This window comes from Pan paniscus, chromosome 13 (assembly GCF_029289425.2).
Source record: "Pan paniscus chromosome 13, NHGRI_mPanPan1-v2.0_pri, whole genome shotgun sequence".
Taxonomy (NCBI): Eukaryota; Metazoa; Chordata; class Mammalia; order Primates; family Hominidae; genus Pan; species Pan paniscus.
Window position 1 is genome coordinate 110661436 of NC_073262.2, and position 104012 is coordinate 110765447.

A 104012-nucleotide genomic window follows, 5' to 3' on the forward strand; every position below is an offset into this window, starting at 1 on the left:
CGCCTCCCCGGTTCAAGCGATTCTCTTGCCTCAGCCTCCCGAGTAGCTGGAACTACAGGTGTGCACCACCACGCCCGGCTAATTTTGTATTTTTAGTAGAGACAGGGTTTTACCATGTTGGCCAGGCTGGTCTCCTGACCTCAGGTGATCCGCCTGCCTTGGCCTCCCAAAGTGCTGGGAATACAGGCTTGAACAAATGGCGCCTGGCCTCTTTGCTTTTATTTCTATAGTTGTATCATTTATACAGCTATAGTTGTATAGTTGTATCACATCACTTAGGATGTGATAAGCATCCCTAAATAATGTAATTAGTATTTCAAGAAATTTGAATGCAAGTTTATATTTTGCTTTTTTTCTTCTTATTATTATTGTTATTTTTCTCATCATTCCTATTCAAGGAAGTTTATATCTTGGGAGGACTTGCTTCTTTCAATTTAATGTGCCAATGCCCTGCAGTCCAACAGGAAAACTCCTGCAGTTGAAGAAATTGAGTTCGTTACTCATTATAGTGAGGGGGAAGCACAGCATGGGGAAGTAGGGGGCATCTCAGTAAGAGAGTGTCAGGATATCTCAGTAAGAGACATCCTAGTAAGAGGGTGTCAGGACTCATTGTAGGATTTGGGCTCCTGTTAGGTAATTTTGGGGAGAGTTTAAGGAACAAGGACTTTGCTCTGGATTAGATACTGTCAGGAGCACTGAGTATCGCACTAAATCTTATCTAGAAGGAGGGAAGGCTAGACCAAGGCTAATGCTGTAATTGGGAAAAAAGCAGCCGTCCCTCATATTAGCTAGAATAAGAGGGTACTTAGTCATTTTTGTGGTCTGGGCAATATCCATGTTTTGTCTGTGGTCAGATGTGATTACAGAGTAATCTTGTTTTTGTCTTTCTCATGGTCACAGTGTGGCCTTATCTGGTGTTATGTTACATGAAATTACTTACTTTCAACAGGTGAACACCAATGTTTAGTTGTGAGCGGCCATCTGATAGCACGAGCACAGCTGCTGGATATTAGGGGTTGCTTTTCCTTTTTTTTTCTCAAATGTTGATGGGATTCATCCATGTCGTTATATGTAGCTATGGTTTATTCATTTTCACCACTCAGTAGTATTCTCTTGTATAGAATACTATTAAGCATTCCATATACAGTATAATACATTTGTGTGTATTACAATACAACCATTTTTATTTATTTGCTCTACTCTTGATGGACATTTGAATTGTTTGCAGTTTTGGACTATGACAAGTATGCTGCTATGAATATTCTTGTACATGTCTCGTGGTGCACATGCTCAAGGAATTCTATAGAGTATATATTTAGGAATGGAATTGCTTGGTCATAAGGATGTTACAACAGTCCCCCCCACATGTGGTTTTGCTTTCTGTGGTTTCAGTTACCCATAGTCAACATCTGAAAATAGGTGAGTACAGTACAATCAGATATTTTGAAAGAGACCAAATTCATATAACTTTTATTACAGTATATTGGTATAATTGTTCTATTTTGTTAATTGTTGTTAATCTCTTACTGTGGCTAATTTATTATTCATAGGTATGTATGTGTAAGGAAAAACATAGTATACATAGGGTTCAGTACTATTCGCAGTTTCAAGCATCCACTGGGGATCTTGGAACATATCGCCTGCAGGTAAGGCCCCAGGGAACACTTTAATCTTCAACTCTTTACTGTCAAACTGTTTTTCCAAAATACTTGTTACAGTTTACCTCCCTCTCCCCATCTGCCCACTGCTTAATTGGCTGATACTTGGAGCTTAACGCAGTGCACGGAAAATTGCAAGCCCCAGAATTCACTGCTGCAGTATTCTGGGGCTTGCAATTCAGTATTCTCAGCGCTTTACTTAGGGGGACCAGAACTTTCACTGCCACATACTTTCTGCTTCATTTATAATTGGAGACTCTTGAAAAGTTTTAAATGGAGATGGGAAGGAGCCAGTAAAGAAAGAGAGATTGAGGATACAGGGGAGAGAGACAGTAATCTGCAGAGAGGGGATCTTGGTCAGGTGAGAGAGGACAAAATGGAGGCATTGGCATTTCTTCCATTGCAAAGTAAACCATAAATAATGCCTGGGTGAGCTTACAAGGAAGTCGCCACAACTGTGATTACTCTTACTAGACTTGGGATGGTCAGGGAAGGCTCTAGATAAAATGTTGTATTGAAGTTGGACTTTGAAGTCAGGCTATAATGGATATGGGCAGAAAGAAAGGGACAGGCTGATTTAGGGATAAAGCAAAAATCTCATAAAGCAAATGCTGGTGTGGAGGGTAAAGTTGTGGGAAATAATACTGGAAAGAGACTTTTTTTTTTTTTTTTTTAAATAGAGATGGAGTCTTGCCATCTTGCCCAGGCTGATCTTGAACTCCTGGACTTGAGCGATCTTCCCACCTTGGCCTCCCAAAGTGCTGAGATTACAGGTGTGACCAACCGTGCCCTGCCTGGAAAGAAAGATTTGAACAGACCAAGGAAGGTATGAAACCTGGGCTGAGGATGAAACCATTACCTGAGGGGAATGATATGGTTTGGCTCTGTGTCCCCACCCAAATCTACCTTGAGTTGTAATAATCTCCATGTGTCAAGGGTGGGACCAGGTGGAGGTAACTGGATCATGGGATTGGTTCCCCCATGCTGTTCTCGTAATAATGAGTAAGTCTCAGGAGATCTGATGGTTTTATAAGCATCTGGCATTTCCTCTGCTTGCACTTGCTCCATTCTACCACGCTGTAAAGAAGGTGCCTGCTCATCCTTTGCCTTCTGCCATGATTATAAGTTTCCTGAGGCCTCCCCAGCAATGTGGAACTGTGAGTCAATTAAACCTCTTTCCTTTATAAATTACCCAGTCTTGGGTATTTCTTTATAGCAGAGTGAGAACAGACTAATACTGGGAGTTTGAAGGCTTTTGTGCAAGAAGGTAATGGGATAAAACCAATGTTGAATGCTAGATTGGAGTAGTCTAGACATAATGTAGTTATACTGAAAAAGAAGGGTCAGGTCTTAGACAACCTAAGAAGGGAGAATTAACATCTTAAGAAGGGAAAATTAGGTCTGTAAACTGGTTGTTTCATTTAAATAAAAGATCAGAAGGACAATTAGTCATTCGGTTTTAGATATGTTAGGTTGACCTTTGATTTTCATATCTAAAAGTGTCAGGCAAATCAAATTATGGGTTCAGCAATCTGCTTCCAGTCAGTAACAGAGACATTAGACCATGAAACATACAAAGTAAACACTAACAACTCCCTCCACTCCCATCCCTCCATTAAAAAACAAACAAACAAACAAAAAAACCCACCTCATTTTGTAGCTTTTGTTGATTTGCCTCCTAGTAACCAATCAGGAGGCAGTTCAGTACCTCTCTCTTCAAACAGTTACTTACGTATGCTCCTAGAAAGAAAAAAATAACTATGAAGCCATATTTATATAGATGTATACTTTTTAAATTTATTCAAGTGGTTTTGAATTCTGTGTCTACCACTAAGTTACTATGCAATCTCTGGCAGGTCGCTTAAACCTATTTGTGCCTCTCAGTGTCACCATCTAGAAAATGAGTGTGATGATATAAAAATATAGGGTTCCAAAGAAGATTAAGTGAGTTATTGAATGTAAAGGACTTAGAAGAGTGCCTGTCACATAGCAAAAGCTCAGTAAATATTTGTTATTTTTATTGTTTTCTTGGAGATCCTTTCATATCAGCCCATATAACTATAATATTTTTAAAAGGCTGTTTAAAGCCGGGCATGTGGCTCACGCCTGTAATCCCAGCCCTCTGGCAGGCTGAGGCGGGTGTATCATTTGAGGTCAGGAGTTTGAGATCAGTCTAGCTAACATGGTGAAACCTCGTCTCTACTAAAAATATAAAAATTAGCTGGGTGTGGTGGCATGTGCCTGTAATCCCAGCTACTCAGGAGGCTGAGAGAGAATTGCTTGAACCCAGGAGGCGAAGTTTGCAGTGAGCCAGGATCACGCCATTGCACTCCAGCCTGGGTGACAGAGTGAGACTCTGTCTCAAAAAAAAAAAAAAAAAAAGAAAAGAAATAAAATAAAAAATAAAAGGCTGCATAATAGTCCCCAGAATGGCTAGCTCCAGATTTTCAGATTTTTCTATTATAAACGATATACTTGTACTTCTATATTGGCAAGTTTTTGCAAGTATATCCATATGGTAATTTTTTGAATTGCAGAATTAAAGGATGTGGTGTATTTAAATTTTGAAGGATATTGCTAAATTGTCCTCAAAAAAGTGTACCAATTTGCACTCCTACCAATACAGTATGAGAATGACTGTGTCTGTATTCTTAACAACATTTATTATTATCTAGCTTTGTAATATGATAACAAATTCAAATCGCTCATTGGTTTTTTTTTACATAAGCTTTTAAAAAATAACAGCTTTATTAAGATGTAATTCATATGCCAGGCAGTTTACCCATTTGAAGTGCACAATTCAATGGTTTTAGTATTTCACAGAGTCGTGCAAGCATCACCACAATCAATTTTCATGACCTCCCCCCAAAACTGTATCTATTAGCAGTCACTCACCATTTTCCCTCTAGTCCCACCCCACCACGCCTTAGGCGACCACAAACCCACTTTCTGTCTCTCTGGATTTACGTATTCTGAGCATTTTATGTCATTGGAATCATAAAACATATGCTCTCGTGTCTGGCATTTTTCACTTAGCATAACGTCTTCAAGGCTCATCCATGTTGTAGCACGTGTCAGTTTTTCATTCCTTTTTATGGCTGAATAACAGTCTTTTGTATAGATATAGCACATTTTGTTTATCCATTCATCAGTTGATGAGAATTTGGGTTATTTATACTTTTTGGCAGTTATTTAATAATTCTGCTTTTTATTGCCAGATAATATTTCATTATATGGATATACTCATTACTTTTATATGCAGTTATTTAATTGTGAATGAGACAAAGATTTTAATAGATTTGACCATTTTCTTTTTGATTTGTTTTTACTTACTGAGTTGTACAAGAAGTTGTATATTAATGATTTTCTTTGCTTGCCAAATGTTGCAATATTTTTTCCACTTTGTATATATTCACATTTATTTTTCTCTTCCTTTAAGACTTTAGAATTGTGTGTCTTGCCTAGAAAGTCTTTTTATATTACGTCTGTGTAGTGTGGATATAAAAAATAAAACTAAAAAAAATGAAGAAAAAGTCTTATTATTTTATTTTACGTTTTCTTTTCTTTTTTTCTTTTTTGAGACAGGGTCTCACTCTGTTGCCCAGGCTGGAGTGCAGTGGCACGATTATAGCTCATTACAGCCTCAACTTCCTGTGTTTAAGCCATCCTCCCACCTCAGCCTCCCAAGTAGCTTGGACTATAGGTGTGCACCACCATGCCTGGCTGGTCTGCAACTCCTGAGCTCCAGCAGTCCTCCCACCTTGACCTCCCAAAGTGCTGGGATTACAGGTGTGGGCCACAGCACCCAGCCTAGAAATTATTTTTAAACTCCTGGATTATATATAAATAAACTCACCAATAAATGAACAAATTTATTTATTTATATATTTATTATATATAAATAAATTCACTCAAAACTCCTAATTATATATAAATTCACCAGTTTTTTAAAAACTCCTAGATTATATACAACTCCTAGATTATATATATTTCATACTCCAGATTATATATAAATTCACCAACTATATAATCTAATATATATAATAGTAGTTCAAAACCAGTATATGTAACAAGTATAATATATGCATATAAGTATATGTGTGTGTATATATATACTTATGCGTGTGTATGTGTGTGTGTGTGTATATATACATATATACACATATATACACTTACTTGTTTATATTACATTTCTCTCATCCAAGTATTAAGCAGGCCCCCAGACCTAACCCTGCTTAGCTTCTGAGATCAGATAAGATTGGGGGCATTCAGAGTGGTATGGCCATACAGTATGTATTATATTGCTATCTTTGAATCCTCTGGAAATTTGGGAATATAAAGAGCATGGTAAAGAATCCATTTTATTTTATTTTCCATTCCTAGCCAGTTTTCTCATCACTGTCTATTGACTAATACATCTTCCCTTCTCCCATCCCTCCCCTATAAATTTGACTCATCTACCTTTTTCACACATTAAATCTGTATACGTATTTGGGTTTATTTCTGTTGATTCTCTTCTATTCCATTCTATTCTATTTAGCTATTCTATTTCTTCTCTAGAATAAGATATTTTAATTATTATAACTCCATGATACATTTTAATGTATAGTTGTATTAATTACCCTCTCACTACTCTTGTTTTTCAGAATTTTTCTAATTGCCCATTTATATGTCTTGAAGAACTTTAGTGTTATTTTTGTCAGGTTGAAAAAAATCACATTGGTGTTTTATTTGGCATATACATTGAATTTACAGATCATTTAAGGAAATCAATGTCTTTATAATGTGAATAGTCTCTCTTAATGTTGTAGGCAAAGAGGGAAAATCTGAAGAGGAAAAGGAAGAGGAGGAGGAGAAGGAGGTAGAGGAGGGGGAAGGGGGGATAAGGAAGAAAAAGAGACAATTTCCTTCATAATTCACATTCTAAAATATGACGTAAATTGCATTTCCCTCTGAATAGCACAAAACACTTTTAAAACACCATCTCAGTCTCTAAAACATCTCAGCAGTATGCAATTACTATTGCTAATTGATAGACTAAAAGTTCAAGGCACAAACTTGGCCATGTTCTTTAACTTATATAATCATTCTAAAGTGATTTCTTTTCTTTTGGGTACTTATGAAGAACTGAGTGTAAATCTTTCCTGCCTACAGGTTTTTGGCAGCCCCTGCTGGAGTAAGATTATGTAATGGATAGGGGTAATAGCTCGTATATCTATATGCAAGCAATCTAATTGACGGCGACTTTATTCTGATGTAAGCTACTTTGCGAAAATTTGGACTCTTACCTCAACTTCAACTTTTATCCCACTGTCAAAATTATTTCCAGATTATCCAAAGTGATAGGTAATAAACAGAAAAATAGATTAACACTCATTCTTAGCTTCTTAGACCTCTTAATTTTGAACAGTTTCCTTTGGAGAATTGTAAAATTAAAGGTTATTTTCCCACAATTTTTCTCCTTCTAAATATTTGGATAACGCACTAGGGTGACTAAATGGATACTTCGAGCCTACCACGAAGACGGCCAATCTGCAAAGCAAAGCTAAGAGAACAGGGAGTCCAAATGCACTTGGAGTACCTGGAAATTATACCTGGCAGCCAGCAACCTTTTGTGCTTCTTTGTTGTACTGTATTTTCTGGCAGCAGGCTTTCAAGGGTATCTTTATTTCACTGATTACTAAATTAGTGTTGGATTTAATGAGAGAGATCTGTCCTTTTATTTGTGCCTTTTTCCCTTCTTCTTCTTACTTAAAAAAAAAAAAAGGATCAGCATCACAAAAGCTTTGTACATTTCTAGTTTGCTTTTGATGATGTGACCGTTTGCTCCCATCTATCTCCATGGTAATAAGCTGTCTCTACCCCCACTTTTCGAAGCCTCAGATACTTAGGAAGCTTCAGGACTGGAGAAGAGTTGCATGTTAAAATAATGCAGAGAAACAAATTGGTCTCTGTAAATAGGCCCCATCTTCAAAGCCTTCGAATTTTCTTCAAAATGTGATCCATTTTTCTAAGCTTGAAAACAGGTGCATTTTAGATAAAATATTTGAAAGTAAATTTGCATCTCAGCAAATGCATCTCAGTAAGTGCCCCTATTCTAAAATAAGACTTGGGTAGGATTTTAAAACTGGAAGAGGCCTCAGGCTTCATTTAGTCCAAGATGCTTATTACATACTTGAGGAAACTCAGGCTCAAAGTAGTTCACGGCTTTGTATCTAATCATAACTTTGAACTGGGACTTATGCCTCCCAGCAAGGTATTCTTTCTTCTGTTACTAATATGTCAATAATAATAATTATTATGTTAAAAACAATAGCTATTTTTAGTAATAAAAGAGATAATTCACATAAGATGCTATAAAATGCCAGTAATTGTTATTATATCTGGCTAGGCAACTTTCCCAATAACAAAGGTTTTCAAAAGTTGATCTTTTAGTTTTCAAATTATGTTCTCTTAAAGAATACACTCATAGAAGTTGATATTTCTAAAAGATGATTATATATAAATATACATACACATACACATATATATTTGTAGTATATAAATAAAATATTAATAGTGATTATCTCAGTAGTGGTTAAAATTAATTTAAATGTCATTTAAAAAATAATATTCTGGTTGGGTGTGGTGGCTCATGCCTGTAATCCCAGCAGTTTGGGAGGCTGAGGCAGGCGGATCACTTGAGGCCAGGAGTTGGAGACCAGTCTGGCCTACATGGTGAAACCCCATCTCTACTAAAAATACAAAAATTAGCCAGGCATGGTGGTGGGCACTTGTAATCCCAGCTACCCGTGAGGCTGAAGCAGGAGAATCGCTTGAACCTGGGAGGAAGAGGTTGCAGTGAGCTGAAATCGCGCCACTACGCTCCAGCCTGGATGACAAAGTAAGACTGTCTCAAAAAAAAAAAAAAAAAAAATCTGTATTTTTAAATTTTCTATGTAAAACTTGTATTACTTTTCTTATAATAAAAGAAGACTATATTTTTGGAAAAAAATATTCACACATTTGATGCTTAAAATGTAAATCATTCCTTCCTGGCCCAATCCCACTGTTCTTTTCCCACAAAATTCAAAATAATTTCATTCACAGTAGCTACAGATATTCTGCCCTGCTCTATGTACTATGACTTAGTGCTGGGGACTGGAATGACTGTGTCTCCTCATCATTCACAAAATATCAGGGATTTTCACTCAGGCAGGGAGAATTGACTGCAGAACGCAAGGTGTTTTTTTGTTTTTTTTTTTTTTTCCAGTTGTCAAATGATCCTTTATTGAAATATTTTCCTTTGTGCTTCTTAACTAGTTGCGCATTCCACAACAACACTGTTGATGTCATCTATGATGTCATGAGGTTGGTGGCCATCAACATTATGGCTCACAGACTGGGCAGTCTCCAGGATCTCTTTAATGGTTCCAGAGAGTTCTCTGGGTAAAGATGGGTGCTGCATCTGTCAAGCAATGTTGACGATCTCATCAAAAGTGATATTCCCACTGTGTTTAATATTTTTCTGTTTCTTTCTGTCTCTTGGTGGTTCCTTGAGGGCTTTGATGATCAGGGCAGAGGCAGAAGGCACTACCTCAATCTGGGCCTGTCTGTTCTGAATGGTCAGTTTCACTGTAATTCTCAGGCCCTTCCAGTCACCCATTGCCTTGGCAATGTCATCACCAGTCTTTTTTGGAGACCAGACCCAGTGGGACGATCTTGGGGGCCAGCGCAGACGTGGCACTGACGTCACCCCCAGTGAACTTCAGGTATACGACTTTGATCCCATTGGGGTCGAACTTCTGCAGCATGGTGGAGGTGGCTGGTGATGGATGAACCCAGATTCAGGATGACGGAAGAAAGTTGCACCTTGGCCTCCTCCAAGCCAAGAGCCAAAAGAACCCAAGGTCTTTATAAGGTATATCCCTCTCACAGCTTTTTGTGGACTCATGTTTTACTTATTGTTTTGTTAAAAGCAATGGCAACAAAAGCCAAAATAGACAAATGGAATCTAATTAAACTAAAGAGCTTCTGTACAGCAAAAGAAACTACCATCAGAGTAAACAGGCAACCTACAGAATGGGAGAAAATTTCTGCAATCTGCCCATCTGACAAAGGACTAATATCCAGAATCTTCGAAGAACTTAAACAAATTTACAGGAAAAAATCAAACAACCCCATCAAAAAGTGGGCAAAGGATATGAACAGACAGTTTTCAAAAGAAGACATTTATGCAGCCAAAAGACACATGAAAAAATGCTCATCATCACTGGCCATCAGAGAAATGCAAATCAAAACCACAATGAGATACCATCTCACACCAGTTAGAATGGTGATCATTAAAAAGTCAGGAAACAACAGATGCTGGAGAGGATGTGGAGAAATAGGAATGCTTTTACACTGTTGGTGGGAGTATAAACTAGTTCAACCACTGTGGAAGACAGTGTGGCGATTCCTCAAGGATCTAGAACTAGAAATACCATTTGACCCAGTGATTCCATTATTGGGTATAAACCCAAAGGATTTTAAATCATGCTGCTATAAAGACACATGCACATGTATGTTTACTGTGGCACTATTCACAATAGCAAAGACTTGGAACCAACACACATGTCCATCAGTGATAGACTGGATTAAGAAAATGTGGCATATTACTATGCAGCCATAAAAAATGATGAGTTCACGTCCTTTGTAGGGACATGGATGAAGCTGGAAACCATCATTCTCAGCAAACTATCCCAAGGACAAAAAACCAAACACCGCATGTTCTCACTCACAGGTGGGAATTGAACAATGAGAACACTTGGACACAGGAAGGGGAACATCACACACCCCGGACTGTTTTGGGGTGTGGGGAGGGGGGAGGGGGGAGGGATAGCATTAGGAGATATACCTAATGTAAATGACGAGTTAATGGGTGCAGCACACCAACATGGCACATATATACATATGTAACAAACCTGCACGTTGTGCACATGTACCCTAGAACTTAAAATATAATAAAAAAATATATATATTTAAAAAAAGAAAATGTGGCACATATACACCATGGAATACTATGCAGCCATAAAAATGGATGAGTTCATGTCCTTTGTAGCAACATGGATGAAGCTGGAAAGCATCATTCTGAGCAAGCTATCGCAAGGACAGAAAATCAAACACCACATGTTCTCACTCATAGGTGGGAATTGAACAATGAGAACACTTGGACACAGGGCAGGGAACATCACACACCCAGGCCTGTCGTGGGGTGGGGGGATAGGGGAGAGATAGCATTAGGAGAAATACCTAATGTAAATGACAAGTTAATGGGTGCAGCAATCAAACATGGCACATGTATACATAGGTAAAAAACCTGCACGTTGTGCACATGTACCCTAGAACTTAAAGTATATATATAAAAAAAGAGCTACTTTTAAGTAAAAGAATAATAATTAATACTACTGAGAGCTTTTCACCTGAACACCTCAAAGCACTGCACATGCCTTAACCCCTTTATGGTCTCATTGAGGTATGTGTTTGCTCTTAAAGACTTTTCACAATTTCACAAGCAAAACTCAAATGATCCATTATATCTAAGAAGTCAAGGCAAACCCTCTGGGAATAAAGAGCTGCCTAGGAATAATAGTAGGGCTACCGTTTGAGACATGGTGAAAGTCCCGGGCACAGTGTCTTGTGGATGGCAGATGCTGAAAAAAGGCCCCATGTTTCCAATGCAGAGATCACAATAGGGCCTGGTTATGCCTTTGAGGCCTCAGCCCATGAGGCCCACCAGGTAACCAAAGCACTGTGATCATGCACCATCAGCCTGAATAGAGCCACTTGCAAGTTATAACTTTATCTCTGCTCCTGATCATGTGAAAAATGGCAAACAACTTTGTTTAACCTCCACTTACTTTTTTCCCTCCTTGACTATAGTTGAAATCAGCTGTATTAGGCCATTCTTGCATTGCTATAAAGAAATACCTGAGACTGGGTAATTTATAAAGGAAAGAGATTTAATTGGCTCACATTCCTGCAGGCTATACAGGAGGCATGGTGCTGGCATCTGCTTGGCTTCTGGTGAATCCTCAGGGAGCTTTTATTCATGGTGGAAGGTGAAGTGGGAGCTGGCACTTCACATGGCAAAAGCAAGAGCAAGAGAGAGAGAGTGAAGGTGGGGGTACCACACACTTTTAAATTACCAGATCTCATGAGAACTCACTATCTCCAGGACAGGTCCAAGCCATGAGAAATCTGCCCCCATGACCTTAACACCTCCTATCAGGACCCATCTCCAACACTGGGGATTACATTTCAACATGAGGTTTGGGCGAGGACATGTATCTAGATTATATCATCAACTAGATCCAAACAGCTTTTGCTATCAATGACAATATTTATTTAATCCCTCCCCCCTTTTTCTTTTGAGACAGGGTATTGCTCTGTCATCCAGGCTGGAGTGCAGTGGCGTGATCACAGCTCACTGCAACCTTTGCTTCCCAGACTCAAGCAATTCTCTAGCCTCAGCCTCCCAAGTAGCTGGGACTACAGGTGTGAGCCACCATGCTTGGCTGATTTGTGTGTTTGTCTGTGTGTGTGCAAATGGGGTTTCACTATGTTGACCAGGCTGGTCTCGAACTCCTGAACTCAAAGCAATCTGCCTACTTTGGCCTCCCAAAGTGCTGGGATTACAGGCGTGAGCCACTCCACCCAGACTATTTAATCCTTTTTGTTTGTTTGTTTGAGACAGAGTTTCGCTCTTGTTGCCCAGGCTGGAGTGCAATGGCATGGTCTCGACTCACTGCAACCTCCACCTCCCGGGTTCAAGCGATTCTCCTGCCTCGGCCTCCCGAGTAGCTTACAGGCGTGCATCACCATGCCTGGCTAATTTTGTATTTTTAGTAGAGTAGGGGTTTCTCCATGTTGGTCAAGCTGGTCTCAAACTCCCAACCTCAGGTGATCTGCCCGCCTTGGCCTCCCAAAGTGCTGGGATTACAGGCGTGAGACACCTCACCCGGCCTTATTTAATCCTTTTTATAGAAGGATAATGCTTGAGACCTTCAGAAATGATCAAATGATGATTTGCCATATCTTCTTTCACATTTAGGTTAAACACTGTCCTGGGAACAACTCTAATTGGGGATGAAAGAAGAATAGAAAAGGACAATATAACTTATGCTAGGTTATTAAAAATTAGTGGGAAGTAACCAAGTATCTTGAATAATGTGTCTAAAATAGATCTCTATGGTTTTGCCCCAAACCTGCTCCTTCTCCAATAGTCACCTCTTTTTAATATATGGTACTGGTATTCGCCCAGTTACTCAAACCAAAAACTAGAGAGCCACCCTGGGCTCTTCCTCTCCCTCCACTCCCAAATTCAGTCCATCTGTAAGTCCTGTTAGTTTGTCTTCCAAAAAAATTCCCACATTCTTCCACTTTGCTTCTTTTTTTGTCCTCTGTGGTCCCCTGGTCCAAGCCCCTGTCATCTGTCACATGATCAGCACAGTGACTTCTGACCAGCCTCCCCCTTTCCCCCTCACTACAGTCCATTTTCTCCATGGCAGCCAAATTTAAAGATCACATGTGTCATACCCCTGCAAAAAAGCATCCTTTCTCGCAGAACAAAATCCAAACTCCTTTTGGGGAACCTGGAGTACCTACTTGCTCTAGGCACTGTGCACCTGAAGCCCTTTTTCTCCCTGTCTCTCCCTTGCTTTCTCTTCTGGCTGTGTGGCCCCTGGGCTCTGCAGATGCTCCTTGTGCATGGCAGGGTCTTCTCCAAGGACCTTCATGTGATTCCCCCATTCACATCATTCAAGTCTGCCCAAATTCTTTCTCCCCAGCAAGGCTTTCCCTCACTGTCCTATCCAAAAGGGCACCTTGCCCTTCATCTCCTTTCCCTGCCTTCTTCTTCCATACAGACCTCCTCACCCTGCAATTATGTTGTATCGTTTAACTTGTTTGTTTCTGCCTGAACTGTCTCTGTCTCTAGAATGGAATCTCCTCAAGCAGGGATGTGGTCTTTCTTGTAATCCACTATGAGTTCAGCTCCAAGAGCAATTCTTCACATACGGAAGGTACTCAAGGAATATTTATAGAATAAATGAATGGTCTCATCTTAATCTTTTCTTCTCCTATGAGAGAGAACATTTTGGGAGTGAGGATCAATGTTAGATGTGATTAAGAGCCCTAGAGAATAAGAAGTTATAATAACATGCAGCAGATGCAAGAAAAAGCAAATTGCATTTTTGCCATGGATTGCTGTGGATATATCCAAGTGCTGCACATAGATATTTGGGCTGTAGATTTCTGTGGCTTAGAGAGATGCTCACCCCAAAAGACACTGCACTAAATGCTGTGCAGGCTCACTATAATCAGTAAGTGCTTATCGCCCCCTTCAGGTGCTTATCTTCTTGAGAACAGACAGTGACTCATGTTATATTTTATTATAGTAATTTGCAAATAGCAGGTAATACATAAATATTTGCTAAATTGAATGACATTGATCCTTTCCACATCTGGAATGAATTTTTAGGTTCTGGTGTGCGTGTGTGTGTGTGTGCGTGTGTGTGTTTACATTCAAAATATCTATTTTGAAGTGATCAGATCTGGGGGCCTTGTTACTTCTTCCTAAGTTGATTTATCACAATTCCAATGAAAATACCACCAAACTTTCCTATGGAGCCAAACAAATTAATACTAAAGTTTATATTTTAAAAATAAGCAAGAATAGTCGAGAAACCAATAAAAAAGAAAAACTTTTAGCAGGGAGTAGCCTGCCACATATTAAAATATTCTATAAAGCCCCTAATAATTAAAACATTTCCTGTTCTTGGATAGGATGACTAAGCAGCACAAAGATGTCAGTTGTCCAAGTCAATTTATTAACGATCATAATCCCAATAAAAATAGCAGCTAGCTTTTTAAATGAAGCCATACAAGTTGATACTAAAGTTTATATGGAGAAACATGTAAAAATAGCCAGGGAAACATTTAAAAACACACAAAACTTTGAAGTAGACTAACAGATATTAAAACACACTATAAAGCCTTTTATAATTAACACACAGTGGTACTGTCCCATGACTAGACAAGTAGACTAATGCAGCAGAATAAAAAGTCCAGAAATAGAAAGAAACACATATGGTAATTGACTATATGAAGAACTGGCATCTCAAACCATTGGGTCAAAGATAAACTTTTGTTATTATTTTTTAAAATCTACCAGTTATCCTCAAGTTCTACAAAGATAAGCTTTTAAATAAATGGTTCTGGGACAGATGGTACATTTGGAAAAAGATAAAATTAAATTCATACGTCACACCATATTGAAGAATAAATTCAAAGTAGGAATCTAAATGTAAAATACAAAATCACACAAGTGCTAGAAGAAAACATGGGTGAATTCTTCTTTAACCTTGATATAGAGAAAGCCTCAAAATCTAGAGGCAATAAAAGAAAATGTTAATAAATTTGACTACATTAAAAATAAAAATAATTTTTTGGGGGCATGGCTAAATACCCCACTGTAAACAAAGTCAAAAAACAATGAGCACAAGCCAGGCATGGTGGCTCATGCCTGTAACCCCAGCACTTTGGGAGGCCAAGGCAGGCAGATCACTTGAGGTCAGGAGTTGGAGACCAGCCTGGCCAACATGGTGAAACCTCATCTCTACTAAAAATACAAAACATTAGTTGGGCATTGTGGCAGGTGCCTGTAATCCCAGCTACTGTAATCCCAGCTGAGGCAGGAGAATTGCTTGAATCCGGGAGGCGGAGGTTGCAGTGAACCGAGATCTCACCACTGCACTCCAGCCTGGGTGACAGAGTGAGACTCTATCTCAAAATCTAAAAATGAAAAAAAAATCAGCTGGGCATGGCAGTGCGTGCCTTTAGTCCCAGCTACTGGGGTGGCTGAGGTGGGAGGATTGCTTGAGCCCAGGAGGTTGAGTTTGCAGTGAACTGTGATTGTGCCACTGCACTCCAGTCTGGACAACAGAATGAGACCCTGTTTCCCCCAAAAAGAAAAATAAAACACAATAAGCAGTGAGCTGTATTACAGATAAAAGTATAATATTCTTAATATGTAAAGAACTCTAAATAAATGGAAGGACAAAGGATCAAAAGCCTGATTTAAAAAATGGGAAAACTACATTAATACACAATTCTGATAAGAAAAAGGCTGATTATGCCTGTAATCTCAGCACTTTGGGAGGCTGAGGTGGGTGGATCACTTGAGCTCAGGAGTCTGAGACCAACCTAGGCAATATGGCGATAACCCCACCTCTACAAAAAATACAAAAATTAGCCTGATGTGGTGGCGCACACCTGTGGTCCCAGCTACTCAGGAGGCTGTGGTGGGAGAATCGCTTGAACCAGGGAGGCGGAAGCTGCAGTGAGCTGAGATTGCACCATTGCACTCCAGCCTGGGCAACACAACCAGACCCTGACTAAAAAAAAAAAAAAAAAAGTAGGGAGAGTTTTAAAGTGTTAGTTATATCAGAAGTAGACCGTCTGTATCCGTCTCTGTCGGTGAACAGAAGACCCGAATAGAATAATTTAGAGGAATTTAATAAAGAATCAGGTTTAAGGGAAACTCACAAAGAATGGTGCAGTATCCTGAAGTTAGCAAGAACCAGGAAGATATTATTGGTCTAGGCCTGAACTAATTGACAGAGAATATGGTGTAGCTAAATGGAGAATGCTGCCTGGAGAGCCAGAAAGCCAAACCACAATGACTCAGCTGGGATGAAGCTGGGGAATAAATCCAGCACTCTCACGCTCCCTTACCTCCTCCATGGAACTTCTGTTGTCATCCAGTGGCTGAAATCAACCGGAAGCCTACAGGGAAAGACCTGCCTCCTGGGACACAGAGCAGGTGAGGAAGGGACAAAGCATTACCCTAGAGAGATGAATGAAAACTATTCTGCACACCAACTCTTTCAAACGGTGTGCTTCATATGTGGAACTGAGAGTCTCAGAATGATCACAAGACACCACCGTGTAGAAGATAGGAACTTGAGGATGCCCCCTTTTAAGAGTGGGTTTGGGCAGGAGTTAAATAATATCTGAATTGGCCAGGTACAGTGGCTCATGCCTGTAATCCCAGCACTTAGGGAACCCAAGGCTGGAGGATCGCTTGAGGCCAGGAGTTCAAGATCAGCCTGGGCAACATAGCAAGACCCTCTCTCAATAATAATAATAATAATAATAATAATAATAATAATAATGTTTTGGCTAGGCATGGTGGCTCACCTCTGTAATCCCAGCACTTTGGGAGGCTGAGGCGGGTGGATCACGAGGTCAGAAATTCAAAACCAGCCTAGCCAAGATGGTGAAACCCCGTCTCTACTAAAACTACAATAATTAGTCAGGCACAGTGGCAGGTGCCTGTAATCCCAGCTACTTGGGAGGCTGAGGCAGGAGAATCGCTTGAACCTGGGCAGCAGAGGTTGCAGTGAGCTGAGATCGTGCCACTGCACTCCACCCTGGGCAACAAAGTGAGACTCCCTCTCAGTAATAATAATAATAGTAATAATAATAAAGTTTTATAATCTTTGTTATCACAAAGCTTTACCATATTATTTTACCATATTATTATAACCGTAGTAAAATAGGTGAATAATAATAGGTGAAAGACAACTATACCTTCTTTGACACTGCTCCCATTGAGAAATGGGAGCTATGTCTCCTCCCCTCGAGTCTGACTGCTTTGACAAGTAGAATATCCGGGGAGTGGCACTGTACTGGTTTCCAAGCTTGGCTTTAAGAGACTGGCAGCTTCCATTTCCTGTCTCTTAGGACATTGATTGGAGCCCCGAGCTTCCCTGTGAGAGTCTGACTACCCAGAGGCTGCCATCGAATAAGGAAGCCTAAGGTGGCTGCAGGAAGAAACTGTGGAAAGGCGGGTGGGGAGGGACAGACAGACAGAGGGAGAAAGAGAAACAGATGCCCAGCCAACCCCTGGTTGTTCTAGTCCCCCCGCTATTCCAGTCTTGCAGCTGAGGCCTCAGGCATTCTGGAGCAGAAATGAGCTGTCCCTTGCTGTGCCCTGTTTGAAGATAGTCATGATAAATGGTTGTTTCAAGCCACTACAGTATTGTGCAGTAATAATAGATACTTGGGCAGAATTTGGTACTTGGAAGTGGGGTGCTATCATAACGAATACCCAAACCATGTGGCACTGGCTTTGGGACAGAGCGTCAGAGAGAAGCAGAAAAAGCCAGGAGGAGACTATGGGTGAGGGTGTGAAAGACTGAGCAAAGTATTTATAGGGGCTGGAAAACAGAGGACTCTTTTTATGTAGCGACAGAAAGTGTGAGGACACTGTCGCCTATGGGAACGTGGAAAACAGAAAGGGTGCTTAACAGCTTGTGGGGTTGGCTAGAGAGATGTCCAAGCAGAATGTAGAAGGTGCCAACTGGCTTTTTCAGTTGCCTATGACAAAATATGAGACAGGAGAGATGATCTAAAGAAAAATTGTGGGCTCGGTGCAGTGGCTCATGCCTGTAATCCCAGCACTTTGGGAGGCCGAGGCAGGAGGATCACGAGATCAGGAGTTCAAGACCAGCCTGGCCAATGTGGTGAAACCCTGTCTCTACTAAAAATATACAAAATTAGCAGGGTGTGGTGGTGCACGCCTGTAAATCCAGCTACTTGGGAGGCTGAGGCAGTAGAATCACTTGAACCCAGGAGGCGGAGGTTGCAGTGAACTGAGATCACGCCACTGCACTCCAGCCTGGGCAACAGGGTGAGACTCTGTCTCAAAAAAAAAAAAGAGAAAAAAAGAAAGAAAAAAGAAAAATTGTTCAAGTTCTTAGCAAAAATGGAAAAGTACAAATATTGGGTTATAAAATAAAACTGTTGCTTATCCCTGGTCTTTTCCATTAAAAGATTTCCAAATAATAAATATCTCTAGGGCCTAAGATCAAATCTAGAATAAGATGCTTTGTCAGAAAAATTTGAGGGCAGGCCTAGTAGTATGTCTAAGAATCTCAAGGATGTGCCTCATAGACCATCTCAGTAAACAATAGAACTTTTAAGACTCCTAAAGGTGTTGTCTCACAGGAACCTCAAAGGAGATCCAGGTATTTCTAATGAGTAAAATGGGCACATTTGCATCTTCTTGACAGGATTGCTGTGACTATTAAACAAAATAATACCCATTCATTCTAAATATATGCTGATGTCTACTCTATGCCAGGCACTGTACTAGTGTTTGATAATTTCTAAGAGTTATTAATCTTCAGGATTCTGGAACAAAAAATTAGAATTCTTGAGAATTCTTGGTGATCCTCAAAATCATAAGTTATCCTACATTTTCCCATTACGTCTTCTTGGTATGTTTTTAAAAACAATGACTGACTACACTAGTAAATAGCGGACCATTTTTCTGTGATGGGATTATACAAAAAGTTTCTAAAGCTTTCTGCAACCAAAACAAACAAGAAATCCCCCCAGACAGTGATAATAAATGCATGGGTTATACGGTTTATTATTATTATGGACATATATATTGAGACAAGATTATACTACATTTCAATGACCCGTAAAAATAATTTCTACCTGAGTTAGACAATAGAATATATTAAAAGAAGGGAACATTAACACACAATAATGCCAAATAAAATGATTCAAACAATTGAAAGATAATACTGCAAACATTTACATTTTAAAAGTTATTCTTTTTTGGAGACGGAGTCTTGCTCTGTCACCCAGGCTGGAGTGCAGTGGTGCAATCTCGGCTTACTGCAACCTCCGCCTCCCAGGTTCAAGCAATTCTCCGACCTCAGCCTCCCGAATAGCTGAGATTACAGGCTCACGCCACTGCGCCCGGCTAATTTTTGTATTTTTAGTAGAGACAGGGTTTCACCATGCTGCCCAGGCTGGTCTCAAACTCCTGAACTCATGATCTGCCCGTCTTGGCTTCTCAAAGAGCTGGGATTACAGGCGTGGGCCATTGCGCCCGGCCAAAAGTTATTCTTAAAATGAAATTGAAAAACACATAAAGCATGAATTGCCCTGAATGTCTTGGTCCTTGTTTCCTGACAAATATTCCAGATGTAGAATGTTTTTTCATTCTCTGTTAATGTTAATTTATTATTACTAAGAATGTGTCTACAGGCTTCTTCGAATTGAGCATTAGGGTACGTGTTGGTTATTATAAACTCATTCACTTTTCTTAATGCTGAAAATAATTGTCTTCTTTCACTGGTTTTGGTTTTTTTCCTTGAAGTCTATGTTATTTTCGCTAATTCAGATTTTAGATGTTTCTGACTTCGTGATGGAATAGTTCCCAACAAGATTCACTCTTCTTTGCATTGCTTCTGATAAAGCATATTTTCCTCCACAAAAGTCTTTCCTTAATGATTTTGCTAATTGAGCCATTTCATTTTTGTTTGCTGAAGCAAAAAGAGTTGTCAACCTCATATAAACTAACTGCTGAAATATTTTAATGAGAAATATGAGATCTTTTTTCTGCATTAAGTAATTCAATTCTAATTTCTTTTAAAAGCATACTACTCAAAGCACAATTGTTTTCGATTAGAAGATTTGCATCATGATTACTTAACGCTTCAACTACTAATCAAACAAGTTTTAAGCAAGTTATTGTCTCTCTCACAATTTGACAATATTCCATTTTCTCTCTCCTTTCTTCCTGCCCCCCCCCCCCACTTCCTCCCTTCCTTTTTTTTTTTTTAGACAGTCTCACTCTTGTCGCCCAGGCTGGAGTGCAATGGTGTGATCTCAGCTCATTGCAAACTCCACCTCCCGGGCTCAAGCAGTTCTCCTGCCTCAGCCTCCCAAGTAGCTGGGATTACAGGCATCCACTACCATGCCCAGCTAATTTTTGTATTTTTAGTAAAGACAGGGTTTCACCATGTTGGTCAGGCTGATCTCGAACTCCTGACCTCAGGTAATCTGCCCACCTCAGCCTCCCAAAGTGCTGGGATTACAGGCATGAGCCACCGTGCCTGGCCCCCTTTCTTCTTTTTTTAAGACAAGGTCTTACTGTGTTACCCAGGCTGGAGTGCAGTGGCACGATCATAGCTCACTGCAAGCTTTAACACCTGGGCTCAAGTGATCCTTCTGGCTCAGCCTCTTGAGTAGTTGGGACTACAGGTGTGCGCCACTACACTCAGCTATTTTTTTATTTTTAGCAGAGACAGGGGCTCGCTATGCTGCCCAGGCTGGTCTCAAATTTCTGAGCTCAAGTTATCCTTCCATCTTGGCCTCCCAAAGTGCTGGGATTACAGGTGTGAGCTGCTGTGCCCGACCTGTGTTTTTTTCTTTCTTTATGCAAGAGAGAATTTCTTATTGGAGAAAATGTAAACAGTTTTACAACTTTCCTTTTTCTAAAAATTGCCAGAAAGACACGACCTTGTGGATTATACTGACTGGCTCCAGCCACATCATCTGAATCAGAGTAATTGCTTTCATCTGTGTCATAGACAGACTACACTGTGTTCACCTCCTCTGCCAGTTGTTTCTGATGCTGTAACCTCCAGTTTTTGAGTAAAACACTTTTGTTACAGCAAGGAGAAGGAACACATTTGCTGAAAACTTTCCAAATTTTTTCGTTACTGCTGCACCATCACTAGCTGTTGGTATCGATGGAACTCCTGACCAGTAACATTTCCATGAAGATCATTACAATTTATTTCTTGAAATTCTGGGAAGGCATGGAAACATCACACTGCAGCAGATGCTGGGGATGCAGCAATGAACAAGACAGGACAGATCCCTACTCTCAGATAAACACAATGATCCAGGTATTTCCAATAGTGAAATGACACTGAAGAAATAAGGTGATGTGTCTGGGGATGGCTGTGATATTTTTAGTTAGTATTGAGGTTTAGCGGCATGTAACAGTCAAGCTGCAAATAACAGTGTCTTAAATTAGATAGAAACTTGTTTTTTTTTTCACATCAAAGTTATCTAGAGGCTGGTATTGCACACTCCACCCCCATCCCACAGTGCCATTAGCCAGGCCCCTACCTGCTCTTCCTCCCATCCTCACTGCCATCTCAGCATCCAAGGTGTTTTCAGGAGCTCCAGTGATCACGTCTGCATTCCAGATAGCAGGAGAGGGGAAAATAGGAAGAAGAGCTGTTTGCTTCCCCTTTTTTTTTCCACTTTTTTTTTTTTTTTTTTTTTTTTTTTTGAGATGAGTTCTCACTCTGTTGCCCAGGCTGGAGTGCAGTGAGGCAATCATAGCTCACTCACTGTATCCTTGAACTCCTGGGCTCAAGCCATCCTCCAACCTCGGCCTCCCGAATAGCTGGGACTACAGGCATGAACCACTACACTTGGCTAATAAAAAAAAAAAAAAAAAAAAAACGAAAACAGGCTGGGCGCGGTGGCTCACGCTTATAATCCCAGCACTTTGGGAGACCAAGGCGGGTGGATCACGAGGTCAGGAGATCGAGACCATCCTGGCTAACACGGTGAAACCCCGTCTCTACTAAAAATACAAAAAAAATTAGCCGGGCATGGTGGTGCACACCTATAATCCCAGCAACTCGGGAGGCTCAGGCAGGGGAATGGCGTGAACCCGGGAGGTGGGGCTTGCAGTGAGCTGAGATCGTGCCACTGCACTCCAGCCTGGGCGACAGAGCGAGACTTCATCTCAAAAAAAAAAAAATTTATATTTTGTAAAGATGGTGTCTTACTATGTTGCCCAGGCTGGTCTCAAACTCCTGGCCTCAGGTGATCCTCCCAGCTCCGCCTCCCAAAGTGCTGGGATTCTAGTCATGAGGCACCTTCTCTGGCCTGTCTGCTTCCCTTTAAGGAAGCTTCAGGAAGTCCCACTGAACATATCCATTTACATCCCATTAGCCAGAAACATGGCCACATCCTGCTGCTAGTGAGGCTGAGAAATATGACTGATATACTGGGCAGGAAAGTTTCCAGCTAGGCCGCATGCGGTGGCTCACACCTGTAATCCCAGCACTTTAGAAGGCCAAGGCAGGTGGATCACCTGAGACCACGAGTTCGAGATCAGCCTGGCCAACATGGTGAAGCCCTGTTTCTACCAAAAATACAAAAATTAGCTGGGTATGGTGGCGCAGGCCTGTAATCCCAGCTACTCGGGAGGTTGAGGCATGAAAATTGCTTGAACCCGGAAGGCGTAGGTTGCAGTGAGCTGAGATCATGCCACTGCACTCCAGCCTGGGCGACAGAGAGAGACTCTGTCTCCATCAAACAAACAAACAAACAAACAAACAAACAAAAAAACCCAAAACATTTCCAGCCAAAGATCAGGGTTCTGTTTTGCATGTTGGGAAGGGCAGACAGGAATGAGTGGTCAAAGAGGTATTTTCCTAGGAAGTAACAATTTGGAACTTGAATAACAAGAAGGCTCTGGTTAGATGATGGAAGCAGAATGTTTCAGGCAAGGGAAACAGCAAATGGAAAATGGCAATTTCGTGGAAACAAGAAAGTCTGAAACATAATGAGAAGGAAAGGATATTAGTCTGGGATAATAGATAATGGCTAGACCACACAGGCCTTTACCTGTCAGAGAATTGCTTTCATTTTTTAAAAAACTGAAAATTTTTAATTGCATTGGGATTTTTTTCCTTTTTTTGACAGAGTCTCACTCTGTCACCCAGGATGGAGTGCAGTGGCATGATCTCAGCTCACTGCAACCTCTGCCTCTTGGGTTCAAGTGATTCTCATGCCTCAGCCTCCTGCATAGTTGGGATTACAGGTGTGTGCCACCATGCCTGGCTAATTTTTGTAGTTTTAGTATAGATGAGGTTTCATCATAATGGCCAGGCTGGTCTGAAACTCCTGACCTCAGGTGATCTACCCACCTTGGCCTCCCAAAGTGCTGGGATTACAGGTATGAGCCACTGCACCCAGCCTGCAGTGGGAATTAATTTTAAAGGAAGGAAGTGACATGCCTTAGAGTCTCACTAGTGCTGATATATAGTAGATGTTTAAGAAATCTATCCTTAAGTACGCTGGAAATATCTTGGTTTTTAATCCTGATTACATCCCTAATCATTTAATGGGATGTGGGAAATTATTGATTGTTTTGCCTTATGTCTATAGGCAACATATAAAATTATATTCATTCATCAGCTGCCTGAATAAAACCAATAATCCATGAGGTAGATCCACAGTAGCATGCTTTCCGTAGGGGATGTGGGGTACAGCAGATATGAGGCACTTGTGTGTTTGTGTGGAGGGGAGTACTAATAAATAAGAAAATGTTACATGTGTATGTATCTGTGCTTGAGGCAGCTCTTTGAGGATGTGTGCAAATCAAGAAAAGGGCTTTTATTTTGATTCCTTTAATTGTGCCTTATTAACTTTTTTTCTTTTTTCTTTATTAAGGTCAGTAGGCATTTGGTAGGAATCTGCATCAAACTGTTGGGCAATGGTAGACAGCAACATTGACGTTTGTAAATTTACACTTGGATTCTTAGTTTCTGGTGAGTAGTTTGTGCTCCTTCAACACTCAGTGAGAGATGATGATAAGCAAACCTTCAGCCTTCAGCTTTCCTGATGCAGTAGGGATTGCCACAAATGCCTGGCTGTGGTCGCCCTCTACTGGACGAATTAAGCCTAACGTTTAAAAGCCACCAGACCACTGTTCCCTCTATAATATCCTCTTCTGCCAAAGCCTACTCACCCTTTAGGTCTGAGAGAGGCCTCTCAGCATCCCCCCTTTCTCTCACCATCTCTGATATGTGTGTTCGTATGACTATTTGATTGACGTCTGTCTCCTCCCTCTCTACATAGGCTGTAGTCTGCATGAGGGCAGGGACTCTGTTTGCCTCCGAGTGCCTGACACCATCTTCAATAAATATGTGTTAAATGGATGGATAAAGGAGGAATGAAGGGCCCAAATGTCAAGAGTGAGCCTTTCACACTTCACTCTAGCTGACTGCAGCGCATAGGAGAAAATATAAATTCAAGGCATCTATCCTGCAAATTTTTTTCAAGCAACTTACGCTACTCTTAAAAACCCTATTTATTAAAGTATTACATATATACAGAAAAGTGCACACATTGCAAGTGTCTAGTTCAATGAATTTTCAAAAACTGGTCACACCCCTGTAACCAGTACACAGATCAAGAAACAGAATGTCACCAGAAACCCAGAAACCCACCCGTGCCCTTGTGATTTTAACAGTATAGAGTTCTTTTGCATGTTTTTATATTTTATAAAAATGAAATCATACAATATGTACTTTTTTGCATCTGGCTTCTTTTCTTCTTTTTTTATTTTTTTTTTGTTTGTTTGTTTGTTTTGTTGGTTTTTTTTGAGACAGAGTCTCATTCTTGTCACTGGAGTACAGTGGCATGATCTTGCTCACTGCACCCCCTGGGTTCAAGTGATTCTCATGCCTCAGACTTCTGAGTAGCTGGGACCACAGGCATGCATCACCACACCTGGCTAATTTTTGCATTTTTCTGTAGAGATGGGATTTCGCCATGTTTCCCAGGCTGGTCTTGAACTCATGAGCTCAAGTAATCGGCCTGCCTCAGCCTCCCAAAGTGCTGGGATTACAGGTGGGAAACACCACACCCAGCCTTGGAAACACATTTCAATATTTTGGTAAAGATGAGCAGAAAAGGGCCAGGAGCGGTGGCTCACACCTATAATCCCAGCACTTTGGGAGGCCAAAGTGGGCAGATCACGAAGTCAAGAGTTCAAGACCAGCCTGGTCAACATGGTGAAACCCCGTCTCTACTAAGAATACAAACATTAGCCAGGCGTGGTAGCGTGTGCCTGTAATCCCAGCTGCTCGGGAGGCTGAGGCAGGAGAATTACTTGAATCCAGGAGGCGGAGGTTGCAGTGAGCTGAGATCGCGCCACTGCACTCAAGCCTGGGCAACACAGCAAGACTCCGTCTCAAAAAAAAAAAAGAAAAAAAGGTGAGCAGAAAAAGTTAATAGTGATTTTCCTTGGTAAAGCCTTAAGGTTTATACCAAAATCATAATCATAGAGCAGATGGCTGGAATAATACAAGGTAAAGTTCACTCAACTTTAACAGTGCCTTCCCAGTATGGAAGGAATACAGAAGCTTCTTTCTCATGGGGAGGTGGTTGTGTTGAGGTGGCAAGGCACTAAACTTCTGATCAGAAGAACTAGGACTGAGTTTTGTTGTTGTTGTTGTTCAGGTTAGATGGGTAATGTGCCAGCGCTGTAACAAGGTTCAGAGGGAGGCACATATCACACTTAGGCACAAACACCAAATCATGCTCCTGAACTACAAAAGGACTGAGTTTTACTTGGCCAATTACCATTTCTGAGCTTCGGGTAGGTCATTCACTCTCTGAGTTTCATCTGTTAAAATGGACATGCCAATATCTGTCCCATAGAATTGTGTAGGGGAGGAAAAAAATATTTTTTCCTCTACTCTTTCTGATTCTTAGCACAAAAGATAGATTAACAAACTTATTTAAGTTTTACATGACATGGGAAGCTTCATAAGGAAATGAAGACCCAAAGAAGCAGTTAAATGTGAGCGTTGTTTATTGTAGGTTTAGTGAAGAGTGGACCACTGTGGAGAAATTGGTAGGGCAAAAAGGGTATGATCTAATGGTAAGAAACGGGGAAACGCAGCAAGGCCTGTTTGTTCACTTAAAAAAAATTTTTTTTTAAATAGAGAGAGGGTCTTGCTATGTTGTTCAGGCTAGTCTCAAGCTCCTGGGCTCAAGCCATCCCTCTGCCTCAACCTCCCAAATTGCTGGGATTACAGGCATGGGCAACTGCACCTGGCCCTCTGTTTTCTTTAAGACCAAGAAGTAAGACCTAGAGTGTTGAAAAACGGATAGTACTGATAGGGTAAGTGGTTACATAAAACTACATTACATAAATTACATAAATATTTCCTGGAAGCTCTGAGCCTGTCAACTGCCCAGCGTGATTCCTCACCCTGCCCCGTTCTGCACTGTGGGAACCTTTAGTCTGCAGGCTTCCTTGCTCCGTGAGTTTTGTATATTCTGCTGGGGACAGGCATGAGTGGATGGGTATTTCTCCCGCCTCTCTGTGCTTCCTGTGATGTCTTCCACAGCAGCAGAGTCTCTTTCAAGGCTCTAACTCCCTCTGAAAGGCCCTCCCTCCATGGTCCAGACCCCTGCAAGGGAGCCTCTATAATGGTTCTATTTCCAGCCAGACAATCCTAGCTTTTAGGCTGAGAATAGCATCTCTTCCTACTGTCCCTCCAGCCCACGGATGTTAGCTGATTCTTGCTGTCGCTAATCTCCGGGTTATGTCACCACCCCGTTTGGCATCTCAGCTCTTCTATCACTTTTGTAATCTATTTCCTGAATTAAATTCCCCTGGATTGAAAGAGTGGCTTCTATTGTCCTGACTTGATACATTCTGATTTCATTCCCCTTCCACAAAAATGCTCAGTTCCTCACGTTTATAGGAATATTTTTCTCCTTCACATATTTTCCTCTTCTTCTCTCTACTGTGGAGGAACTAGCGTGGATTTGGAATCCGGCTGGGTTCAGACTTGGGTTGTTATTTCAGAACCATATGACTTGGGGTAAATTGCTAGCTTATAATAAGTGCTGAATAATTGTTTGTTAATGAATGAATGATATTTAACCATTACAATGCCTTCTGAAGATTAAAAAATTTTTTTATTTAAAAATTTATTTTGAAAGGGCAGGGTCTTGCTCTGTTGCCTAGCCTGGAGTGTAGTGGCTACTCACAGACACAATTATAGTGCGCTATAGTCTTGAACTCCTGAGCTCAAGAGATCCTCCCACCTCTGCATCCTCAGAAGCTGGGACCAGAGGTCCATGCTGCTGTGCCCAGCAAACATTTTTGAGTGGTATAAATACAAAGCATTAGTAGTATACAGTTGTTCTAGAAGGACTCATTTTTAAATATTTTCTAAAATTATGTATATAAAGAATTTGGGGTAATCTCAGCACTTTGGGAGGCCAAGGCAGGTGGATCACGAGGTCAGGAAATCGAGACCATCCTGGCTAACACGATGAAACCCCGTCTCTACTAAAAATACAAAAAATTAGCCGGGCTTGGTGGCGGGCGCCTGTCCCAGCTACTCGGGAGGCTGAGGCAGGAGAATGGCGTGAACCCGGGAGGCGGAGCTTGCAGTGAGCCGAGATTGCGTCACTGCACTCCAGCCTGGGCGACAGAGCGAGACTCCATCTTAACAAAAAAAAAAAAAGGAAGAATTTGGTCTTCAGGAAGACCATACTCAGGAATATGTGGTATTTGTTCAGCATTAGCTTCATCGCATAACAAGCCATGAGGGTTTTTCTCTTTTGCCTTTATAACTCTATAGACTCACATAACTATTAAAATACTATCACCTTGCATTATAATTATCTCATTTACCGTTATTACTGTTCTGCCTCCCTCCCTCTAGACTATAAATCTCACATAGTACTTGGCACATAGAAAGCTCTCAAGAAACACTTGTTGAGTGAAGAAATATGCTATTTGATGTCTTATGTGCCTGTGTCCTTAAGCCATAGCATGCATGGAGGCCCTGAGCCATAGTAGAATTTGAATAAATGTTTGTTGTGTTATGAATCCAATATTTAAACGAGTCCAAAGGATTTAGCACTAGTTTCAATGATGAAATCAGTCAAGTCAACTTTTATTTTTAAACTGGATGTCAATTACTAATCACTTGCTAATCACTAGTTTCTAAACTAGGAAAGAGAGATGCTTTGGTCCAGAGGTTGTTTGAGTGAAGTAAGCATTTAGGTACTTGTACACTCAGTACTTCTAGACTTCCATCAAAAATTCTTCCCCGCTACAACATTGCGCTTTAGGAGTGTTTGAGTCATCCTTGTGTGGCTGAGAAAAAAAGTCCTAAAAAGTGACAAGCTAGAATGGAGTAGGGATGTCACTCTTTCCAAGATCTAACAGAACAAAGAACAGCATGATTATGGGGGGCTCAACTGCTTTGTTTGCCCGTGGTTTGAGTTTGGCCAAGGGTGAATACCATTAAGGGATCTGAGAGTGGGAGAAGAGTGAGGCCAGGATATTTATTCACCTGTTTCCCTATTGCTGTGTCTCCACAGGTTGGCTGCATCCTTCTTCTGAAGGCCACTGCTCTTTTCAGAAGACCTCCCTAGATGGCTAAGCTCTCTGGGTTGCAACAGTTGCTCTTTTTCCTTGAGCCTTAGGTTAGGGGGTTGGGAGGAAGTAATGGCTTCCCCCACTGCTAGCTCCAGGGTGCTACACTTTCTCTTTTCTAGTTTCCCTAATCTGGCTTACACCATTATAAATAGACCCTTTATTAAAATATCCTCAATTTATCTATATTGAGTGTGCCATCTGCTTCTTTTTCGGATGCTGATGCTTCAAAGTGTTATGGGAAAGTATCCCAGGCATTTTTGTCTCATTCATCACACCTAGAAAGATAATTTAGGATTTGATGATGAAATAGCATGGTAGAAAATATAGCATACAAAGTTTTTCCTTGGAAGACAATCACTGGACATTCTCAAGAATGGCAAGAGAAGGCATAATAAAAATAGCTGCCAGATGGGGGACAGGACTGACTTGCAGCATGAGGAGACTCACATTGTGAACTTTTGCTCCAAGAACTACTGCAAGAACATACCAGGAAAACCAAAAGAATTCACAGACCCTTTGAAAGAAGAGTTTGCCGCTGCAAACTCCAAGACACAGCTGAAAAACTGTGAGTGCCCAGAGTGTGAGAGGGGGAAAGTCTCTTTCCAAACACACATCCTCACTGGGGAGCCTGAAAATCCATATCATGGGAGAAGGATTTAACCTTACCTAGAGCTGAGGCGAATTTAGAGAGCTGAGCAAAATATAAAAGTAGAAGCAGCAGCAGGAAGAGCCCTGTAGGCACTCCCGGTCCCCAGGGAAGCTCAGAGAACCCATTTCTGACTTTATCTCACAGGGGCCCTTGTGGGGAGCGGGCTGCCAGTGGAATTAGTGAAAGCCCACAGGGAGAAGGAAACTTCCAGCTGAACTTTATAATGATTTCAAGCATGAATTTTCCAGAGCAGAATCTGGGGTCGGGGGCAAACAGGAAGTCCAGATAGGAGCACAGAAGCCGCAGCGAGGAGGGGCGGGCCTGAAAGCCCTGCTTGCTTTATTAGGCGCTAGGCTTGTATGGTGGCGGTGGAGGGAGTTCCCAGTCCTGCTCACTGGCAAATAAACTCACCTAGATACAAACTCGGTGCTGTCGAGGAGCACTGGGAGAGTGAGACTGGCCTTTCAGTCTGCGTGGGAGCTGGGTGAGGCCTGTCACTGCCAGTTTTCCGCAACTTCCCTGGCGACCTGTATGAGAGGCAGCCATAGTCCTACTGGGAACCTACTCCAATGGCCTGAGAACCACACCCCCTCCCCCAAGGGGGCTGAGGCAAGCCCCGCCCAAGGAGAGTCTGAGCTCAGACCCACCTGACTCTACCCCCACCAGATAGATGGTCTTTCTCCACCTGCCCTGGTAGCCAAAAACAAAAGACGTACAACTCAAGGAAGTTCTAGGGCCCCGCCCATCACCTGAGAAACCTGAACGCTCATCCAGGAGACCCTAGGGCAAGCTTGCGTCCCCCCATACTACTGCAGCTGAAGCTGTCTTGAAAGCGCCACCTCCTAGCTGGAGGCCAACCAACACAAACTGTTACAGCAACTCATCAAAGAATAACCCTGCCCCAAGAAAGGAGAAAACAATGGTTAACTCCACTGCCTGTAACATCCTGGCTGACCAGAGGTCCTAAGTCTGTCCACATGATAGCTTTTCTGTCGGTACAACCAGCATTTGAGAAAACCGGCACGCTAAACAAAACTACAACCAAGTACTTCTACAGAGTCCGCTTCACTCCTCTGCTACCTCCACTGGAGCAGGTGCTGGTATCCACAGCTGAGAGACCTGAAGATGGAGCACATCACAGGACTCTGCAGACCCTCCTCAGTACCAGCCCAGAGCCCAGTAGCTCCACTGGGTGGCTAGACCCAGAAAAGAAATAACAATCACTGCAGTCTGGTTCTCAGGAAGTCCTATCCCAAGGGGAAAGGGGAGAGCCCCACAGCAAGGGAGCACCCTATGGGACAAAAGAATCTGAACAGCAGCCCTTGAGCCCCAGATCTTCCCTCTGACATAGTCTACCCAAATGAGAAGGAACCAGAAAAACAATTCTGGTAAAATGATAAAACAAGGCACTTTAACACCCCCAAAAGATCACACTAGCTCACCAGCAATGGATCCTGTGAAAGGAAAATATCTTGGGCCCCAAAATCACTAGGAAAAACTAGCTGGAAATTGCTTAGGGCAAATCTGCCTTCCATTCTATTCAAAGTTATCCCTCTGCTCATTGAGATAGATGCATATCTGATTGCCTTCTTTGGAAAGGCTAATCAGAAACTCAAAAGAATGCAACTGTTTGTGTTTCACGTAACTGTGACCTGGAAGATCCCTCCCTGCTTTGAATCTTCCTGTCTTTGCTTCAAGTTTTCCCGCCTTTCTAGATAGAACCATTGTACTTCTTACATATATTGATTGTTGTCTTATGTCTCCCTAAAATGGATAAAACCAAGCTGTGCCCCCGACCACCTTGGGCATGTCATCAGAACTCCCTGAGGCAGTGTCACGGTCCGTCAACCTTGGCAAAATAAACTTTCTAAATTAACTGAGAGCTGTCTCAGGTTTTCTAGGTTCACAATCCAAACCAAGAAGAAATCTCTAAATGGCCAGCAAAAAAATTCAGAAGGTCGATTATTAAGCTACTCAAGGAGGCACCAGAGAAAGGTAAATACCAACTTAAAGACATTTTTAAAATGTTACAGGGTATGGAAGGAAAAATCTCCAGAGAAATAGATAGCATAAATAAGAAACAATCACAACTCCTGGAGATGAAGGACACACTTAGAGAATTGCAAAATACACTGGAAAGTCTCAACAATAGAATAGAACAAGTAGAAGAAAGAACTTAAGAGCTTGAAGACAAGCCTTTCGAATTAGCCCAATCTGAGAAAGACAAAGAAAAACAAATTAAAAAAATGAACGAAGTCTCCAAGAAGTTTGGGATTATGTTAAATGACCAAAACTAAGAATAACTGGTGTTCCTGAGGAAGAAGAGAAATCTAAAAGTCTGGAAAACATTTGAGAGAATAATTGAGGAAAACTTCTCCAGCCTTGCTAGAGATCTAGCCATCCAAATACAAGAAGCTCAAAGAACATCTGGGAAATTCATCTCAAAAAGATCATCCCCTAGGCACATAGTTATCAGGTTATCTAAAATCAAGATGAAGGAAAGAAGCTTAAGAGCCATAAGGCAAAAGCTTCAGGTAATGTATAAAGGAAAATCTATCAGATTAATAGCAGATTTCTCAGCAGACACCTTGCAACCTAGAAAGGATTGGGGTCCTATCTTTAGCCTCCTTAAACAAAACAATTATCAGCCAAGAATTTTGTATCTAGCAAAACTAAGCTTCATAAAGAAAGAAAAGATACAGTCTTTTTCAGTCAAACAAATGCTGAGAGAATTTGCACTACCAAGCCAGCACTACAAGCACCGCTAAAAGGAGTGCTAAATCTTGAAGCAAAGCCTCAAAATACACCAAAATAGGCCGAGAGTGGTGGCTCAAGCCTGTAATCCCAGCAGTTTGGGAGAACAAGGTGGGCAGATCACGAGTTCAGGAGATCAAGACCATCCTGGCTAACACAGTGAAACCCTGTCTCTACTAAAACCACAAAAAATTAGCCAGGTGTGGTGGCACACACCTGTAGTCCCAGATACTCTGGAGGCTGAGTCATGAGAATTGCTTGAACCTGGGAGGCAGAAGTTGCAGTGAGCCGAGAGTGCACCACTGCATTCCAGCCTGGGTGACACAGCGAGTCCCCATAACAAAATAAAAAAAGAAAAAAGAAATACACCAAAATAGAACCTTCTTAGAGCATAAATCTCACAGGACCTATAAAACAATAAAATAATTTAAAAAAAAAACATAAGGTATTCAGGCAACAACTCGCACGGTGAAGAGAATGATACCTCACATCTCAATACTAATGCCAAATGTAAATGGCCTAAATACTCCACTTAAAAGCTACAGAATGGCAGAATGAATAAGAATTCACCAACCAAACATCTGCTGGCTTCCAGAGACTCACCTAACACGTAAGGACTCAGATAAACTTATGGTAAAGGGGTGGAAAAAGATATTCCATGGAAATGGACACCAAAAGCAAGCAGGAGTAGCTATTCTTAGACAAAACAGACTTTAAAGCAACACAGTTAAAAAAGAAAGAGGGACATTATATAATGATAAAAAGTCTAGTCCAACAGGAAAATATTACACTCATATATATATATATATGAGTTTATATGTGATATATGAGTTTATATGTGATATATATATATGAGTTTATATATATATGCACATATATATATATGCACCTAACACTGGAGCTCCCAAATTTATAAAACAGTTACTACTAGACCTAAGAAATGAAACAGATAGCAACATAATAATAGTGGGAGACTTCAATACTCCACTGACAGCACTAGACATGTCATCAAGTTAGAAAGAATCTGAACAGCAGCCCTTGAGCCCTTGTTTCCAACAAGGAAACAATGGACTTAAACTATACCCTAGAAGAAATGGACTTAATGGATATTTATAGAACATTCTACCCAACAACTGCAGAATATACATTCTATTCATCAGCACATGGAACATTCTCCAAGATAGACTATATGATAGGCCACAAAAGTCTCAATAAATTTAAGAAAATTGAAATTATATCAAGTACTCTCTCAGATCACAGTGGAATAAAATTGGAAATTAACTCCAAAAGGAATCCTCAAAACCATGCAAATACATGGAAAATAAATAACCTACTCTTGAATGATCTTTGGCTCAACAATGAAATCAAGAAGGAAATTAAAAAATTCTTTGAACTGAATGATAATAGTGACACAACCTATGAAAGCCTCTGGGGTACAGCAAAAGTGGTACTAAGAGGAAAGTTCATAGAATTAAATGCCTAAATCAAAAAGCCTGAAAGAGCACAAATAGACAATCTAAGGTCACACCTCAAAGAACTAGAGAAACAAGAACAAACCAAACCCAAACTCAGCAGAAGAAAACAAATAGCAAAGATCAGGCCAGCCGTGGTGGCTCACACCTGTAATCCCAGCACTTTGGGAGGCCAAAGTGGGTGGATCACTTGAGATCAGTAGTTCAAGACCAGCCTGGCCAAAATGGTGAAACCCTGTCTCTACTAAAAATACAAAAAAAATTAGCTGGGTGTGGTGGTGCATACCTATAATCCCAGCTACTGGGGAGGCTGAGGCACAAGAATCACTTGAACTTGGGAGGTGGAGGTTGCAGTGAGCCGAGGTCGTGCCATTGCACTCCAGCCTGGACGACAGAGTGAGACCCCATCTCAAGCCCCTTCCCCACACAAAAAAGAAATAACAAAGGTAAGAGCAGAACTAAATGAAATTAAAACAAACAAACAAACAAATACAAAAGATAAATGAAACAAAAAACTGATTATTTGAAAAGATAAACAACATTGATAGACCATTAGCAAGATTAACCAAGAAAAGATCCAAATAAGCTCAATTAGAAATAAAATGAGAGATATTACAATTGATACCACAAAAATATAAAAGGTCATTCAAGACTACTATGAACACCTTTACACTCACAAACTAGAGAACCTAGAGAAGACAGATAAATTCCTGGAAATATACAACACTTCTAGATTAAACCAGGAAGAAATAGAAACCCTGAACTGACCAATAACAAGCAGTGAGATTAAAATGGTAATTTAAAAATTGCCAACAGAAAAATGTTCAGGACCAAAAGGATTCACAGCTGACTTCTATCAGACATTCAAAGAAGAATTGGTACCAATCCTGTTGACACTATTCCAAAAGATAGAGAAAGAGGGAATCCTCCCTAAATCATTCTATGAAGCCAGTATTACCCTAATACCAAAACCAGGAAATGACATAAGGAGAAAAGAAAACTACAGCCCATATCCCTGATGAATGTAGTTGCAAAAATCCTCAACAAAAATACTAGCTAACTGAATGCAACAGCATATAAAAAAGATAATCCATCCTGATCAAGTGGGTTTCATACCAGGTGTGCAGGGATGGTTTAACATACGCAAGTCAATAAATGTGATACACTACATAAACAGAATTAAAAACAAAAATCACATGATCATGTCAATAAACACACAAAAAATTTAACAAAATCCAGTATCACTTTATGATTAAAACCCTCAGCAAGATCAGCAGAGAAGGGACATACCTTAAGGTAATAAAAGCCGTTTGTGACAAACCCACAACCAACATTATACTGAATGGGGAAAAGTTGAAAGCATTTCTTATTTCTGTTCAACACAGTACTGGAAGTTCTAGCCAGAGCAATCAGACAAGAGAAAGAAATAAAGGGCATCCAAATCAGCAAAGAGGAAATCAAACTGTTGCTGTTTGCAGATGATATGATTGTATACCTGGAAAACCCTAAAGACTCAACCAGAAAGCTCCTAGACTTAATAAATAAATTCAGTAAAGTTTCAGGCTACAAAATCAATGTCACAAATTAGTAGCTCTGCTATACACCAACAGCAACCAAGCTGAGAATCAAATCAATAACTCAACTCCTTTTACAATACCTGCAAATTAAATAAACAAATAAAATACCTAGGAATATACCTAGCCAAGGAAGTGAAAGACCTCTGCAAGGAAAACCACAAAACATTGCAGAAAGAAATCATGGATGACACAAAAAATGGAAACATTCCAGTCTTATGGATGGGTAGAATCAATATTGTGAAAATGACCATACTCCCAAAAGCTATCTACAAATTCAACGCACTTCCCATTAAAATACCATCATCATTCTTCATAGAACTAGAAAAAACAATCCTAAATTCATATGGAACCAAAAAAAGTGCCCACATAGCCAAAGCAAGACTAAGCAAAAAGAACAAATCTGGAGGCATCACATTACTCAACTTATACCCAAGGTTATAGTCACCAAAACAGCATGATACTGGCATAGAAATAGGTACAAACACCAATGGAACAGAGAACCAGAAATAAAGCCAAATGCAGCCAACTGATCTTTGACAAAGCAAACAAAAACATAAAGTGGGGAAAGGAAACCCTATTCAACAAATGGTGCTGGCAAGCCACATGTAGAAGAATGAAACTAGATCCTCATCCCTCACCTTATACAAAAATCAACTCAAGATGGAAAAAGACTTAAATCTAAGAACTGAAACCATAGAAATTCTAGAAGATAACATCAGAAAAACCCTTCTAGACACTGGCTTAGGCAAAGACTTCGTGACCAAGAACCCAAAAGCAAATGCAACAAAAACAAACAGATGGGACTTAAACTAAAAAGCTTCTGCACAGCAAAAGAAATAATCAACAGAGTAAACGGATAACCCACAGAGTGGGAGAAAATCTTTGCAAGCTATGCATCTGACAAAGGACTAATATCCAGAATCTACAAGGAACTCAAACAAATCAGAAAGAAAAAAACAAACAATCCCATCAAAAAGTGAGCTAAGGACATGAATAGACAATTCTGAAGAGAAGATATACAAATGGCCAACAAACATAAGGAAAAATGCTCATCATCACTAATTATCAGGGAAATGCAAATCAAAACCACAATGCAACACCACCATGCTCCTGCAAGAATGGCCATAGTTAAAAAAATAACAAAATAACAGATGTTGGCATGGATGTGGTGAAGAGGGAACATTTTTACACTGCTGGTGGGAATGTAAACTAGTACAACCACTGTGGAAAACAGTTTGGAGATTCCTTAAAGAACTAAAGGTAGATCTACCATTTGATTCAGCAATCCTACTGCTGGGTATCTACCCAAAGAAAAAGAAGTCATTATACGAAAAAGACACTTGCATGCACATGTTTACAGCACCACGGTTTGTAATTGCAAAAATATGGAACCAGTCCAAATGCCCATCAATCAATGAGTGGATAAAGAAAATGGGAGATACACACACACACACACACACACACACACACACACACACACACACACTGTGGAATACTACTCAGCCATAAAAAGGAATGAAATAATGGCATTTGGAGCAACCTGGATGGAATTGGAGATCATTATTCTAAGTGAAGTAACTCAGGAATGGAAAACCAAATGTTATATATTCTCATTTATAAGTGGGAGCTAAGCTATGAGGATGTAAAGGCATAAGAATGATACAATGGACTTTGAGGACTCAGGGGCAAGTGTGGGAGGGGGGTGAACGATAAAAGACAACACATTGGGTACAGTGTGCACTGCTTGGGTGATGGGTGCACGAAAATCTTAGAAATCACCACTAAAGAACTTATCCACGTAACTAAACATCACCTGTTCCCCCAAAACCTATTGAAATAATTAATAATAATAATAAAACAAAAACCCCGATTCTAAAAAAAAACCTTGTAAAAAATAAATTGTATATAAATGGAAAAAAATACCTGCTACATTCACCTAGTGCTGAAGAAGCCACTAGATTGAGTGGCTAGTGCAGTTGGAAATAGGAAACTATCCTGAAATGTAATCATCATCTAACTCAAGTCCCTGCCTTCAGGGCTTCCTTGCACCAACCCATCTTTCACAAAGCTGCCAGACTTAGATTTCTACAACTTACCTTCGTAATAGTATCACTCCTTTGCTATTATGTGGTAGTTCCTTATTGTCTGCAGAATAGAGACACTCGTGAGGCTTTTCATGAGCTAGTCCCAGCTTGTCTGTTTAGCTTCATGTTCTCCTGATCCCTGTCTTATACCGTGTGTTCCATTGATGCCATGCTTCCTGATGATCCCTGAGCACATCCAGATGATGTACACGTGTTCCTCTGTGAGGACCTCCAAGACCTCCTCATTTCCTCATTCATTCATCAGGACATAGTTCTTGAACACGTGCTGTGGGCCCAGTTCTGAGCTCAGTGCAGATAGCTATGCTGCAAGACAAAAGCATACACAGTCTCCGCTCTATTGGAGACAGATAGTGATCAAAGAGCTTCAGGAAAGGCACCACATTTCACTTATGGTAAGTTTTATGAAGGCAAAGTATGTGGTGCTGTAACAGAGTGAAATGGGGGAAATGGCCTAGTTAGAAAAAGTGGAGAGCCAAAGAAAGAGTTAGGAGTTAGCTAAGGGTACAGAGAGCATGTGCAAAGGCCCTGAATAGAAGGAAATTGGCAGGTATGCTGAGAAGGACAAAGAGGGTATGGTAGAGAGAAAGGGTGACAAGTGAGGAGGTAGGGACCTTCTAAAAAGGGAGGTTGGATGGTTCCCTGAGAACCACAGGGAGCCATAAATGCTTGTAAGCAGGGGTTGGGGTGGTATCAACATGATCAGGTTTGCTTTTAAAAAGGTTAGTCTGGCTGCATGTGGAGGATGGATTTGAGGGGAGAAGATTGGAGGTAGGGAAACCAAGAAGGAAGCTGTGGCAATTGTCCCTGTGAGTAACGACAGCCTGAATCCTGCTCTGAGCATCACCATATCTTGCCTGGGCTATTGTAACAGCCTCCTAACCACTGTTGCTCTTGGCCCCTCCTCTAGTGAGTTTAAAGTTCTGTGAAAAGTCTGGACTGGAGAGTTACAGACGAACCTGAAACCTAGGGGACTCTGGGATGTCATTGAACTTTTACTTATTTCTTTTGGAACACTTGTTATATTGCTCTAAATTGACTGATTTACATGCCTGTTTTTCCCAGGCCTCTGCCATCACTTAGACACATGTCTTATTCATCCTGGTCTTCTCAGAGGAAAGCAAAGTCTCTGACATGGTATATGCTCAACGAATGAAAGAATGAGGATCATATTAATAAAAATTATTATGGCCGGGCATAGTGGCACACTCCTGTAATCCCAGCACTTTGGGAAGCCAAGGTGGGCGAATCACCTGAGGTCAGAAGTTTGAGACCAGCCTGGCCAACATGGTGAAACCCCGTCTCTCCTAAAAATACAAAAATTAGCCAGGCATGATGGCGCGCACCTGTATTCCCAGTTACTCAGGAGGCTGAGGCAGGAGAATTGCTAGAACCCCAGAGGCAGAGGTTGCAGTGAGCTGAGATGGCGCCATTGCATTCCAGCCTGGGTGACACAGTGAGACTCCATCTAAAAAGAAAAAAATATTATGACTGTTGTACCACAGAACGCAACCATGAATCTGTAATAACACTAAAATTAATATTTAACACTGTTAGAGGTTCTAGATAATTTTAAAAAGTAGGGACAAGTTCAGATATTCAAAGAACTCCATGTATTAGCAAAAATAAAATAAGCAATAAAAACAGATGGGAACATTAATTTTGTTGTTATGAAGGAATCTTGGTCTTTTCTGTACTAATATTTATATTAACTTTGAGAACACAAGAACATTACAAATAGAATGCAGTAGCCAAGACATAAAGAAAAAGATTAAAACTAGAAATAGAATTATCAAAGAATATTTGCCTTGTTCACAATGGTGGATACTGTATTTAAAAAGTTTGTTAGGCTGGGTGTGGTGGCTTATGCCTGTAATCCCAGCACTTTGGGAGGCTGAGGTGGGAGGATCACCTAAAGTCAGGAGTTTGAGACCAGCCTGGCCAACATGGTGAAATCCCATCTCTACTAAAAATACCAAAAATAAGCCGGGTGTAGTGGTGGGCACCTGTAATTGCAGCTATTCAGGAGGCTGAGACAGAAGAATCACTTGAACCTGGGAGGTAGAGGTTACAGTGTGCAGAGATCATGCCATTGCACTCCAGCCTGGGCAACAAGAGGGAAACACCATCTCAAAAAAAACAAAAAACAAAAAAACTTTGTTCAGAAGGTAAATTGCCCCCATGGTTTCCAGCTCTGACTGCACATTAGAATCAGCTGAGGGACTCTACAAAGACCGGGAAGCCTGTGCCCTACCTCTGACTAAGTCCTACTTCTGAGCGAGGCCAAACTTTGGGATTTTTTTGAAAAGCTTCCCACACGGTTCAAGTGTGCATGCAGACTGAGAAGCACTGCTTTGCTAGAGTGTCCTGGAGGGACGGGCTGATGAGTGATAGGATGCAACATTGATGTCCCTGCAGAGAGAGCCAACAGAGGAAATAGGGGAAGAGGAAGAATGCTCCTAATCAAGTTGTAGAGAATTTACCAGACACCAAAGTCTGACGTATATCAATTAAAGAATTTGGAAACTCAACGTGGAAAAAATGGCAGCCAGAAATAACATACAGATTTCCTCTGGGTGCAGTGGCTTACGCCTGTAATTCCAGCACTTTGGGAGGCCAAGGTGGGTGGATCACCTGAGGTCAGGAGTTCGAGACCAGCCTCTCTACTAAAAATAGCATCTCTACTAAAAATTAGCAAGTATGAAAATTAGACGGGTGTGGTGGCAGCTACTTGGGAGGCTGAGGCAGAATGGTGTGAACCCGGGAGGCGGAGCTTGCAGTGAGCTGAGATTGCGCCACTGCACTCCAGGCTGGGTGACAGAGTGAGACTCTGTCTCAAAAAAAAAAAAAAAAAATTAGCAAATGTGGTGGCACACACCTGCAATCCCAGCTACTGGGGAGGCTGAGGCACGAGAATCGCTTGAACCTGGAAGGCAGAGGTTACAGTGAGCTGAGATTGCGCTACTGCACTCCAGCCTGGGCAATAAAGTGAGACTTTGTCTCAAAAAAAAAAAAAATACAGATTTCTTTTAAAATCTCATAACATTCTTCCATAATCTAAAGGCAAACAGATTTATTACAAAAAAAGGAGTTAAAGTCCATGAATTCATAAATATCTTTATTAAAGAAGAAAAGATAGTTTTATTTCTCTAAAAGAAAGGCAGGCTGTCTTAAATTAGCTTCCATCAGCATTTAAAAAAATATTTAAATATTAATAACTGCCCACTTGGAGGAGAGTGAAGGAACCTGGCTTGACACTGAATGACTCTGCAAGTAGTCATTTAATTATAGAGTAGCTCCATGTGTCTACCTTACAAAAAAGTAGAACACTTTCTAGTTTAAATATTGGCTTCCTGAACAATTATCGCATTTGCTCCTTAAAAAATTCTGGCAAGGTAGTAGGGTAGGAATTTCTTTTGGTGTTTAAGAGACAAGGACACTGAGGCTCAGAGTTGCATAAAATCATGCAAATAACAGGAAGCACATTTGAGACTTGGCTTCCAAGCTTGTGATTCCAAATCTAACTTCTCACTGCATCATCCTACTGCTCATTAAAAGTGGGAGCTTTACAAAGCCTTGATTTCAGAGCAGTACAGAACTTTACAGAAGTTCAAAGTCTGGTTTTCAAAATGAGATAATAGATTGAAGGACCACATTAGGTATATAGTAGTGGGTTGCTTAATTTTACGCATCAACTTGACTGGGCTAAAGGATGCTGAAATATCTGGTAAAACATTTCTGGGTATGTCTGTGAAAGTGTTTTGGGAAGAGATTAACATTTGAATCAGTAGACTTGGTAAAGAAAATTAAGTTCATCAATACAGTAATTTTTTCATTTTATGGATAATTTTATCCCTTTAGGGCCCAAATAGGTCAAAAAAGTAGAGGAGGGTGAATTCACTCTGTTTGAGCTGGGACATCTGTCTTTCTCTGCTATCAGACATCAGTGCTGTTGGTTTTCAGGCCTTTGGGTCTGAACTGCAGCATACACCATTAGCTCTCCTGTTTCTCAGGCCTTCAGACTTGGACTTCAGACTTCCAGTGGAATTGCATCACCAGTTTTCTGGTTCTCCAGTTTACAAACAGCAAATTGTGGGACTTCTCAGCCTTCATAATCACATGAGCCAATCCTCACTACAAATCTCCTGTTATATACACATATGTTGCTGGCTCTAGTTCTCTGGAGAACCCTGAAGAGACCTGGCCATTCAAAGGCATGGGATTATTTGTAGATAACTCTAAGGCTTGCCTTTAAGAGATCAGTAAGTTCATTGGCCCTATTTTCTACACAGCTCATGATAGAAAAATCTTAAAACTTTACACAATAATTCCATTCCAGAGTCTACTTACCTTTACCAACAGGAAGTGCTTATCTAACGTGAAATTTTTCAGTACACTTTTTTTTAAACAGTCTAAATCTATTTATTTATTTGTAGATTACTCTAAGGCTTGCCTTTAAGAGATCAGTAAGTTTATTGGCCCTATTTTCTACATAGCTCATGATAGAAAAATCTTAAAACTTTACACAATAATTCCATTCCAGGGTCTACTCACCTTTACCAACAGGAAGTGCTTATCTAACCTGAAATTTTTCAGTCATATTTTTTAAAACAGTCTAAATTTATTTATTTATTTATTTATTTATTTATTTGAGATGGAGTTTTGCTCTGGCCACCCAGGCTGGAGTGCAATGGCACAATCTTGGCTCACTGCAACCTCCGCCTCGCAGATTCAAGCAATTCTCCTGCCTCAGCCTTCCTAGTAGCTGGGACTACAGGCACCCAGCACCACGCCCAGCTGATTTTTGTATTTTTGGTAGAGACAGGGTTTCACCATGTTGGCCAGGCTGGTCTTGAACTCCTGACCTCAGGTGATCCACCCGCCTCGGCCTCCCAAAGTTCTGGGATTACAGGCATGAGCCACCATGCCTGGCTTAAAACAGTCTAAATTTCAAGGAAGAAGAAACATGTTCTACTTCATAGAGCTGCATGTGATAGGGTGCTAACTGGGAAATCGGAGATGCTCTTCGTAGACTCCACTGTCAGTGTCTGTGTTCCTAGTGAATGAGGGAGCCAGTGACTAGTTTGCCCGTTTGTTAGCAGGAGTGTCTGCTACATGCTGTGGCATGAAACAAGTTATCAATTTTCTCTGGACTTTGTAGTGAGCATACTCAGGTGATGAGCACTTTTTTTTTTCTTTCTTCTTCTTCTTCTTATTATTATACTTTAAGTTCTAGGGTACACATGAACAACATGCAGGTTTGTTACATATGTATACATGTGCCATGTTGGTGGAGCACTTGTTTTGTTTTGATTTTTCTTCTTGGAATCCATTCTACCTTCAAGTACTCCTCTTTTCCTTAGAAAACAGACCTCATCTCAATAAAAATATAAATAAAATTAATTAATTAATTTCAATCAATCAAATTTGTTAATTAAAGAAATTTTTCCAGCTTATATTTTCAAAAGTAATGAAGTTTTGTGAACATTTTCAATAGCCCAACCTAAATTTATAATTGAAGATAAAGTAGACTGCTTCAAGAAGAAGTCTAAATGAACAGAAATCTCTCTTGCTAAAGATAAGTGTTCAATGCTTTGCATTTAATCCCCAAAATACTTTAGATCCAACTTTGCTTAGAGAACACCCAGTAAAAGATAAGCAACAGCTGTTGTGTTTGACCTACACGTGACCTCTTCCTCATTCTCATTCCATGTGGCTTAAGTCTCATTGACTCTGTCTCCCAACTCTAGGGTTTGCTTCAGCCATTTAGAGTATTCTAAGGCTGAAACAGTTGAGGACAACTGAATTAGTCAGGGTTCTTCAGAGAAACAGAGCCAATGGGATGGATGGATAGAGAGATAGATAGACAGATAGATGAAAGAGGATTTATTATGTGAATTGACTCCTGTGATTATGGAGGCTTAGGAGTCCCCTGACAGGCTACCTGCAAGGTAGAGAACCAGGGAAGCTGGTGGCATGGCTCAGTCCAAGTCCAAAGGTCTGAGAACCAAGAGAGCCATTGGTGTAACTCTGGGTCTGAGACCAAAGTCCAGAGAAACTGAGGGACTGCTGGTGCAAATCCTGGAGTCCAAAGGCCAGAGAACCTGGAGTTCTGATGTCCAAGGGCAGGAGAAGATGGTGTCGCAGTTGCAGAAGAGAGAGCAAATTCAGCTTTCCTCTGCCTTCTGGTTCTGTTTGGACCCTTAACTAATCAGATGGTGCCCACCCACATTGGGTGAGGATGGGTCTTCCTTACTCCACTGATTTAAAAGCCAATTTCTTCTGGAAATACCCTCACAGATATACCAGAAATAATGTTTTCCCAGCTATTTGGGTTTCTTAACCCAGACAAGTTGACATCTAAAATTAACTACCACAGCCACCATATGGAAAGAGCCTGCCTGAGAATAAAACCAACATAGAGGAAAGCAGAGTGGAGGAAAGAGAGGGCTACAGAGACCAGCTCCTGACGGTCTCACCTGAGCCCCTGCATCCAGCCGTGCCTGAAGGCTTTTGATTATGTGGAACAATACATCCTCTTTTTGTTTAAGCTTGTGTGAGTTAGTTTTAGTCACTTGCAACTGAAAGAGTCCTGCCCAGCACATTATAACAGTGATCTCAGTTCAGTTATTTCTATTCTGATCTCATATAAGCTAATCTTACTTTCCTATTTTGCTAGAAGACAGAAATGAAGGTCAAATGTATGTCAAACATAACAGCTGTTGCTCATCTGCTGGGTGCTCTCAAAGCAAGATTGGATCTAATTTATTTTGAGGATTAAATGTAAAGCTTTGAACCCTTATCTTTAGCAAGGGAGATTTCTGTTCACTTAGACTTCTTGAAACAGTCCACTTTATCTTTAATTATAAATTTAGGTTGGGCTATTGAAAATGTTAACAAAATTTCATTATTTTTGAAAATATAAGGCGGAAAATTTTAATTAACAAATTTAATTAATTGATTTAAATTAATTAATTAAAAATTATTTTTTAGAAGTGAGGTCTCACTTTGTTGACCAGGTTTGTCTCAAATACCCGGGCTCAATCAATCCTCCCACCTTGACCTCCCAATGTGCTGGGATTACAGGCGTGAGCCATCTAAGTTTCTAAGCCTGAAAAATTTCTAAGTTAAAAACTTGCAAGACTTGAAAAGAAGTGAGAGAAAGAATGAGGCTCATTAGAAAATGCAATTAGCAAATATTCTTGGGAGAAGACTCGCTGAATTTCCAGTCCATATTTTCTGGCTTGTTTTCCATAGGGAGGATAAGAATAATGACAGCTAAGTCCCTCCCTCCCTCCCTCCCTCCCTTCCTTCCTTCCTTCCTTCCTTTCACAGGGTCTGGCTCTGTCACCCAGACTGGAGTGCAGTGGTTTCATCATAGTTTACTGCAACCTCCACCCCCTGTGCTCAAGTGATCTTCCTGCCTCAGCCTCCTGAGTAGGTGGGATTACAGGCACTCAACACCATGCCCAGTTAACTTTTTTTTTTTTTTTTTTTGAGATGGAGTCTCGCTCTGTCGCCCAGGCTGGAGTGCAGTGGCGTGATCTCGGCTCACTGCAAGCTCCGCCTCCTGAATTCACGCCATTCTCCTGCCTCAGCCTCCCGAGTAGCTGGGACTACGGGCGCCCGCCACCACACCTGGCTAATTTTTTGTATTTTTAGTAGAGACTGGGTTTCACCGTTTTAGCCAGGATGGTCTTGATCTGCTGACCTCCTGATCTGCCCACCTCCTGATCTGCCCACCTTGTCCTCCCAAAGTGCTGGGATTACAGGCGTGAGCCACCACGCCTGGCAGCCCAGTTAACTTTTTAAAGATTGTAGAGATAGAGTCTCAACATGTTGCCCAGGCTGGCCTTGAGCTCCTGCCCTCAAGCAATACTCCTGCTTCGGCATCCCAAAGTTCTAGGATTACAGGTGTGAGCCGCTCTACCCAGCCAGTTTTCTCTTGCTTTTCTTACAACTATGGGTATCAAAACCAGGGATATGAATTGTTGTTTTTAAGATTGCAGTGGTTATTTGTGGTGCTTTGAATCTAAATAAAAACTCAATTCTAACTGATGAAAAGGATAATAATATATTAACTAGACAATAATAAAATATGCAATGTAGAATACAATACAATAGATATAACAACAGCCACAGAAACTTACACATAGTGAGCACTTAAAAAATGTATATATTTATTTATTTTTGTAGAGGTGAGGTCTTGCTATGTTGCCCAGGTTGGTCTTGAACTCCCAGTCTCAAACAATACTCCTACCTTGCCTCCCAAAGTGCTCAGATTACAGGCATCAGCCAGTGCACCCAGTCTATTGAGTATTTATTATACGCTAGGTCCTGTTCTAAATACTTAACATGCATTTCTTATTTATCTTTCATAGCAACAATGTCAACCATCTTGTGTAAGAAGGCTCAGAGAGGCTGTCTCACTAGCCCCTGGCCTCCTGGTTGGTTAGTGAGAAAAAAAGAATTCAAACACAGGTTGGCCTGACTCTAGGAATCAATTACCAAACCTTATTGTCTAGATTTAATTTTTAAAAACTTTTATTTATTTATTATTTTTTGAGATGGAGTCTCGCTCTGTCACCCAGGCTGGATTCCAGTGGTGTGATCTCAGCTCACTGCAACCTCTGTCTCCTGGGTTCAAGCAATTCTCCTGCCTCAGCCTCCCAAGTAGCTGGGATTACAGGTGCCTGCCACTGAGCCTGGCTAATTTTTTTGTATTTTAGTAGAGATGGGGTTTCATCATGTTGGCCAGGCTGGTTTTGAACTCCTGACCTCAAGTGATCCGCCCACCTCGGCCTCCCAAAGTGCTGGGATTACAAGCATGAGCCAGCGCGTCCGCCCCGTTTGGATTTTAAATCCCTCCTGTATTCCTAATTGTACAGAAATTTAACTGAGGATGTTTTGCTTGTCCTGTGTGGTGATTTAAAGATGTTTAAGCAACATTAAAAATCAGTGTTGGGGTAGGTAATTGCCATTGAATGCACAGTTTTAGGTTTTTGCAAAAAGTGAGAAGATCTGGCTACCCTAAGCTCTTATTTCTCCAAAATGGGAGGCACAGGCTATGTCCAGCTGACCCCTATCAAGGGGCAGATACACTTGGAGTTGGCCCAGCTCTCTGCAAACACTCTTGTGGCTTCCTGGATTTCTTGCTTCCATCCTTCCTCTCATTTGTCAGTTCTTTGTCTTTAAGGAAACAGGCCCGATTGCATCAAGCCTGCTGAAAGGCTTCAGTGGTCCTCGATTACCTGAAAGTACTTAAAACCCTGATCTACCCACTTTCTAGTCTTCGCTGCCCTTCACCTCTATCCGCCCCTTATGTCTTGTACTCTAGCCATGCTGGGCTCCACACTGTCTGCTATGCACCATGCCCCGCCATGCCTCCCTATGTTCATGTCTTTTTCATGCTGTTCTGGTGCCAACAATGTCCTCCTACTTTCTCAATTGTTAAATACCTAATCAGAATTTAAAATCCATTTCAAATGTCATCTCCTTGGGAGATAGAAAATCAGTCCCAAAATGCTGGGATTACAGGTGTGAGCCACTTCTCCCAGCCGACACAGAGCTCTTTTAAAAAGCACAGTGTAGATGCTGGATTGTCCATTCAAAAAGGCCACACCCACTGGGGCTAACTCAAAACCAATTGGCATGCCTCTCTTCACTATCTCTTAGGAAATGCTTAGGATGTGTCACAAAGATCTCAAACAATTTATATTTGCTTAATAACCACTGGCTGAATTATAAGATTAACCTGCATATATACTGCATAGCTGAGCATATTTTAAAAGTGCAGAATAATCTCTATTTGTGATTTTGGAAAAGGCTTTTAAATCATACTTGCCTTCCTTCTGGCCAGCACAGGGTGGAGCTCTTATCCAGACTAAATAAAAGCATTTTCTAAATGGAAGGGTTGGAAGCTACTTTAAACAGTTGGCACTTAGGAATTTTTATCCATTTAGTCTCTGTGTGGCACAGAAGGCTTCCAACTCTTTGCTTAAAAAAAGAAAAAGAAATAGTAGAGTCACAAATCAAAAATAAAGGAAGATGTGAGAAGCAGAGTACAAAGAAAAAGGAGATTCATGAATCATGAATGGAAACACTTGTTAATAATAAATTCCACTGATGGTGAATTTAAGCACAGCTGAGTTGTGTAGACCTCATAGTCTCATGATCTTGTTCCTAAGCAAGGTAAATGTCTCCCTGGTGTTTAGATGGTTCAGTGACCTAATCAACAGAAAGTTCAGTTTGGAATGGGTCATAGCCCCCTCGTTACCATCACTGGGTCTCTGTGGCTCTCTCTGCTGGGGCCATCTGTCCACGCCACGTTCACTGCCTGACTCTGTCACCAGGCCAGGTCCTGGCCCAGGAAAGAATATTTGCAATCCATAGTTGCTCTGCCTGTGGATGGTGGTTAGTTTGATTTGGAAAGAAGCAATAAGTCCCATCTTGGTCCTGGATCCAAATCTTGTTTTCCAATAAAGCTTTATCATTATTAAATATTAGGGATATTTGGATATCCAAAATAAATAAGTAAAATAGTATACCTAAGTAAAATGTAAATCAGAGGAGAGAAATTATTTGAAAATTGTGTAATTATTTTCAGAATTAATGTCTCGGCCAAGGTGGGCGGATAACAAGGTCAGGAGTTCGAGACCAGCAGCCTCGCCAACATAGTGAAACCTCGTCTCTACTAAAAATACAAAAAATTAGCCAGGCGTGCTGGCAGGCACCTGTAGTCCCAGCTTCTTGGGAGGCTGAGGCAGGAGAATCGCTTGAACCCAGGAGGCGGAGATTGCAGTGAGCCGAGGTCGCACCACTTTACTCCAGCCTGGGCAACAAGAGTGAAACTCCGTCTCAAAAAAAAAAAAAAAGAAAAAAGAAAAAAAAGAATTAATGTCTCAGTGGGGCCCAGGCATCAGCATTTTTAGAAAGCTCCATGGGTGGCTGAGTGTGGTGGCTCATGCCCGTAATCCCAGCACTTTGGGAGGCCACGGCAGAGGGATCCCTTAGGCCAAAAGTTCAAGAACAGCCTGAGCAACATAGGGAGATGCCTATCTCCACAAAAAAAATTGTTTAAGTCAGGTGTGGTGATGCACTCCTGTAGACCCAGCTACTCAGGAGGCTGAAGCAGAAGGCTCGCTTGAGCCCAGGAGTTCGAGGCTGCAGTGAGCTGTGATTGTACCACTGCACTCCAGCCTGGGCAACAGAGTGAAAACCTGTCATAAAATAAAATAATAAAATAAAATACAATAAAAATCCGAGGCAGCAAGTCTGGAGTGAGGCCTGAGATTCTGCATTTCTGACAGGTTCCCAGCGCATGCCCTGTGCTGCTGGTTTTTGGACCACACTTTGAGAAGAAAGGCTTGTATTCAGTGGGTCCCAAATGTTCCACATCATAACCCTTCCCAGGAGAGCTGGTTAAGCCTCACAGATGCACAGGGCGCTCCTTGAAGGTTGCTGATTCAGGAGGTCTGGGAGTCTGCGTTAAAAGCTGCCCAGCTGATTCTCATGGCGTGCATGCCTGCTGGAGAAAGGCTGCCCTGACTTCCTCTAGGGAGTTGATTGTTTGCCTGGCTTTTGTTGTTTTACTTACTAAAGCTTCAAAATCTTATTCTCTTTCTTAATAATTCTAAATATGGGTGTATAGGCAGCATGATATTTTTTAGTATTCAATTCAGTTTTCAAAAATTTTTTGATTACCTGGTAGGTAGTACTTTCTAGTACAATGGGCAAAAAATAAAAAATGATCGAAAACAATACTTTGATTCCATTTAACTAATTGTGTTGGCATTGTTCTTGCTGATCTCTATGTTCTGGGTTCTAAAAAACTGGCTAAAAAGTTATCATCAAGAAAAAACATGAGTTTTTTAAAATTAATTTATTGTTTTAAATGAAAGATATATTTTCATCATGTTAAGCTGCTGAATTTTTTTTTTTTTTTTTTGAAATGGAGTTTCTCTCTTATTGCCCAGGCTGGAGTGCAATGGCGCGATCTCAGCTCACTGCAACCTCTAAGTTGCTGAACATTTGGCATCATTTGTTAGAGGAGTTAGCCCTTTCTGATGCATACATTCTTCTTTGCTTTGTGCCTTTAAAACTGGGGTGCCCCAGGGACTTCTCCATCTACACCTACACACAGTCCTTTGGTGATCCTATCCAAACTTAGGACTTTAAATACCACCTACTGTCTAATGATTTGGAAACACAGATCTCCAGCCCACGCCTCTTTCTTGAGCAGGCTAGTATAACCAGCTGCCTGGTTAATAACTCCACTTGGATATTCATGGATATTTTCAAACTCTTCTCATCTAAAACGAGATGTCTGATTTTTTCCTAAACCTACTCCGCCTGGTAGTTCTCCCTGTATCGGTTGGAGCAACTCCATTCTTATAGCCGCCAGCCCAAACCTCTCTCACACCCACATCTAATCCATCCAGAGTTTTTGTCGGCTCTCCCTTCCTAATATATTCAAGATCCGACCGCCTCTCACCTCTGTCAATGCTACAACCTGCCTGAAGCCACCATTCTCTCTTGCCTAAATGACTGCAGCAACTTGCTAGCTGTTGTCTGTCTTTTTTCTTCCTCTCCCCTTCCTTTTTCTTTTTATTGTAAAGTTTCTTCAAATAACCTTAGCCATTGGTAGTAACAGGAGCAACCTGTATTGCAAAACATTGTATTCAATATTCTAATTTTGCTTTTAGAGGAAAAAAATTGTTGTTTAAAGAAAGCTGGAAGGAACTAGGTGTGGTTAACTGACCTAAAATGTTATTGGAATAGTTCAGATGGATAGAAACGAGAGGAATGGCAATAAGAATGCGAGGGTTTTAAATAGCATGTGTTCTTTTTTTTTTTTTTTTTTTGAGATGGGGTCTCACTCTGTTGCCCAGGCTGGAGTGCAGTGGCACGATCTTGGCTCACTGCAAGCTCCACCTCCCGAGTTCACGCCATTCTCCTGCCTCAGCCTCCCGAGTAGCTGGGACTACAGGCGCCTGCCACCAAGCCCGGCTAATTTTTTGTATTTTTAGTAGAGACGGGGTTTCACCACGTTAGCCAGGATGGTCTCGATCTCCTGACCTCGTGATCCGCCTGCTTCAGCCTCCCAAAGTGCTGAGATTACAGGAGTGAGCCACCACGCCTGGGCACGTGTTCTTTCTTATATAACAAGCTTTTCAAATTCACAGGTTCGAGAGTGTGGTTGCTTTGCTTGTGGAGAAAGCAGCTGTGTTCATGTTTTGTATGTACCAGTGTTTCTCCTGTATTGGTTTTTGCTGATATGGATGTGAAATGGTTTTGCTTGTTCCATCGTTTTCCTTCTGTTTGTGTGTGTGTGTGTTTTAAAAAATTGTTTTTGTTGGCCGGGCGCAGTGATTCACACCTGTAATCCCAGCACTTTGGGAGGCCGAGGCGGGCAGATCACGAGGTCAGGAGTTCGAGACCAGCCTGGCCAACATGGCGAAACTGCGTCTCTACTAAAAATACAAATTAGCAGGGCATGGTGGCGTGCGCCTGTAATCCCAGCTACCTAGGAGGCTGAGGGAGGAGAATCGCTAGAACCCAGGGGACAGAGGCTGCAGTGAGCCAAGATTGCGCCACTGCACTCCAGCCTGCCAGACAGAGCAAGACTCCGTCTAAAAAAAAAAAATCGTTTTTGCTTTGGAGCTCAGGTTCTAGATCCTTCTCTGAGCCTTCTAATGACATCTCTTCTGTCTCAGTTAAGATCTGATCAACAATGAATAATGTCATTTCCCTCTCAAATCTGGCTTTAACCATCTGACTACCACCTCCCTTGCTTCTCCCCTCTGGGCCCCTAAACTTCAGTTAGGGTGAATTATTCAGTGTTTCCCCTATATGCCATGCTTTCTTCCCTGTGGGACAAGATTAGTTCACGACATTTCCACCACCTTTATACCCATGTCCTCTAAATCCATAGAACCTAGTAGTAATAGTCGACGCTTGGTGAGCACTTACTCTGCGCCAGGCAGTGTGTTAAGTGTTTATGTTCATTTTATCATTTTAACCCCACACTATATAAGGTAGACCCTTTATGATCCCTATTATACTGCCAGGTATGCCCTGCCCAGATCCCCCTGGGTCCTCTTTTCCAGCTCTGCATGCTCAGACCCCTGTGGGCTTGGCTGCAAATGCTTTCTCTGGAAACTTCTGCACATTACCCCTCACTGGGGGGAGAGTGGAAAGGCTCTGGGAGTTTGTGTCCCTCTCCCCCCTTGCCAGTGACAGAAGGAACTGGTGTGGGAACACAAGCACCCAGATCGTTGGCCTCAAGGAGGGAGAGGTTGAAGTGTGAGCCATGCTCCAGGACTCTCCAAGGATCAGCCTGAGCTGGCTTCTTCCCCTTCCCTGGCTTGCTTCCCTACTCCTTCACTTTTCTTCTTGGAAGCACATTCCCCAGTAAATCACCTCCTTTCCAATCCTTGGCTCATGACCTGTGTCTGGAGGAACTCAACCTAAGACTCTTGCCTGGCTCATGCAAGGTACAGTTGCTATTCAAACCCGAGCAGTCTAAATCCTACCACAGTTTAGGGTTCAAATCCCTCTGTTATAACGCCTGTCATGTCAGTATGATGACTCTGTTTCAATTTCTTTTTCCTAGAAAATGTTAGAAATTTTACCCGGGGAATCTTGGAGCAGTATCTTTGATGTTTGCTCACAGTTCTGAGTGTGGTACTGGGAGTATTCAAAGTCCTTTCTAGCGATGGGTGAGGTTGCATTTGGAGCATCTCACAATACTCTGATAAACGTCTTGAGTGTCTTCCTCCATGCACCCACAGCCCTCTGGACATGCATCCATCTATTATGCTACTGGGATCATGATTTCAAAAATTATTTTGGATCTTCTGCTCACGGCCCTAGACTGTGGACTCCTGGGGGCCAGGATACTGGCCTATTCATGGTTGTTTCCCAGTGCAGAGCAGAGCGTCTAAATAGAGGTGTTCATCTTTTTGGATGCAATTCTGTACTACAAGAAAGTGGATTTAGAACTGTGGTTCTCAAGGCCGGGCGTGGTGGCTCACACCTGTAATCCTAGCACTTTGGGAGGTTGAGGTGGGCGAATTGCTTCAGTCCAGGAGTTCGAGACCAGCCTGGGCAACATGGCAAAAAACCCTGTCTCTACAAAAAATACAAAAATTAGCTGGGTGTAGTGGCATGTGCCCGTAGTCCCAGCTACTTGGGAGACTGAGGTGGGAGGATCACCTGAACCTGGGGTGGCTGAGGCTTCAGTGAGCCGTGATCACACCACTGCACTCCAACCTGGGTGACAGAGTGAAATCCTGTCTTAAAAAAAAAAAAAAAAAAAAGAACTGTGGTTCTCAAATTTCATTTGCATAAAAATTACTGTGGGGGAGGCAGTGGGCTCAAGGAATCCGCATTTTAAGAAGTATCCCAGGTGATGTTTAACCCATTATAGATACTTTGAGAAACAGTAATTTATAAGGTGCAAATACTGAATAATAATAAACAGTTATGTTACAAATACTTACATAGCGGTTACTTCATACTTGGCACTGTTGTTAGAGAACTATAAACTCATTTAATCCACATTTAATCCTCATGAGGTGAAAAGTACTATTAACCCCCATTTTTACATATTAGGAAACTGAGGGACAGAGATGCTAAGTAACTTGCTCCACAACTATAATTAGTAAGTAGAGTTGGGCCCCGGCATTCTGGCCCCAGAGGCTGTGCTCTTAACAGCTGCCTCACACCCCCTTTCCACTGATACATGCAAGAAAATCCACATGATTCCCAGCATGATTTTTGCTGAGCCCTTCCAAGGAGGCTGAAAGGAACAGAGGATACATTACTGCATGGAACACACAGGAAATATTTTATTAGTTTCCAGATGAAGCAAGGGATAGAGTACAAATATTTCAGTAGAGCTCCACAGCTCTCCTTAGGGAGCCCACTCTCGCATCCGTGGCCCCCCAGTCCTGGCGCCGCCTGTAGTCCCCCGGCCTCAGCAGGTACTGCCGCCCCCGGTAGTTGGGCAGCTCGTAGAGGACCCAGGAGCCCTCCAGCACGTTGAAGGAGTGGATCTCACTGAGGTGGAAGCGGTCGTGAAGAGAGGAGCAGTCCTCAGTGATCTCCACCATCTGGCCCCTATAATCCTCTCGCTCATAGATCCTGAGCCTGTGGGAGCTGGCCTGGGGGTTCAGCAAACAGCAGATGAGGGAACGTCAGAAAACCTGACTTCCTGGGGGATGGACCTAAAAAATTTTTTTTCTAGGCCGGGAGCAGTGGCTCACGCCTGTAATCCCAGCACTTTGGGAGGCCGAGGCAGGTGGATCACGAGGTCAGGAGATCGAGACCATCCTGGCTAACACAGTGAAACCCTGTCTCTACTAAAAATACAAAAACAAAATTAGCCGGGGGTGGTGGTAGGCACCTGTAGTCCCAGCTACTTGGGAGGCTGAGGCAGGAGAATGGGATGAACCCAGGAGGCAGAGCTTGCAGTGAGCCAAGATCGTGCCACTGCACTCCAGCCTGGGGGACAGAGTGAGACTCCGTCTCCAAAAAAAAAAAAAAAAAAAAAAAAAAAAATTCCTATATCAAAAGTGACCAAGCTAAAACAAAGACACTGCCAACACCAGGGCTGCTGTGTATAGTTGGGTAGGTTGTACACTGTGAAACTCAAGAGGACACCACTCCCCATTCATTTGGTATGAATGGTGCTCCCTAGGGTTTTCTGTTACAATCTACATGAATAGACACACTTGTCCTGCTCAGGACCACTTTTAAATATTTTTTGTATTTGTTTTGTTTGTTTTGTTCTCTCCTTCATAAATTTGTGGTGGTTTGGGCTCTTGTTGGATGACACATAAAATAATGTTTTTATGTTTTTTTTTTTTTTTGAGATGGAGTCTCGCTCTGTCGCCCAGGCTGAAGTACAGTGGCGCGATCTCGGCTCACTGCAAGCTCCGCCTCCCGGGTTCACGCCATTCTTCTGCCTGAGCCCCCCGAGTAGCTGGGACTACAGACCCGCCACCACGCCCGGCTATTTTTTTGTATTTTTAGTAGAGACGGGGTTTCACCGTGTTAGCTAGAATGGTCTGAATCTCCTGACCTCGTGATCCACCCGCCTCGGCCTCCCAAAGTGCTGGGATTACAGGCGTGAGCCACCACGCCTGCCCTAAAAAAAGATCGTTAAGGAGGCCTGTACAGGTTCAAGAGTGTGAAACCTTTAGAAAAATGGAAACTTAGGCTGTTTGTCCTGAGCTATTCTTGTCTCTGTCGGTTTTTGTTTGTTTTGTTTTGTTTTGTTTTGAGACGGAGTCTCACTCTGTCACCCAGGCTAGAGTGCAGTGGCACAATCTTGGCTCACTACAACCTCCACCTCCCAGGTTCAAGCAATTCTCCTGCCTCAGCCTCCCGAGTAGCTGGCACTACAGGCGCCTGCCACCACGCCTGGCTAATTATTTTTAGTAGAGACAAGGTTTCACCATGTTGGCCAGGCTGGTCTCGAACTCCTGACCTCAGGTAATCTGCCCGCCTCGGCCTTCCAAAGTGCTGGGATTACAGGTGTAAGCCACCACGCCTGGCCATGTCTCTTGTTTTGAGCACTTGTTCTTCCTTCATTTGTTTGTTCCTTCCCATTGTCTCAATGTTTTTCTTCCTCCACATTAAAATATTCTTTAGGGGCCAGGCACGATGGCTCATGTGCCATGCTGGTGTGCTGCACCCATTAACTCGTCATTTAGCATTAGGTATATCTCCTAAAGCTATCCCTCCCCCCTCCCCAGCCTGACCAATATTGTGAAACCTCGTCTCTACTAAAAATACAAAAATTAGCCAGGTGTGGTGGCGTGTGCCTGTAATCTCAGCTACTCTGGAGGCTGAGAAAGGAGAATTGCCTGAACTCGGGAGGTGGAGGTTGCAGTGAGCCGAGATCACGCCACTGTACTCCAACCTGGATGACAGAGCGAGACTCCATCTCAAAAAAAAAAAAAGAAAAAAAATCTTTTTTGCTTGGAGCTCAGGTTCTAGATCCCCTTCTGAGCCTTCTAATGACATTTTTTCTGTCTCGGTTAAGAGCTGATCAGTAATGTCATTTCCTTCTCAAATCTGACTTTGAGACTTGCTCTCTCTCTCTCTCTCTCTCTCTATATATATATATATACACACACACACATATATACATATATATATGTATGTATCTTCTTTAGGGAAGAGTCTCATGAGCAATTCTTTTTGAGGTTTGAGTGACTGCTAGTGAAGTGGATCTTACAGTCTGTAATTAGAAGAGTTGGTACTTGAAATTAGAAATCTAAGTTTTTGGGCTCCATTGCCAGACTGGGTCCTTATCAAGCTATTAAACCCTGTGAGGGGATTTCAGACTTCACAAAAGTGGTTCATTTTCCCGGGACTCTGTCACAGTCAACTTAGGGAATCCCTAACTGTGAAATTCCAGGCTGCTGGGGCTTCATTTAGGTAACAGTGGGCCCTGCAGGAGCTACTGGAATTTCATTGTTGGTTACTGGTTTGCCCAATCAGAAGGCAGGACTTGAGAGGCCCTTGATGTTCATAATAATAGTTAATACTCGGGGTTGGGGATTGGCATGTGCCAGGCACCCTCCTTTTACCCTCATTGGAACCCTATAAAGGAACTACTCTCATCAGCCCTTTTTACAGATGACGTAAAAGAAATAGCCACCTAGCCTATGGCCACCTGACAGCAAGGAATTAATCTGTTGCTGTTTCATCACCTGTGGCATAGATGCTCTGAGCTAATGCCACGCACAACTTATTCCCAGTAGAGGTGAATTTGACTTTAGCAAAATAAAATAAAATGACCAGTTAAAAGCACTGCATCACATACTTTTTCAGTGGAGGAAACCTTACGCATGTTAATAAAGGAAAAGAGAATATAGTTAGAGCCAGAAAAAAGAAGCCTGCCATCCCATCCCGTCGCCTGTCATGTGAATCATCCACGTGGATCACTGATGCGACTCGAGGGCACGGAAGGGACCCGGCGCGACTGCACTCACGTGGTGGATGAGGCGGCAGGAGCGGACCGAGTCGCTGAGGCCCATCCACTGCTGGTGGTCGGCATAGTCGCAGCGGCGCAGGAACTACTGGAGGCCCCAGTAGTTGGGCTGCTCATAGAGCACCCAGCAGCCGCTGTCCACGCGCACCGAGTTGCAGCGGCTCAAGTAGGGTTGCAGGTTGGGGTGGTCGCTGCTGCATTCGTAGTGGCGGCCCTGGAAGCCCCGGTCCTCGTAGAGGGTGATCTGCAAGGCAAGTTGAGGCAAGGCGAGGTCTCACAGGCCTGCCCCTGCCCCAGTCTCCGGCCCCCGCCATGCAGGGAGCTACCGGGGGGCGCGGGCTGGGCTCACCTTCCCCATGGCTGGCTGGGCGCACGGCGGGGCTGAGCGGGTGGGGCGGCGGCGCGGCTGGGCTATATAGCAGGAGGGCTGCTGTGTTGGCAAGAACCGCACAAAAGGGGCCCCCGGAGGGGAGCAAGGGCATTTTTTTTTCTCTCTCTCTCTGTTCCATATAATGACTGTAGGGGTGGGGGTGGGAGGTTTATTGTATGTTTTCTTTTAGACTCTCTAAAGCTTTCGAATTGATGATCTGGTTAAAACTGTCACTTAGTGCCATTTGGGCCTTTACATAAAGCCTATTTGGGAAATTGGAATTGAGCAAGTGCTTAAGAGTTAGTAATTGTAATTAAATGTTTTATTTACCTTTTAAAAGTTCAGTTTGAGCAACAAAGCAGAATAGCGACCAAGTCTAAGGTCGAAATAGACTACAGCATGAGGCTGTATTGTTTAGATTGGTGTGAAATGTGAAACGTGAGGATGAACTTGCCTTCTCCTCGGGGTGTTTACAGTAGGATGTGATTCTCCTTTAAGAGAACCTCTCTATGATCCTACCTGCTGATAACCAGGGTATCTGATAACTAATGCAGGAGGTTGGACGCCAGGGGTTGGGCCTGAGGAAGCCCTATTTAGGCACCTGGCCTCAGCTCTGATCCCTGGAGCCTGGGTGGAAGCAGGGAAGTCTTCAGCTTCAGCACCGTGCCTGCCTCAGCACAGGCAATGAAACTCTCAACTGTGGGAATCATGAAGTGACACTTTGGCGGTTATTACACTGGTAACTTTCTATTTAACAACTTTGCTAACTAAAGGCTAAGCTTAGTTGGTTCTAGCTGCTGACAAATGCAAGTTAACATGCAAATATAACACATTGAAGATCCTGCAATCTTGCAAAGATTCTGCCTTCTTCACCCTGGGGCAAAACCCTCGTGGCTCTCTAGTTAAGGCTCTGACTCCAGGGACTGGGGTCTTCCTTCCTTTTGCCGGGACCCGGTCCCTCCTGGTGTTCCACTCTCTTTAGAGCAGGGTTTCTCAACCGCAGCACTCTTTTGACATTTGGGGCCAAAAAAATTATCTGCTGGGTGGGGAGGCTGTCCTGTGCATTGCAGGACATTGAGCAGCATCCTGGCCTCTACCAGCTGGGTACCGGTAGCATTACTGTCCCGTCGTGACAAGCAGAACTGTCTGCAGACATTGCCAAAGGTTCCCTGGAAAGCAAATCCACTCCCCATCCCCACTAAGAACTACTGATATTAGAATAACTTTGGTGCACCCAGTCTCACTCCTTAGTTTGGATTCTTGCTACCTAAGTCTAATACTAAAAAATAGCTTTCTCTGGACAAATTTTATGTGATCCACATAAGTTTAATAAGCCTCATTTACATATTTCTCTTTTAAAAATTATAACTTTTGTGGAAAATTTAGAAACTATAAAGCAGTAGAAAGGCGAAAAGATTTTAAGCCATAGTTTTGTATAAAAAGTAGCACTGTTGATGTATATTTAAAAACTCCTAATTCTCACACCTGTGATCTAATATTTCCATCTCTAGGAATTTGTCCAATGGAAAAAATTAAAGACGCATACAAAGATTATGAACAGTGATATTTTATCAGAATGGTGTTTATAATATAGAAAATTAGATACAAATAAAATGTCCAGAATAGGGCATTGTTTAAATAAATCATGGAACACTTGTTTGATGAGATGCTATGCAGCTACCAAAAATCATGTTGTCAAAGAATTTATTTAAGGGTATGGAAAATGCTTACCATATGTCAAGTTAAAAAAAAAAAGTATATTATACTCTGAAAATTACAAAATAGTGAAAGAAATTAAAGAAGACATAAATAAGTGGAAACACATCCTATGTTAATGGATTGGAAGACAATATTGTTAATACATCAGTACTACTCAAAGCAATCTGCAGATTTAGTGCAATCCCTATCAAATCTCAATGATTTCCTTATGCAGAAAGAGAAAAATCTATCCTAAAATTCATCTGGAATCTCAAGGGACCCCAAATCAACAAATTAGTCTTGCAAAAAACAAAGTTGGAAGTTCCTTAGTCCTTATTCCTAATAAGGAATGCTGACACATGGCACATATGGAAGAACCTTGAAAACATGTGAAGGGAAATAAATCAGACACAGAGGAACAAATATTGTATGATTCCGTTTATTTGAGGTACCTAGAATAGTCAGTTTCGTAAAGACAGGAAGTGGAATGGCGGTTACCAGGGATTGGGGGAGGTAGGATTGGGGAGTTACTGTTTAATGAATACAGAATTTCCCTCAAAACTAAAAGTCTTTTAGCACATGTACCACCCCCAGAATTTCTGGTAAACCAGCACCAGCCTGAAGATCACGTTCTCATCAAAGGGTGAAAAAAAAGGAAACTCGAACCAGCCTACAAAGGACCCTACCGTGTGCTGCTAACCACCGAGACTGCTGCTCGTATAGCGAAAAAAGGATGGACTCATCACAACCGAGTCAAGAAAGTGCCACCCTCTCCAGAGTCGTGGGCCATAGTCCCAGGGGAAAACCCTACCAAACTAAGCTAAGAAAAATTTAACTTTTTCATCTATTCTATTACTCTTTCTTCTTTTCTTGCTCTATTACTGACCATCTAGTTATTAACATAACCAAGTCAATTTCACCTCAAACTATTGCATTTAATGCTTTCCTTGTTAAACCCTGTGGGGACTTGCCAAGTCAAAGACAGCTCTCTACTTCAGAAAAGTACCTCTGTCCCTCTTGACTCTCCTCAGACTGGGCATTAGTAAATTAGGACCATTTAATCTGGGGAAATTTTGATTAAAGACTCCAGTGTCAACCAGGAGTCTTGCCCCTCAATGTAGAGCTTTTATGCCGTAGTTTGTCCAACATTCTGTGGACCACTAAAGAGCAAGGATGGACTACCCCAACCGGTTTTTGTAATTTCCTAAAATCATATGTTAATTTTACTAGAGGATCATAAAAGTTAAAGACTTAAAACAAACTTTGTCAATTAAGACAGGATACCAAGATGCAAATACCTGGTTGGAATGGATCAAATATTCCATCAGCACATTAAACAAAAGCAATTGTTATGCTTGTGCGCAGGGCAGGTCAGAGGCCCAGATTGTCCCCTTTCCACTAAGGTGGTCCTCCAGTCGCCCAGGCGTGGACTGCATGGTAGCTCTTTTCCAGGATTCTACAGCCTGGAGTAATAAGTCGTGCCAAGCTCTCTCTGCTATATCCCAAAGTCCGGCACCCTGCAGGTCAGCCCCCAAGGGGCATCCAGCTTCCGTCTCCCAACACTAAGTTCACTTCATGACTCTCACAACAGGGAGGAAACTTAGAGTTCCTTGGAGACCTGAAGGGATGCAGTGAGCTTAAGAATTTTCAAGAGCTTATCAATCAGTCAGCCCTCGTTCATCCCCAAGCGGATGTGTGGTGGTATTGTGGCCGAATAACTGGAGTGGCACTTGTACTTCAGTCCAATTGGCTATGCCTTTCGCCCTGGGATTTTGTCAACCAGAGGGAGGAAAAATAAGACATCGTAAAGCGAGAGAAGCCCCTTATGGGTCTTTCGACTCTCACGTCTATTTAGAAGCAATTGAAGTCCCACGGGGAATACCAGATCAATTTAAAGCTTAAAATCAAATAGCTGCAGGATTTGAGTCAATATTTTGGTGGGTGACAGTTAATAAAAATGTAGATTGGATAAACTACATCTATTACAACCAACAGCAATGAGCTTTTCATGAGTTAAAAGAAAAAACTCATGTTGGCCCCAGCCCTGGGGCTACCTGAACTGGCAAAACCCTTTACACTCTATGTGACAGAAAGAGAAAAAATGGCAGTTGGAGTTTTAACCCAGTCTGTGGGGCCCTGGCCAAGGTCAGTGGCCTATCTCTCAAAACAACTGGGCCCGGTTTCCAAAGGCTGGCCCCCATGTCTAAGGGCCCTGGCAGCAATGGCCCTGTTAGCACAAGAAGCAGATAAACTAACTCTTGGGCAAAACCTGAATATAAAGGCCCCTCCATGCTGTGGTAACTTTGATGAATACCAAAGGACATCATTGGCTAGCAAATGCTAGATTAACCAAGTACCAAAGCTTCCTATGTGAAAATCCCCACATAACCATTGAAGTTTGCAACACCCTAAACCCCGCCACCTTGCTCCTGGTATCAGAGAGCCCAGCTGAACATAACTGCTACTTGGGCACAAGACGGCTCGTGGGGATACCAGACCCCCATTTACATGCTCAATTGAATCATACGGTTACAAGCTGTCTTAGAAATAATCATTAATAAGACTGACAGAGCCTTGACTATTGTGGCCTGGCAAGAAACTCGGATGAGAAATGCTGTCTATCAAAATAGATTGGCTCTCGACTATTTGCTAGCAGCTAAAAGAGGGGTCTGTGGGAAATTTACCTTACTAATTGCTGTCTACACACAGATGATCAAGGGAAGGTAGTTGAAGACATAGAGATATGACAAAACTGGCACATGTGCCTGTGCAAGTGTGGCATGGATTTGATCCTGGGGCCATGTTTGAAAAATGGTTCCCAGCACTAGGAGAATTTGAAACTCTTATAATAGGAGTTGTGATAGTAATAGGAACGTGCTTACTGCTCCCTTGTTTGTTACCTGTACTTCTTCAAATGATAAAAAGCTTCATCACTACCTTAGTTCACCAAAATGCTTCAGCACAAGTGTACTATATGAATCACTATTGATCTGTCTTGCAAGAAGACACGGGTAATGAAAATAAAAGTGACACTGCCACTAATGAGTGAGGTTCTCAAAGCGGGGGAATAAGGGACGAGACCACCCCTCATATTGTCCTATGCCCAATTTCTGCCCCCAAAGAAAGAATAAGTAAAAACTAAAAGGCAGAAATGAAATCCACAGGCAGACAGCCCGGCGCCACGCCCTGGGCCTGGTTAAAGATCAACCCCTGACCTAACCGGTTCTGTTATCTATAGATTCCAGACATTGTATGGAAAAACATTGTGAAAATCCCTGTCCTGTTCTGTTCCATTCTGATTACCGGTGCATGCAGCCCCCAGTCATGTACTGCCTGCTTGCTCAATCCATCACGACCCTCTCAAGCAGACCCCCTTAGAGTTTTAAGCCCTTAAATAGGACAGGAATTGCTCACTCGGGGAGCTCGGTTTTTGGAGACGTGAGTCTTGCTGAAGCTCCTGGCTGAATAAAGCCTTTCCTTCTTTAACTTGGTGTCTGAGGGGTTTTGTCTGTGGCTAGTCCTGCTCCAGTTTTATTATAATAAATATTGAGTGAGTAGTTTGTGCATAACACTTTTTTTCATGTTTAGGATTTGTTTCTTAGATAGATTCCTAGAAGTATGCTCAAAAGTTAGTTCATATTTCTCCCTCTGCTATTCTTGTGACATTCAACTCCTCATTATCACAAAGGACTGAAGAAGTGTAAATGTTTGCCAATATTTGGTACCATCTGAATTGCCTCCCAAGACAGGATGAATTCCATGGATTATAAAGGAGTTAAAGAGTGTCTAAAACAAAGTTTACTTTAAATTTCTTATAGTCAGCCGGGCACAGTGGCTCACATCTGTAATCCCAGCACTTTGGGAGGCCGAGGCAGGTGGGTCACTTGAGGTCAGGAGTTCGAGACCAGCCTGGTCAACATGGTGAAACCTCATCTTTAACTAAAAATACAAAAATTAGCTGGGCGTGGCAGCATATGCCTGTTATTCCAGCTACTGGGGAAGCTGAGGCAGGAGAATCTTGAACCCAGGAGACGGAGGTTGCGGTGAGCTGAGATTGCACCACTGCACTCCCTACCTGTTGTCCTCTCTATCTCATAAAAAAAAAAAAAAAAAAAAAATTCTGGCCAGGCGTGGTGGCTCACGCTTGTAATCCCAGCACTTTGGGGGGCCGAGGTGAGCGGATCACGAGGTCAAGAGATCAAGACAATCCTGGCTAACACAGTGAAACCCTGTCTCTACTAAAAATACAAAATAAAATTAGCCGGGCGTGGTGGTCGGTGCCTGTAGTCCCAGCTACTCGGGAGGCTGAGGCAGGAGAATGGCATGAACCCGGGAGGCGGAGCTTGCAGTGAGCACAGATTGCGCCACTGCACTCCAGCTTGGGCGGCAGAGCAAGACTCCGTCTCAAAAACAAAAACAAAAACAAACCTTACAGTTCTCTTACTTTATAAAGAGAAATAAAAGAATATTGAATATAATTGACATCTTAAACAATTTTTTTCTCTATTTGTACCCTTTCCTCCTTGGACTTCATCCTTCTTTCTCCCTTTATTCAGTTCATTCTGATTTCCCTATAACACCAAAGCTCACACTCAAGAATCGGATAATATTTTAAGGTTCTCTTCAATCCTGGGAATTTGTGCTCTGGACACAATTGTGTTATAGGCTAAGACTGCTATTGTGTTTCTTCATTCACCCTTTCTTGTCTATTGCCCCAGTTGCAGCTAATAGATTCTATGGTTACCAGGGATACCAGCTTTAGGATGACGCAGATGCTAAATGCCGCGGGAGTCAGAGAAAACCTGGGGTCCTGATGATGTTGTTGAGCTGCTGAATCAACCATCCCTAAACCCTATGCTCCCAAGACTTCCTGTCATGTGAGCTAGTAGATTTCCATCTTGCTTATCTATTTAATATGAAGTTGCTGCTACTTTCAGTCTAAAGCATTAAGTCAGATCCATTTCTGGCTGTGGGATTAGGATGAATTTTGATCTGGTTAAAGGCTGAGTAACTCACCAGGGAGAAGGTACACAAGAGAAATCCTGGTGAGGAAAAGATATAAGTAAGGGCAAAGAGATGTGAAAGTGTTTGGTGTGCTTGGAGGACTCAGGTGAGATGGGAAGGAAGGACAGCTGAGGTCAGGAAATAGGAGATGAGGTAGATAGGCTGGGGGTCAGGATCCCAGGAATTTGAATGTTTTCCTATGGGAGGTGAAGGAACATCAAAGGTTTTTAATCAGAGAAATGACATGATCAGATTAGCCTCTAAGCACTTACATAGTGACTCCTCCTTTCTAAAATTCTAGCAATGAGAGTACAAATAAGACAGAATAAGAGGTAGGAAAAGAACCAATGTAAGTGAATATATTGTAGGACAGCCTTATACATAGTATACTGACACACACAAACGTACATTGGATGAGGTTATATCAATATATATAACTGTGTGTGTGTGTGTGTGTGTGTGTGCCCATGTGTATTCAGAGAATGCAGCTTTGGATTATTCAATATTTTTAATTCAATTCCTGGTTGGTTGTGTGCAATGACCTCATGGTAAGAATCTATGATTTAGTGTTGTCATTACTTTCACAAAATTTCACAATAGATTTTATAAAATCTTCCTGATTTTTTTTTTTTTTTGAGACGGGGTCTCGCTCTGTCGCCCAGACTGGAGTGCAGTGGTGTGATCTCAGCTCACTGCAACCTCCACCTCCTGAGCTCAAGCAGTTCTCCTGCCTCAGCCTCCTAAGTAGCTGGGATTACAGGCACCTGCCACCACGCCCAGCTAATTTTTGTATTTTTAGTAGAGACGGGGTTTTACCATGTTGCCCAGCCTGCTCTCAAACTCCTGATCTAAGGTGATCCGCCCACCTCGGCCTCCCAAAGTGCTGGGATTACAGGTGTGAGCCACCACACCTGGCCAAAATCTTCCTGATTTCATAATAGAAAACCAGCAGTTTCTGAGCTGTGATTCTGGCTTCTGATTCCACCTCTGTTTTGGTGTGACATTGGAGTTAGACCTCAGTTTACTGTACATAAAATGAGTTATCTAGGTTAGATGATCTATGGATTTAAAATATATTAACCATCTTATCTTATAACTACAATGTTCTGTAATGGCCCTTCTCTGTGCCTCTCTCTCCCCCTCCCTCCCTTTCTTTCTTTTTCTCTCCTCCCCCTTTTTTTTTTTCAACTTTTATTTTAGGCTCGGGGTACATGTGCATGTTTGCTATGTAGGTAAACTTGTGTCACGGGGGTTTGTTGTACAGATTATTTCATCACCCGGGTACTAGGCCTAGTATCCAATAGTTATTTCTTCTGATTCTCTCCCTCCTCCCACCCTCCACCCTCCAACAGGTCCAGTGTCTGTTGTTCCCTTCTTTGTGTCCACGTGTGTGTTCTCATCATTTAGCTCCCGTCTTTTCTTTTTCTTTGTTTTTTTTTAATTTTAAAATTAAGAATGTCTCTAAATAAAATTCTATACAGTTACCTAAGGAAAATTCACATATACTCTACATCAGCTAGAAATGTGTGTTGAACTGCAGATAACAGAATACCCAGCTATAGGGGCTTAAACAAAATGTGGTTTATTTGACTGCCATTACAAGAAGTCTGAAGGTAAAAGGTTGTTAGCATGGTCCAGGGGCTCAGCCACATCTAGGCCAACATTTCTGAAATTCTCCTGGCCTTTCTCTCACAGCTGTCATTTCTTGAGTATAAGAAATAAGAGGGAACTTTGGCATCAGGGTCATCTGCTCTCTTTCATTAGAAAGGCACAAGTTTTTCCAGAACCATCTCTTCTCCCTCCCTATCATCATTTCTCACTTCTGATTCGATGGCCAGAGGAAGGCCACATGGCCACCTCTGTAGTAAGGGAGTCGGACAGAGATTTGTGAACTCAACTTTTGCATACAATTTTAGAGAATTCAAAAATGGACGCGCGTTATGGTACCCAGGTTCAGAATCCCTGATTGAAAAAGTGGGTCACACTATCTGAACCTACGTTTTCAGGTCCTCACTCCTCAAAGAAAAACTGAAATCTAAACAGATTTCTGATAATCTGGTTTGAAGCAGCAAGCTGTTTAAAGGCCAGAGAATCAAATGAGATAATGAATTATGAAACTTTTGTAAACTGTTAAGTTCTACTTAATATGAAGATGTCTTTCTGTTGTGAGAACTTCCTTTGTTATCTATGTATTACACATCTTGGTTGCCATTTGCCTTGTGTGTGTAAATAAAATAACATAGAAGTAGGGCAAAGTAAAGACACAAGCAAATCAGTGCCAGGAACACACAGAAAATATTTTATTAGTTTCCAAATTAAGAAACAACAAAGGAGGGCATATTTCAGGAGAAATCTATGACTCTCCTCAGAGAGCCCACTCTGGCATTCGTGGCCCCCCAGTCCTGGTAGCGCCTATAGTCCCCTGGCATCAGCAGGTACTGCCGTCCTCGGTAGTTGGACAGCTCGTAGAGGACCCAGGAGCCCTCCAGCACGTTGAGGGAGTGGATTTCATTGAAGCGGAAGCGGTCCTGAAGACAGGAGCAGTCCTCAGTGAACTCTATCATCTGGCCTCTGTAGTCCTCCCTCTCATAGAGTCTGATCCTGTGAGAGCCAGACTGGCGGACCCAGAAATAAAAAGAGAAGAAAAGCAAGTGTGAAATGATTCCAATGCATTGTTAGGCAGTCCAGCTTGGTGAGGACCCGCTCAAGCCATTTTGAAATACATGGTAAAATTTAATTAATTCTGAATATTTATAAACTCCTCATTACCGAGGGCAGAGATTCAGTACCTTTTCAAGATTATAAAGTATGGTGAAGAAATTGAGAAGGAAATCTCATTCTTTAATATATTCAGCTATTTCTTAGGATGAGCTGCCTCCTAGGCTCAGTATCCTGTACCACATGCAAACCCAAACCTGTAACAGCTTATTACTATTTTATACCATTTTGAAGAAATGTTTTAATATTAAAATAAACATTAAATTATAAAGAAATATATTTAAATAATGTATAATTTTAATATACATATGATATCTAATACATATTTAATTATATACTATATTTAAAATATAAAATGTATAAAATTATATTTTATTTAAAGTTAATCATATTTTATTTTAATAATTATATTCAAATTATATTTTATAAGTATAAATTAAAATTATATTTATTTTACAAATTATATTTTATTTTAAAATAACTTTACTAAAATATAAATAAAATATATTTAAAATACATAAATATAAGGGGTGGGGCAGTGGCTCATGCCTGTAGTCCCAGCACCCTGGGAAGCCGAGGCAGGTGGATCACTTGAGGTCAGGAGTTCAAGACCAGCCTGACGAATATGGCGAAACCTTGTCTATACTAAAAATACAAAAATTAGCCAGGTGTGGTGGCGCGTGCCTGTAATCCCAGCTACTTGGGAAGAAAATTGCTAGGGCCCAGGAAGCAGAGGTTGCAGTGTGCCGAGATCATGCCACTGCACTCCAGCCTGGGGGACAGAGCAAGACTTCGTCAAAAAAAAAATAAATAATAAATAATAAAATAAAGTAAAATAAAAATAAAAATACAAAAATTAGCTGGGTGTGGTGGCGTGCTCCTGTAACTCCAGCTACTCAGGAGACTGAGAGAGGAGAATCATTTGAATCCAGGAGGCGGAGGTTGCAGTGAGCCGAGATTGCACCACTGCACTCCAGCCTGGGCGTCAGAGTGAGACTCTGTCTCAAAAAACAAAAACAAAACAACAACAACAAAAATATATATATACACATATAATGTAAATGAAATATATTAAAAATATATTAAAATATATTTAAAATATGTTAAATATATTTAAAATATAATTTATATAGTTATATAAATATATTAAATACATATTTATTAAATAAATATATTATTAAATACATTATATTCATTAAATATATTTAATGTAAATATATTTAAAATATAAAAATATGTATTTTAAATATAAGTATTTAAAATATATTAAATATATCATTTAATATATTGAATTAAATGATAATTCATCATTTAAATCAATGATATAAATAAAATATGTTAAATATATAAGGCTTCTATTCAAAATATAAGTATTTTAAATATATTAAAATATAAATATTTAAAATACATTAAAATATAAAATATTAAATATCTTCATATATTAAAGAACAATTAATTCTAAGTCAATAACTTGTGAATGCAATGAAGAAAAATGGAGGAAAAAAAATCAGTAAGTCCAAGGACGAATTTTGCATAAACTTTAGTGTTCTAACACACATATGGGATAAAAGGGGCACATGTGTAAAATATGTGTGTTGCTCTCCTTTGAAGGAAAGTCTTATATAGGTTGGGAAAACCCAAAATATGCAAGAGAGGAGCAAAAACGGGAAAAAGTCTCAAAAGAAATTGCCCTGTTTGCTCAGTAACTGCTGTACGCTCTAGCATTTATTCTTCTATTGGGTATTAGTGGTTTTTCTACAACTCTATTCTAAATGATTCCAGAATAGGACTTAAGTCTTATACAACCCCTAGGGCAGGAGACACATTCCTACTCAATACATATTTGTGGATTAATTGTGATTAACTGGTGTCTGGGTAATATTTTGCTTATGTGGGGAGCAAACTCTATTGACTTAATCCACTATAGTTCATCTTTTGTCCACTCTCAGTTATTGTGACTGATCACTACTTCTAATGTTTAACTTTTGCTTGAAACCATCCAGTGAGTGTCCTGAGGGCCTGGGTCCTGACTTGAGGATGTACTCACGTGGGGGATGAGGCGGCAGGAGCGGACCGAGTCGCTGAGGCCCATCCACTGCTGGTGGTCGGCATAGTCGCCGCGGCGCACGAAGTACTGGAGGCCCGAGTAGTTGGGCTGCTCATAGAGCATCCAGCAGCCGCTGTCCACGCGCGCCGAGTTGCAGCGGCTCAAGTAGGGCTGCAGGTTGGGGTGGTCGCTGCTGCATTCGTAGTGGCGGCCCTGGAAGCCCCGGTCCTCGTAGAGGGTGATCTGCAAGGCAAGGCGAGACAAGGCGAGGTCTCACAGGCCTGCTCCTGCCCCAGTCTCTGGCCCCCGCGATGGAGGAAGCTCCGGGGTCCCGGGGCGCAGGCTGGGCTCACCTTCCCCATGGCTGGCTGCGCGCCCGACGGTGCTGAGCTGGTGGGGCGGCGGCGCTGAGTGGGTGGGGCGGCGGCGCGGCGGGCTATATAGCAGGAGGGCTGCTGCGTTGGCAAGAACCGCACAAAAGGGGCCCCCGGAGGGGAGCAAGGGCATTTTCGTGTTCTCTTTTTTTCTCTTTGCTGTGCTAGTCCACGGGGCTTGTTGTGGGTTTTGGTCGCATTCTCTCTGGAGTATTCGGATTGCTATCACTGGCTGATGCTATTGAGAATGTTTGTAAAAAGGCAATTTGGGACATTGTCTATTTATAATGGAAGTGGAGCTTCAGCTATTTCACATATAGTTCACGCTTTTATTCGTATAGGCTGGGGAAAAACAAAAAAAATTTAAGTCGGGGAGCAAAAAAAGCAACGACTCTTAATAAGGCAAATATAAATTAATCTGTCAGAACTACAGTGTTACTTACGTGCCACAATATTGAATACTGATTGTTAATAGGAAGGAAATGGGCTTAACTGAATGTTGAAAATTTCAAGTTAGTCCTTTAAGAGAACGTCATCATGAAAGGGTGTAAGAAATTGGAACATTTTATTAAGAGAGTTCACAGAATTTCGAACTTTTATTATGGTAAAACACACAGCAAATATGAATCTTCAATATTGGGTCTGATTTTGTTGCAATTATGCCTGGAAGTAGCTAAGAATTAGATGTTTTTCTCTTAGCTAATGGTGGTGCCGTGATTCAAAAGAGAGAATAGTTCTAAGATGCTTAATCTCAGAAAGAACTAAAAAGGGAAATATCTAAGTTTGAGGAAATTAGAAAAAGTAATATGTTTGAAACACAAAAACATGATCTCTTAGCTTGTTATAAAATAAAACCAAATTCCTAAGAAACTTATTTCTGGTAGGATCTAGAATACACCTTTGCCCTCTGAACAAGCGAGAGTACACAAGGCCTTTGACTCAGACGAAATTAATTGCATTAACACAAAGGGGAGCTATGGCTGGAATGATGCAGGGAGAGGAAGGAATAAAAATCTAGAAGTTGGACTCGAGGAAGACTTCAGAAAGTACTTATTGGCCTGGAAGAGAACAGTTTGATGGACTGGAAAGAGTACTGGAGTGGAATATGACCTATGTGTCCAGCTTCTTTCATGTTCAAAGAATTGCTTACAGCCCTGTGTCAACCCATGGAAATACTTTGTCTTGTCTTTGAGTCATAAATCTTTGTAAGTGGTATTTATGAATTAAACAGCAACTATGTGCAATACAAATTATTTTAATTCTTATTTTCTGGCTGCTTTTTTTTTTTTTTTTGTATTCTTTCTATGTAGAGCTCTGCGGTGGTAGGGAAATGCCTTTTTGTTTTGTTTTGATTGTTTTCTTCATCCCCATTGCTACATATAGCAGGCGTATGGTAGGTGCTCAAAAATTGGTAAGGATCCTAACTCAAGGAAGTTAAGAGTCTCTAGTGGCTAATAATTGGAGGCTATTGAAATGGAAAATAAACTTGTGGCTGGGTGTGGTGGCTCACACCTGTAATCCCAGCACTTTCGGAGGCCAAGGTGGGAGGGTCACTTGAGCCCAGGAGTTTGAGACCAGCCCTGGCAACATAGTGAGACCCCTTCTCTACAAAAAAGTGAAAAAATTAGTCAGGCATGGTGGTGCGCGCCTGTAGCCCCAGCTACTTAGGAGGCTGAGATGGGAGGATCGCTTGAGCCTGTGAGGTCGAGGCTGCAGTGAGCTGGGTTTGTGCCACTGCACTCCATCCTGGACAACAGAGTGTGACCATGTCTCAAAAAATAAATAAATAAAATAAAATAAACTTGCACTATGAGCCGGTAGTCTCACTTCTAGGTGGCTATCTTTTTAAAATTATGGCATGTCAGGATTAGCGTATATGTACAATGTTATTCTTTGCAGCATTTTTGGTAAAAGCAACATTGGAAAAGCCCAGTCACTTAAGCGGACAAAGGTGAAATGGTCTAAGGGACCTCCAAACAATGGGATGCAATTCAACCATCAAACAGAATAAGATACTGACCTAGATATATGTCCATATTATAATACATTTTAAAAGCAAGTTGCAGACTAATATGTATAGCATGATTCCATTTTTGTAAAGAAAAGAAGCATGTGTTTTATGAGAGAGCTATATAAACAAGGAGAAAATCCCAGAAGGGTGCCCACCAACTATAAACAAGAGTTAGCAATGAGGGGCATCAGAAGGACTCCCCTCAACTTCTTTATAGAATTTGTACAGTAGTAAGATTATGGGAGGCCTTTTACTTTGAAGGGAAATTTTTAAGTTAAAATAAATAAATTCTCTGCTGATGAAAAGACTTGTAATTGCTTTCTTTTTTCTTTTTTTTTTATTTTTACTTTTTAGGGCTTTGCTTATGAGCAAGCAGATTTTAGTTTAATAAAAGGCTCCAGAAATTATGGCTTTCTTTAAAGCACCTTTAAATTTGAGCCCATTTTGTAGTTACAGGACTTACGTATTTGTTTATTTAAACTTTTATTTTAGATTTAGGGGCACGTATCCACGTTTGTAATACAGGTAAATTGCATGTTGTGAAGGTTTGGTGTACAGATTATTTTATCACCCAGGTGATAAGTATAGTACCTGACAGGTAGTTTTTTGATCCTCTCCAACCTCCCACCCTGCAACCTCAAGCAGGCCCCAGCGTCTCTTGTTTTCTTCTTGTCCACATGTACTCAAAGTTTAGCTCCCACTTAGAAGCGAGAACATGAGGTATTTTGTTTTCTGTTCCTGTGTTAGTTTGCTTAGGATAATGGCCTCCAGCTCCATCTATGTTGCTGCAAAGGACAGGGTCTCATTCTTTTTTATGGCTGCATAGTATTCCATCGTATATATGTACCACTTTGTAAAATCCAGCCTACCATTGATGGGCATTTAGGTTGATTCCATGTCTTTGCTGTCATGAATAGTGCTGTGATAAACATATGTATACATGTGTCCTTATGCCAGAACGATGTTTTTTGTAGTTATTTTTTATGTTTGGGGTACACTATACCATGCAAATCTATTTAAAAGATTGATGTGTATCTCTTATTATTAATTTATTTGCAATAGCTGGTCACCATGAAACTGATGTGCAGTTTCTATAGTTGACACAGCATTTGGGCCAGGGGTAGTACCGACCGAGAGCTACACTTCTGGACAGGAGCCATTTTCAAAAGAAGATGAATAGTCTTTAGCTTTGTTCAAAGGTACGGCAATGGCTGCGATGGCCCTGGCATTAGTTATATAATACTGTGTCTGAAAGTAAACAAAACTACAATCCTTTATATAGTCTAATCAGGCTGTTGGCCAAGTTAAGTTTGCCCTCTCCACTCATCTGACTTTGCCTTTTGTCTAACCCATTTTTGGTTAGAAGGAAACTTCCCAACTATTGTTCCTCAAGGTGCTTAGTTGAATGCCTCCCTTCTCGCCAGTCAGCCTCTCCCAGGTCTCTGGCATTGCCCTGCGTTTTCTTTCTCGGGCAGGCTACACCCTGCCTCCACCCCAACGTCCGAGGCTTGTTCAAACTCACTCTACCTTGAAGCTCTTCTCCAATAGACCCCGTCCCCCACCCCATTCACTTCTTAACTTTTGACAAGGAGCATTTAAAGGTGAACTGATTTGCACAATGAAAGAATGACAGAAGTCAGCAATTGCCAGCAATGCAGACTAAATATTTATTAGGTTCCAAAATGGGAAATTGGTAGTGTTAAGCTATTTTAATACAAATTCACCACTCTCCGCAAAGAGCCTGCCTTAGCATCCATAGCTCCCCAGTCCTGGCACCGCCTGTACTCTTGGGGCCTCAGCAGGTACTGCCGCCCCCGGTAGTTGGGCAGCTCGTAGAGGACCCAGCAGCCCTCCAGCACGTGGAGGGAACGGATCTCGCTGAGGTGGAAGCGGTCCTGGATGCTGGGGCAGTCTTCACTCAGCTCCATCATGAGGCCTTTGTGGTCTTCCCTCTCGTACAGCCGCAGCCTGTGGGAGACTGTCTACTCGGTCCACAGAAAGAAGGATGGAAAAAAGCAAATGAGTCTCTTCCAGAATTTGTCCAACCAAAGAACAGATGAACTTGGTAGGTTGGGGCATGGAATTGTCATTGTAAAATTTAGATAGTGTAAAATGTAGATTACTGTGGTTGCTGCGCATGGATCTGTCTTCCACTAGCACCTAAATACTGGCACGCTCATTTTCTATTTGACCTGAAATTCATTCTTATTTAGGAGATGGAATTTTTAAGAGGTTCAAACTCTGAGTTAGAATCCATCAAGAACTGAGATATCTTGATTCCTAATTACCTGTGTTAATTCAAACTACATTTGGGGGGAAAAATAGAAATAATTTATTTTCACTAGTATTCTTTTAGTAAGGGTATTATCTCCCAAATTTACAAACATATAAATTTACCACTAAAGTAAGATTTAAAAAATCTTGTACTTCAGTGTAAAGTTAAATAGTCATTTGGAATGAGAATTTAACTGATTTTCCAAATTAAGAAAAATTACCTTTTCCAAAGTTGGACACAACCTTTGAATAGCCTATATTAACAATACAGCTTTGAAGGTTTACTAGTCCATGGTGGAATCTATCTAATTCATTCATTAGAAATTCTTTTACTATAGACAAAATAATTTGTTAAAAATACCATCTTTTTATGCCCAACCAGCTTCCCATTTGCAAGTTTTGTTTTATATCCCATTATGATATTACATTTGTTACAGACCTCTTTTAATTGACTTATTGGTAGCAAAAATTTCAAGTAAAACGGATTCTTCCTCTAAGTGGGTTCTTCCTTACATTCTCTGCTGTTTTTGTGCATGTTATCTATCTGGCTTATGCAGGTCTCTGATGTCCATCTAACCCTTAGGTGTTTTTAAATGCAAATCTCCCTCCCTGTAACCCACATTGACAATACAGTGGGGACTCTGGCGGCATGATGGAAATCTAGAAAACTTACTTGGGGGATGAGACAACAGGAGCGGATGGAGTCGCTGAGGCCCATCCATTGCTGGTAGTCGGGGTACTCCCCTCGCCGCAGCAAGTATTGTTGACCTTGGTAGTTGGGACGCTCATAGAGCATCCAGCAGCCGCTCTCCACCCGGATGGAGTTGCAGCGGCTGAAATACGTCTGCAGGTTGGGGCAGTCAGTGGTGGTTTCGTAGCTGCGGCCCTGGAAGGCCCTGTCCTCATAGAAGGTGATCTGCAAAGGAAGAATCGTTCCGAATTACATTATTTGCTCCTAACAGGCATTATATAAAGGCAACTTTTTTTTCATTTTATTTAATTTGTGTTCTGCTCACCTTCCCCATGGCTGGTTGACACGGATGATGCGAGTTCAGTGTGATGGGGCCTGCGGCTGCACAGCCAGTCTATATAGCAGGATGGCTGCTGCGTTGGCAAGAACAACACAAAAGGGGCCCTCAGCGGTAAGGGGATTTTATGCATCTCTTTAACATCCTGCATTCACTGGAAATGATTGTAGATTGTGTCCTTGTTCTCTGGTATATTCTAACGCTGTCCTGTACATACTGCTCTGTGTTGCTTTTATTTGGATTGTTAGTGTTTTCTAAATTTATCTGTGCATCAGTCTGAACTTTTGACCTGAAATTCGTGGCTCTGTCTATATGATTGAATTATTCCCTGTGAATTTTCTGGGAAAGATCTATGCCATTATAGAATTGCTCCAGGATTCCAGAGAGGTTGCTGAGGTAGAATGCCACAAGCACTGACTCATTTCCCTGGATGGCAGAGACTGCTCTACCTTACATTTTTGTCTTTACACAATTTTCCAGTCCAGGGCCGGACACAAATCTAGATTCTTATCTTGGCTAGTTTTGACTTCGTTAACCCAATGCTTTAAGACAGCTTTTAACTATGCCTTTCGTGGGCACGTCGTCTAACTAGAGATCAGTCCCTGGTAGTGAACTTACGATAACAAGCAAGGGAAAGGTTTCTATGGTCACTGGGCCCAAGACTGAGAAGTACCGTGTACTACTTTATAGATTGCTTTCCCTTTTTCAAGCGTGAGGGAGGCCATAAAGCTTCACGGGCAAGAGTGTGAGCTTTGGACTCAGGCCGCCTGCACTCAGAAGGCCCACTGATTAGCTCCATGGCAAATTATATAACCACTCAGAGCAGGAGTTATCTCATGGACTATAGTCTGATTAATGAGAAAAAAAGTGAGAAAAAAGAGCAGGCTCTGACATTCAGATGCTGGCCTGGCACTCGCAGTGAGGACATGTTACTCCCCTATTAGACATAAACAGTCTCACAGAATAACAACTTCAGACAAGGCTACTCCGAGACCAGGATGAAATGAGATAAAATAAATCCACTTCTTAACTTTGCCTAAGCGCAGACGAAAACAAAGTCAATGCTCCACTCTCAAAATCCCAAGCCCTCACTCTCTCAGCCAAAATGATTAACTGCCACTTCTTTATGGATTACAGGTTTATCCGTGTTCTAGTCTCCCCTCCCTACGGGTAAGATTTCTTGAGATAACTAATCACAAAATTAACCCTGCTTTCTGCTAACATCTAATCTGGAGTGAACTCCAACTTTTTTAGCTCCTTCCCCAAATCGCACAACTGAAGTGCAAATCCTATAACAGTTTCTTTCTGAGCTCTCTTACTGAGACACTCCATGCTTCCTCAAGGAGCATGTCCTCCCTTGCTGCAACAAGTAATAAGCTCAACTTGTTTAAAGACAGGTGTGTCCCTGGTGGTCTTTAGCTAAAGGACATTGACATGAATAAGTGGGATTATGTGTATCAGGCATTTGGCACATACTTGGCACAAATGAACACTGAATAAATGTTGTTATTAGTAATAGAGTGACATTGTTAAGGCTGACTTCACCCTGTTTATCCCTCTCAAAGATATTTAATCCTCTCAAAGATTCCTGAAAAAATGTATCCTCTATGAAGTCATTTGTGATTAAAGAAAAATTAGGCTTGAAGGGACTTTTGAAACCATCGGGTGGTTTTCAAACTCCAGTGTGCCTAAGAATCACCTTGCTTATTAAAAACGCAAATTACCATCTTGATCTTTTGGCCAAATCCTGCATCATTAGATCAGGAGAAGACCTCAGAACCTACATTTTTATTTTTTATTTTATTTATTTTATTTTATTTTTTGAGATGGAGTCTTGCTCTGTTACCCAGGCTGGAGTGCAGTGGTGCGATCTCAGCTCACTGCAACCTCTGCTTCCCGGGTTCAAGTGATTCTTCTGCCTCAGCTTCCTGAGTAGCTGAGATTATAGGCACGGGTCACCACGCCCGGCTAATTTTTGTATTTTTATTGGAGACAGGGTTTTGCTATGTTGGCCATGATGGTCTCGAATTTCTGACCTCAGGTGATCCACTCACCTCGGTCTCCCAAAGTGCTGGGATTACAGGCATGAGCCACCATGCCCAGCCCAGAACCTATATTTTTAATGAGCACCAAATGGTTCTTGGGCCAAAACACTGCTGTGGTTTATCCCCTCATGTTTTGACAAGGAAATCATGTATTTTAGCCATCCCTAGGCAATGCCTTATTAGGAATTGTACTAACATTCTCTTAATTCTATTTATTTATTTTTTGAGACAGAGTTCTGCTCTGTTGTCCAGGCTAGAGTGCAGGGACACAATCTCAGCTCACTGCAGTTTCTGCCTCCCACGCTCAAGCTCAAGCTCCCACCTCAGTCTCTTGAGTAGCTGGGACTACAGGTGCATGCCACCATGCCCAGCTAATTTTTTTGTATTTTCTTTATGTAGAGACAGGGTCTCACTATGTTGCCCAGTCTGGTCTTGATCTCCTCAAGCAATCCATTTTCCTCTGCCTCTCAAAGTGCTGGGATTACAGGCGTGAGTCACTGTGCCCCGCCTAACATTCTCGTTAGACTTAAAGGCAGATGTGCTGTCTGTTTTGTAGCACTCTTTTTTTTTTTTGAGACGGTGTCTCGCTCTGTCGCCCAGGCTGGAGTGCCGTGGCGTGATCTCAGCTCACTGCAACCTCCGCCTCCTGGGTTCAAGCAATTCTCCTGCCTCAGCCTCCTGAGTAGCTGGGACTACAGGCACCCATGACCACGCCTGGTTAATTTTTTTTTTTGTATTTTTAGTAGGGACAGGGTTTCACCGTGTTAGCCAGGATGGTCTCGATCTCCTGACCTCGTGATCTGCCCACCTCGGCCTCCCAAAGTGCTAGGATTACAGGCGTGAGTCGCCGCGCCTGGCCAGCACTCTTTCTTGTTCTATAAAGTTTCATATGTACACAGTGAGAGAATCAGAGCAGAGATACCAGCACTTAAATTAGAGCACTGGTAAGAAGACAGGAAAAGCAATAAAGGGGCCAGAAAGTGCATATTACAGAACATCGCTCTTGTTCCATAATGGCATAGTCTTGTATTTCTCTAACCTTTTTTCAAATCTTTCTCCTTCTCTCCTCTGCCCCAACCACCTCCCACCCCCAAACCCCTGCCATTGTAGCTGCCTTACATAGGGTCTTATCATATCTCAGCTGGACTTTCAACAGCCTCCTGACTCTGCCCAGTGTTGTCTTCCTCCAAACTGCACTCGGACAGATGCTGGGGTGATGAGAATCAAAACACATCAAGTCATGCTGTTCATTTGCTTGAAAAATTTCACGGACTCCCATTGTCTCCAGGATCCAATATTGATCCCTTAGTGCAGCATCCTAGACCTGGCCTCTGCTGTCTGTCCCCACGCTTTCTGATCGATCACGCCAAACCGCTTGTCATTTCCCAAATGCACAATGTTATTTCATGTTGTTCTTGTTTTTCAACATATTGATCCTTCTCAATGAGACACCAGTTTATTTTTCAACCAGAAAAATTTTACCCTTTCTTCAAGTCTCAGCTCAAGCGTCAGTTTGTCTGTAAAAGATTTTCCTGAACCCTTCCTAATCTTCTGGGCTGAATTAACTACTGCCTCCGTGGCTCCTCATGTTCATACCACTATAATGGTAACTATCACTTATCTAATTATTTTGTTTAGACATCAGTCCCTCAAAATAGATGGGAGAGCCCCATAAAGGCAGAGTCTATTCCATCTTTATTTTTGTGTTCTCACTAATTGGCTTAGAGGACTGGCACAGAAAGGTTACTCAATAAATGCCCGGGAGGGGGGATGTGTGAATGTTATTCCTTGTCTGAAATTTATTATTATAATGGTCTATGGAGCCTGTTTCAAATGTTCAATATACACAGGCATAACACACTCACATCGAAGTTCAGGATGTGCAACTTTCGATGTGTAGGATGACACAGGCACCCTGCACTTGATCGATTTAATGGGGCTTTTTTTTTTTTTTTTTGAGGCGGAGTCTCGCTGTGTCACCCAGGCTGGAGTGCAGTGGCGCGATCTCGGTTCACTGCAAGCTCCGCCTCCCGGGTTCACACCATTCTCCTGCCTCAGCCTCTCCGAGTAGCTGGGACTACAGGCGCCCGCCACCACGCCCGGCTAATTTTTTGTATTTTTAGTAGAGACGGGGTTTCACCATGGTCTCGATCTCCTGACCTTGTGATCCGCCCACCTCGGCCTCCCAAAGTGCTGGGATTACAAGAGTGAGCCACTGTGCCCGGCCTTCTTTTTTTTTTTTTGAGATGAAATCTTGCTCTTGTCACCCAGGTTGGAGTGCAGTGGCGCGATCTTGGCTCACTTCAACCTCTGCCTCCTGGGTTCAAGTGATTATCCTGCCTCTCAGCCTCCCGAGTAGCTGGGATTACAGGCGCCTGCCACCACACCCAGCTAATTTTTGTACCTTTAGTAGAGTCAGGGTTTCACCATGTTGGCCAGGCTGGTCTTGAACTCCTGACCTCAGGTGATCTGCCCACCTCGGCCTCCCAAAGTGCTGGAATTACAGGTGTGAGCCACCACACCCAGCCATAATGGGCCTTTATAACAATAGAGATAATAAGCAAAAGGGAAAAACCAGGAATGCTGTGTTGTGCCCTAAGTCCTTCCACTCCTTAGTAATTCTAATTTTTATTTCTTCTGAGATGAGAAATTAATATTACAACAGCGGTAGCCAATTCTAGAGTTTTGCTGGTGTCTGAGGTCCAGCCAGCAGTTGATTTTACCACCCACCTTCCTGCTTCTTAGCAATTAATATACGGTGGTATCCTATGCAGTCATGCATCTCTTTTTTATATGATTGCAATTTTAATTTTAAAAAATGGGAAAAAATAGTACCCTTGCAAATAAAAAGGCAGTTCTACAAATTAATATAAAATTCACTGGGGAATTCTAAAGTGAAGGCCAAGAGTTCCCTCGAGGACATGGGAAAGGCATCATGCTGGGGTTTTTGTGTGGTGCTTTGCCAGTCAGCACCCCCTCAGCAAGCCCTTCCTGAAGGGCTTATTGCCCTGGTTTTGAGAAGTCTATCTAAATAAATTACAGCAAACTCTGCCCTCACCCCAGGGAACTGGTCCCTTCATGCTTCTAGAAGAACTGAGATTAGCTTGTCCAATCTACTCTCTAGTCATCTTCCTACTTGCAGGCTGCTTGGGGCCACAAGTAGAAGGGGAGGAACAAGCAAGGGCAGAGACAGGAAGCTGGTTTTCCTTGAGGCCTCATGTGGTCACCTTACAACAAACACTGCAAGGCTTTATGAGCTAAATGTCAACTCACACACAGATCAGGTGCCTGCCCTGAGCTTCTCTGAGCCTTTCTGCCCTGCTCCATCACTCGTCAGTGAGTCTGAGGTTGAATGCAAACACTCATGGAGCAGAGATCAGCTAGAAGCAACGTGAAAACCACGAGGGTTTAAAGTATGGTGTATGCTGGCACCAGCTTAAGGTGGCATTCCCCACCCACGCTTCCCCCTTCACTTCAGAAGGCTGCACCTCCTGTATTGCAGGGATTAGGACTCTTGTAACTCAATCAATAAAGCCTCTGCTCTATGGCCACTGGGGCCATTGTCTTCTGACGTAGCCTGGCCAGGAGCCCCATTGTCTGCAGAAGGGAGTTCACTCCTCCGCTGCTTTCATACCAGTGTATCCAATTTCCTTGACAAACTCCACTTTATCAGTTATTCTGCCATTTGGAAAGTTTTACACACTTGGAAGATGTTGCCAATGACATCTTCTGGTGAGTAGCCCAGATGCCATAGGTGAGCGGGAATCTTGTAGGTTTCCTTGACATGGGCATTCACACAGTGCTGGATCATCTCCTTCATGAGCAGGGGCTGGGGCTCGTCACAGACCCTGAACACACTTCTCGCTGTAACTGAAGCCCGATCCTGGGAAGATGGACTGCAAGTTGTTCAGGGCCTGTCTCATGTCTCCCTGGGCCATGAAGATGATGGCTTCTAGGCCAAAGTCAGTGTACAGAACTGTACCCTTCTCTCTAGCATTCATCAGCCTCACACTGGTCTGGGCATCGGTCAGCTTTGTGTAGCGGAGGACTATGCACTGGGATCCAGTGGCCTCTGAACAGAGACAGGAAGGCAGTGAGGTTTCCCTCAGAGGCTGGCATCACCCTATTAGTGCTTTGATTACGAGGATGCAGCTGCATAATCCACACAGCCCAGCCATGCTGGTGGTGCGACTCCTCTTTCGCAGCAGGTGCTTAAGAGAAATGCAGTAAAAACAAGGCTAAATGTCAAAGTATTAACCAAAGTATAAAGTATTGCTTTATAAATTGCTTTTCCTTTTCCAAGCATGAGGGAGGCTATAAAGCTTCACGGGCAAGAGTGTGAGCTTTGGACTCAGGCCGCCTACACTCAGAAGGCCCACTGATTAGCTCCATGGCAAATTACATAACCACTCAGAGCATGAGTTATCTCTATGGACTATAGTCTGATTAATGAGAAAAAAAGTGAGAAAAAAGAGCAGGCTCTGACATTCAGATGCTGGCCTGGCACTCACAGTAAGGACATGTTACTCCCCTATTAGACATAAACAGTCTCACAGAATAACAACTTCAGACAAGGCTATTCCGAGACCATGATGAAATGAGATAAAATAAGGCCACTTCTTAACTTTGTCTAAGCGCAGACAAAAACAAAGTCAATGCTCCACTCTCAAAATTCCAAGCCCTCTCTCTCTCAGTCAAAATGATTAACTGCTACTTCTTTATGGATTACAGGTTTATCCGTGTTCTAGTCTCCCCTCCCCATGGGTAAGATTTCTTGAGATAACTAATCACAAAATTAACCCTGCTTTCTGCTAACATCTAATCTAGAGTGAACTCCAGCTTTTTAAGATCCTTCCCCAAATCACCCAGCTGAAGTGCAAATCAGACAGAGGCCTCAGCCAGCACTGCCCCAGCATGGCCTTGGCTGGCCAGGGCTTTCAGATGGAGACATGATCCTCCAAGGCAGACATCCATGTGCCACAAGCCCTCAGATGAGTCAATTCAGGCCCAGGAAGACTCTGGAATCACAATGTGTGCTGGGCGTTGGGCCCTTCTGGGCAAATGACAATTCGGTCTGGCTGGGGGTAGGAACAGGACACTCACAGTTTCTTTAAACCTCCACTGGAGATGCTGACCTGCAGCTGGAGCTAAGAACCACCAGTCAGACAAATGTAGAATTCTAAAACTCTCCTTTATCTTCTCCTTAGACTACTACAACAGCTTCTTCATGATGTCCAAACCCCAATTTGGCCTCTCTCTGATCCTTCATCTATGCTGCTGTCACATGGGCCTTCCGGTGATCTTATCTGAAGCATTAAAAGCAAGAACACAGTGAGTCGTTTTAGAGCAGATTTCAATGGTTCCCCTGAAGGCTTGCTGGACTCCATCAGTTATGCTGTCTGCTTCATCCAGGAAGATGATCTTATGTTGACCTTTGGGAAGGATGACTTTTTGTCAAGCAAACATTTTGATTTTATTCCTCGCAACGTCAATGCCCATTTGAAGCACTGAGTTCCAGCATGGCATCCTTCAGTGCTGGGCCCAGGATGCTTATAACTTTGTCAGTTCCCAGGGGGCCAGCAAAGATGATGTGAGGCATATTCCCTTCTCTTGCAAAGATCTCCAGCCTGCCCACAGTGTATTCATTCCTGCCATTTTCATTCAGCTTTACTGGCCTATATTTTTCAACCCCACTCTCACATCCAGATGTGCCCATTCCTTATGACCTGGGCCCTCACCATGCAGCTTGCAGTCGTTGGCCCTGCCAGGGGCCTTGCTGAGGGCAGAGGCAGGGTCTTGGGCTGCAAGCTCGCCTGCACCACCGCTACTCACTTGCACCTCCATTCTCTAGCTCTTTTTATTTTTTTGAGATAAGGTCTCGCTCTGTTGCCCAGGCTGGAGCACAGTGGCGTGATCTTGGATCACTGCAGCCTCTATCTCTCTGGCTCAGGGGATTCTCCCACTTCAGCTTCCCGAGAATTTGGGACCACAGGTGCCTGCTACCATGCCCGGCTAATTTTGTTTATTTTTTGTAGAGATGAGGTCTCACTATGTTGCCCAGGCTGGTCTCGAGCTCCTGGGCTCAAGCAATCCTCCCGCCTCGGGCTCCCAAATTGCTGGGATTACAGGAGTAAGCCACTACGCCCGGCCCATGCCTACATTCTCTAGCCTCCTCTTCCCCCATGCATCTCTTATCAATGGGATACATTTTGAGAAATTTCATTGTTGTGTGAACATCATAGAGTGTACTAACACAAACCTAGATGGATCAGCCTACCACACTAGTATTTGTGTATCTAAACAAATCTAAACATAGAAAAGGTACAGTAGAAATGGGAGACCAGCTCTATCGGGGACAGCCTAACTCAGTGGCGCTAGAGGAATTAAAGACACACACACAGAAATATAGAGGTGTAAAGTGGGAAATCAGGGGCCTCACAGCCTTCAGAGCTGAGAGCCCCAAACAGAGATTACCCATGTATTTATTAACAGCAAGCCAGTCATTAGCATTGTTTCTACAGATACTCGATTAACTAAAAGTATCCCTTATGGGAAACGAAGGGATGGGCCGAAATAAAGGGGTGGGTCTGGCTAGTTATCTGCAGCAGGAACATGCCCTTAAGGCACAGATCGCTCATGCTATTGTTCATGGTTTAAGAATGCTTTTAAGCGGTTTTCCGCGCTGGGTGGGCCAGGTGTTCCTTGTCCTCATTCCAGTAAACCCACAACCTTCCAGCGTGGGCGTTATGGGCCTCATGAACATGTCACAGTGCTGCAGAGATTTTGTTTATGGCTAGTTTTGGGGCCAGTTTATGGCCAGATTTGGGGGAGCCTGTTCCCAACAAGAAATATGGTATAAATGATAAAAAACTGTACACCTGGCCAGGCACAGTGGCTCACGCCTGTAATCTCAGCACTTTGGGAGGCCAAGGTGGGCGGATCACGAGGTCAGGAGATAGAGACCATTCTGGCTAACACGGTGAAACCCCGTCTCTACTAAAAATACAAAAAAAATTAGCTGGGCGTGGTGGTGGGTGCCTGTAGTCCCAGCTACTCGGGAGGCTGAGGCAAGAGAATGGCATGAACCCAGGAGGCAGAGCTTGCGGTTAGCCAAAATCACACCACTGCACTCCAGCCTGGGTGACAGAGTGATACTCTGTCTCAAAAAAAAAAGATTGTACACCTGTATAGGACACTTACCATGAATGGAGCTTGCAGGACTGGAAGTTGCTCTGGGTGAGTCAGTGAGGAGGGTGAATGAATGTGAAGGCCTAGGACATTACTGTACACCACTGTAGACTTTATACACACTGTGCACTTAGGGTACACAACATTTTTTTAAAATGCTTTTCTTTCTTCAATAATAAACTAACATTAGCATACTGTAACTTTGTAACTTTATAAACTTTTTAACATTTTAAGCCTTTTTGACACTTTTGTGGTAATATTTAGCTTAAAACACAAACATTGTATAGCTGTACAAAAATATTTTCTTTTTATCCTTACTATATAAACTTTTTTCTTTTTTCTTTTTTTAACAGAGATGGCGTTTTGCTATGTTGCCCAGGGTGGTCTCAAACTCCTTGTATGATTCTCCCCAGGGTCTGAAAGCTTAAGGGGATGAGTAACCCCTTCCTTCTCAGGCCCAGTCCCAAGGCGCAAGGCCACTTGTGTCAGCAGTGTGCGCCAGCAAGATAGCAGAAGCAGGAAGAGAGCCGGCTGGAAGACACGTACCCCTGAAGATCGAGAAAGAGGCCATCCGGGTACAACGTAGCACTTACGTCAGACTAGGACACTTCCTGTTTACAGGAGACTATAAAACTTTTGCCCCATCCTCACTTGGTGCTGACGCCATTTTAAGCCTCGGCCTTCCTGCACCCAGGCGCACCCAGGCGCTTCTTAAAACAGCTTATTGCTCCACACCTCCTCGTGTTGTCTGTGGACGCGCTCTTGGGGTTGGAACCGATACAAGAACCTTACACTGCTGGGCTCAAGGGATCTGCCTGCCTCGGCCTCCCAACGTGTTGGGATTACCGGCGTGAGCCACCACGCCTGGCCTATTCTTTTACTTTTTAAAATTTTGTGAAAAACTAAGACACAAACACACACATTAGTTTAGGCCTACACGGGGTCAGGATCATCAATATCACTGTCTACCACTTCCACATGTTGTACCACTGGAAGATCTTCACGGGCAAAAACACACATGGAACTGTCACCTATGATAATGATGCTTTCTTCTGTAGTACCTCCTGAAGGCTCTGCCTGAAGCTGTTTACAGTTAACTTTTTTTTTTTTTTAAAGTATAAGTAGAAGGAGAATACTCTAAAGTGATGATAAAAAGTATAGTATAGCAAGCTGGGCACGGTGGCTCACACCTATAATCCCAGCACTTTGGGAGGCCGAGGCAGGCGGACCACCTGAGTACTGACTTTCTCTTTATGTTGGATTTAGGAGGAGGACAGGACATCTTTTTCTTTGCCTGTATCCCAGGGATAGGAGCAAAAAATTTCTAAGAATAATGACTTGATCAAAGAGATTCGGGGACTCTAATCCCTTTCAGTTCAGATGTTTTAGAATAATTTTCATGCCTAAAGACGGTGATTTACTTTTATTTTTATTTTTAGAGATAGAGTCTCTCTCTGTTGCCCAGGCTGGAGTGCAGTGACGTGATCTCACCTCACTGCAACCTCTGCCTCCCAGGTTCAAGCGATTCTCGTGCTTCAGCTTCTGTAGTAGCTGGGATTGCAGGCATGTGTCACCACGTGCAGCTAATTTTTGTATTTAAATTTAGTAGAGACGGGGTTTCGGCATGTTGGTCAGGCTGGTCTCAAACTCCTGGCCTCAAGTGATCCGCCTGTCTTGGCCTTCCAAAATGTTGGGATTACAGGCGTGAGCCACTGCACCCAGCCAAAATATGTGATTTTATGTCTTCTAGGAAAATAGTGTAAAATTCAGCATGTTAAGAAGCTTTTGGTTTTCTGAATTATGTTTGACATATTATTGTTGACAAACAGAGGCCTCTGATTAATAGCTCCAGGAAGCCATCACTATTGTTGCGAGTTTAAAGGTTAAAGACCCAAGATTTAGGAAGAGTTAACACTAAATAATCCTAGATTCTGACTATTTTTCAGGAAATAAATCTTTATATGTATTTGTGTTCTCTCTCTATATATACACACATACAGTAGGCTAATATACATATACATACAGTAGGCTAAACTTAGGCTACACATTTTTTAAAAATGCTTTCTTTCTTCAATAATAAACTAACATTAGCATACTATAACTTTGTAACATAAACTTTTTAACATTTTAAACCTTTTTGACACTTTTGTAGTAATATTTAGCACACACACACACACAGAGTAGGCTAAACTTGCATCCAAGTTTGCCTAGAACAGTCCTGGTTCATGTCTCTTGTCCCAGTGTAATTATTAATAGTATATACTTTCACTCTCAAAAATGACCCAGTGTAGGCCAGGCGCGGTGGCTCACTCCTGTAATCCCAGCACTTTGGGAGGCCGAGGTGGGTGGATCACCTGAGGTCAGGAGTTTGAGACCAGCCTGGCCAACATGGTGAAACTCTGTCTCTACTAAAAATACAAACATTAGCCGGGCGTGGTGGCACACGCCTGTAGTTCTGGCTACTTGGGAGGCTGAAGCAGGAGAACTGCTTGAACTGGGAGGCAGAGGTTGCAGTGAGCTGAGATTGCACCACTGAACTCCCGCCTGGGTGACAGAGTGAGACTCCATCTCAAAAAAAAAAAAAAAAAAAAAACCCAAAATCAAAACAAATGACCGAGTTTATGACTGGGTGTGGTGGCTCACACCTGTAATTCTGGCACTTTGGGAGGCCCAGACAAGAGGATCGCTTGAGCTCAGGAGTTTGAGACCAGCCTGGGCAACATGGCAAGACCCTGTCTCTACTAGAAATAAAAAAAATTAGCTGAGCATGGTGGTGTGCGCCTGTAATCCCAGCTATTTGGGAGGCTGAGGTGGGAGGATCGCTTGAGCCCTGGAGACGCAGGTTTACAGGGCTGGGATTACAGGCGTGAGCCACCACGCCCGGCCACTTAGTATTATTATGTGTAATCATAATATTTTACTCTCTACTGAAATGACAGGAGGCTGAGCTTCCCGTGCGCATGTGGTTTTTGTAAATGTCCTGAAATTATTCCACAAAGCACATATAGCGAAAACACAGTGAATTCTATTTGGACTGGAAATCTCATAGTGGAATGAGATATTGGCAGTGGAAGTGAGAGGAAAGGGATGGTGACTGTTAGGAGGACAGGAGTGCAATAGGTAAGAGTGGACCAGTTCATTTATTTGTTTGTTTATGGAGCTGAGGTAGGAGTCCAGAGGCTGAGAACAACTTTCCTCATCAGCTAAGGCCTGGACTATTAGGGAAGACAATAGGGATAACCTGGAGGGATAACTTGGAGCTGTTTCAAAAAGTACCAATTCACCACCGTAGCTGCAAATCTAGCCTTGTGAGACTAACTACAAATGGCCTGAGTCCAAGTGAACTGAGCTTTTATTTGAGCCTACATGTTTTAGTCATTACAAGAGTGCTGGAAATAATATCTCTGCATTATTCCCCTTATAAAAGATTGCTTCCCATCATGAAAACATGTTATTATGTTTGGCTGAGTGCCATTATCACTTATAAATGCTTAATAGATTGAAAGAAAGACAGGGCTCTACTAGTGCCAGAAACACAAGCTAAATATTTTATTAGATTTTAAAGGAGAAAAGTGGAGAATGTAAATACTTCAGTACAAATCCATGACTCGTCTAAGAGAGCCAACTTTGGCATTTGGAGCCCCCCAATCAAGAAACCTCCTGTACTCCCCCGGCCTCAGCAGATACTGCCTCCCCCTGTAGTTGGGCATCTCATAGAGGATCCAGGTGCCCTCCAGCACATTGAGGGAGTGAATTTCAGTGAGGTGGAAGCGGTCCTGAACAGAGAGACAGTCATCTGTGAGCTCTGACATTTGTCCCCTCAATTCATCTCTGTCGTAGATCTTCATTCTGTAAGCGCCAGCGTGCTGGAGTGGCAGACAGAAAAAGCAAGAGTAAACAAACAAAAACAGATGGAAATTAAAGCTCCAGTCCCTACACCTCCCTGGCCACACCTGCCCAGAAGTTCTCCCAGGCCAAGTTTGCTTCTAGAACAACCCTGTTGCAAAGTTAAGGAGCTGTCGCACTCCCCAGTCACTCACCGCTGAGTCTAATGATTCATGGGCAGAGCTAGGGCTTTGGGAATTAAGATTTGCTTGCAATAAAATATCACATCACTTTAGTGCCTGTTATTTGCGAAAGCCTTTCTCAAAGGAGAAAACTGAGAGTCATTGGAAAGCTAAATGTCATATTATGTATCTACAGTGAAAGGAAAATAAATCTTGGGACCTCAAAATCACTAAGCTAAAGGGAAAAGTCAAGCCAGGAACTGCTTAGGGCAAACCTGCCTCCCATTCTATTCAAAGTCATCCCTCTGAGGCTCACCTGAGACAAATGCATCTCTGATTGCTTCCTCTCCCCTATTGTTTATGTAAAGATGCAGAGTCATCGAGCCAGACTAAATTGTGTATTCAGTGGAAAGCTGATAAAGGGCTCAAAGAACCTTTTGTCTCTTATCTACTGTTTTTTTTTTGAGACAGAGTTTCGCTGTTGTTGTCCAGGCTGTAGTACAATGGCGCAATCTCAGCTCACTGCAACCTCCACCTTCTGGATTCAAGTGATTCTCCTGCCTGAGCCTCCCGGGTAGCGGGATTACAGGCGCCCACCACCACGATTAGCTAATATTTTGTATTTTTAGTAGAGACGGGCTTTGACTATGTTGGCCAGGCTGGTCTTAAACTCCGTCAGGAGTTCAGGCGATCCACCCACCTCAGCCTCCCAAAGTGCTGGGATCACAGGGGTGAGCCACGCGCCCAGCTCTGTTTCTTATCCATGTCTAACCAGGAAGCCCCTACTTCCTGTCTTACCAGACTGAACCAATTTACAACTTATACATATTGATTGATGTCTCATGTCTCCCTAAAATGTATAAAAGCAAACTATGCCCCTGACCACTTTGGGCACATGTCTCAGGACTTTCTGAGGCTGTGTCATGGGTGCGTCCTCAACCTTGGCAAAACAAACCTTCTTTCTGGTTTTTTTTTTTTTTTTTTGAGATGGAGTTTCACTCTTGTTGCCCAGGCTGGAGTGCAATGGCGTGATCTCGGCTCACCACAACCTCTGCCACCCAAGTTCAAGCAATTCTCCTGCCTCAGCCTCCAAGTAGCTGGGATTACAGGCACGCGCCACCACGCCCAGCTAATTTTGTATTTTTAGTAGAGGTTTCTCCATGTTGGTCAGGCTGGTCTCAAACTCCGGACCTCAGGGGATCTGCCTGCTTTGGCCTCCCAAAAGTGCTGGGATTACAGGCATGAGCCACTGTGCCCAGCCTTGGCAAAATAAACTTTCTAAATTGACTGAGACCTGTCTCAGATATTTGGGGTTCACTATTATATGCGCGTGCACACACACACACACACACACATATATATGTATTTGTTTCTTGAGACAGGGTCTCCCTCTGTCACCTAGGCTGGAGTGCAATGGCATGATCATGGGTCACAGCCCCCTCAACCTTCTGGGCTCAAGTGACCCTCCCACCTCAGCCTCCTGAGTAGCTGGGACTACAGGCATGCACCACCACATCTGGCTAATTTTCAGTTCAAATTTCTTTTTTTTTTTTTTTGAGACGGAATCTTACTCTGTCGCCCAGACTGGAGTGCAGTGGCGTGATCTCAGCTCATTGCAACCTACCCTTCCCGGGTTCAAGCGATTCTCCTGCCTCAGCCTCCCAAGTAGCTGAGACTACAGGTGCGTGCCACCAAGCCCAGCTAATTTTTGTATTTTTAGTAGAGAGGGGGTTTCACCATATTGGCCAGGGTGGTCTTGAACTCCTGACCTCCTGACCTCGGCCTCCCAAAGTGCTGGGATTACAGGCGTGAGCTACCGCACCCAGCCTTCAGTTCAAATTTCAACCTATCTGACCTTTAAGCTTCCTTTATAGCCTCCTGCTCTCAACTTATTTATTTCCCTCAGCAGCAAGTATCACCTTCATTAACTTCTGTTTTTATGACACTGTATCCCATGCCTCCCACAACCACAATTCTAAGAATTCTGCAGTCACTGCCCAGAAAATATGGAATCTCAAACTTTAGTTTCAGATTTGGCCTTTTCTCTAATTTATACCTCTAAGTGAGCTAATAGGTACTGACCATTAAATTAGAATAGAAATCAGAAGACAGGATCCTATCTTCTCAGGAGGAATAATCAAATAGAAAAGTAAGACAAAGCAAGCAAAAGTTTTTTTTTTTTTTTTTGTTGTTGTTGTTGTTGTCATTTTGAGATGGCGTCTCACTCTGTCGCCAGGCTGGAGTGCAGTGGCACGATCTCGGCTCACTGCAACCTCCATCTCCCGGCTTCAAGCAAGCAATTCTCCTGCCCCAGCGGCCAGAGTAGCTGGGATTTAAGAATAATGTGATTAAGTAGGCCGGATGTGGTGGTTCACACCTGTAATCCCAGCACTTTGGGAGGCCGAGGCGGGCGGATCACTTGAGGCCAGGAGTTCGAGATCAGCCTGGGCAACATGGTGCAACCTCGTCTCTACTACGAATACAAAAATTGGCCGGGCATGGTGGTGCATGCCTGTGATCCCAACTACTCAGGAGGCTGAGGCAGGAGAATTGCTTGAACCTGGGAGGCGGAAGTTGCAGTGAGCCGAGATCATGCCACTGCACTCCACCCTGGGGGACAGAGCGAGACTCCGCCTCAAAAAAAAAAAAAAAAAAAAAGAATATCATGAAATAGCTTTTATTTCCAAAAAGATGGAAGGCAAAGACAGAGCCACACTCACCGGGGGGATGAGGCAGCAGGAGCGGATGGAGTCACTGAGGCCCATCCATTGCTGGTAGTCGGGGTACTCCCCACGCCGCAGGAAGTACTGGTGACCCTGGTAGTTGGGGCGCTCATAGATCATCCAGCAGCCGCTCTCCACCCGGATGGAGTTGCAGCGGCTGAAATAGGGTTGTAGGTTGGGGCAGTCAGTGGTGCATTCGTAGCTGCGGCCCTGGAAGGCCCTGTCCTCGTAGAAGGTGATCTGAAAAATGGAAGATGTGGGAGCATGGAGTGATTGGCCCCCACTGAGGCCACTGCATTAGGGCCAAGGCTGAGCATCCGGTACTCAGGACTTACCTTTCCCATTTTGAAGGAAGTGAGCAGATGTTTTCTGGTTGCTGTGTGGGACTGCGGGAACGTCACTGTATATATAGCAGCCCTGACTGCTGCCTCCACAGGAAATCACACAAAAGGGCCCATTTTGGTGAGTAAGGGGATTTGCAAGCTCGCTGCTCTCCGTGCCCCGGTCACTGGGGTTGGCTGAATGATTTACTCTCATTCTTTCTGGTAGGTTCGGGTTGTTCTAATTCACTAAAGCTGTTGTTGCCATCGAAATGAATAGAGTACACTTTTAGTTGAGCAAAAGGACGGGAGAAATTCTGTCTCTGTGCTTTTATTTTATAGTTTACTCTGCTTAATTGACTTCTCAAAAGTCATTAAACTAAGTAATGAATTCTGCTCAGGGGCTGGTGGTGTTTGTGTGTGTGTGTGTGTGTGTGTTTTAGTTTTAAAAGCCAGAATTTAAATAATAAGGAATCTTAAAGAAGAGGGAATCAAGTGAAGTAATCTGTGAAAATGTGTTAAAACCCATAAAGCTTAGTTCAAATTCAAAATTCTGTGATCAGCCAGGCGAGGTGGTGCAGGCCTATAATCCCAGGACTTCGGGAGGCTGAGGCAGGTGGATTGCTTGAGCTCAGGGGTTAGAGACCAGCCTAGGTAACGTGGTGAGACCCCGTCTCTACAACAAATACAAAAATTAGCCCGGCATGGTGGCACATACCTGTAGTCCCAGCTATTTGGGAGGCTGAGGTGAGAGGATCGCTTAAGCTCGGGAGGTCGAGGTTGCAGTGAGCCATGATTGCACCACTGCACTCCAGCCTGGGCAACAGAGCAAGACCCTGTCTCAAAAAAAAAAAAAAAATTCTGTGATCATCATTGTTGGTGTTTGGGGGCTTGTCTTGAATAAAACTGATACTTGCCTGGAATTTTGTAGGCTTCTGGGGGCTGGGTATTATTTCTTGTTCATGTCTATCCCTGAGCCCTAGAGCAGAGGGTTGGCACATTGCAGGTCCTCAATAATTGGCTCTGACCTGAGCAAAAACAGATAGTTGTGGCTTTCTTCCCCCTTTCAGATCTTCCTAAGGGCCTAAATCCCTCCTTCTGCTGGTGGCTGTCCAGAGTCCTGCCTGCTGTTTGGTGTTCCTGCTCTGCCTCAAATGTTACCACTAAGTGGCTGATTGGTCTTCTCAAGGCATGGGACCAAAAGGGCTCAGAGTTGGTCCCTATTGCTGGCAGATTGGACATTCTACAGTGGAAATAGCTGGATTAGCCTTAATAAGTAGAAGTTAATGCATAGCCTTCATCCATACCACTATGAATGCTCTGCTCTCTTAGTGAGCTCACTGCCAGCAGTAGGGTGGCTGATGGCAGACGCTGACTGGTATCAAATGACCAAATCATTTTTTCTACTTGGTTGTTTAGTGCCTCTTCAATGGTGGATGCCCTACACTGGGCCTTCACATGGGATACAACTATCTTCGCCCTTTGTGCCCAATCCCATATCTCCCTGCACATTCCTCTACCCCAGACCTTCTTGTCCCTAATCTTCCAATCTTTCTCCTTCCAGGCCCTGGACCAGCCAGCCAAGCCACACATTACTGCTCAATAATTCCATATATGCTTGACCTTGGGCTACTTTTCTTTCTGTACCGAGTGAGCAGCCAGGTGCACTACCTCAAGGTTGCCTTTTGGGAGGATTTCCCTCACTGCTGTCTTTAGGGTGACTCCTGAGTGAGCTATTCTGCAGCAGCATTCTATTTTGGGCTTGTACCCAAATGCCATGCCAATTTATTAGTGTATCAAGCTCAGCCTTCCCCCTCTCTATCAGCTGGTCAGAAGGGACCCCTGCAGGCAGTTGTAAGTGTGAGCTGAGAGAGAGCTATTGCAATAATGGTGACCTCATCCGATCCCACAGGGAAGGCTAGGGCTAGAGTCGTCAGGAACTTAGGCAAGTGGACTGGGAATCTGTGCCTCTGCATTGCCCCATAATTTGATGTGGGCTGCTGCCATGGAGAAGTGTAACTTTGGGCAAGGCAGCTTCCTCCAGCAGAGGAAAATTCTTGGAGACAAACTCAGCTTTAAGCTGTCAGCATCTGGGAGAAGGAGTGCTTCAGTCCAGAGTGGAAGTCCAGGCAGCACCAGAGTGTCCACTACAAGAAGAAAATAAAGCTGAGATAACTGCAGTTAACATTTTGGTGTTTCATCATCCCAGCTTTTTTATATGTCAAACCCATGTGTGGTTGTACAGTGTTATTTATACTGTGTAGCATTCTCTTGTTTTCTTCTAAGTCATCTTTCAAATAAAGTGATTAGTAATACTGATTAAGGTGATCACATTTAGCCTTTTAATAATTTTTTTGTGTGTGTGTGAAGAGAAACTGAATGAAAAATCGTTCTAGACTCTCTATTGGTTAGCTATACCCATGCTTGAGGTCTAGGCAGTATTCAGGAGAATATCATTCACCCAGTGGACTCACTAAAACAATGTAAACAGTCTTTATGTGCTGAAAGTTCTAACTCTTAAAGAGACTAAATTAACAACCCTGTTTTATGTAAGACCTAACATATTCAGTGTGATGCATAGGTGGGTGTTTGAGGATCATGATGAACTATCATGTAGTGAGCATTGATCTGATTTAAAATTACCCAGATTTTTATCTGCAGGATGGTGTTTAAGTGATTGAGGACCCTAGAGTAACATCCTTTAAGTCATACAAATTCAACCAGTCTCTGGTTCTGATACGTAGAAAAATCAGTAATCCTATGAAAGAAAGATAAACTAAGTATTAGGAACACAAAATCAAAATCTCATTGATTCTAATAGAAGAAATTTAAGGATTAAACATATTTCAGCATCAGTTGTGACTCTTCTTGAAGGGCTCACTTTGACATTTGTCTTCCCCTAGTGGTGAAATTCCTGTTTTCTTTGGAGCCTCAGTAGGAATTTTCTCCCCTACAGTTGGGCATCTCACAGAAGATTCAGGGTCTTTTATAAGTCTAGGGATTGGGAGAAGATATCCTTGAAAGGAACTAATCATGTATGTGGGAATAGTCTTCAGGGAGCCCCAACATGAGGCCTCCTTACCTGGTACTGGGAGCTGGTCACTTTTGAAAAATAAAAGAGAAGAAAGAAGATGAAAAATAAAAGAGAAGAAAGAAGAAGAAATTAGTGCATGATCTTGTTATTATGGCTTTATAAGATCTTATATAATGTATAAAAGCCTAACTGAAGATAAAATTTGTTCAGTGCTTAGATCACACAAATCGCAGAGTCTGCCTTTGACTTGGCACGTTAATAAGCATTATAATTCAGGCACATTAATGAGCATTATAATTCAAAGAGCAGAATTACCTGTAATTAACCTGGGTTTTCACCATAGTTTGTACAAGGAGATAGCTACTTTCTCCCTACTTCTCACGAGACTGGTGGCTTCCTCTTCTGGCAGGGGGCAGGGCCCCTAATAGCCTATGGGCCCCAAAGATCCCATCTGTCCCAAAGTTTCTAGGTGCAGGGAAGCTGGTGTTCCCAGAGACCTGTAAATAGCTGATACTGTCAATCCAGGCAGCTTGTGTATTTCTCCCACTGACTTATGCTACACTGCAAAAAGGGAAATCTATAGTGGGTAGGGGTCCCTCTATTGGAACAGAACCTACACAGTATCCAGTAGATACCCAGGCTCTAGCATGACTCTCCATAGCCAGATAAACAGTATGGAGTGCTTATAGGCTGGCTCAGGCCCATTCCTTAACCTATCCCATGTAACACTGAAGAATTTTTTCCAACCTCTTGCACAACTAGTGACAGCCCTAAACAAGCTTTGAGGCAAATTGTTATATTGAGACTATTGGGGAATCAAATTAAATACTTAGAAATAAAATGTTGGTTCAAGAGGTTGGTGAAAGAACTTCATCTGCTGTTTCCAAAGTCATGGGAATGTCTGGGCCTTGAATTCAAGTCCTCTCAGTTGCATAGTCAGCTTCTGCTATTGGAGTATCAGGCACCTAGGCTGGTTAGAGTTGTAGGAGGGGAGAGTGATAGTTTCAGGGCCTGCACCATTGCTTGGTGGAGAAACCAACACTTGAAAACAATACCACCTATGACAACCTATCCTGCTTGTCCCATGGTCTGGATTTCACACTGCTTCCTCTAAAAAAATTTTGTTTTTCATCACAATACTAACAACCACTGGGAAATTGTTGACTAGGCACTATTTGTGGAGAATACACTCAGGGGAGCAATAGCTACACACATCTACTAACTTTTACAGTTTCTGTAACTGCTTGTGAAAAGTCATTTAACTTCCCTAAGCCTCAGTTTCCCCATTTATTAAATAGGAATAACAATGAAAATCAGATGAGACAATGGATTTGAAAGCATATGACAAATTGTAAAATATTGCCAATGATTTAGAAAATCGTGTCATATATATTGTTAAAGAAAAAATTATCACACTTGTTAAAGTGGTAAGGAAGACTGTTCAGAGAGGGCCATGGAGATAGGAATAGGGATCATTGCAATGGGGTTTTGCAGTGGGGAAGAGAGACTGTACTCAACTCTGACTCCAAAAAGTACGAATGGGGATTTACAACCTAGGAGTGGGGTCAGGGGCAGTGGATGGAAAATTACTAAGAGGAAACACCAAGGATAAGAGGTTTCTGGCTAAACTGACTTGGTAGAGTTATTGCTGAAGGATGACCAAGGTGTTCAGATACCAAGGGTGGGAGATATTCACTAAAGTGACTCAGGAGGATTCTCGATCAAACTGGATTCTATAAGGACAAAAAGGGAAGCCCGAGGTTGGACCTAGTAAAACAAAAGACTCAGAGAAGACTGACTATAATTTTGGTAAAAGTGGAGAGTGTATTAGTTTGTTCTCACACTGCTATACAGAATTACCTGAGACTGGGTAATTTATGAAGAAAAGAGGTTTAATTGACTCACACTTCCACAGACTGTACAGGAAGCATGGCTAGTAGGTCTCAGGAAACTTACAACCATGGCGGAAGGCAAAGGGGAAGCAAGCACATCTTACCATGGAGGAGCAAGAGAGAGAGTGAAGGGGGAAGTGCCATACACTTTCAAATAACCAGATCTCACTCATTATCACAAGAACAGTAAGGGGTAAGTTCAACCCCATGATTCCATCACTTCCTACCAGGCCCTTCCCCTGACACATGGGGATTACAATTTGAGATGAGATTTGGATGGGGACACACAGCCAAACCATATCAGTCTTTGTCAATATTTTAATAAATGCTAAAGATGATAAGATTAATAGCCTTGGTACACCCATTAATAATATGTTTCTAGAATTGAAAGCAAAAATCATATGATCATCTCAATAAAGGCAGAAAAAGCTTTTGACAAAATCCAACATCCCTTCATGATAAAAACTCTCAACAGACTGGGCATCAAAGGAACATATGTCAAAATAATAAGAGCTATCTATGACAAACCCATAGTCAATATCATACTGAATGGGCAAAAGCTGGAACTATTCCCCTTGAGAACTGAAACAAGACAAGGATGCTCTCTCTTGCCACTCCTATTCAACATAGTACTGGAAGTCCTAGCCAAAGCAATCAGGCAAGATAAAGAAAAAAAAGCATCTGTATTAGTCTGTTCTCATGCTGCTAATAAAGACATACCTGAGCCTGAGCAATTTATAAAGGAAAGAGGGTTAATTGACTCACAGTTTCATATGGCTGGGGAGGCTTCACAATGATGGCTGAAGGCAAATAAGGAGCAAAGTCACATCTTACAGGGCGGCAAGAAAGAGAGAGCTTGTGCAGGGGAACTCCCATTTATAAAACCATCAGATCTCATGAGACTTATTCACTACTATGAGAGCAGTATGGCACAAACTGGCCCCATGATTCAATTATCTCTACCTGGCCCCACCCTTGACACATGGGGATTATTACAACTCAAGGTGAGATTTGAGTGGGGATGCAGCCAAACGATATTAGCATCCAAATAGGAAAAGAAGTCAAACTATTTCTCTTCACTGATGATACAATTCTATACTTACAAAACCCTGAAGACTCCTCCAAAGGATACTAGAATTGATGCATGATTTCAGCAGGGTTTCAGGATAGAAAATCAATATACAAAAAACAGTAGCATTTCTGTACACCAATAACATCCAGGCTGAGAGTAAAATCAAGAACATGACCCCATTTACAATAGCCACAAAGAAAATGAAATACCTATGAATACAGCTAACCAAGGAGGTAAAATATCTTTATAAGGGAAACTACAAAACACTACTGAAAGAAATCAGAGATGACACAGATAAATGGAAAAATATTCTATGATCATGGATTAGAAGAAACAATATTGTTAAAATGGCCATACTGCCCAAAACAATTTACAGATTCAACGCTATTCCTATCAAGCTACCAATGTCATTCTTTACAGAGTTAGAAAAAAAGTATTCTAAAATTCATATGGAACCAAAAAAAAAAAAAAAAAAAAAAAAGCCCAAATAGCCAAAGCAATCCTAAGCAAAAAGAACAAAGCCAGAGGCATCACACTACTCAATTTCAAACCATATATACTATTAGGCTACTGTAACCAAAATATCATGGTACAGGTAGGAAAACAGACACATAGACCAGTGGAACAGTACAAAAAACTCAGAAATAAAGCTGCACACCTACAATCATCTGATCTCCAACAAGACTGACAAAAACAAGCAATGGGAAAAGCACTCCCTAGTCAACAAATGGTTCTGGGATAACTGGCTAGCCATATGCAGAAGATTGAAACTGGACCCTTACCTTTTACCATATAAAAAAGTAACTCAAGAAGGATTAAAGATTTAAATGTAAGACCCCAAAATATAAAATTCTAGAAGAAAATCTAGGAAATACCTTTTTCAACATTGGCTTTGGCAAAGAATTTTGGCTAAGTCCCCAAAAGCAATTGCAACAAAAACAAATATTGACAAGTGGGACCTAATTTAACTAAAGAGCTTCTGCACAGCAAAAGCAGCTATTAACAAAGTAAATAGAAAACCTACAGAATGGGAGAAATTATTTGCAAATTATGCATCTGACAAATGTCTAATATCCGCAATCTATAAGGAACTTAAACAGTTCAACAAGCAGAAAAAAAAAATCCCATTAAAAAATGGGCAAAGGACATGAACAGACATTTCTCAAAAGAAGACATACAAGTGGCCAACAAATGCTCATTACTACTCTTCAGAAAAATGCAAATCAAAACCACAGTGAGATACCATCTCACACTAGTCAGAATGGCTCTTATCAAAAAGCCAAGAAACAACAGATGCTGGTAAGGCTGTGGAGAAAAGGGAACACTTATACACTGTTGGTGGGATGTAAACTAGCTCAGCCACTGTGGAAAGCAGTTTAGACACTTCTCAAGGAACCTAAAACAGAGCTACCATTCAACCCAGCAATCCCATTACTGGGTATGTTCCCAAAGGAAAATAGACCATCATACCAAAAAGACACACTTGCACACTCATATGTTCATCACCTTGCTATTCATGATAGCAAAGACATGGAATCAACCTAGGTGCCCATAAATGGTGTATTGGATAAAATATGTGGTACATATACACTATGCAATACTACACAGCCATAAAAAGAATAAAATTCTTTCCATTGCAGCAACATGGATGGGACTGGAGGCCATAATCTCAAGGGAACAGAAAACCATATCCCACATGCTCTTACTTATAAGTGGGAGCTAAACCTTGAGCACACATGGACATAAACATGGGAACAATAGACACTGTGGACTACTAGAGGGGGTAGGGAGGAAGGGGTGCGTGGACTGAAAAACCACCTGTTGGGTATTATGCTCACTACCTGGGTGCAATATACCTATGTAACAAAGCTGTACATATACCCCCTGTATCTAAAATAAAAGTTGAAATTTTTAAAAAATCTTTAAAATATATGTTTCTGTGCATTTTTTTTTTTTTTTAAGTAGAGACAGTGTCTCTCTATGTTGGGCTGGGATCAAACTCCTGGCCTTAAGTGACTTACCTGCCTCGGCCTCCCAAAGTGCTAGTATTATAGGCGTGAGCCACTAGGGCTGGCCTGTTTCTGGGCTCTGTCATACTGCCTACACTTTTGTTTATGGTATAGAGACTAAATGTGATCAATGGATAATTTCATTTTTTTTTCTTTTGAGAGAGGGTCTCACTCTGTTGTCCATGCTGGAGTGCAGTGGCACAATCAAAGCTCAGCCTTGACCTCCTGAGCTCAAACGGTCCTTCCATCTAGCCTCCCGAGTACCTGGGAATACAGGCATGCACCACCACCACACCCAGCTAATTTTTATTTTTATTTTTTGTTGAGATGGGGTTTTACCATTTGCCTAGGCTGATCTCAAACTCCTGGGTCTCACCCTCCTTGGCCTCCCAAAGTGTCGAGATTACAGCTGTGAGTCACAACTCCTGGCCGGATAATTTCGTATATTGGAACACTTTTGTTTAATTTAGCAAAGAACTGCTGTTTGGTAATTTTGATATCACAGTCAATGATGACTATGAGGAAGTGTAACCTAAGTGGGGACTGTGCAGTCTGAGCAGATGGAGTTGTTGATGTGCTGGTGGTTGATGTATCCGCTCCAGCAGAGCATCCAGCCCTTGCTGTCCACCTGTATACACCAGGTTGCCGCAGCTGAAGCAGGACTGCAGATCACAGTGGTCACTGTTGCACTCACAGTGGTCATTTGCAATGGAATATGCCAATAGCAGGGAAATCCTCCCCAGAATATGTTGCCATGAGTTCATGACAAGCCCCTGTTCTAAACTCATCTCACTGTGGCCAGAGGACTGAGGATGCAAAAGCCAGGGTTGTTCATCAGCTGTAACAGAGACTTGGGAGAGAGAGAGAGAGAGACAGAGAGAGAGAGAGCTTGTGCATATTTTAACTTTTATCCTTCATTGTGTTATAGCTGTGTATCCTTTCTATAATAGCACTTTGGAGGTCTTTGAAGCATTGGAAAAGGAAGGTCAATATATAAAGAAGAAGTTAGAAAAAAATGTCCTCATCCTCACTGTTTTATTGAACTCTTATGGTTAAGTACAGAAGCAGTGAGAGTAGATAAAATTCACTCTGAAAACTGTGGGTATATCGATTTAAATTTTGGCACCCAAGAAGGGCAAACCAGGGAGAATGTTTTTCTTATTTTGCCTTCTAGATTCAGAGTGTCCATGAAAATTTGGGCCTACGGATGGGAGTTGTTCCCTAAGCCTAGAACACCTTCCCTTCCCCTAAAGCTTGCCAGATCCTGCCCAATATTCAAGGCTGTCCAGGGTCCTCTTCTTAGGAAATCGCTTCTCAGATCCAGCCCTTACTCCTCTCTCCCTTCTCTGAACATCAACATCACCTCATTATTGCTCAGCTTCTTTTAAATATTGTCTTCCTCATGCAGTTTCTCCTTTTCCAGGTTTATTCTCTTCAAAGTTTTTTAAGCTCAAGGATAAGGATCATGCCACACTTCTCTATTCCCGATAATGACTTATTAATTAATTGGACAGATAAATAGAGCCCTGGTGATTCCTATTCTATTCTGGAAAACAATTACTCTCTCATATGAGGTCACCCCATGTCAAGTTCAAAGACACAGAAGCCACATGTGTTCAGATATAGGCTTTCTCCTGCTCACTCCTCTACCACATCCACTGCTTCTGATACCCTCCCTTCAGTTCTTTCCAGTCTCTGGTGACCTGGGAAGCCTGAAGGTAAATAAAAATGACACAGAAGCCTGGCTAGCTGGTGTAGATAGATCATGGGGCGACGTCCCTGGGAGGTGGAAGGAGGTACCTTGGATGGGTAAGCACACAACCAGGGCCGTCAGAGTAAGGCCTCAGAACTTACCTCGCATGGCTAATGTAGAGGGACAGGAGAGGTGGGCTGACCAAGAGTGTGAAAATGAAAAAGAAAAGGTGATAAGCAGCATTTTTGTGAAGGGAAATAATGAAAGAGATTCCCAGCCACTTCCTTGTATTTTGGAAGATGGATGGGTCCATGGAATGAGACATTGGGTCTTGAATGCAGCAAAACGTGCTTTGTTGGCTGATAATATCTCTTTGTGTCATCAGAATGGGGAGTGAAGACAATGCCGGAGCCTTTTATCCGAGGATTTGAATACTGAGTTTAACTCTAAAGTTATACACAAGCTTTTTTCCTTTAAAAATAAGTGCAAAACTTTTCCTTAAAAAATACAGGCCTTATTTAAATCAGAAAAATTCACCCATTTAAGGTCCTCTAGAATGGTTAATACAAGCTTGTATATCAAAATATTTGAATGGATCTAACAAAACCCTGACTTTTTCCAAAAACAGTCATTCATTTAGAAGCCATTAAAGTTAACTGAGGTCTTTTAGAGGCCTCAGTGGGAAAGTTCATTACCCTCTCTCCCCTCCCCACACACAAATATTATAGCTTATAATCTGATTTTTCCTGTAGCTTTTGCAGACTTCTTTTCCTGGCTCTCTGGTAACCAGCTACATGTCTTCCACATGAAGCCTCCTGAGTTCATCAGTACATCATTGCATCATTGACATGACCCTGCTGAACTATGCCACGTCTGCCTTTGCTTAAGTGGGTAGGACTGAACCTGTAGCAAACTTTGGAGCACTCATTTGGGTCACAATGATAAAAATAATAATACTTAATAATAGCCTACAGTGTCATGAGTGTCTAGTATGTTCCAGACGTCGTACCAGGAATCTTATACAAGCTGCAACATGTAGCCAACTCAGTCCAATTAACACCAGGACTACCCCTAATATTTGAAAGATATTATGCCTAGAGCATAAATAGAGCCCCTCCCTACTCCATGAAGTACCCTCCTTTCTCCCCACTCTCTCACATGTCCAAGTTCTATCCATATCCCCCCTCCTCAAACAGCAGCCTGTGGCTATCAGCGTGCCCAGGAGGATAGGTCTGGGGAAGACTCCCTCTTAAGTCTTGGAAGTGATCCTGGGTCTAAGTGGAGGGAATTTTGAAGATCCAGGTATAAAGAGTGTGGTCTAGAAGGAGAGGTGTGGGGATGTCCCATGGCCCCACAAATTCCTGCCACACTGGGAAGAGTTCAGCTACAGGAAACCAGAGGGAAGTTCTCTGAAGCACCCAGTCCAGTCTGGGGGTCCTGGTCCAGCAACGCTAATCACAGTACTGATCACTAGGGAGAAACGAATCCGAAAGGTACACATAGCTAGTGAGTGAAAGAACTGGGAATAGAACTCAAGTCCGTCTACCTCAAGGCCTAAGCTAATTGTCTCTTCATACACTGATGGTTTGTTTTAGATGTTATCTCTTCAGGTGTGCATATCTTATATCTTCTCTAAATTATACACTTGTCATAGTAGTTCCTTTGTCATGCTTTTTTTTTTTGAATTTCCACAAAGTCTGCACCCAAATAACCTGTTCAATCCCTATAAATTCTGTGCATCTTGGGCTTTAACAGGAATTCCAATATATTCTAGTGAATTGGCCAATTTATTAATTGGTAGAAGGCTGATTTCTTTTCTCTTCCTTTTCTTTTGTTTTTTGTTTTGTTTTATTTTGTTTTTTGAGACAGGGTCTTGCTCTGTCATTCAGGCTAGAGTATAGTGGCATGACCACAGCTCACTGCAACCTCTACTTCCTGGGCTCAAGCGGTCCTCCCACCACAGCCTCCTGTGTAGCTGGGACTACAGGTGTGTGCCACCACACTCGACTAATTTTTTGTATTTTTTGTTAGAGACAGGGTTTCGCCATGTTCCCCAGGCTGGTCTCAAATTCCTGGGCTCAAGCAATCTACCAGCCTCAGGCTCCCAAAGTGTTAGGATTACAGGCATCAGCCACTGCATCTGGCCCTGAGTTAATTTTTATGTATGGTGTGAGATTGGGGTCCAGCTTCATTTTGCATGTGGATATCCAGTAGTCCCAGCACTGTTTATTAAAAAGATTATTTATTCCCCATTGAATGGTCTTAGCATCTTTGTCAAAGATCAGTTGATAAATCTCCACCCAGGGGTATGTAAAATAAAAAAATCAGTTGAACATAGACATATAGGTTTACTTCTAAATTCGCAATTCTATTCTGTCTATATGTCTATCCTTATGCTAGCACCTCACTATTGTGATTACCATTGTTTTGTGGTAAATTTTGAAATTCGGAAGTGTGAATGTTCCTGCTTTTTGTTCTTTCTCAAGGCTGTTTTGGCTATTCTGGGTCCCTTGCAACTCCTTATGGATTTTAAAATCAGCTTATCAATTTTTACAAAAAAGTCAACTGGGACAGAGCATTATTTTTGCTTATATAAATTTGGGGAAAAAACTAACATTCCGGAATTGCAGCTCAATATTTTTTATTTGAGATATAATTTACATACCATACAAATCACCAATTAAAAGTGTACAATTTAGTGGCTATTTGTGTATTTACAGAGTTGTTCAACCAATGCCAGAATCAATTTCAGAACATTATCATCACCCCCCAAAAAAAATCCTTTACCCGTTAGTAGTCATTCCCTATTTCTCCCCAGTTACCGCTCCCTTTTTCCACCCTAGCGCTAGGCAACCACTAATCTTCATTGTCTATTTGCTTATTTTGGAAATTTCATAAAAATGGAATTATAAAACATGCAATCTCCAATGGGTTTTTTTCAGATAGCATGTTTCAAAAGTTCACCATATTGTAACATGAGTTGATACTTAATCCCTTTTTTTTTTTTTTTGAAACAGAGTCTCACACTGTTTCCTAGGCTGGAGTGCAGTGGCACGATCTTGGCTCACTGCCACCTCCACCTCCCAGGTTCAAGCAACTCTCCTGCCTCAGCTTCCCGAGTAGCTGGGATTACAGGCGCCCGCCACTACGCCCAGCTAATTTTTTGTATTTTTAGTAGAGACGGGGTTTCACCATGTTGGCCATGGCTGGTCTTGAACTCCTGACCTCATGATTCCCCCTCCTCAGCCTCTCAAAGTGTTGGGATTACAGGCGTGAGCCACCGCACCGACAGATACTTAATTCCCCTTTTTTTTTTTTTTGAGATGGAGTCTTGCTCTGTCGCCCAGGCTGGAGTGCAGTGGTGCAATCTTGGCTCACTGCAAGCTCCGCCTCCCGGGTTCAAGCAACTCTCCTGCCTCAGCCTCCTGAGTAGCTGGGACTACAGGCGCCCACCACCACGCTCGGCTAATTTTTTTGTATTTTTAGTAGAGACAGGGTTTCACCGTCTTACCCAGGATGGTCTCGATCTTCTGACCTCGCGATCTGCCTGCCTTGGTCTCCCAAAGTGCTGGGATTACAGGCACAAGCCACTGCGCCCAGCTATGTTTAACCTTCTGAGGAACTGCCAGACTATTTTCCAAAGCAGCACATCATTTTACTTTGTTTTTTGTTACATTTTTTCCCACCAACAATGTATGGGACTTTCAATTTTCTCACATCCTCACCAACACATTATTAGCTTTCTTTTTGATTATGGCCATCCTAGTAAATGTGAAGTAGTATCTCATCTTGCTTTTTGTTTCATAAAGAACTCCACTAACGTAAAATTCATATACAAAGAACGTGCAGCTCTATTATAGTGGAAAAAAATCACAGAGATATGTAGGATAGCAAATATTAATCACTCACTCTGCATATAGTTGAGTCCTTTATTTTTATTTTTATTATTATTATTTTTTTAAAGACACACGGTCTCACGTTGTCGCCCAGGCTGGTAGTGTTGATCTCCTGGGCTAAAGCAATCCATCCACCGTGGCCTCCCAAAATGCTGGGATTATAGGCGTGAGCCACTGTGCCCAGCCAGAGTCTTCAGTAGTTTAGTCTTGATAAAAATTCATATTGGAGTCCAACACGAAGGTGACCACATTGTGATACTGAATTTTAGAAGACACGGTGGATATATTAAATTCTTACATTTGTATAATAATTTAAAGGTAACAAAATTTGCTCACAAT

The 104012-nt window shown here is 42.2% G+C and overlaps 3 protein-coding genes, 1 non-coding gene and 3 pseudogenes across 4 annotated transcripts; all 7 read right to left on the bottom strand.

The window, feature by feature from the left end:
- Positions 1-8212: 8212 nt before the first annotated feature.
- Positions 8213-25942, bottom strand: LOC117979319 (large ribosomal subunit protein uL11-like; annotated as a pseudogene).
- LOC112439212 (small nucleolar RNA U13) lies at positions 25760-25861 on the bottom strand. Its single transcript, XR_003027507.1, has one exon. It is a non-coding gene; the product is annotated as a small nucleolar RNA U13 (small nucleolar RNA).
- A 27301-nt stretch (positions 25943-53243) lies between the features above and the next one.
- LOC100979048 (gamma-crystallin D-like) lies at positions 53244-56800 on the bottom strand (annotated as a pseudogene).
- An 8820-nt stretch (positions 56801-65620) lies between these two features.
- Positions 65621-69070, bottom strand: LOC100978046 (gamma-crystallin D). Its single transcript, XM_003820815.5, has 3 exons — positions 68461-69070; positions 68108-68350; positions 65621-65957 (listed from the first exon to the last, which is right to left on the bottom strand). Exons 1-3 carry the CDS (start codon positions 68467-68469, stop codon positions 65685-65687), a joined length of 525 nt encoding a protein of 174 aa, XP_003820863.1. The 5' UTR covers positions 68470-69070; the 3' UTR covers positions 65621-65684.
- A 3065-nt stretch (positions 69071-72135) lies between these two features.
- LOC100978392 (gamma-crystallin C) lies at positions 72136-83588 on the bottom strand. The gene is made up of 4 exons (XM_003820816.4): positions 83040-83588; positions 73783-73870; positions 73440-73682; positions 72136-72474 (listed from the first exon to the last, which is right to left on the bottom strand). Exons 2-4 carry the CDS (start codon positions 73789-73791, stop codon positions 72202-72204), a joined length of 525 nt encoding a protein of 174 aa, XP_003820864.1. The 5' UTR covers positions 73792-73870; positions 83040-83588; the 3' UTR covers positions 72136-72201.
- Positions 79365-81683, bottom strand: LOC100989840 (replication factor C subunit 2-like; annotated as a pseudogene).
- A 3000-nt stretch (positions 83589-86588) lies between the features above and the next one.
- Positions 86589-91670, bottom strand: LOC100978706 (gamma-crystallin B). Its single transcript, XM_055108400.1, has 3 exons — positions 91468-91670; positions 89755-90049; positions 86589-86893 (listed from the first exon to the last, which is right to left on the bottom strand). Exons 1-3 carry the CDS (start codon positions 91668-91670, stop codon positions 86618-86620), a joined length of 774 nt encoding a protein of 257 aa, XP_054964375.1. The 3' UTR covers positions 86589-86617.
- Positions 91671-104012: the final 12342 nt, after the last annotated feature.

Coding starts and splice junctions, on each gene's coding strand:
- LOC100978046 (XM_003820815.5), bottom strand. Junction 65,958..68,107: donor CCTGCCGCCTCATCCCCCAC/GTGAGTACATCC, acceptor TGGGTCCGCCAG/TCTGGCTCTCACAGGATCAG.
- LOC100978392 (XM_003820816.4), bottom strand. Junction 72,475..73,439: donor CCTGTTGTCTCATCCCCCAA/GTAAGTTTTCTA, acceptor TGGACCGAGTAG/ACAGTCTCCCACAGGCTGCG.
- LOC100978706 (XM_055108400.1), bottom strand. CDS start 91,670: ATGTGTGGCTTGGCTGGCTGGTCCAGGGCCTGGAAGGAGAAAGATTGG. Junction 90,050..91,467: donor CAAGTAGAAAAAATGATTTG/GTCATTTGATAC, acceptor GCCCTAATGCAG/TGGCCTCAGTGGGGGCCAAT. Junction 86,894..89,754: donor CCTGCTGCCTCATCCCCCCG/GTGAGTGTGGCT, acceptor CTGCCACTCCAG/CACGCTGGCGCTTACAGAAT.